The 144,179-nt window shown below is 44.2% G+C and overlaps 1 protein-coding gene across 1 annotated transcript; it reads left to right on the top strand.

Moving 5' to 3' along the window:
• Positions 1-40,289: 40,289 nt before the first annotated feature.
• Positions 40,290-111,959, top strand: BLOC1S5 (biogenesis of lysosomal organelles complex 1 subunit 5). Its single transcript, XM_082258767.1, has 5 exons — positions 40,290-40,513; positions 45,024-45,106; positions 65,606-65,735; positions 89,186-89,244; positions 111,720-111,959. Exons 1-5 carry the CDS (start codon positions 40,405-40,407, stop codon positions 111,891-111,893), a joined length of 555 nt encoding a protein of 184 aa, XP_082114893.1. The 5' UTR covers positions 40,290-40,404; the 3' UTR covers positions 111,894-111,959.
• The last annotated feature ends 32,220 nt before the right edge of the window (positions 111,960-144,179 follow it).

Here is a 144,179-nt window from a genome sequence, read left to right as displayed (position 1 = left end):
ATTAAACTTCCCCTGTTTTATAGGAGGGACTCAATCTCTGCATCATTTCCAGCCTTATAAGCTAATTTGACAGCTCATTGGTGATGTCTCTTCCACTTCAAAAAGGCATCCCCCCTGGGGCTAGCCAGCTGTATTGTGGAGTCCACAGATTTGGCTTGCTGTTCCTGCTGGGTGTCATCTGTCTTCTTAGACTTGCACTAGATAATTTTTGTCTTCTCTGACATCATCTGCCTGAGCAGTTTTTGCCTGCCAGGCCTGTCTGTCCAGGTTGAGCATCAAACACAGTAGCCATACGGATAATCGGAAAAGGCACCATTCCAAACACAGAAGCCTAGGGCTGGCTTTGACCAAGATCAACATTACATCCCAACAACTTCTAGCTATCGTGAATGCTGCAGCCCCGATCTTGTCACAAATGCAGCCCATGGGGCATATTTTGCTCATACAACTTTCATCCCCTTCCTCCCCCTCTTATTTATTGTAATAACTGTCAGCCTAATCTCCCATTGCCAAGTAGAGGGTGCCTCAACAGGTTTGGGTCTCCCTGCCTGTTGCTGGCATTTCACTTGGATTATCGCCAGTTGGATGCAGTGGTGTTTTAGTGGATTACTATTGGTAGGCAGCCTGTGGGAAAATAACATGGTTCGGTACAAAAGCATAGTAAATATTGATAGCACGTGGCACCGTGAGGCTCTTTGTTTGAGCCATTGCATGTACAAGTGACAAACAATGTTCACTGTAGCATCACAGGGTAATGTACAATTGAGGGCATATGTTCATGGCAATACACAACATTTTAACATGGTGATTTCATAATGCACAACTATGGGGTTTCCTCACTCTAGAAATATATGTAATACAAAAAAAAAGTATTATTTTGCTAAAGAAAAAAAAATGGTGTTAATTAACCTATTGCATTTTAAAGGAAATTTCCCATTTAAAACTTTTTTTTCAAAGAAGACAAAAGTGACACTACCATATTATAATATATAGGCTAATCCTGTGTTTCTCAACCTTTTCTCAGTCAAGGCCCCCTTCAAAATTATGGACAATCTTGAGGCACCCTCCAAATTTATAGACAGTCTTGAGGTGCCCCATTCTAAATTTAATGAAGTAAATATACGCAGGACACTCAACAATAAAGGTGATTTATTCTTCCAGAGTGAATACACTTTTTCAAACTGGTACTGACTAGTATGCCAATGTTTCTCTTCTCCCTCACTTTTTTTCCATCACTCAGCTAATGATACCCCAAAGCTGATGGAAAGAGGCAAGAGAGGGTCAAACAAGAATTATATGAAGGCAACTGAAATCCTCCTTATCAACTGATGATGCTATTGGTCATTAGGAGGTTGGCAGCTAGGAGGAAGTACAATGAAAACCTGTGGCTTTGGGTAACTAAAAGGCAGGTTTCATCCATCCACCAGCTTGTATACAATTTTGGGGCAATTTGTAGGCATTTTCCCAAGGCACCCCTGAATAAACGTCAAGGTACCCCAGGGTGCCTGGGCAACCTTGTTGAAAAAGGCTGGGTTAATCTATTTTGAAGCAAAAAACCTCCCTCCCACTCCCTTTTACTCATTCAGCTGTATTTTTTTCTTACCTTGCAAGCAAGTTTCTCTTACATCCTCTGACAGTCGCCGCCCATCCATATTAGCCTTCACTATTGGGTAATGGTGCCCTCTGCAGGAGTAAGCTAGGCAGTTAGAAATGTTAATAAAAAACTTTTCTGTACTTAGACACACCTCTAGGGGGCCGTCCCCAGCCATTATCCTGATCCAGTTACCACTGGTCCCCAGTTTTATGCTGCCTAGCGTAGGAGTAGGCTAGCTCTCCTGCCCGGGACCTAGCGTCTCGGTTTTTCTCTGTTTTTTTTCTACAAATATGTATTTTTCTTCTGAAAATAGATTTTTATTTCTTTCACTATCACTAGTTAGTCAGGGACTTTTTCCTGGAGGACTACAAGTGACTGCAGAGCTGGGCCTCGCACTGGGTAATATAGATCCTTATGGAGTCCCAGCCTGCCAACGAGCGTCGCAGGCCACTGGTACGCAACGACAGTGCCCCTTGGAATGGGGACGAGCCTGCAGAGCTGCGTCTTCACTGAGGGTGTCTCAACTCCCGAACACCCGCGTCCTGCATCCCTCCTTGGCTGACGGCACCCCCACTTAGGGTGGGAGGGATCCCGTATCAGAGCGGTGCCCGCTTTCCTGGACTGGTGAGTACTGATAACCCCTTGTCCCTGGGGACTTTTAGGGGGTTTGTGGGCCCACTCTTAGGGGATGGGAGGGCTGGTGGTCTCTGTGGGATCCCCCTTCTGGCCGGCTTGGTGTTGTTTCCCTCCCTCCCTGGCCCTGCGTTGGCTGTGTGTGGGTACTTGTGGTACCTAGGGGGTGTGGGGGGCTCCATAGCAGGGAGGGGTCTCCCTGGGGTCCCCTGTGGTGGCCAGACCGTGTGTGTACGCTTATTTTGGCGCCGTTTTAGCGTGGCCCACATTTTAGGTGAGGGCAGGTGACTGGGCAGCAGCCATTTTATGTATACTGTCCTGATGCTGATCAAGTGCCATCTTGGGTAAGGGCACATGCCTGTTAAGAGCAAGCAGCCATCTTGCCTTTGACTTTTTACATAGTTTCATTACGCACCATTTTATTGTGGATCAAGGGCTAGGCCTCTAGGGGCATGAGGTCACTTCCTCTCTTTCCTTCCATTTTCTCACTGAGCAGAGTGTGACAGTTTCTGACACTGTGGAGGGATTTTTACTAATGCCAGGGGCATTTTTCTGCAAAAACTGTTATTTTTTGTGGATTTTGCATTATCTGAAGGGGCTCTTTCAAATAGTGCAGGCTGCGGTGTGGTTCAGCGGGAACCGCCGATTTAAAGGGCCAGCATCCCATTTAGTTTATATTGGCTTTCTGGACTCCCAGACTAACAATTCCCCAGCAGGCCTGGTGGGGGCTTTGGGTATTCCTAAAACCTCTTCAATGGTCTCCATTATCTGCTGCTCTTGTGCTTTCTTTTGCGTCCACAATGGATCTACTGAGCGCTCTTCCAAAACAAAAAAACAAAAAAATGGCCTATGCCCTCCCAGTCCTCGGACTCTGAGCCTGAATTGGTTGCCATGGACGTTGTCCCTCTGGAGGGGTCCCAGTCCTCCGCTTCTGAGGGGGAGGAGGAGGTGGAATCTTCCTCCTCGGTAGCACGGGAACGCGCTGCGATAGCTGCTCTCATTAGTGCCATTAAGGAAACTCTCAATCTTGACGATGAGCCCTCTCAGTCAAGTAAACAGCTGCTTTCGGGTTCCGAACGTTTTCCCCTGCCCTGTGGTGTTTCACAAAATTATGAATGACCAGTGGCGTTGCATTACACATATGCTGGTGATGCTTAAGCATTTTTTTTTTCCCACCCCTATCCCTTTTTAGGAAGCCGTGGACAAACGTTTGACGGTGTCCCCTAAAGTGGACCACACTGTCTCTGGACTGAATAAATCCACCTTGATGCCAGTGGAGGACTCCCCGGTGTTCAAAGATCCAGCTGATAGGCACGCTGAGGCCCCTTCCATCCACATTTACATGGTAGCGGGTTCCCTGCTTAAACCTGTGTTTCCCTCGGTGATGGTCTCTCAGGCTCTCACGGCATGGTCCAAGGTGCTTCAGGGCACCCTGGTGGCGGAGTCAGCCTCTCCGACTGCCCTTGACATGGTGGATCAGATTACCAGACTGGGATGTTCCTGTGTGATGCAGCCTTGGACAAGGCTCCATTAGTCGTTCGGTTATCTGCGGTCGGGGGCGCGATCCGCTGCATGCTTAGCTAACAATCTGGTCGGCTGACCACGCTTCCGAAAGAGGGTGTCTGATGTTTCCTTATGTTGGGAGTCGTCTTTTTGAGGTCACTCTGGATGAGTTGATTACAGGGCTCACGGGGGTTTATGAGTACTCTGTTGCCCCAGGTCACTACGGGTAGGTCCTCCCACGCTAGGGGGAGGGGCCTTCCTTTCATGCTCAGTGTGGGTCCTTTTGTTCCTTCCGGAAACATGACAAGGGATAATCCTTCAGGCCTTCTGGTGGGCACAAGAAACCGTGGTCGGGTAAGCCAAAGGCCGGCCAGTCTGTTTCGGCATTGTGCACAGGGGACGTGGTCAGCAATGGAGGCCTCCTTGTCGATAAATGTCTTGGAGCCCCCGAGCAATCAAGCATTGTCTGTTACGTTGGTCATCTCAACTTCAGCGGTGTCCGGTTCGAGTACAGACGGACGACGCCATAGCTGTGGCTTATATCATTCACCAAGGGGGCACCAAGAGTGCCCGGGCGGCCAAGGAAGTGGCCGAGATCCTGTCTTGAGCCGGATCGCACGTTCCAGCGATTTCGGCTGTTCACACTCCGGGTGTGGAAATCTGGCTGGCGGACTATCTGAGTCGCCAGACCTTGGACCGGGGAGAATGGTCCCTGAGTCCGGAGGTGTTTCGCCTCCTGTGTGCCCGGTGGGGTACTCTGGACATGGATCTGTTCTCGTCCCATCTCGACAGTGAGGTGGGAAAGTTTGTGGCCGGACCTCGCGATCCTCTAGCGGACGCCATGGATGCGTTAATGGTGCCTTGGCACCGGTATCGGCTGATGTATGCTTTCCTTCCGATTCAACTGTTGTCTGAGTTCCTCTGCAGGTTGGCATCGGAACTGATGCCAGTAATTCTGGTGGCCCCAGACTGGCCACGTCGGTCCTGGTACGCGGACGTCGTTCAGGTAGTCATCGTGCCTCCCTAACGGCTTCGCTAAGAGTAGATCTTCTATCTCAGGGGCCGATCTTCCATCCTGTTTTACGGTCTATGGCTTTAACAGCGTGGCTGTTAGAAGCCTGGTCTTGAGAGATAGGGGTTTTGCGAATGTGGTCATTCCTACCTTATTGAAGGCTAGTAAAGCTACTTCTAGAAACATTTCTCATCGCACCTGGACAGCGTATATTGCCTGGTACGAGTTGCATGGTTTCAATCCTCGCTCCTTCTCGGTGGCGAAGGTTTTGGCCTTCCTGAAGGAAAGGGTGGATCAGCGTTTGACACAGACCACGGTCGAGGGTCAGTTGTCGGTGGTAAAGTGGTTCTGCAACCCAATCAGTCTTTTATTTCCAAGGTGGTTTCTTCATTCCACCTCAACGAGGATAACGTGTTGCCTTCGCTTTGTGCGAAGCCTAAGCATCCCAAGGAGGTGGCTGGCATTCCTTGGATGTGGTCCAGGCGCTCAGGGTTTCCCTGTCTTCCACGGAATCTTTTTGGCAGTCTGATTCCCTGTTTGTTCTTCCTGAGGGATCTCAGAAATGGTTGCCGCAGATGCAGCCGAGCCCTTCCAAGTGGATCAGACAGACGATTGTTCGGGCCTATTCCGTCGAGGGTCAGGTTCCTCCTTTCCCTCTAAAGGCCCTTTCTACTAGAGCCGTCAGCGCCTCTTGGGTTTTTCACCATCAGGCTTCTGTGTCTCAGGTGTGCAATGCAGCGACCTGGTCGTCTGTGCACTCTTTCACAAAATTCTACATAATTGATGTATTGGCATCCTCGGATGCTTCCTTTGGCCGCAAAGTTTTGAGTGCGGCGGTTGTTTGCAGAAATTGCAGAGACATATTTTTTTCTGTCTCTTCCTTGGGGTGTTTTTTCATTACCTTTTCTGTTGGTTGCGTCTTCCCACCCCTCACACCTGCACTGCTTTGGGACATCCCAATAGTGAAGGCTACTATGGATGGGCGGCGACTGTCAGAGGACGTAAGAGAAAATATAATTTTTGTAAGAACTTACCGTAAAATTATTTTCTCTGAGTCCTCTGACAGTCGCCGCCCCCGTCCCTCTGGTTTTTTGGATCTGGGGGTTATTGCTTTTCCAGTACTGCTTGCTACAAACTGAGGACCAGTGGTAACTGGGTCAGGATAATGGCTGGGGACGGCCCCCTAGAGGTGTGTCTAAGTATAGAAAAGTTTTTTATTAGCATTTCTAACTGCCTAGCTCACTCCTGCAGAGGGCGCCATTACCCAATAATGAAGGCTAATATGGATGGGCGGCGACTGTCAGAGGACTCAGAGAAAATAATTTTACGGTAAGTTCTTCAAAAATTCTATTTTTTCTCATCTAGGTCTACCATGTGTGTCACTCTCTGGTGGCAATTCCTGGGATCTGGTAAACAAGCACTGCAGTAATGCTCGTGCTTACCAGCGCCCAAAGGTCTCCTTGCAATGATGTGAACACTGAGACTCCTTTTCTGGTTTCTGAGAGGGTCCCACCACTGGACAGCCATCAGTAAATGTCCACACCATGCATTCACAGATATGGACATCCACAGAAAAACCCATCCACTTGTTAACAAAAAAAGAGAGAAGACTCAGACCTGCAACATTCTGAGACCATGGATTCAAGTGAGTAATAGGGGCATTTACATAGTTTTTTTTTTCTATGCCAGTGATTAGTTGGGGGAGCCCAGACATCAGTAAAGAAAGCTATTCCTAGCATGTCAACGGAATTACAAGCGCCAAAACCAATGTTTTTCACATCCTAACAATAAGGTAGCATGTGCAGACTTTCAACTGGGACTTTTCCAGCCAGGCTTCGGGGGTTCCAAATGGCCTACAGGCAGAGATGTATAGTAACTAAGTAGAATTACTTCACTACTGTACTTAACCACTTGCCTACAGTGCACTTTCACCCCCTTCCTGCCCAGACTGATTTTCAGCTTTCAGCGCTCTCACATTTTGAATGACAATTACTCAGTCATGCAACACTGTACCCATAAAAAATTAGTGTCCTTTTTTTCACACAAATATAGCTTTCTTTTGATGGTATTTAATCACTACTGGGTTTTTTATTTTTTGTGCTATAAATAAAAAAAGACTGAAAATATTGTGAAAAAACGCATTTTTCTTTGTTTCTGTCATAAAATTTAGCAAATGAGTAATTTTTCTTCACAAATTTTGGCCAAAATTTATACTGCTACTTATCTTTGGTAAAAATAACCCAAATAAGCGTATATTATTTGGTCTTTGTGAAAGTTATAGAGTCCACAAGTTATGGTGCTAATCATTGAAAATTGATCACACTTGACCACACCTGATGTACTGAAGGCCTATCTCATTTCTTGAGACACTAAAAAGTCAGGAAAGTACAAATACCCCCCAAATGACCCCTTTTTGGAAAGTAGACATTCCAAGGTATTTAATAAGGGGCATGGTGAGTTTTTTGAAGTTGTCATTTTTTCCCACAACTCTTTGTATAATGAAGATTTTTTTTTTTTTTTTTTTTTTACAAATTGACGTATTAACAGGTTATTTCTCTCACACAGCATATGTATACTTGCAACTACACCCCAAAACACATTCTACTACTCCTCCTGAGTATGGCGATACCACATGTGTGAGACTTTTTCACAGCCTGGCCACATACAGAGGCCTAATATCCAAGTAGCACCATCCGGCATTCTAGGAGCACAAATTACACATATAATTTCCTGACAACCTATCGTACTTTTGAAGGCCCTGGAGCACCAGGACAATGGAAACCCCCATAAAATGACCCCATTTTGGAAAGCAAACAGCCCAACGTATAATTTTTGAGGCATAATGAGTCTTTTGAATATGTCATTTTTTTCCACAAGTTTTTGGAATATGTGGAAAGAAAATGAAAACACATTTTTTTTACACAAAGCTGTCCATTTATGCAATATTTCTAACACATAGCATGTACATAGCAAAAATTGTACCCCAAAATACATTCTGCTATTCCTCCTGAGTATGGCGATACCACATGTGTAACACTTTTTCACAGCCTGGCCACATACATAGGCCTAACATCCAAGTAGCGCTTTACACAAACTTGTCCATTTATCCACTTTAAGACTGGGCCTATTTTTGACACTTGGTGTTTACAAGCTAAAATCATTTTTTTTGCTAGAAAACTACTTGGAACCCCCAAACATTATATATTTTTTTTAGCATAGACCCTAGACAATAAAATGGAGATCCTTGCAATATTTTTTATCACACCATATTTGCGCAGCAGTCTTCCAAATGCGATTTTTTTGAAAAAAATTCACTTTTTTGAACTAAAAAATAAGAAAACAGTAAATTTAGCCCAATTTTTTTCCATAATGTGAAAGATAATGTTACGCCGAGTAATTAGATACCCAACATGTCATGCTTCAAAATTGCACATGCTCACAGAATGGCGCCAAACATTGGTACTTAAAAATCCCCATAGGCAACATTTTAAAAATTTCTGCAGGTTACCAGCTTAGAGTTACAGAGGAGGTCCAGGGCTCAAATTATTGCTCTCACTCTAACGATCGCGGCGATACCTCACATGTATGGTTTGAACACCGTTTACATATGTGGGCGGGACTTGCGTATGCGTTTGCTTCTGCGCGCGAGCTAACGGGGACAGGGCGCTTTAATTTTTTATTTTTTTTTTCCTATTTATTTTATTTATTATTTTTTTATTTTTACACAGTTTAAAAAAAAAAAAATGTTTTGATCATTTTTATTCCTATTGCAAGGAATGTAAACATCCCTTGTAATAGAAATAGGCATGACAGGTCCTCTTTATTGTGAGATCTGGGGTCAAAAAGACCTCACACCTCACAACTACACTAAAAAAGAAAAAAAAATTGTTGAAAGAGGAAAAAAAAAACAACCGGTTGCTAGGCAACGTCTTTTGACATAGCTCCGGTCCTCCAAGACCATAGAGTTGAGTGAGGGCCATCTTGCCCTCACTCGACTTCCTGTCTCTGAGGATCCGGGACCGGATAGTTTTCCCCGCTGCCGGTGGGTCCGGTAAGCTGGGAAAACGTCTGGGACGCGGCAGGAGGGGGGGGCACCTCTTCCCCTGCACCATAAGGGTAATTCCGCGGCGAATCCGCCACTGGGACCACCCTTATCTGAAAGCCGACCGCCCGCCGTTTCAAAAAATACCGGGGTTATGGGGGCTATCTGCTGCCATAACCCCAGTATTTAGCTTTTAATTTAATTTTAGGCGGTCAGTAAGTGAATGCATGTATATGGCAAACAGGTGACGATGACTGATGGGGTGACAGGTGATGATGACTGATGGGGTGACAGGTGACAATGACTGATGGGGTGACAGGTGACAATGACTGATGGGGTGACAGGTGAGGATGACTGATGGGGTGACAGGTGACGATGATTGATGAGGTGACATTTGATGATGATTGATGAGGTGACAGGTGACGATGATTGATGAGGTGACAGGTGACGATGATTGATGAGGTGACAAGTGACGATGATTGATGGGGTGACAGATGACAATCACTGACGGGGTGACATGTGACGATGATTGATGGGGTGACAAGTGACAATCACCGATGGGGTGACAAGTGACGATGATTGATAGGGTGACAGATGACGATGACTGATGGGGTGACAGGTGACGGTGATTGATGGGGTGACAGGTGACGGGCGATGGTCACTGATGGGTGACAGGTGACGGGCGATGGTGCACGGCGGTACTGATGGCAGTCTCTGGAGACCGGTGAACTTTAGGCTACGTTCACATGTGAGCGTAGCGATCATGGGCAGAATCACTGCGATTCTGCCCGCGATCCAGAAATCATTGCAAATTGCGGGACGCCTGTGCGTTGCCCGTGATTTGCAATAGCACCCCAAACGCTGTGCGATGTTGCTGCGATTTCCGCCTGCCGAATCGAGGTAACATCACGCAAACAACGCATGGCGCCCCAAAGAAGTTCTTGTACCTTTTTTGGGCGTCATGCGTTGTTTGCGCGATGTTACCACGATTCGGCAGGCGGAAATGGCGGCAACAGCGCTCACATGTGAACGTAGCCTTATGGGTGTCAATTTCTGGGCACTGATGAGGTGACTGTTGGGTGACAGGTGACATTGGGGGGGCTGAGGACTGTGTGGGGACCTTTATTTGTGTGATTTTAGTGTGATTTTACTTTTTACAGGTACACAGAGCAGTAACTCACTGTTTCTAGCTCTTCTCCCCTCACACTGGAAACTGTGTGAGGGGAGAAGAGCTAGTAACAGTCAGTTACTGCTCTTTGTTTACATTTTGTGATCGGCTGTGAATGGATTCACAGCCGATCACATAGTAAACAGTCACTGTCAGTGACTGTTTACTACTGCCGGTGACAGCTGTGTTCCTACGGAACACAGTGCCACCGACATGACCGCGCTGCGCGCTCCCGATCGCACATGCGCGGTCATCTCCCGGGCTCCTCTATTGTGATCGGCTGTGTCATTGGAACACAGCCGATCACGTGGGAAACAGCCATGCCCATTGGCTGTTTCCCACCTGCCGGTGACGGGCTGTGTCCCGGGGACACACCGACACCGGCAGGGCGGCGCGCACGCGATCGCGCGCCTGCCCTGCTTGAATGGGCGGACGTCATATGACGTCCACCCAGAACAATGGCCGCACCGTCCCGCCGTCATTTGACGGTGGGCGGGCGGCAAGTGGTTAAGTACCGAAAGGCGGTATTTGTACTTTCCTAGAGTAGAATTTTTTTCTCCTACTTCCACTTTTACTTCACTACATTTTTTCGATGATTTCAATACTTCTACTCCGATATTTTTTTTTTTTGTGCTGCATAGTTACTCGTTACTATTATAAAAATTACCACTGCCAGAACAGTAGATGGCAGGTTTCATGAAGCTCAAAACATGTGTATTATCAGCGCATACGAAAATAAATGCTACTGTATGTATAAATAAAAGCTGCATTTGAAATAATAAAAAACAATATGATGTTCAAACTTTTGACTTCTTTCTTTAATAACTACATAACACAGTACTTGTACTTTTACTTTCAGTACTTGAGTAGCAATTTTTTTTTTCAAAACTACTGGTACTTTTACTTTCAGTACTTGAGTAGCAAAATTTAAAAAAAAACTACTTGCAATACTTAAGTACAGAAAATGTTGAATACTTTAGTACTTCTACTCAAGTCATTTTTTGATCGAGCACTTCCACTTCTACTCAAGTCACTTTTTGATCGAGCACTTGTACTTTTACTCAAGTATGGGTTTCGAGTACTTTATACAACTCTGCCTACAGGTATGACAATAAAATGAATGAACATTTTAAAAAAGCTGCACACATTTTTATTATCTACTGAGGCCCCCATAACTGCATAGGCTATTTTCTGGAAAATGTGAACTAGGCCTTTAAATGGTTTGTTTCAACCCTTTAACTTATACTTTTTCTGGACAGCTTTGTCTGTTTAAGCAGAACTAGGGGTTAATGCTCACCTTTCCAATGGTCCCTCACCTGCGCCAGCATTTTCTCCTGTGTGCCAGTCTTTGCCCATCTTCATTGGACAACACGGGATGACGTCAGTCCTGCGCATGAGCAGAAGGCCGTCATTCCAGCACACAGAGACTAGTCTGGTGCTGTAAGCTGAGCTGCACATGTGCAGTTCGGTTTATAGCGCTGGAGAAGACAGTGAACAGGCAGGTAGGGGCATTTTATTGCAGAAGAGAGTTCTGCTGTAGTTCCGCTTTAAAGAAAGTTTAAAACAGCCTTACTGGCCGGATCATCAGGTGAAATCAAAGGAAAAGAAGCCTAAAAAAAAAATGCAGCTGCCACATCTACAAATAGGTAAGCTGCCCCTTACCACCTAACTTTGTTGGGTTTAATGAAGACCCCCAACCCCTTCAACCTCTGCAGCAATGCTGGCAGCACTCATATGTCTATTTCCCAACCTCTGGATATGACACTGAGCATGTCCACTCAACTTCTTTGGTCGACCATGGCGAGGCCTGTTCTTAGTGCAACTTGTCCTGTTAAACCGCTGTATGGTCTTGGCCACCTTGCTGCAGCGCAGTTTCAGGGTCTTGGCAATCTTCTTATAGCCTAGGCCATCTTTATGTAGAGCAACCCTTCTTTTTTTCAGATCCTCAGAGAGTTCTTTGCCGTGAGATGCCATGTTGAACTTTCAGTGGCTAGTATGAGAGAGTGAGAGCGGTAACACCAAATTCAACACAACTGCTCCTCATTCACACCTGAGACCTTCTAACAAGTTATATGAAACCGGGGAGGGAAAATAGCTAATTGGGCCCAATGTGGACATTTTCACTTAGGGGTGTACTCACTTTTGTTGCCAGCGGTTTAGACATTAATGGCTGTGTGTTGAGTTATTTTGAGGGGACAGCAAATTTACACTGTTATACAAGCTGTACACTCACTACTTTACATTGTAGCAATGTGTCATTTCTTCAGTGTTGTCACATGAAAAGATATAATAATTTTTTTTTACTTTCTGCTATAAAACATATTCAATAAAAAAAATGTAAAAAAAATCGAATTTCTTCATCGATTTAGGCCAATATGTATTCTGCTACATATTTTTGGTAACGAAAATCCCAATAAGCGCATATTGATTGGTTTGCGAAAAAGTTATAGCGTCTACCAACGATGGGATATATTTATGGAACTTTTATTTATTTATTTATTTTTACTATTAACCACTTCTGGAACGGAATGATTTCCCCCCTTAATGACCAGGCCATTTTTTTTGCGATTTGGCACTGCGTTACTTTGAAAATTGCGCTATCGTGCGACACTGTACCCAAATAAAATTGATGTCCTTTTTTCCCCACAAATAGAGCTTCCTTTTGGTGGTATTTGATCACCTTTGCAATTTTTATTTTTTGTGCTATCAACAAAAAAATAGCGACAAATCTGAAAAAAAAAAACAATATTTTTCACATTCTGCTATGTAACATTCCCAATAAAAAATATTTAAAAATCGCATTTTTTTTTTTATCATTTTAGGCCAATTTGTATTCTGCTACATATTTTTGGTAAAGAAAATCCTAATAAGCGTATTTTGATTGGTTTGCACAAAAGTTATCGCGTCTATAAACTAGGGGAAAGATTTATGTAATTTTTATTATTTTTTTTTTTTACTAGTAATGGCGACAATCAGCGATTTTTAGCGGGACTGTGACATTGCAGGGGACAGATCTGACACCTAACTGACATTTTTGACACTTTTGGAGGAACCAGTGACATTGCTACAATAATCTGTGCTAAAAATATGCACTGTTACTGTAACAATGACACTAGCAGGGAAAGGGTTAACCCAGAGGCGATCAAAGGGTTAAATGTGAGCCTAGGGGGTGTTTTCTAACTGTGAGGGGGATGAGCTTATGGAATCAACAGACCTCTGTTTCTAAATAGGAGGAACACAGGAGCTCTGTATTGATTCCTGAGAGAACAACGGTCTGCTGTGTTAACAACAGCAGACTGCCGTTCTCTCTCCTTGGGGAGCGATCGCGGGTGCCTAGCGGCAATTGCGGTAGCCAGCCTCATGAATTGGCTTCTCTGCTGGCAAATGGTGGCTGGCGCCCCCCCCAGGATCGCTCCCCTATAGGCGTAAATCGATGGCGGCTGGTTGGCAAATGGTTAATGGCAGTGATCAGCGACTTATTGTGGGACTGCAATATTGCGGCAGAGAAATCCGACACTAACTGACACTTTTCACACTTATAGGGGAACCAGTGACACAAATGCAGTGATCAGTGCTAAAAATATGCACTATCACTGTACTAATGACACTGGAAAGGGGTTAAACATCTAGAGCGATCGAAGGGTTAACTGTGTGCCTAGCTAGTGTTTTAGTGTATTGTGAGAGGTGGTTTTACTAGAGGAAGACATAGATCCGTGTCCTTACTATGCAAGGAGGAGAACTGTAATCTGCCTTGTTTATATAGGCAGAGTACCGCTCTGCCTGTGTACTGAACGATCAGCGGGTGCCGGCGGACATCGAGTCTGCGGGACCCGCTGATCAGCTCCTGCTGTGTAGAATCACAGTGGGAATGAGTCAACGATGTGCACTCTTTCCAGCTACCTGAAAGTGCAGGATCACATATATAGATATGTGTTCCTGAGCAGCTCGGCTGCTCTGTAGCAGTAAAACTGCTATAGGGTGGTCGGCAACTGGTCGTTTGCATGGATTTCCTCTTACTTCCTGTTTGGCTATGGGACAGGAAGTGAAGGGAAATCTCAGCAATGGGACACCGATGATGAAAAAAATCTGACAGGGGTTATAACCCTCCCTTGTTCTATCCAAAAATGAAAACAAAAAGTTTTGCCTACTTTAATGTGCACTTTAATGTGCAGGCTCCAGCAGGCAGTAGTCAGTGTTTTCCTTGCCTTTTCTTTTACTCAGGATAGTGAGAAAAAAGGATATTCTTTATGCAAGATTCTGCTAGTAAAACAAATTAGCAAATTTATTTCTTACTTATTTTTTCAGTGCTGCTCATTGCCTTTTTTTTATCTTTCTATGTTTTGTTTTTTCTCTGTTTTGTTTTTTTTTCTCTGAACTTCTAAAATGGATATTGGTGAGAATAATATGTAGCAAGGTTTCCAGGCCTGTGGCCTGATGTGGGTCTGCCATTAGTACCGGAATCCTTTCCAGCCCATGTGAGCCGTGACCCTGGGTGTGACCACTGAAGCAGCGACAACTCCGGCATCTTTGTTTGTGGTTTTTATTGGAATAAAGGGGATGGGAGAAGGGAATGAGTGGGATACTCCGTGAGGCTTAACCGGTTGCCGACAGTATATGTACTTGCGGCGGTCAGCCCCGGCCAGGCAAAGTGACGTACCGGTACCTCACTAGCCTGTCACTGGCTTGTGAGCCAATAGCGGGCGAGTGCGCGCCCGCGCGCCCGCCCCGGCTCGTTCCCTAACAAGTCAGTACGTGTGACTGGCGGACCCGATGTGCGCCGGTCACTCGCGATCGTTCGCCGGGAAGGGAGAAAGGCAGACGGCTAATGTAAACAAGCCGCCTGTCATTCTCCCCTGTGTAAAAAAGGAGATCAGACGGTTCTACTATGTAGGACCGTTGATCTCTGTTTTTACACTAGTAGTCATGTCCCATCACAGTTAGAAACACGCCCCTAGGACACACTTAACCCCTCCCTCTCCAATACAGTTAACCCCTTCCCTGCCAGTGTCATTTTTGCAGTAACAGTGCATATGTATAGCACTGATTACTACTGTAATGTCACTGGTAACCCCAAAAGTGTCAAAAATGTCAGTCAAGGTTCCGATCTGTCCGCCGCAATTTCGCAGTACCGCAAAGAAAATCGCAGATCGCCGCCATTACTCGTTAAAAAAAAAAAAAACACCAAAAATGACAAAAATCTTTCCCTTTGTTAGTAAACGCGATAACTTTTGCGCAAACCAATCAAAATACGCTTTTTGTGATTTTTTTTACCAAACATATGTAGGATAAAACAAATTGGCCGAAAATGTTAAAAAATGTTGGTTTTTACATTTTTTTTGGGGAATTTCATATAAATAAATGTGAAAAATATTGTTATTTTTGCAAAATTGACGCTCTTTTTTTTGTTTATAGCGCATGATCAAAAAATCGCACAGGTGATCAAATACCACCAAAAGAAAGCTCTGTTTGTGGAAAAAAAAGGATGTCAAATTCGTTTAGGTATAGTGTCGCACGACCGCGCAATTGTCCGTTAAAGTCACGCAGTAAAAAATTACAAAAAAAACCCTGGTCAGGAAGGGGGTAAAATCTTCCGGGGCTTAAGTGGTTAAACTAAGTACAATTGGGACTTTACTTCTGAAATGCCTGTTGGCGCTTCCTTGATGCCAGCCGGCCCAAGCCATCGCTCACTGACACTGAGAACACTCTGTAGAACAGAAGAAGTGCTGAATCCACGACTTATAGTCCAGAAGATCCAAGACTGAGAACTGTAGAACTCCTGACACTGTTGTACTATGAATGTCAATTTCCCCCGCCTGGCACAGCTTGAGGTAGTATATACTAGAACTTTGTATAGCTGTCACTTTAACTGGCACGCTCTGTGCAATTCAGGGCCCAAACTGAAGGTGCCCCCTTTAACCTCAAACTCTTCACGGTGCACTGACTATGTACCCCCTCTGTAGCTTCAGGGTCCCCATCCTAGGTACCCCCTTTACAACTAGCTGGCACTGGATCCCAGAACCTCTTCCGGAGTGGTCCCCTCTAACTTCAGGCAGACCCCCAGGGGCAATCCTCAGTACTCACGACCTGTGTAGGCTTTCCTGGGACTGGACCCCTCTCTCTCTCCGCAGGCTCTCGGCACACCGGATCCCCTCAGCTCAACTCAGCTCTCTCTGGACACTCAGGAGACACCCTGAGACATCCACCTTCCTCAGACAGGAGGAGAGATAGCCACACTCTCCCTCCTGGGACTCTGCTCCCACCAAAGACACCCTTTCACGCACTTCCCCCAAACTTATACCCACTCCCAGAATTCTTTGCAGCATAATCTGCCTCCTGGGGTAGTTACAAGCTTGGATGTGTCCCCTGATTGGGCTTCCCACACTGCCCTATGAGAAGCCTCTCACAGGAGCCAGTGGGGATACTTCTCCCCTCAGCAGGCACATCTGGAAGTCCTGACACCCTACCTAACAAATCACAGCCCTGCTGTTAGGCAGACAAGGCCCACTATACATTTACCTAGCACCTACCTGTAGGGTGCTACAAATAATAAATGTGGTGATAGTAATTTTTAAGTGGACATTGGGAAGCAATTTTGTTAGTTGACTGTGTTTGCGGTGACACCCACCGAAAAATGTGGGCACTGGGAACCCCGATGATTATTGTATTTTGTGGATTCCCCAAACCAAGCTCTCTCTTTAGTTTCTTTGACATTTGGAAGTACAAATGAGGGACCCTTGATTTGGAAATGCTGTCATGGCAGTGATCTCTAGCAGTCTCAACTAACAAAATGTATTCTGGAGATATTTTTGTTTAGGCATTTAGTGGTAACTGCTTCATGCAATATCTTCTCAGTCCTCATTATGCAAAATTTTATTAGTTCAAATATAGCTAAAGGCAAATTTTTGTTTTCTTTTTAGTTTTGGATGCATCAGGGATATTCACCCTCTCTATTTGTCCCGTTTACCATCATCACTGAAATATAAGGTTGTTAACAGAACAGAAATTAGGGGAAATCTTCCAATGAAGACACTAGTTATTGCACCCTGTCGACAACCAGGAATTTTCTCACTTTCGAGGGAGTTCCTCTCACTTCCTGTTTTGGCTGTGAGACAGGAGGAACTCTTCCTAATGGAACACAGATAGCAGATAAAAACTGGCAGGCGTTCTTATTTTATTTTTATTTTTTTTATAGGTTTTTCTTTTATTCTACTTTATACCTAATCACTTGCCGACTGCCCTATAGCAGTTTTACTACTACAAGTCGACTGCGCTGTGCAGGATCACGTATATATACGGGATCCTGCATTTCCCGCTATCGGGTGCGACTGTGCAGCGCCAGCAGCTGGCTCCTGCTATGATTCTATGGAGCTGATCAGTGGGTCCCGCAGACCGATGTCCGCCAGCACCTGCTGATCGTTCGGTTCACAGGCAGAAAGACGATCTGCCTATGTAAACAAGGCAGATTGCCATTCTGTCAGTAAGGAAGGCATGGATCCTGTGTTCCTGCAAGGCAGGGACATGGATCTATGCCTTCCCCTAGTAAAAGCGCCTCCCACACTACAGTACAACAATAGCTAGGCACACAGTTATCCCTTTGATTGCCTCTGATGTTAACCCCTTCCCAGCCAGTGGCATCAGTACAGTGACAGTGCATTTTAACACTGATTACTGTATTAGTGTCACTGGTTCCAAAAAAAGTGTTTAAAGTGTCAGTTAGGGTTATTTTTACGAAAACTAGAGAGTGCAAAATCTGTCACACTACTGTAGAGAAACCAATCGGATTCTAACCTCAGCTTGTTTAATTAAGCTTTGGCAAGAAGCCCCCGTTCACATCGGGCTGATTTAACATGCTAAATCAGAGCCTATTGCTTGAAACGGCACCGTCCAAATCGGTGCAACGCCGACTTTGCGGCACTGCACTTATTCCCAAAAATAGTTTCTGCACTTCTTTTGGGGACTTTGGGGGGGGGGGGGGGGGGTTCAATAGAAACCCGTGCAGGAACCTGCTCAGATGTCTGCAAAAATTGCCCCTGATCTTGTACTGATATGTGAGTTTGAAATTGTGTGACTGATTTTGCACTCTCTAGCTTTAGTAAATAAACCCCTTAGTGGCCAATTTGTCTGCCGCAGTAGGGCAGTCCCTCTATAAGTCAATGATCGCCGCCATTACTAGAATAAATAAATAAATAAAAATTCCATAAATATATCCCATAGTTTGTAGACACTATAACTTTTTGTGCAAACCAATCAATATACATTTATTGGGATTTTTTTTTTTTTACCAAAAATATGTAGCAGAAAACATATTGGGCTAAATTAATGAAACGAAATTAGATTTTTTACATTTTTTTTTTATTGGATATGTTTTTCAGCAGATAGTAAAAAATATTGTTTTTTTTTTTTCAGAATTGTAGGTCAGTATTTGTTTTTTTATAGTGCAAAAAAAAACAAAAAACACAGAGGTGATCAAATACCACCAAAGGAAAGCTCTATTGGTGGAAAAAATAGGACAAAAATGTTATTTGCATACAGCGCCGCGCAATTGTCTGTTAAATAATGCTGTGCCGTAAAGCAAAAAATGGTCTGGGCAGGAAGGGGGTAAATCTTCCGGAGCTGAAGTGGTTAATACATACGGGCTTTAAATTGTTTGACTGATTTTGCACTCTCTAGCTTTAGTAAATAAACCCCTTAGTGCCGGTTCACACTAATCCGACTTGGACCGCTACTTGTCAGCCTGACAAGTCGCGGTCCGTCGCGCTCCCATTATTCGGTACAGGAACCGTTCTAATAGGAGCGACACAAGTTGCTCCGATTTAGAAAAAGGGTCCTGTACTACTTCGGGCGACTTGCATAGACATTCATTTTATGAAGTCCGTGCAAGTCGCGCCGAAGTCGCGGTGAACGCGACTTCACAGGTCATGCCGCTGCAGTGTGAACCGGCACTTAGTGTTCAATTTGTCTGCCGCAATAGGGCAGTCCTTCTATAAGTCACTGATCGCCGCCATTACTAGTGTAAATAAACAAAAAAAAAAATTCCATAAAAATATCCCATAGATTGTGGATGCAATAACTTTTGTGCAAACTAATCAATATACAATATATTGTTTGTTTTTTTCAAAATTGTTGGTCTTTTTTTTTTTTTTTATAGCGCAAAAAATAAAAGACGCAGAGGTGATCAAATACTACCAAAAGAAAGCTCTATTTGTAGGTAAAAAAAGGCCAAAAATAATATTTTGGTGCAGTGTCACGTGACCTCGCAATTGTCAGTTAAGTAATGCTGTGCCGTAAAGCAAAAATTGGCCTGGTCAAGAAGGGTTGGGGGGGGGGGGGGAAATTTTTCGGAGCTGAAGTGGTTAATAAGGCTTTATACATACCTACAGTGTTGGTCTCCTGAAACACCCAGCTGTTCAGGGTGGATGTACCCTTTCAAATATTTTAAGGAGTATGACACCAGTGAGTATCAAGCTTATTAAATTCTTTATTCCAATGTAAAGTATATGGTTTCCTCCTTTGCAAAATGTAAACAGATGTATAGTTAAGTTCCAATGCAGTCACAATGCATAAGTAATTAGAATATAGAGTTCATGCAGAAAGTTGCTTCAAGGACAAGAAAATCTGTTTATCCTCTTATATTTTCAGGATTATTATCCCCAGATTGATTTTATATGTATCTGAAAATGAACGTCTGTTTTCCTTGCTTTCTAGGAAAGGCAGTGGCCCAATACCGTTCAAATTCATTAGCTAAGCATAATAGGTTATGTATTTGTACACAGGTCTGAATAAAGAAACATTATTTCCTATCTTACTCTAGGCTAATATTTAAGCTCATGACTGCCAGATACATTAAAGCAATTGTACAACCTATGCTCATTGGTTTATTGTATGTATGCATAATTACATAATGCCTAGGGACATGTAGAACAGGATTGAGTATAAACCGTATTGCATGCAGGAATGCAGAAAGAGGTCTCATATCAAGCATAGGATTTTTTAGTACTAACATTCTTTCACTAGATCATTGTAGCTCTAGAAAGTAACCAGCATCACTGGAGGAACAACAGCACACTCACATGTATACTGTAGATATGGGTGTTTGTTACCTTATTGCGAACTTGCGCTTTGCCATATTTGACAATTAGGCTTCATGCACACTGGAGGTTTTTGCCATCTCTCCTAGATGCCTTTCCTCTACAGTAGACAGTGGTGTACTGGCAGAAAAAAATGCTTGACATTTGTAAATGCGTGTAATGCGTTTAGGAGCGTTAAGTGATTGGGGGTTAATTTATTTCATTGGCCAGAATAATGATTTATTCTGAAATAAAGATGAAAAAAATACCCATGAAGACTCCTGGGATGTATGACATCATTTTGGTCCAGGAAGCAACTGTAGAAATATAAAAAAAAAAAAGGTTGAAACAGTGGGTATAGAAAAGAATCACCCCTTTAACCACTTCTGGACCAGAAGGATTTGCCCCCTTAATGACCAGACCTCGCTGTACCAAAATAAAATTGATATTGTAAAGGTTAAGGAACCTCAATCAGGTTCAAAATAGATTTCTTGCTGCTGGATCTGATTAAATAGGTAATTAGAGTGCATGCACGGGGATATCATAGACTGACACACATTGTTCAGGTAAATGATACTACTTTTATTTCTAATGGACAGTATATTATATAGTTAGTAGGCGGTGTCATATGTTAGTACGTCATAAGCATAATATTAGCATAATACTGATTATTTGCAGCTTTCTGATTAGTCAGGTCCGTTATAAGGTGGTCCCTTTCGAGTTCATGAATGTTATCTTCTTTTGAAGGCACTGTGCCAAGGCTCCATCTTTCTTTTCACGTTCCATCTCGGTGGGTGGGGGCGAGTAGGTATCTAGTAACGGCCATTTTGAGTAAGGACGACAGAGGAAAAATATATATACATGTAGAGAAAAATACACATAGAAAAATAGACATTTTGCTTAATTCACAAGTGTTCATCACATTCCTTCACAAGCCCCCCTAAAATGGCTATTTTTCTTCTGTCCCTCATACTAAAGTGCCTACTCACCTGGCCCAAACTCCTCCGGAACTTTTTTTAGGGCTGTACATAGAGAAGAGCAGTAACTAGTTCACTACCCCCCTCGATACAGCCTGGAGAGGGCAGTCAGGTGCTATCTATCCCAGTGGCGGCTGGTGCTCAAAATTTTTGGGGGGGCGCAAAAATAAAAATGTAATAGGTATTGCTTCGCATCAAAAAACGCAGTAAAAAATTGCGTGACTTTGAAGTCATGGTACAGGCATGGCATACGTGATGGTACAGGCATGGCATAGGTGATGGTACAGGCATGGCACAGGTGATGGTACAGGCATGGCACAGGTGATGGTATAGGCATGGCACAGATATGGTATAGGCATGGCACAGATATGGTATAGGCATGTCACAGGTCATGGTACAGGAGATGGTATATGCCCCCTTTCAATGCAGTGACCAGCGTACATGCCCCCTTTCAATGCAGAGACCAGTGTACATGCCCCCTTCAATACAGAGTTCAGCGTGCGTGCCCCCTTCAATGCAATGAACACTGTGCTATGCCCCCTTCAATGCAATAAACACTGTGCTGTGCCCCCACAATGCAGAGTTCAGCGTGCATGCCCCCTTCAATGCAACTGTGCTGTGCCCCCTTCAATGCAATGAACAATGTGCTGTGCCCCCTTCAATGCAATAAACACTGTGCTGTGCCCCCTTCAATGCAATAAACACTGTGCTATGCCCCCTTCAATGCAATGAACACTGTGCTGTGCCCCAACAATGCAGAGTTCAGCGTGCATGCCCCCTTCAATGCAACTGTGCTGTGCCCCCTTCAATGCAATGAACACTGTGCTGTGCCCCCACAATGCAGATTTCAGCGTGCATGCCCCCTTCAATGCAACTGTTCCGTGCCCCCATCAATGCAGAGTTCAGCGTGCGAGCCCCTTTCAATGCAGAGCGCCACAGCATTGTCCCCCAATGATTGCAGAGCGCCACAGCATTGTCCCCCAATGATTGCAGAGCGCCACAGCTTTGTCCCCCAATGATTGCAGAGTGCCACAGCATTGTCCCCCAATGATTGCAGAGTGCCACAGCATTGTCCCCCAATGATTGCAGAGCGCCACAGCATTGTCCCCCAATGATTGCAGAGCGCCACAGCATTGTCCCCCAATGATTGCAGAGTGCCACAGCATTGTCCCCCAATGATTGCAGAGTGCCACAGCATTGTCCCCCAATGATTGCAGAGCGCCACAGCATTGTCCCCCAATGATTGCAGAGCGCCACAGCATTGTCCCCCAATGATTGCAGAGCGCCACAGCATTGTCCCCCAATGATTGCAGAGCGCCACAGCATTGTCCCCCAATGATTGCAGAGTGCCAGCATTGTCCCCCAATGATTGCAGAGTGCCAGCGTGCGTGCTCCGTTCAAACCTACCTGGCGGCGGCGCGGCTCAGCTTCTTCCTCCTCTTCTGCGGCGGGTCCTTCTCCCTCGTCGTCTCGGCGGCGGGAACCGGCGGGCGGCCTCTCCTCTTCTCTGAGTGGCGGTGACGGTGAGTGATTGACGCACGCACCGGCACCGCCCCCATTGCGACGTCAGCGATATCCTGGATGATGATTGGTCCAGGCTGTAGACTGGACCAATCACAGCCAGGATATCAGAAAGTGGGGGTGTCCAACCGCAAAGACTTGCGCCCAGGATACCCCCCTACCTCCCCAGAAGGCAGCCAATCGGCGCCTCTTCTGGGAGGTAACCCCACCCCCCCCCAGCCACCAGTTCCTTGGGTTCAGGCCGGCGAACCCAATTTTTTTTTTGAACAACTTTATTTGTTCGTTTTTTTTATTTTTTTTTATTTTTTTCTTTTTTTTTTAGGGGTAGGGGGGCGGCGCCCTGGCGCCCCCTATGCACGGGCCGCCACTGATCTATCCCTACAACTCTATAGAACTGTGAAATTATGAACAGGGAGTGACTGTAGAGGGGTGAAGGGTTTGTCCTCTTCCATCATAAGCCGGTCTGCTTCTTCTTGGTGGAGAAATGTAGGTGTGCTATTGTCTACAGCTTTGCTCATTAGCTTCTTTATAAATGGTAGAATACAGCATACAATCAGGGCTAAAAGAACTAGGATTATCAGTATTGTTACTCCTATCTCGGCGAGCACCTTCTGCCACCCACTCATCCAGCTAAAATATTGATCCCAAGGGTCTGTAATACCTGAGTTCTTCTTCAACTCAAATGACAGATCTTCCAATTTCTTGATAGCTAGAGTAACCTTACCATTTGGACCAGTGTTGTCAGGAAGGTTATTATGGGGAGCAAAGACTCAAAACCAGCTTTTACCTGATCCCTAGCTTGGAATTCATCTGGGACCCCCCTTGGGACTCCTATGGCATCTATGTACACATAAGGATCAAAGCTTCCAGAGGGAGCTGCTTGCTTCCTCCTGTGGTTGGGTTCTGAGTCAGTGTATTTATCAGGGGTATTATACTACAAAGATCAAAAAAATAAATAAATAAATAAACGTAACCACTTATGTGCTGGATGAATTGTACCAAAATGTAGCGACACCATTTGTCTTAGCGATGGCCGCCAGTTTGAGTACCTGTTTTGGTGATAATCACCTGCTGAGCTTTTATCAAACTTGTAAGAAAAAAGGATATACAGCACAATCATTGTGCTGCCAGCAGGATCTTGTCTTCAGGAGATTGGGCTTTCTTGCAGTGAAAGGCGTGTATCCAGGTGCTTCGTATCGGGGATCAAGTGAATTTTTCCTTGTGTATTTCTTCACTAACACCCAATCTCCTGGCTGAAGACTGTGGGTTCCCGAGTCTGTTTCTGGATCTGGAGTGGAGGAAAATACTCGAGAATGGATATTAGTTAAGGCTTTAGACAAATATGTAACATAAGTTAACATATCAGATTGTAACTGCGACTGCTGTGGGGAGTAACAGCCAAGTCTGGGGCCTGAACCAAACAAAACTTCATAGGGAGACAGGGCATGTTTCCCCCGGGGGGTGTGCCTGACACTGAACAGGGCAATAGGCAAACTGTCTGGTCAACTCATGTTAGTCTCTTGGGCCATCTTTAACATCCTGTTCTTCAGAATCCCATTCATCCTTTCTACCTTCCCACTACTTTGAGGGTGGTATGGGGTGCGTAAAACCAACTGAACTCCCAGTGCTGCCCAAATCTCTTTTTGTTAGGGTTGCTGTGAAAGCTGGGCCCTGATCGCTCTCTATCACCTCTTGGACCCCAAATCTACGTACTATCTCACTAAGTCGTTTTTTCTTTTTAGCCGTGGTTCTAGCTGTCATGTTTGTGACTGCGTAAGGGTTTTTCCAAATGTTTCTGCAGTGTCTTTTCAGTCCTCCCCGTCTTTCGTATTCTTCTCCTTTATCGATCCATTCCAGCTTTTCATCTGTGTAGGCTGCCTTTGCATAGAGGCTAGGTATAGTTTGTCAGATGGCACATGCACTGCCAAAGACATCTGCACTGGGGATTCACTCTGCTCTTTAGCCGCTTCGGCCGTTTTTCGTTGGTTTGTTGCTGCTTGTTTAGCCGCTTTGTCCGCCAAGTGGTTTCCCCTGGCCTCTTGAGAGTTCAGCTTGCCATGTGCTTTAACCTTCAAGACAGCCACTTGTTCCGGTAGAAGTAGTGCATCCATTAAATCTTTGATGGCAGGACCATCGGCCGCTGTCAGGAACCCTCTGGCTCTCCGGATGATACCAAAATCATGAGCTACTCCAAGGACGTATCTTGAGTCTGTGTAAATGTTGGCTCTTTTGCCTTCTGCTATCTTGCACGCTGCAGTGAGGGCTTGAAGCTCTGCTTCCTGGGCAGATACAGTTGGTGATAATGCTTCTGCTTGTAGGATTCCAAATTCAGAAGTCACAGCATAACCTGTGTGGTACTTGCCTCCTTCATCTGCATATCTAGAGCCATCCACAAAAAGCATGTAGTCAGGGTTTTCCAGAGGAATTTCACTCACTGTAGGGAGATATGAGGTTTCCAAGCGCATCATTTCAAGGCAGTCATGTGGAGTGTCATAGGAGTCTCCTTCTTCACCTTCTCCTTCTCCCCCCTCAAAAAATGGCAGAAGGGTGGCCGGGTTGAGAGTGAGATACCTTCGGAGGGTCATGTTGTCAGGAAGTAGTAGGGAGACTTGCAGCCATAGATGTCTGGCCGGGGACAGGTGTCGGAGTTGCACCTGATTTAAGATGGCAGCAATGTCATGCGGTGCCAGAAGAAGCACAAGGTCTTCTAAGACAAGGTCTGAAGTTTTGTCTAGGAGTGCTTGGGCAGCAAAGATAGCCCTTAGACAGGAAGGACCACCTCTAGCCACGGGGTCTAGGCGGCAAGAGTAGTAACCAATGGGTCTAGTCCGTCCTCCATGTTCCTGAGCCAGGACCCCAGTGGCGTGGCCATTCTTCTCCGACACAAACAGTTTGAAGAGTTTCTCATAATCTGGAAGGCCCAAAGCAGGAGCTGTGGATATTGCTTGCTTCAGCAGAATAAAATTGTCCAGGGCCTCGTTTGACAGGGTAAATGGCACAGACTTGAGAGCATCATAGAGTGGTTGCATGAGGATGGATGCATCAGGGATCCATGCCCTGCAGTAAGATATGAGTCCAAGAAAGGCATGCAGTTGTTTAGCTGCTTTTGGTGGAAGGATATCCTGGATTGCAGCTACTCGGTCTAATGTGATATGTCTTGTGCCTTTAGAAATGCAGTGTCCTAAAAAGGTGACAGTCTTGGAACACCACTGTATTTTCTCTTTGGAGGCCTTACAGCCTTGTTCTGTAAGGTAGCATAGAAGACTTTCTGAAGTTTCTTCAGCAGCGGGGTAGTCTTCTGCATAGAGGAGAAGAGTCACTGTAGGTTGTTCCTGTTGCCAGGTATCAGGAACAGAGGTTATGGCTTTGGCAAATTGGCTTGGAAATCTAGGACCATTTTGTATTTCTCTGGTTCACCTTTTGGGATCCGTTTCTTCACTGAGAACAAAGGTGTCTTGCATTCAGAAGTACAGGGTAGCAAAGCACCATTAGACACAAGGGTCTCAACCTGTTTTGAGATAGCTTCGGATTGAGCTAGCTTCAACGGGTCCAGTCTCTCTGGAGGCGTGATTTTCTAGGTAGGAGTGCCCCAGGTTTTAGTTGCACCATGACTGGCGGTTCTTTAAAGTGATCGATGTCTTCCGGTTCAGTGGACCATAGGCATGCAGGGATCCTGCCAAGTACTTCAGTGGTACTGAACTTGGAGTTGTCGCTTCACGGAGTGTCTTCATGAGAGGCAGAGAACACAAGGCAGATGAGTCTTCTAAGGATAGGGAGTATGTAGCTTCACTCCTCCTTCGGGCGTAAAAAATAATTGAGGCCTGTAGTCCGGACAGCGAATCAGCTCCTAGCAGATGCAAGGGGCATGTAGAAGACACCACAAATCTGGCAAGCAAATCAGGAAATGTCCCCACTTGGATTGGCTCAGTAAGAGGACTAGGTAAATTTCTTGTAGCTGTACTATCCTGTGGTATAGGGGCATTGGCTGTGTTTCTGGGTCAGGCAGACTTGTCATTAAGGTCGCTGTTTGTGATGGGGTTAAATCATCGGGTGCGCTTGTCACCTGCGGTTGGTCGTCCCAGTCGGATGTGTCTTCATCACTAGTATATTGGACCTGTAATCCAGGGAGGATGGGAGTGTTAGAACAGGGAGAATTGGATATAGACCTTTGTTAGGCCTTCCGGGTATACCAAGATGGCCGTCTGCAGGAACTGTACTGGGCGGGGCAGGAAGTGAAGACTTGACTGCACCAAGATGGCCGTCTGTAGGAACTGTACTGGGCGGGGCAGGAAGTGAAGACTTGGCTGCACCAAGATGGCCGTTTGCAGGAACTCTACTGGGCGGGGCAGGAAGTGAAGACTTGGCTGCACCAAGATGGCCGTCCGCAGGAACTGTACTGGGCGGGGCAGGAAGTGAAGACTTGGCTGCACCAAGATGGCCGTCCGCAGGAACTGTCCCTGTGGGTTGCGTTTGAGTAGGAGTGGTGTGAAGATAATGGGCGGCAGGCGGAGAGTAAGGACCCTCCACTTTATTTCTCCAGACGCCATTATAGGGCGGGGGCTTATTGTCTTTACGATCTACTTTATGATATACATACATCGTAGAGTTTCCAACCTTGATTGTCTCTTCAAGCCATCCTTCAGAATGCAAAGCTTTTGCGGGTTTTATACCAGGCTGTTGCCACGGTCAACAAGCCCTTATCACACAAAATTCCTCTGTAATCCCTGATTAGTACAGAATTCTGGTTGAAGCCTTTCCACGGGATCTTCTAATTTGCAGACTTTTGCAATCTTGGATAAATGTTTAACAGCCTCACTCCCTTCCCTACGCTTCACAATATCATATGCAAACATTCCCTTCTCTGGCTTGCTAATATGCTGACCCATATTCCTCTCCCCCCCCTTCGGGCTATCCAGCTCAAATGCAAGGTCCCTCATTCTTTTCTGTTCTCCTGCTGCTGTCTCAGCTGACGGCCGGAGGGGTCAGTACTGGTAACCAATCGCGTAACTTGATTTAAAACTTTTGGCTGTGTGCCAATTTTCAAAACTCAGACCAGGGGTGACCAGAGCTGATCAGAGGTTCCCCTCCTGGAATAGAGGATGCCCCCTAAATATCTCTCAAATATTATAAGCAGATATAGAGTTAATCTAATTTGAAACTTTTGGCTCAGTGCCAATAGGGTTCAATGGTCACACTAATTGCGGTAACCCTTTCTGTCCAAAAATAAATTCTATAACTATTTCAGGAACAAAAAAAAAAAAAATATTCACAGTTGAACCCCCCCTTGGTAAGTAGCCAATTTTCAAAACTGTTGTCCCAGAGTTAAATTCCATTAAAAAAAAAAAAAAAAAAGGCAATAATTGCATATATTTGGGAATGCTGAGACTTATTGTCCTCCAAACTCCGCGCAAGGAGTGACCCCCTCCCTCTTTCTCACGAGGAGAAAAAGGTATGCCAGCTGCATGCGTGGGGGTGTACCAGCTAACAACAGTGCTAGTCTCAGAGAGAGAGAAAAAAAAAAAAAAACTGTCAGGGACGCACAGAAAAGAAGGAGGGGGGTTGAACTGAAAAAAAAGACAAACTCAAAACGTAACCCCTTCCTCTCTCTGTCTCTCTCTCTGTTGCCTGTAGCAACCTCAAACCTGACTGGATTTATCTGTGTAACAATGTACGTTTCATTTCACAACACACACAGAGCAAAACATAACTCCTGTCGTCTCTCTCTTGTCATGTGACCTCAACAGCTGAGCTTAACCCTCAGGAGATCCTTCGAATCAGTCAACCTCCTACCCGTCCCGTAGGACGTATGTTGTAAGGTCCATCTTTTCAAGGGCAGACAGCTCACTTGAATCCAAGGCACGCTTACAACTAGTGTATCAGCCTATTGAGACACACTTCAAGCAAAACGACAGACACTGAAGACATTACTCCTGCCTCCCCTAGTGTCGGGCATCCACCTGCAGCCAGGCTTTCCCCTCAGAGGATCCTTCGTATCAGTCAACCCTCTGAGTATCCCGTCTCAAAGGACGTACGTTGCAAATATCCGTCTTATTCAAGGGCAAAACAGCTCACTTGAATCCAAGGGCAAAACAGCTCACTTGGTGACACACAAATGCAACCTTCCAGCCTGCAGAGACACACTTCACTCAGGATGGCAGACACTGAACAAACAATATACAGCCAGCAGAAATCTTACGGCGGGTCAATAAAAACAGCCCCAGGTGAGGATTACCCACCTTTTGAAACGTCTTTCGAAAAGCACCTGAGATCTGCGATTAAGATAAGACAGAAACAAGTCGTACAGTGGTAAGGTAAAAGTACCTACCGTATTCTCAGGGGTGCGCAAGTCCCTCTTGGTCTGTCTCATCCAGTCGCCAAACCTCCTACGCGGCTTTTCGTCAAACGAACACCTGAGGGCCCCACGTTGGGCGCCATTTGTAAAGGTTAAGGAACCTCAATCAGGTTCAAAATAGATTTCTTGCTGCTGGATCTGATTAAATAGTTAATTAGAGTGCATGCACGGGGATATCATAGACTGACACACATTGTTCAGGTAAATGATACTACTTTTATTTCTAATGGACAGTATATTATTTTTAGATTTTAGATTTTAGATCGTTGCTCTTTTTGTCTTCATTTTTTCCCCTTTTTGGGTTTCACACATCAAAAATAATTTATAGCCTCCAAACATACTATGGGAGCTCGTATTTAGTTTGGATATTTCTATTGGATTTTTTAAAATATTTTTATATTTTTTCACATATTTTTAACATATATGCAACTCCTATCCCTTCTCATCCAGCATACTCATTATCCTCAGAGTATTGGTACAACAACAGATTTTAGTAGTACGTCCCACCCTCCTCTTTTATACATTTGATTCTGGTTTTTGTTTCTTATTATCCATCAGATCCTATCATCCTCCATCAATGGATTTTTTTAATATCCTGGTTTAATATCCTGGTTTTAACCTTCCTTTATATCTTGGTTTAATTAATTTTCAAATAGAATTGTCAATGGTTTTTATACGACCATTCTTCATTCCGGACGTTTTAACTCTTCTATTTAACATCACAGAATACGCACAAAGTATTTTTTAATAAAATATTTTTTAACAAAACTTTTAAACATGTCTAACACTCCACCTTATTATTCACTTCACTGTGGTTTTTGCACAACCATTTTTTCCCTATTCTTTTATTTTGCCTTCTCGTCCAGCATCATGTTTACAAGCACAAATGCACATTCAGATATTATTTTGGATATTTACATTGTTGTTATATTTTTGCTTTGTGCATATTTGCCTTCTCGTCCAACATCATGTTTACAGGCACAAATGCACATTTACACATTTTTGTTTCTTTTTATCCGTCATCCAGCGTCTGATGACTGTCGCTATTTGCACATTATTATTATATGAGTCATAAGACACCTTTTTACACTGGTTACCCCCCTCCTTTTAATGTTGCACTTTGAGGACATCCGCTCCTTTCTTAGCATCCACACGTTTTTTTATATGTGCACTATGTACAAAATTCTGTTTTTACACAGTCACAATTATTGTATATACATTCATGTTTTTTCCATTGTCCGTTTTTTGTTTACATGTGAAATTCCGGATATACTTCCCCTTTTCATCCAGATATCCGGCTTCACAATATATTTACAAGGCCGTTTATTATCTATTTTTTATCTATTTTTTATATTTAACTTTTATATTCAGCAGTTTTTTTTTATTTTTTCATTACGAGACTTTTTTAATGTTATTAATAAAGGAATGTTCCGGTTCTTTCAAGGCTCGTAACACACTCGGTTATAATAGATTGATCAGACATGATGAAACATGGCCGTTCCCTTGCACATCCACAGAGAGAAGCCATGGGTAGAGAAACATGGCTTCCGGAGAGGGAGTAGTAAGATGGCGGTGTTGTCCCGTCCCCTCCGTTGCTTGGATACGGGCGGCTATAAGAAGTCCGGGAGTACGCCTAGTTGACGCCGCTCCAGTTGACGTCATTGTGACGAAACGCTTAGGGCGGAGTCTCCGACGTCAAACGTCACTTCAGGTTGTCGGCCGTGGAACGCGGAAGCATCCCGGCGCACACTGTGTTTTCTGATCTCGATCATCTATACGAGTGAGTTATCTATACCTTGCTTGTTTATCTGTATGATTCATCTATTCATCATGGGGCTTTTTTCTTCTTATGCGAGCATCTAGGCCACCTGCCACCGGCCCACGATTGCTCCCCACAATGAAGAGGAACCCCCTACAGACTACCATACAGGTTGTATCAGCAAAAACGCCACCCAGTGGCTATTTGTGGACTTTACACCCTAAACGTCCTTTCATATTTAATCACATTCTGTGTGGCACGTTCAATTCATTTATTTTATTTACTCATCATCAACTTGGTTCACACACTTGTGGTAGTGGGTTGATTACACTCACGTTATTTTGTTTATCTTTCACTGTTTGGTATTTATTTGATTTCATGTGAATAAACACCTTGTCATTTTTTATTTTCACTTATATTATTTTGGCATAATTCCACCACTAGTTGGGTCATCACACCCCACATTCCCATTCACGCCATTTGGGGCAATTTTTTAAGAATTTCTAAAGGTAGCGCCAACACCAATCTTCACAATTTATTTATCACTCTTCACCTTCACCTAAGGTTTGATTGGGGCAGCTTACACCTTTCCACCCTCCCCCCATATATCACAGTCCGTAGCGCTGGTCACTCTTCTTTATCAGTATATTATATAGTTAGTAGGCGGTGTCATATGTTAGTACGTCATAAGCATAATATTAGCATAATACTGATTATTTGCAGCTTTCTGATTAGTCAGGTCCGTTATAAGGTGGTCCCTTTCGAGTTCATGAATGTTATCTTCTTTTGAAGGCACTGTGCCAAGGCTCCATCTTTCTTTTCAAGTTCCATCTCGGTGGGTGGAGGCGAGTAGGTATCTAGTAACGGCCATTTTGAGTAAGGACGACAGAGGAAAAATATATATACATGTAGAGAAAAATACACATAGAAAAATAGACATTTTGCTTAATTCACAAGTGTTCATCACATTCCTTCACAATATCCTTTTTTTACCCACAAATAGAGCTTTCTTTTGGTGGTATTTGATCACCTGTGCGATTTTTATTTTTTGCGCTATCAACAAAAAAAAAGAGTGACATTCCTATATTTTTCACATTCTTTCTTTATAACATTCCCAAAAAAAAAATTTAAAAATCTAGATTTTTCATCCTTTCAGGACAATTTGTATTCTGCTACATTTTTTTGGTAAAAAGAAAACCACAATAAGCGTATTTTGATTGGTTTGCACAAAAGTTTTTGCGTCTACAAGCTAGGGGAAAGATTTATGTCATTTTTATTTATTTATTTTTACTAGTAATGGCGGCGATCTGCGATTTTTAGGACCCCTAACTGACCTTTTTGACACTTTTGGGGTTGACCAGTGACATTACTACAGTAATCAGTGCTAAAAATATGCGCTGTTACTGTACTAATGCCATTGGCAGGGAAGGGGTTAACCTAGGGGTGATCAAAGGATTAAGTGTGAGCCTAGGGGAGTGTTTACTAACTGTATGGGGGAGGGACTTGTGAAATTACCACAAAGACCTGTGATCCTATATAGAAGGATTACAACTGCAGACCGTCCTTCTCTCTCAGCGGGGAGAGATCGTACATGCCTGGGGGCAATCGTGGCCGCAGGCCCAATGCATCAGCATCCCCTCTGCCCAGTGGGGGCAGAAGCGTGCCGCTGGTGGCCCGACCTCTACCCCCAGCACCACTCACACGACCAATGTAGGGCTACCTCGGTTCCTGCAGGAGAGGCTGCTTGCCACAGTAAATGTGGCAGGTGGTCTTAATGTGGTTAAATAATCACATTTTGCTGCTTTGCAGCATGAAATGAAGACACACCTGTGTTTGTTTTATCCAACTGTATTTACTAGTGCAACTCATAACATCCAAGTTAAAGATTTAACACCAACATGTCAGAAACTAATAAAAAAAAATCAAAAACAGAATCACTGTGTTGGAAAAAGGATAACCCCCCTTGTGTCAGTATTTTGTTGAACCATCTTTTGCTTTAACCACTTTACCACTGCCCACAGTAATATTACTGCGGCAGAGTGGCTTGTTATCGTCTGACGACGTAGTACTACGTCGTCAGACACTCCCCCTTCTGGGCGGCGCTTGCGCGCCGCCGGAGGCTCGCTCCCGCTGTTTTCAGTCACAGCGGGAGTCAGGCCAGGGGAGGAGCAGCGGCGATCGCCGCCGCTCTTCCCCCGATCGTCGGGGATCTAGTGTAGAGATCCGCCCGCCTGTGTAAACACAAGCGGGTGGATCTCCATAGTGACAGGGAGTGACAGATCGGACTGTTCAGCATAGCTGGACATCCGATCTGTCCATGACTCACTCAGTCCCCTCCCCCCCCACACGTCAGTAAGCACCAGGCATACATTAACCCCTCCCTCTCCAATAAAATTAACCCCTTCCCTGCCAGTGTCATTTTTACAGTAACAGTGCATATATATAGCACTGATTACTGCAGTAATGTCACTGGTACCCCCAAAAGTGTCAAAAATGTCAGTCAAGGGTCCGATCTGTCCGCCGCAATGTCGCAGTCCCGCAAAAAAAATCGCAGATCGCCGCCATTACGCGTTAAAAAAAAAAACACCAAAAATGACAGAAATCTTTCCCTTTGTTAGTAAACGCAATAACTTTTGCGCAAACCAATCAAAATACGCTTATTGTGATTTTTTTACCAAACATAGGTAGCAGAAAACAAATTGGCCAAAAATTTTTAAAAAAATTGGTTTTTACATTTTTTTGGGGGGGAATTTCATATAAAAAAATGTTAAAAATATTGTTATTTTTTCAAAATAAACGCTCTTTTTTTGTTTATAGCGCAAAAAGTGAAAATCGCACAGGTGATCAAATACCACCAAAAGAAAGCTCTGTTTGTGGGAAAAAAAGGACGTAAATTTCGTTTGGGTACGGCGTCGCACGACCGCGCAATTGTCAGTTAAAGTCGCACAGCGCCGAATCGCAAAAAGTGGCCTGGACGGAAGACAGCAAAATCCTCCGGTGGTAAAGTGGTTAATTACAGCCTTTAGTCTGTTGGGATATGTCTCTACTAACTTTGCACATCTAGACATTGCAATATTTGCCCACTCTTCTTTGCAGAATTGCTCAAGTTCAGTTAAATCTGATGGTGACCGTTTGTGGACTGCAGTCTTCAAGTCATTCCACAGATTTTCCTTGGGGTTTAAGTCTGGGCTCTGACTAGGCTGTGCAAGGACAGTCACCTTTTTCTCCTTCAACTGTTGTGTGGTCATTTTTGCTGTGTGCTTTGGGTCATTGTCATGTTGAAAGGTAAACCCTCTTCCCATTGACAACTTTCTGGCAGAGAGCAGAAGATTTTCCTCAATAATTTGATGTTATTTTGCCCCATCCATTTTTCTTCTATCCTGACAAGTGCTCCAGTTCCAGCTGCAGAGAAACACCCCCATAATTGGATATTATCACCTCCATGCTTTACTGTAGGAATGATGCTATTTGGAACTTGAGGTGTATAGGATTTCCGCCAGACAGATCGTTTGATGTTGAGGCCAAACCATAAAATTTTAGTCTCATCTGACCATAACCCCTTTTTCCATGTGGCCTCAGAGTCTTTAAGATGTGTTTAAGGTGGTCAGATGAGACTAAAATTGAACTATATGGCCTCAACACCAAACGATATGTCTAGCGAAAATACAATAAAGCTCACCATCCAAAATAACACCATTCCTACAGTAAAGAATGGAGGAGGTAATATCCTGTTATGGGGGTGTTTCTGTGTATAAAATAGACCATCTTATCTTTTTACTATGGCTAACAGCACAAGGATTAAAATGGTTAATGGTGATTGAGAGAATTTAATTCCGCTTGATGCAAGCTCAAAAACTATTTTAGTATATTTGTACAGCAAAAATAAGTTATCTTGAATGAAGTGTGGCAAAAAAAAAAAAAAACATGTCATGCTTACAGTACCTGCTCTGTGCAATGGTTTTGCTCCCACTGCTCACTGAGACCCCTTCATGACCAGCCCATTTTTTGCTATTTAGTGATGTGCTACTTTACCTGGAAATTGTGTGGTCATGCGTACCCAAATTTATCTCCCCCCCCCCCCCATATAGAGGTGGTATTTGATCACCACTAGGTTTTTTATGTTTTTTTATTATATAAATGAAAAAAAGACTGAAAATTTTGGGGGAAGAAAATGTTTTTACATTCTAATTTAAAACATATCTAATAAAAAATGTAAAAAAATAAAATTTCTTTATAAATTTAGGTCAAAATGTTTTCTGCTGCATGTCTTTGGTAAAAATAAAAATCCCAATAAGTGTATATTGATTGGTTTTCTTGAAAGTTATAGAGTCTACAAACGATGGAACATAAACTGTAATTTTTATTTTAAATAGATAAAATTCAACACAGAAATATATCCAAAGGTATTTCTATAGAACTTTAGTAGCGCAAGGATGGTGGAACCCTCCTTATGTAAAGTACATAGAGTACTCAAATGTCCATTGATTGGCAATATATTAGCATATCATAAGTCTTTTATACAATCTGAAGAGGATCTTTGTTTGTGCTGATAACAGGACCACCATAAGATATCACCACCACCAGTGCTGGGATTATGGCCAAAAAACGCACTCACCAGAAAGCCATGCCTAACCACTCTCATGGAATAGGCTAAAACAGTATGGATAAACCAACTTCCTCCTGGTAATCTCGGCCACTGCAAGCACTCCTCCTCTCATAGGCAATGTATGGGTGACAAGACAAAAAGCACTACCATAGCGTGATACCGTTTGGCAAAATTTATTTCCACACAACAGTACACATCACACTCACTTGTTAGTAGATCATTAAAAGCAAAATACTGATAGGTTCAGAGTCTGGTACGCTGATAGTGTGGTCCGTGGTCCCGCTGCATTCACCGAACGCCAGAATACTCCTTCCCCATCAAAACACAGATACTAGTGGACGCCGTATAGCCACGCCCGACGCGTTTCGTCATTTCTGACTTTCTCACGGGGGCAGATGCACGAACAAAGATCCTCTTCAGATTGTATAAAAGACTTATGATATGCTAATATATTGCCAATCAATGGACATTTGAGCACTCTATGCACTTTACATTAGGAGGGTTCCACCATCCTTGCGCTACTAAAGTTCTATAGAAATACCTTTGGATATATTTCTGTGTTGAATTTTATCTATTTATGATTTTATGTTTGAAGTAGCAGCACATTTTATTTTATTTTATTGTATTTATATCCTGTCAGCGCAGAGGATCACATTAACCCATTGAGAGGTTTTATTCTGTGTTATTTTGTATGTAATTTTTATTTATTGGTATTGATCAACGACTTCTAATGGGATTGCAATAGTGCAGCAGAAAATTTGACACTAACTGACACTTTGTGTAAACTGACCAACTGAAACCGATATCACCAGTGAAATGAATACAGTGATCAGCGAAAATAATATACACTACTGTTACTGTAATAATGACAATGGCTGGGAGGGAGCTAACATCTAGGGCAATCAAAGGGATAACTGTGAGCCTGACAATGTTTACTGTATGTACTGTGTGCTGATCTTACTAAGCAATGTGCCGTTTTTTTACTTGCTGCTTTTCAGGGAAAAAAAAATGGCACATCACTGCTGTCTGTAGAGAAACCTGTGTTGTTTACCAACACAAGGCTCTCTTCTCTCATTTAGAGTCGGTTCACACTAAGGCGACACGACTCCTTACTACTTCGGGGGCGACTTGTGCATTACCATGCTCCACGACTTCGGAGCGACTTGCAGGGACTTCACATAATGGAAGTCTATGCAAGTCGTTCTGAGGTCGCCCCGAAGTAGTACAGGACCCTTTTTCTAAGTCGGAGCGACTTGTGTCGCTCCTATTAGTATGGTTCCTGTAGCGGTCAATGGACCGTGAGGGAGCGCGACTTGTCAGGCTGACAAGTCACCTGACAAGTCGCGCTAGTGTGAACCGACTCTAACTCAGCCAATCAATGGGTTCTAGCTATATTTATGTTATCCTGCGCAGCCAAGCTGCACTGAGGCAGTAAAGCTACAGGAGGCGTCTGCAAGTGGTTAAAGTGGTTGTTAACCCACCTTTAGGATTTTTACCTATAGGTAAGCCTTTAATAAGGCTTACCTATACAGTCAGGTCCATAAATATTGGGACATTGACACAATTCTAATCTTTTTTAGCCCTATACACCACCACAATAGATTTTAAATGATTGGATTTGAAAAAAAAAACATGATGTGCTTTAATTGCAGACTTTCAGCTTTCATTTGAGGGTATTTACATCCAAATCAGGTGAACAGTGTAGGAATTACAAGTTTGTATATGTGCCTCCCACCTTTTAAGGGGCCAAAAGTAATGGGACAGATTAACAATCATAAATCAAACTTTCACTTTTTAATACTTGGTTGCAAATCCTTTGCAGTCAATTACAGCCTGAAGTCTGGAACGCATAGACATCACCAGACGCTGGGTTTCATCCTTGATGATGCTCTACCAGGCCTCTACTGCAACTGTCTTCAGTTCCTGCTTGTTCTTGGGGCATTTTCCCTTCAGTTTTGTCTTCAGCAAGTGAAATGCATGCTCAACCGGATTCCGGTCAGGTGATTGACTTGGCCACTGCATAACATTCCACTTCTTTCCCTTAAAAAATCCTTTGGTTGCTTTCACAGTATGCTTCGGGTCATTGTCCATCTGCACTGTGAAGCGCCATCCAATGAGTTCTGAAGCATTTGGCTGAATATGAGCAGATAACATTGCCCGAAACACTTCAGAATTCATCCTGCTGCTTTTGTCAGCAGTCACATCATCAATAAATACAAGAGAACCAGTTCCATTGGCAGCCATACATGCCCACGCCATGACACTACCACCACCATGCTTCCCTGATGAGGTGGTATGCTTTGGATCATGAGCAGTTCCTTTCCTTCTCCATACTCTTCTCTTCCCATCACTCTGGTACAAGTTGATCTTGGTCTCATCTGTCCATAGGATGTTGTTCCAAAACTGTGAAGGCTTTTTTAGATGTTGTTTGGCAAACTCTAATCTGGCCTTCCTGTTTTTGAGGCTCACCAATGGTTTACATCTTGTGGTGAACCCTCTGTATTCACTCCGGTGAAGTCTTCTCTTGATTGTTGACTTTGACACACATACACCTACCTCCTGGAGAGTGTTCTTGATCTGGCTGACTGTTGTGAAGGCTGTTTTCTTCACCAGGGAAAGAATTATTCGGTCATCAACCACAGTTGTTTTCCGATGTCTTCCGGGTCTTTCTTTTTTAAGGATGTTCCAAACAGTTGATTTGGCCACACCTAATGTTTTTTAGTATCTCTCTGATGGGTTTGTTTTGTTTTTTCAGCCTAATGATGGCTTGCTTCACTGATAGTGACAGCTCTTTGGATCTCATATTGAGAGTTGACAGCAACAGATTCCAAATGCAAATAGCACACTTGAAATTAACTCTGGACCTTTAATCTGCTCCTTGTAAATGGGATAATGAGGGAATAACACACACCTGGCCATGGAACAGCTGAGCAGCCAATTGTCCCATTACTTTTGGTCCCTTAAAAAGTGGGAGGCACATATACAAACCATTGTAATTCCTACACTTTTCACCTGGTTTGGATGTAAATACCCTCAAATTAAAGTTGAAAGTCTGCAGTTAAAGCACATCTTGTTTGTTTCATTTCAAATCCATTATAGAGCCAAAAAGATTAGAATTGTGTCAATGTCCCAATATTTATGGCCCTGACTGTAGGTGCTGTAAATATCTCCTAAACTTGTACCGTTTAGGAGATATTTACATTGCATACAGCCGATGACGTCATCGGCGCATGCGCTCTGAAGAATCAGCTGCCCATGCGTGACATGTATTATTGAGTGACGTCAATAATACAGGCGAAATCCGCAGACCCGGAAGGAAGGAGGCCAAAGATGGATGCAGCTGCCAGCAGGGACAACACGGGCTTCGTTTGCAGGTAAGTGTCACATAATGTGCTAGTATGTGATGCATACTAGCACATTATGCATTTACTTTGCAGGAAAGCAAAAAGAAAAAAAAAAGGAAGAGTTTACTTCCTCTTTAACCACTTCCCGCCCGCCCTATAGGTGATTGACGGCGGGAAGGTGGTTGTATTATCCTGACACGCCGTCAACTGACTCTGAAGCCGCCCCGTACAGCGTGAATTCAGTGCAGCTTGCAAGTGACTTTGCAAGCGATTGTCTCTCGTTCAGAGACCGATTACCCCCTGTGACGAAGTCGGAAGTGACGAAACGTGTTGGGCGTGGCTATGCGGCAATCAGACTTACAGTAATCTGAACGAGAGACAATTCCCATATGATCTGCAGCCAGCGTGGAGGTGGTGAGATCTCTGGGTGATCGATCCTTTCGGTCAATATATATCCATGAAGCTTGTACCATTGTTTAACATGTGAGTGGTTTGTAGCGGATTTTAATAAATATTTGAGTGGGAACGTTATCACACTAGTGGAGTCTTTTTTTATTTATGGGACCCACAGAGTGACCAATGTTAATGTAAAGTTGGAGGAATGGTTTTAGTCCACTCAAGGATCCTAATATAGCGCCTTATATCATAGCGTGTTTGCCCAACCATGAGAATGGGGGGCATTAGATGTGGTGAGTGACCATCTGACAGGAGTGGGAGTGTTGTCACACAGCGGTTGTGGAGTTTTCTGGTGATATATCGAATCAACATTCATTGGTTGCACTGTGTATTCAATCAACATTCACTGATTGCACTGTGTATTCAATCAACATTCACTGGTTGCACTGTGTATTCAATCAACATTTATTGGTTGCACTGTGTATTCAATCAACATTCACTGATTGCACTGTGTATTCAATCAACATTCACTGGTTGCACTGTGTATTCAATCAACATTTATTGCTTGCACTGTGTATTCAATCAACATTCACTGATTGCACTGTGTATTCAATCAACATTCACTGATTGCACTGTGTATTCAATCAACATTCACTGATTGCACTGTGTATTCAATCAACATTCACTGATTGCACTGTGTATTCAATCAACATTCACTGATTGCACTGTGTATTCAATCAACATTCACTGATTGCACTGTGTATTCAATCAACATTCACTGATTGCACTGTGTATTCAATCAACATTCACTGGTTGCACTGTGTGTTCAATCAACATTCACTGGTTGCGCTGTGTATTCAATCAACATTCACTGGTTGCACTGTGTATTCAATCAACATTCACTGGACTCATTATTATTTGGAGTCTTCATGTGCTCACTAGGATTATTCGTTTTTTTGGACTCTTGTTTTTTGTATATGCATATATTTACATTTATTTTTCACATTTTTTTTTTTTTAATTTTATAGTCACTATATTGCTATTTCAGTGGCTCATTGCGCTGCTGGTGTTGCACATATTTGTTATTTTTTCATTTATGTGTTTTTTCACTTGTGGCATATATTCTGGTATTGGATCGTATAGAGCGGGCGATCAGCTGTTTATTTGTATCTTTCTAATACACTCTACTCAATCTAGCTTTTATATCATTCCAGAACACAGCACTTCCTGAAAGAGATGGAGGCATGCCATGTGAGCCCACCAATCAGACGCCGCATCTGGCTAGGCACGCCTCCATCACGTATCCAATCACGGTGTGTGTGCGCGGCTCACGGCAGTAGTGGTAGGGTGATTCCGTGCACTGTGAGCGCGAGGTCGGCGTTGGTCACAGGGGTCATGTGACATGGTGGTCAGCTGTCTCCCCCAGGAAGATGAGTACTAGTTCTCCTTCCAGAGTTACTGCTGCTCCGGTCACAGCGAGCCCCAGACCCCGGGACAACGTCTATTCTGTGGCACCAGCAACCCAACTTATCATTAAGGGTATGGCAAAGAAACACCAGGGGAGGGGGGATTGATGGGCTGTGGGGGGTCGGGCGTCTTGTACGGGACATTGCTCATGTGTTACACTGTGCACCGTGACTGGAGGTAGATACACTTAAACATGGCCACCCATCAGGATACACCTAGACGTGCCCACCCGTCAGGATACACCTAGACGTGCCCACCTGTCAGGATATACCTAGACGTGCCCACCTGTCAGGATATACCTAGACGTGCCCACCTGTCAGGATACACCTAGACGTGCCCACCTGTCAGGATATACCTAGACGTGCCCACCTGTCAGGATATACCTAGACGTGCCCACCTGTCAGGATATACCTAGACGTGCCCACCCGTCAGGATACACCTAGACGCGCCCATCCATCAGGATTCACCTAGAAGTGCCCACCCGTTAGGATACACCTATACGTGCCCACCCATCAGGATACACCTAGACGTGCCCACCCGTCAGGATACACCTAGACGTGCCCACCCGTCAGGATACACCTAGACGCGCCCACCCGTCAGGATACACCTAGACGTGTCCACCCGTCAGGATACACCTAGACGTGCCCACCCGTCAGGATACACCTAGACGTGCCCACCCGTCAGGATACACCTATACATGCCCACCCGTCAGGATACACCTATACGTGCCCACCCGTCAGGATACACCTAGACGTGCCCACCCATCAGGATACACCTAGACGTGTCCACCCGTCCGGATACACCTAGACGTGCCCACCCGTCCGGATACACCTATACGTGCCCACCCGTCAGGATACACCTATACGTGCCCACCCGTCAGGATACACCTATACGTGCCCACCCGTCAGGATACACCTATACGTGCCCACCCATCAGGATACACCTATACGTGCCCACCCGTCAGGATACACCTATACGTGCGCACCCGTCAGGATACACCTAGACGTGCCCACCCGTCAGGATACACCTATACGTGCCCACCCGTCAGGATACACGTATACGTGCCCACCCGTCAGGATACACGTATACGTGCCCACCCGTCAGGATACACCTAGACGTGCCCACCCGTCAGGATACACCTAGACGTGCCCACCCGTCAGGATACACCTGGAAGTGCTCACCCATCAGGATACACCTAGACGCGCCCACCCATCAGGATACACCTAGACGCGTCCACCCATCAGGATACACCTAGACGTGCCCACCCGTCAGGATACACCTAGACGTGTCCACCCATCAGGATACACCTAGACGTGCCCACCCGTCAGGATACACCTAGAAGTGCCCACCCGTCAGGATACACCTAGACGTGCCCACCCATCAGGATACACCTAGACGTGTCCACCCGTCCGGATACACCTATACGTGCACACCCGTCAGGATACACCTATACGTGCCCACCCGTCAGGATACACCTATACGTGCCCACCCGTCAGGATACACCTATACATGCCCACCCGTCAGGATACGCCTATACGTGCCCACCCGTCAGGATACACCTATACGTGCCCACCCGTCAGGATACACCTAGACGTGCCCACCCATCAGGATACACCTAGACGTGTCCACCCGTCCGGATACACCTAGACGTGTCCACCCGTCCGGATACACCTATACGTGCCCACCCGTCAGGATACACCTATACGTGCCCACCCGTCAGGATACACCTATACGTGCGCACCCGTCAGGATACACCTATACGTGCGCACCCGTCAGGATACACCTAGACGTGCCCACCCGTCAGGATACACCTAGACGTGCCCACCCGTCAGGATACACCTAGACGTGCCCACCCGTCAGGATACACCTAGACGTGCCCACCTGTCAGGATACACCTGGAAGTGCTCACCCGTCAGGATACACCTAGACGTGCCCACCCGTCAGGATACACCTAGACGTGCCCACCCGTCAGGATACACCTGGAAGTGCTCACCCATCAGGATACACCTAGACGTGCCCACCCATCAGGATTCACCTAGACGTGCCCACCCGTCAGGATACACCTAGACGTGCCCACCCGTCAGGATACACCTAGACGTGCCCACCCGTCAGGATACACCTAGACGTGCCCACCCGTCAGGATACACCTAGACGCGCCCACCCGTCAGGATACACCTAGACGTGCCCACCCGTCAGGATACACCTAGACGTGCCCACCCGTCAGGATACACCTATACGTGCCCACCCGTCAGGATACACCTGGAAGTGCTCACCAGTCAGGATACAAATAGACGTGCCCACCCGTCAGGATACACCTAGACGCGCCCACCCGTCAGGATACACCTAGACGCGCCCACCCGTCAGGATACACCTAGACGCGCCCACCCGTCAGGATACACCTAGACGCGCCCACCCGTCAGGACTGTGTGTGTGTGGTAGTAGAATACTTTGTCATTGACAGTGCAGAAGGGTTCAAATCCCCCTGTCAGTTTTTAATGCTGTCTCTAGCCCCCCACAACACCCCCCCCCCCTCCGGGAGATTTATTTTTACTTCCAGACCTGGAGATGCAGCAGGTGAGAAAAAAAAAATCCTCTGCTCCCACTAGTGTGACTTGTCATGGACACTTTCATTGGCACCCGTTCCAATCTATGCGACCCTGGTTCACACCGGTGGAGCTTTGAAATCGTGCTACTTCAGTGTCGAACATCAGTGCGATTTGCACTGCTGATTTCATTGAACAGAAGTCTATGCAAGTTGCAATGAAATCGGTAAAAAGTAGTGCAGGAGCATTTCATGTTCGCTGCAACATGAGTCGCAGTTCCATTGCTGGCAAGGAGTTTGCTACTTATCATGCGATTTGGACCTTTCAGATTGCATGATAAGTCGCACCAGTGTGAATGGGGCTTTAAAAGGGTTCCTGCACTACTTTGATGCGACTGGAGTGCCAGAGAGTGTAAAGTTGCATGACTTTGGAGTCACAATAGTGGACCCGGAGCCTAAAAGCTGATAAGAAACACGATAAGAAAATCGGAAGTAAAATTTCGTCTGACGAACGATCTGCCGATTTTTGGATCGTTAGTATAGTGCTTTCCTCAGCCGATTCTGAATTTTCGGACGACAAAAGCTGAATATGCAGGTTATAAAATTTTTATTGCATGTGAACAAAACGTCCAATTTTAATTTCATCAGTACAGTTTTTGTTCAAAAAAAAGTCGCAAGAGCAAGACTACGCATGCCTGGAAACAATCCAACACATGACATCACTTCTGAAGTTGAATTCTGTCGTACGAGAATTTTCATATGAAAATAACCTCTTCTCTTTCCATATGAGATTAGCAAGCAACAAAATAACAGATAAAATTTGTCCGATAATCTGATCGTGTGTGCGAGACTTTAGAGCCTGTTTTTACATGTAGGCTGGTGTCCATTGTGTGTTGGGGGAGGGGAGTGGGGTAACGCTGGTTTTAAAGTCATGTGATTTCATGTGCGGCTTGCTGACATATGTGCAAGGTCATTTAACATAGGTCAATGAAAGTCGCACTGAAATCGCAGAGAAATAGTGCAGGAACCTTCTTCAAAGTCACTGTGACTCAAGTTAACTTAGGCTCAGCTCATACTACTGTGACCTAAAAGGCCTTTCGACTTACAGTGCGACTTCCTGGTGATTTGCTGGCAACTTGATGCTGGAAGCGACTTTGTCTTGTGCAGGTCAGGTATGCAGACATAACAGCATACAGGACGATGCCATGTACTGCTTGGGTAATCTTCCTGTAATGCCGGATCCAAATCACATCGATATTGATGATGACTCGACTTGGAGGCGACTCCCAATTAAATCTATGGACTCAAGTCGAAAGGAGATCACCTTGAAACAGTACATAGTCGGAGCGAATTCAGTAGTGCTAATTAAGACAGCTCTCATTGACTAACATGGGATTTCACGTCATGCGACTTGGTCTCACAAGTCGGATCCCAAGTCGCGGTAGTGTGAACTAAGCCTCAACATTTAAACGGTTCCATTGCTGCAAATGGGGTACAGATTTTCATGCAACTTTGAACTGTCAAGTAGCATGACAAGTTGCACTGGTGTGAACCAGGACTTTACTGTTTTTCTTCCCCTTCCTCTCTCTTTTTTATTTACTTTGGCTAACCCTTTCACTGCCAGAGCTGTATTTGCAGACTTGTTTTAAATAAAATCATTGTAGGCACGAAGATTTCTTTCTTATACTACATCGGGGACCCGATTTTCTTTTTTTTAATGATCAAAATGTATTTTGGGTGCAGTGTTGAATGATGACACAATTGTCATTCAAAGTGTGACAGCACTGAAAGCTGAAAATTGGCCTGGGCAGGAAGGGGGTAAAGTGCCTTTTTTGAACTGTTAAATGATTATATTATGAAAAAATGTTATCCTTGCAAATGCATGCGATTAATGGCCCTAGGAAGAGGTTTGACAAACCAGCATTGTGGGCAGGTTTCGATTGTTCAGAATGGAAAAAATCGAATATATGCACAACCCTTTAATAATTGTTATAATTAATAATAATGTAATAAATATTAATTGATGCAATCATTTTACAGATGTTGGAGAGATCCATTCTAGGCTGTTGGATCACCGGCCAGTTATCCATGGAGAAACACGATATTTCATTAAGGAGTTTGAGGTAAGTCTGACCTTTTCACACATGAGTACCTGTTTGTGTCTTACTTGGAGTTCTTAAAAGACCATAATACAAATAAAGGTACAGAAAAAAAAAAACAGCACAGATGTCAAACTGCGGCCTTCCTGCTGTTTGCAAACTACAAGTCCCATGAGGCATTGCACAGCTGACAGTTACAAGCATGACTCCCAAAGGCAGAGGCATGATGGGACTTGTAGTTCTGTAACATCTGGGGGGCCGCAGTTTGATACCCATGCGCGACTTAACTGACCTGATGAAAAAGATGTGCATTCTTTTGCAAAGGGTTTTTTTTTTGTTTTTTTTTGGGTTTAACTAGTTTCAGAGTCTGGGTGTGCTACAGGCACCCAAAAAAAGTCATAATTGTACACAGAATGTGTGTAGCATGTACAGTGCCTCTGTCCTACTGGAACCCCCTCCCCCAGTATACAGTAATTGTTGGCTTTGACTATTCACATCTGGGATTGCTGTGTACTTACAGAAGGAGGCAGCAACTGAAGCTGTCAAAAAAAAAAGTCTGAATCATAAATTGTTTATAAATACTACCACTCCAGATGCAATATAGAAAGAAAGAAACTAACCTAATGTTATTTTTGTATCTATTCTGTTCATTTAACTGGGATCAAGGGAAAAACTTAGATCTGCATTTTTTTTTTAAATAAAATGTTCCTCTCTTATTAAAGCGGAGTTCCACCCAAAAGTGGAACTTCAGCTTTAAGTGCCTCTGACCCCCTGACATGCCATGTCATTTTTTTTTTTTGGGGGGGGGGGAGGTGCAGGTACCTAGATTTGACAGGTACCAGCTCCCACTTCTGCTCGGGCCACCTAGGCGGCTCGAGCTGCAGTTCTCCTCTCTCCCTCCCTCCCTGCAGTCTTCTGGGACAGGCCCCAGAAGATTGCCTAGCCACTAAGGAAGCGCAGCGCGACTTATGCATGCGCAGTGCGCACCCATTTGTGAAGCCGCAAGCTGTCACAGCTGGGTGCCCACACTAGTGATGCCAGCGGCGTGGAGAGAAGAGGGAGAGAACCGAGGCTTCGATCGGCTGGATCGTGGGACAGGTAAGTGTGTGTTTAATACAGGGCTTGACAAATTTGCCTGAAATCTAGGAGCCAGCTAAAAAAGTTAGGAGCCAGTTTTTTTTTTTAAACGAACAACCAAGCTTTATTTAATAAAACGGATACTAAATTTACACATAAATACGACTAGAACCCCACTCTCCTCTATAGCGCAATTGGATAGAAACAGACTGTCTCTTTCCATCCGATGCCATCTGATCCGATCCACGGGGTGGATAGAAAATAGAACCACCATCCATCTGTTTTTGAAGGACAGGATCAGATGGCGGCAGATTACCGCTCCATAGAGGAGAATGAAGGGTCCGATCAGGTCTGTCTGAAAAACTGACAGGCGGACCCGATCAGACAGCCCGTGTGAAAGGGGCCTTCGGCTGTGGCACGGCGATGAGAAAAAAAAAAAAGATATATATATATATATATAATTTTTTTTTTTTTTAATCATAAGAATTGAAAAAAAGAAAAAGATTTTTTATTTTTTTTAATAATTAAAAAAAAAAAGAAAAAATTATTATTTTTTTTTTTTTTTTTTTTAATTTAAAAAATAAATTAATAATAATAACCACACTCCCTGTCCACTTACCTTTAAGCAAAGGTAACTGGACAGAGAGATGAAGCCTGCAAAAACTTCCCATCTCCTTCCAAAGAGCAGATGAGAGGGAAGGCATTGAGAACATGCATTACTCCCGGCCACCACAAGAGGGCGCCAGTTCCCCTAGCCTCTCATCTCACAGAAGAAGGCCGAAAAGGCGGGGCCTCAATTTATGGACGGCGTGGAAGTCCGTGCACTCAGGAAAGAAGGTGGGGGCGCAAAAGGGACAGGACACCTCCTGCAGGGCACCCCAGGCGCCAGGTCGCTAATTCTAGTCACAAATGCGACCTGGCGCCCGGGGTTTGTCGAGGACTGGTTTAATAACAGGAGTCGTCCCGGAAGATTGGAAATTGGCAAATGTCGTGCCCATTCACAAGAAAGGTAGTAGGGAGGAATCGAACAACTATAGACCAGTGAGTCTGACATCAATAGTAGGCAAATTAATGGAAACCCTATTAAAGGATAGGATTGTGGAACATCTTAAATCCCATGGATTGCAAGATGAAAAACAACATGGGTTTACTTCAGGGAGATCATGTCAAACAAATCTTATAGATTTTTTTGACTGGGTGACTAAAATAATAGACGGTGGAGGTGCAGTAGACATTGCATATCTAGATTTTAGTAAGGCTTTTGACACTGTCCCACATAGAAGACTTATCAATAAACTGCAGTCATTGAGCATGGACTCCCATATTGTTGAGTGGATTAGGCAGTGGCTGAGTGACAGACAACAGAGGGTTGTAGTCAATGGAGAACATTCAGAACAAGGTCATGTTACCAGTGGGGTACCTCAGGGATCTGTACTGGGACCAATTTTGTTTAATATCTTCATAAGTGATATTGCAAAAGGCCTCGATGGTAAGGTTTGTCTTTTTGCTGATGACACAAAGATATGTAACAGGGTTGATGTTCCTGGAGGGAAACGCCAAATGGAAAAGGATTTAGGAAAACTAGAAGAATGGTCAGAACTCTGGCAACTGAAATTTAATGTGGATAAGTGCAAGATAATGCACCTGGGGCGTAAAAACCCAAGGGCAGAATATAGAATATTTGACACAGTCCTGACCTCAGTATCTGAGGAAAGGGATTTAGGAGGAATTATTTCAGAAGACTTAAAGGTGGGAAGACAATGTAATAGAGCAGCACGAAATGCCAGCAGAATGCTTGGATGTATAGGGAGAGGTATAAGCAGTAGAAAGAGAGAAGTGCTTATGCCGCTGTACAGAACACTGGTGAGACCTCACTTGGAGTATTGTGCGCAGTACTGGAGGCCATATCTCCAGAAGGATATAGATACTCTAGAGAGAGTTCAGAGAAGAGCTACTAAACTAGTACATGGATTGCAGGAAAAAACTTACCAGGAAAGGTTAAAGGACCTTAACATGTATAGCTTGGAAGAAAGAAGAGACAGAGGGGATATGATAGAAACTTTTAAATACATAAAGGGAATCAACTCGGTAAAGGAGGAGAGCATATTTAAAAGAAGAAAAACTACCACAAGAGGACACAGTTTTAAATTAGAGGGGCAAAGGTTTAAAAGTAATATGAGGAAGTATTACTTTACTGAGAGAGTAGTGGATGCATGGAATAACCTTCCTGCAGAAGTGGTAGCTGCAAATACAGTGAAGGAGTTTAAGCATGCATGGGATAGGCATAAGGCTATCCTTCATATAAGATAGGGCCAGGGACTATTCATAGGATTCAGATATATTGGGCAGACTAGATGGGCCAAATGGTTCTTATCTGCCGACACATTCTATGTTTCTATGTAATAAAAGTCAGCTGCTACACTTTTTGTAGCTGCTGACTTTTAATAAACACAAAAACAGATGGAACTCCGCTTTAACTCTCTAAGGCCCCTTTCACACTTGTGCAACTTCAAAGTCGCACGATTTACCGCAACTTTTTGCCACGATTTTGACTGGGCTTGAATGTCTTTGGCCTTAAAACGCTTCAAAATCGTGCCAAAGTAGTACAGGGACTACTTTGAAGTCGGTGCGACTTCAAGTCGCACAGATATGAATGGTACTCATTGGAAATAATGGAGAACGACTTGTCATGCGATTTTGCAGTCCCAAATCGCATGACAAGTCACACAAGTGTGAAAGGGGCCTTAGTTTATGCAAATCCGCCCCAATTAACTCCTTATTCTCTTTCTCCCTTTAACTATTATTTTCCTGCTGATTTTTTGTTTTCATTTTATTAACTATTAATATTTAAACTTTTTTTTGTTTTGTTTGTTAACATTTTACATATTTCCCATGTAAAAAAAAAAAAGTGCAAAATTGAAAAAAAAAAAACTTTTGTAAATAAATGCAATGCATTTTACCAGAATTGTAATTTTAGTGTCATTTTAAACAGGACAAATTACACAATAAAATGCACACTTTTTATGTACAGTAAGACCATTTTTTTTTTTTTTTAAACTCAGGCCCCTTTCACACTGATAGGTTTTTCCTGTATTTTTATTCTGCAAGAAAAACGATACAAGAAAAATTTTTCCCTTAAAATCCTATGGTACTTTTCACACCACTGCGCTGTGGGTGTGGTGCGTTTTGAAAAGTCCTGCATACTTCATCTCTTTTTTTTTGAAATGTGTTTATTTAGGGATTTTTTTGCATTAACACAGGAACAATTTACAAAGGCACAACAGATAGAAGTCCAATTGTGTAGACACGAGCAGTATACACATATATATGGCATATTTGAAAAAAAACTTGGATATTAAAATTCCTCCAACTCCCCCCGCCATCTCAGTGGAAAAAAGGCGGGGGGTGGGGGGAGGTTGTAGTATTCAATGCCAAGTTATAGAAATGAAAGGCGCCATGAACCCCAAATACAACCAGACACTCCCATTCATACTCACCTCGCACACACCACCCACATCAACGCCTGAATGCTGCGTCTTTGGTGTGGTGTTACAAACCACACCAAAAACACAGCTTCCCATTGAAATGAAAGGAAATCGCTGTAAAAACACTGCAATTTGCATTTTTGGTGCATTTATAAGTCGCATGTCTGTTTTTCAAAGGTGCAGGCAACCCAAAAATACACAGGAAACGCATATGAAACACAGCAAAATTTCTGTAAAAACGCATATGCGCTTCTACCATGATTTTGCTACAGAGCAGTGTGAAAGGGCCCTTAGTGCCGGTTCACACTAGTACGACTTGTCAGGCGACTTGGTCAGGCTGGCAAGTCGCGCACCGTCGCGGTCCATAGTGTAGTACAGGAACGGTTCTAATAGGAGTGACACAAGTCGCTCCGACTTAGAAAAAGGGTCCTGTACCACTTCAGGGTGACCTGGAGCGACTTGCATAGACATTCATTTTATGTCGCGCCGAAGTCGCGGTGCACGCGACTTCACAGGTCGCCCCCGAAGTCGTGCCGCTTCAGTGTGAACCGGCACTAACACTACTCAAAAATAGTGCATTTTGCTTAATTTTGTTGTGTTTTATTTTCTGAGGATTACTAAAAAAAAAAATAATTGTTACAAAACAGTATCATGAAAAGAAAGTTGTTGATCCTTTAAAAAACTGTATTCCCTTGTTATCTTAAGTAATGACAAAGTTATTGCCAAATAAACAGGTCCATGGCAGGAATGTAAACATTGCTCTGGTCAATGGGGGTAAACAGGTTTGAGAGGCGAAGTGGCTGAAGAAGAATTTTTCCCCTACCTAGCCAAAAAATGTTTAAAATCCCCAACACTTATCCCCGTATGGAAGAAAAACAATATTATGACCTTAGCATTGTCTTCGTGCAGACAAAGTTCTCCTTGTGCCACTATTTTGCTTAAAGGGTAACTCCACTTTCATGAGGAAAAAAATTAGCAAATAAAGAAAAAAACAATATAGCGTAAACAAATGCGACACAAATCTTATTGTAATTGAATGTTATTAATTACTTGCCTACTGTGCACTTAAACCCCCTTCCCATCCAGACCAATTTTTAGCTTTCAGCGCTCTCACATTTTGACTGACAATTGCGCGGTCATGCTACACTGTACCCATATGAAATTTTTATCATATTTTTCACACAAATAGAGCTTTCTTTTGGTGGTATGTAATCACCTCTGGGTTTTTTATTTTTTACAAAAAAAAAGAAAAAAGACAGAAATTTTTGAAAAAAAAAAAAGTTTTTCTTATTTTCTGCGAGTAAATTTTGAAAATAAATTTTTCTCCTTCACTGAAGGGCGCTGATGAGGCGGCACTGATAGGCTGCACTGCTGGGCACTGATAGGCTGCACTGCTGGGCACTGATAGGTGGCACTGCTGGGCACTGATAGGTGGCACTGCTGGGCACTGAGAGGTGGCACTGCTGGGCACTGAGAGGTGGCACTGACGGGCGGCACTGATAGGCGGCACTGATGGGTACTGGCGGATGGCACTGATGGACACTGACGGGTGGCACTGATGGGCGGCACTGATGAGCATTGATGGGCAGCGCCATCAGTGCCCACACTCAGTGCCCATAGTGCTGCCAGTCAGTGCTCATCAGTGCCTAGATGAGCAGGCACTGATGGGCACTGACTGACAGCACTATGGGCACTGATTGTGGGCATTGATGGGGGGCACTGATTGTGGGCACTGATGGTGGCAATTTGTGTATGTGTTTTACCTTTTGTAATCAGGGCACTGGTGATCGGTGCCCTGATTACATTTCTTCTGTGTCCCCGGCGCTGTGAGGCTCCCCCTCCTTCCTCACACTGCAGGCTCCGTGTGAGGAAGGAGCGCCGGCGATGAGAGATGATCTCATATGTTTACATATGAGATCATCTCTCATTGGACGGTCCGATCACGTGGTGAATGGCCGCTGTGATTGGCCATTCACCACGATCTGTGATCAGCTGTGTCCAAGGGACACGGCCGACACAGATTTTCCCCGATGCGCGCTCGCGGGAGCGCGCGGGGAGACTCTTTCTGGGAGGCCGTTTAAAAACGGCCTCCCGAAAATTCAAGTCCGCGCTGCAGCCGTATATAGGCTGTAGCGCGGATGGGAACTGGTTAAAAATGACCTTTCCTTTTCAATCTATACATAAAATAGTAAAAAGTTTGGGACTTTATATGAAGTGTGTGGCCCTTAGTGACTAACATAAATATGATCACATCCAAAGAATGAAATAAAAAAAAAAAAAAAATCAGATTGATATAAATCGCATTTTAATGAGACAAGGGAAAATTGATGACAGCATTGTACATGGAGGCTATACATCAATTTACCTTATATATACATGTATTACATTCTCCCTAGATACATGAATTGCACCTGCTCCTGATGAAGTGTTTATTCACGAAACGCGTTGAGCTTTTTGGGAAGCAATTCCTTCTACCATCTCATATTTACCATGTACTTGATTGTATTGTTCTACATACATATGTATCATGTATATTCATGTTTTTATCTATATGAATACATGTATATTATCATCCACTTATCAGTGCTGATGTTTTCATTTTCCTATTCATCCATAATCCATACCCTTTTACTTGTTATCCTCCATGTACAATGCTGTCATCAATTGTCCCTTGTCTCATTAAAATGCGATTTATATCAATCGGATTTTTTTTTTTTTTTTCATTCTTTGGATGTGATCATATTCATGTTAGTCACTAAGGGCCACACACTTCATATAAAGTTTTTACTATTTTATGTATACATATAGGGATGGAGGCTCATGTCTATGTGAGCCTCATATAAAGTCCCAAAACTCTTTTGTTTCTTCTTTCCTTTTCAATCTGCAGCTGTTGTAATTTTCTGAAAATGCAATGCAATATGGCTACCTGGAGGTGTTCTGTACACAGAATATGTACTTGACCATCCCCCAGAAACATAATTTCCTGCCTGTGTGATTGGCTCGCCAATTTTCCCAGAAGTCTGCCTAAGATACAAGTCAGATTTCTGGCATCCCCTGCAACAAAATCGACATTTTTGGTGCGATAGTCTCAATAGGAACACATCTAAAGGGATGCAGGCCCAGCAGATTTCCTCGTTAGAGCTCTTAAGCTGCACAGCTGATAGATAATTATGAAACCACTCCCATTGGAGCCACTCAGCACAGAGGAAGAAACAATGATTTCTTCAGAATAACAAAAGGTAGGAATCTGCAACAACGTTTTTTTTAAATCCTTGCAATGTACAGAGATCACCCAGAGGGGAATGTTTTTTTTTTTTCAACAAAAGTGGAGTTACGCTTTAAGCTTACTTTGCTGTATAAGCCAATTATGGTGCTTTACTGAATAGAACAGTTGCACATACATTGGAGGATATACAATTTATAGAATACAAAGTATTACAAAATTGCCTACAATGTACAAACTATCTATCCTTCCTAACAAATTATCATGTTGTATTCCAACTTTGTCGTCTAGCATAAGTGTTCCTTTTTCCCTCCCTTCACTTTCTGCTTCCTCACTTCCTGCAAGGAGCTTCACAAACTAGCCCAACATAATTGTTAGCATATCAATAGAGGAGGCCTAACTTAAAAATAAAAAAACTGTACATGGACCTAAACTCTAACAATCCACATATATCTATGCTATGAAAATTACCAAAAAATAAAGTAGTCCTACACAGCTACTCTGCACCTGTGCCGATATCTTGAGAAAAGATTGGATGCAAGTACAGACATGCCTTGGGTCCCTGCCAAGTCCCATACTGCCTCTCTCTCGCGCGCTCTCTCTCTCCTATCATGCAGGTAATTACTCCCAACCTCCAATCCCTAACAATTCCCAATTTTTTTTTTTCTAGTTTCTTTGGGTAATGGATCTCTTCTTCCATGGAGAAGTTTCTAAACCATTCAAGATCCAGCTGCGCATTGCCTTCGGGCTCACTAGCAGTTTCTGGTTTGATTACCCTTGAAGTATATCTTGGGAGTTGTACACAGACCCTGGCCTATAATGTTTCCTTCAGGCACTTGATCATCCTTTCAGCACTTACCTTGGCAGGTGGTTTGTTGTTCTGGGCCACATTTTCCATATCCATTTTAGGAATTTATGGCTATTTACCTGTTTTGCTATGAGTAAGCCAACTGATCACTGCAGAATGCAGAGCTTTAAAAGATACCTTCTAATAAGCTGTCCACCATGAGATTAAATGGCAGGCTATGGCCTGAGATTGACCAATGTCAGAGAGTTTGCACATAGTGTGACGTCGCCATTTGCTGGTGGAGGTTAGCAATCAAGGTAGAATCCGAAGAAGAATGCAGACTGGAATACCATCTAATAAACTGTCCACCATGAGATTAAATGGCAGGCTATAGCCTGAGATTGACCAATGTCAGAGAGTTTGCCCACAGTGTGACGTCGCCATTTGCTGGTGGAGGTTGGCAGTCAAGGTAGAATCCGAAGAAGAATGCAGACTGGACAAAGACTTGGGTGGAATGAAAACCTAGATGATGGGTATCAATGTGGGTGGGCCAATTTTCCCTTTCTCTCTGCGCACCAGCCAACATACCGAATTTAAAGGGATGGATGGACTATCTATGTAATGAATCATCTTTGCTCTTTTATGATTATTACTCTGTAACATTATATAGATCTTTTTATGTACTTGTTAGTGATTTTCCTTTCTTTGTATTTAAATAAAATCTTTGCTCTTTTTAAGAAATGTCAGTCTGATTATAATCCTCACAATTAACATTACCAGAGCGCTAACAAATTATGTTAATTTAGGGACAGACAAAATAGATAAATATTTCATTTGGCAACCTAAAATTTGGAATGTGGAAAAATCTGCAGAGAACCCAAATCCTAGTTTATTTTGTCTTAATGTATACATAAAGGCAAAACATTATTTTTAATATTAGTTTTGGATATAGTAGTGAGGGATTAGAAGACCTGTCAGTTTTTATTGCTGTCTGTGCCCCCGTTAAGGAGATCCACCCTCTCTAATTGTCTCCTTTACCATTATCATTGACAGTAAAAGAAAAACCCAAATTTTGGGTTGTTCCCAGAAAAGTAATAGAGGGGCAATCTTCCAATAGGGTCACCAGTTGCAGTGACTTGGGGATCTCCAAAGGATTCCTTTTAATTTGCAGGGATTTGATCTCACTTCCTGTTTGGCTAAGGGACAGGAAGTGAAGGGAAATCTCCGCAATGGGATTGTGAAAAAAAAAAATCTGACATGGTATTGCCCTTCCTTGCTCTATCCAAGCTGAAAAAAATTTGGCTATAGATTTGCTTTAAAGGAGATGTAGAGCCAAAGCTCGTTTGGTTGTACTTCTATGGATCCCAGGAGTGCAGTTCACTCTGCACTCCTGTTACCCATTTTCAGCAGAGAGTGTTCTGAAGTCCGCTCTGTGCTGATGTCACAGATATCAGTCCAGGCACCGCGTCATCACGAACACGGAGTCGGGATCAGCCAGGTGCCTGGACCGTCACCTGGCTCAGTCTCTCAGCGAACTGCTGAGAGACTGAGCCTGCCACTTCCTGCCACTCCACAGCCAATGAGTGAGGAGGAGGCAGAGCAGAGAGCTGTGATTGTCAGTCAGCAGCTTTATACTCGGAGCTGTCAGAACTGAGCGATCGGCAGTGTTCGATCGCTCAGTTCTCAGTGCAGAGGTGACGGGGGACAGATGCAGCATCGGACCGATGCTGCATCCACCTAGGTAAATATAAATGGGCAATAACCCCAAACCCCATACTTCAAGGTCCAGACCTCTACAAAAGCTAAGGTCCAGACCTCTACAAGAGAAACAGAGTTAAAGGCATTCATCTCTTCTGTGGACAAGATTCAGGCTGGTTTGTGAATTCTAAATCCTTGCTTGAGTAATACTGAAAGATCTGGGAAATAATCTCAGTGAGTGGACATGCACATCTGGTTAGTATAGAAGTTTCCATATACTTGAATGGTGTATGTATCTTTGTTATCATGTTTTACATCTGTTATAATTAGTAGGCCTGTTTAGCTGTTCACTTTTTGCCAGCAGAAAATCTAATCGCCCTGTAGATCTGTAGGATAAACCCAGACAACTTTGATGGGAAAAAATGTAGTTTGTTTTTATTTTTTTTTCCATGTGAAAAAGAAGTAGCTTTTTTGCATCAACAGTGGGTTCTCATGTCCTTAGATCTGAGGTTCTAATGAAGGTTAGTGTGTAAGGCTTACAATCTGTAGTGATAAGGAGAAATTGGGACACTAATTGATAGTGTGAATCTCCTTGGTGGACTAGAAGGTTCAGCTTGACTGAGTAAAAGCGGAGTTAGTGACTCTGTTATGTCAATTGTTTTGGCAGTAGAGTTTGTGTGCAATTGCTGGTAAGGCAACTTTAATTATGTCGGTGATTAACTTAAAGCAGAAGTAAAATCCACTATAATTTTTTTTTTTTTTTTTTTTTTTTTTTTTTTAAGGCCCCCAGGTGGATTATGCCATAATGTACTAGTATTCACAGCATATTAGTACATTATGGCAGACTTACCTGTCATATGGTGTCCATCCAGCGCATCGCTGGGACCAATTTGTCGGGCACCTGGCACTTCCATCTTTGCCTGCTCTTTCTTCCGGGTCCTGTGCCTTCAGCCACTTGATAGGCCAGGCCACAATGCCACCAGTCTTGTGCATGCACACGGGAGTCCCATCACCGCGGCATGGATCGGGACGGGAAATGTTTGCTGAGCTGCGCATTCACAGCTTAGTGAACATGACAGCTAACAGGCAGAAGTTTGCGTTTATATCAGAAGAGACCAATAAAGTATCTTCTGTCATAAATACCCTGCCTGTCAGCCATTTGATTAAAATTCAAGTTTATTTCCACTTTAGAGTGATTCTAAAGGCAATTTTTTGTTAATAACAAAAATGTTATACTTCCATGCTGTGTGCAATGACTTTGCACAGAGCACCTCGGATCCTCCTCTTCTGGGGTCCCATACCGGTGCTCCTGGCTCACTCGTGCATGCTCTTTCCCGAGTCAGCACTGTGTTTCCATTGACGCACAGAGTCCAGTTTAGAGTCAGCCACATTCCCCCACCACTTCTCTTTCCACTGGGTCTGATTGACAGAAGCAGGTGCCTGATTGACCTCTTCTCTGTCCAATGAGGAGAGAGACGCTGCCTTTCTTCCACATCGCTAGATCGAGATTGGGCTCAGGTAAGTATTTAGGGAGGGCAGTTGCATGCAGAAGGTTTTTTTACCTAAATGCATAGAATGATTTAAGGTAACCTGTACTTTTTAGAACCACTTTAAGGTTCCACACACACACTAGGCTGTTGAAAAAAATGTCGGAACCTCTGGCAGAAAAAAGCAGCATAGAAAACACTCATAAAGGCTTGTATTGCACAAGAGTTTGGAAGTTAATGGGCATTTGCTTTTATGAGTGTTTTTTTCCAAAACATTCCTCTCTGCTTATTTTTCACTATAATCAATGAACGTTTAGCGTTGCATGCGTTTTTTCTGCTCTAAAGCTCCTCTCCGAAATGCAATTCTAAAGTGTTTTTTTTTTTTCTTGTCTGAAAACCCTTCTCTGCAAATATGCTTGTAAACTCCATAGTGTGAATGGACACATAGACTAACAGAGAGCTGTTTTTACAGGCTGAAGAAAAAAAAAACGCCAAAAGCCTGTATAAGCAACCTTTTTTTTTTTTCATGCCCAGTGTGCATGGACGTTAACAGTGGAGGTAGCTGGAGATTTTCTTAAAGCATGCTTCTGCTACTGTCAAAACATGTGCAGATAAGGTTTCGACTTATCAAGTTTGATTTGTTCAAGCAATATGATCAGAATGATAGTATAAAAACGAAACCATCCGCTAAAAAAGGAAGAAAAACAAGAATGACGAATGCTTTGAGCACGTTGTTAAGAATGAGAGAAATTAACAACAGAGCTGCAGTGATTGGCTGAAAAAACGCAGTTGATGGAATAGAAAATGTTATCAAGAATATTTCAGCGATCGCTGTAGGTGCAGATGTGAGAGATGAGGTTGACCAGCTAATACAGAAAACTGCACAGAAAGAAAGGTTTGATGAGTGTGAAGATTTAATTTATTGAATGTTTTCTATTTAATTTATTTGAAATCCATAAGTGATAGGACCTTTTTTCATTGAAGATGTGTGCAGTATGAGAGAACGATGCATTGCCTCTTTAGAACAGCGAGAACCTGAGACTGTTGTTATACTGCAAGAAAGTGCAGAAGTACAGAGCGTGTTACATGACTCAAAAATTCAGCTTGCCTAGTAAGATTGTGCCATTTTGTCTTTTAGGCAATGGCTATTTTACCCTTAGTCTGGGCTTTTAAACTACTATGACACAGGAGAAAAGAGATAGGATGCTGGGGGAGTAACAGACCGTATATGCGGCCAATAACACTTGTAAACGAATGAGAATAGTTCCTCTCTATTTACTCTGGCATCAGAAAGGATTAGGTGTGCACCAGCAACCTTTATAAAGGGCCCGCACAACAGGGAGGAAGGGCCCTGGCCGGTGGTCAGGGGGGCCCTTTATGGTTTCTTGCACCAGGACCCTGAAGGTTCTAGTTACACCTCTGTCTCTTGATAAGTTTTTGTACTTTGTGACCAATTTACTTATTACAGGTACTTGTAGAGTGCTGTCAATTCACACAGCGCTTTATATATATATATATATTTACATTCACATCAGTCTCTGCACTCCAAGGAGCTTACAGTCTAAGATCCCTAAAGCCTGTTACACACTTTAAGGTTTTTTTCACTTCAACCCAGTGGGTTGAACGAAAAAAAAAACTGTCCGCTCTGGGCAGAGTGGCTGTACTAATGATCCGACGCTAGTACAGCGATCTCTCCTGCTGAGCTGACAGGGGGGATGACCAGAACACTCTGATCAGCGCTCTCAGCCATTGGCTGAGAGGGCTGATCTGGAGCTGGCGAGTGCTGGTTTTCCCTCCGAGCTGTTGTGTTCTGACAGGGGGATGGCCAAACACTCTAAACAGCGCTCTCAGCCATTGGCTGAGAGCGCTGATCAGGAGAAGGCTGGCTGCTGGTTTTTCAGCATGCTCATCCGACAGAAGCCGGACCAGCTGCCATACACACGGCCTGAATGTCGACCTGTTTTTATTGAACCAGCCAATGTCATTCGGCCCGTGTGTATGGGGCTTAACTCACATTCTTGCATACACCCTGTAGCCAGTTTTTAGACAGGAGCCAATTAACTTACCAGCATTTCTTTAGAGTGCCGCTGGCAATAATCGCATGAAAAACCTGGTAGGCTGGTTGTACCCAAGTTGATCTATTAATGGAGAATGGTGTTGGCAACATGTGATGGACTGTGCAACATTGTCCATATCAGACATTTATGGATAGCTACTCTGGTTATCACTAGGCCATCCCATCACTGTGAAATACTATCTTAAAAACCAGCAGAATAGTATCGCCCTACAGGAGGTATGGTGGAGAATCATAAATAAAGAACCTATCTCTTGGGAACAGCTCCGTGCATAGCACATTGTAGTGGTTAATGGAGGTTTTACTTTATATTCAAACACCCTCAAGAAGAAGTTCTGGAGCTAAAAAGGATAACATTTCAATCACTAAAAGATCAAAGGGTAGGCTGTGACTTGACATTGTCTATGTCAGAGAGCTTGCCCACAGTGTGAGAGATCCATTTGCTGGAGGAGGTAAGCAATTGGGGTAGAATTCCAAGAATAATGCAGACTTGAAAAGAGACCATCCAGGGGTAGAATGAAAACCTAAAGAGTGGTGTCAATGTGGTTGGGTCTTATGCATGATAAAAAGGGCAATCCGCCAATTCTCTCTCCCTCTCCCAGCCAAGACACTGGACTTGCTAGGTAATGTATCATGTTTGCTCCTCTGTTATGCACATTAATTAAATCTATTTATATACTTGATAGTGATTTCCTTTTGTTTTTAGTTAAACAAAAACCTTTTGCTTCTTTTAGCACTGTTGGTTTTATGGTGATGATGATTATTGCTCTAACAGATTCTTAAAGTGTGTGTGTGAACCCTCACCTTGTAAAACAACCCATTCAGTTTAAAATGGAAATGAAGGGCAATAGATGTTGTGTATACATATAAAAAAAACATAAATACTATCACATACCCTCTTTCACGTGCCCTGAATCCTCAGATAGTGAGATGGATTCCTTTACTTCTGCAACCACGCAGGAATAGGCGCTGGTGGACACACTGATTGTATCTGTGCGTGAGACATTAAAGATGGAGGACACAGCTGCAGCTGCGATGGAGGCGCAGGTTCCCTTTTGGCACTCGCGAGCCATCCAGAGCGGCAAAAGTGTTCCCTTTCCCCTCCCATTTCTGAGCTGGTGGACCAGCTTGTCCAGGGGCTTAAGATTATCTGTGATGCTTCTTTGGATGCTGCTCCCCTAGTGGCTCAGCTTTCTGTCTTGGCAGTGGTCTTTCGGCGTGTCTTTTGGCTCAAACCCTGGTGTGCGGACCAGACTTCTAAAAAGGCCTTGACTGATCTTCCCTTTCAAGGAGATCACCTGTTTGGTGCTACCCTGGATAACATCATTAAAGGTCTCACAGGGGGAGAAAGAGTACCTTTCTTCCACAGGCTACTAAGGGCAAGGACCCTCGTCGTAGACGTGGGCCCTCCTTCTCGGCTCATAAGAAGTTTTTTTTTATCCCTCAGGGACAATTGAACGAAGCCCTTCGGGGCCTCCTCTGGAGGATCCAAGTGAACTTGGTCTGGCAAGTCAAGAGCAGGCTTCTCCAGATCTGTGGACAAGGCCCCTTCAGCCTGGGGTGGGGGGATGTTTTTGCTGGTTCCTGGACCCATGGACTTCCCTGGTACAAGAAGACAAGTGGGTCCAGGAGGTCATATGGTCCAGGTACAAGATTGAGTTTCCTTCTTACCCTCCAGAAAGGTTCTTTCTTCCAATGTACGACTGTCCCCGGTCCGCTTACAGACTCTCTTTTGAAGCGGTTTTACTTCAAAGGGTGATTGTCCCGGTTCCGACTTCGGAACCTTTTCAGGGGTTTTACTCAAACCTGTTTACAGTCCCCAGGAAGGAAGGCAAGGTATGTCCAATTCTGGACCTCAAGGTGCTGAACTGGGCTACTTGGACAACCTTCTTCTGCAAGCAGTGTCTCCTACTTCGGTGGTGGAAAACCTTGAAATCACCATACGGACCCTGAAGGAGTTCAGCTGGATTCAGAATCTTCAGAAGTCTACCTTGGTTCCTTCCACAAAGCTAGACTATCTGGGCTGACTCTGGACTTGGCCTTAGCCAGTGTACTCCTTCCTCTGGACAAACTCCAGAAACTGCAGGCTGCAATTTGCCTCCAACTGTCCAGCAGATGGTCATCCCTCTGTACTTGCATGCGGGTGTTGGACCTGATGGTGTCGACCTTCTAGTCGGTCTCGTTTGCACAGTTCCATATGGGACAAAGATCCGCAATCTCTGGACAACCAAATCCAGCTGAGCCGGGTTACACAAGGGTCCCTAATCTGGTGGCTTTGTTCTCCGGCAGGGCAAATCCTTCCTTCCCTTTGTATTGGACTGTGGTCACCACGGATCGTCTCTGATATCCAGTGCGCATTAAATCACAGTGCCACAGCCATGGCTTTTGTCAATCACCAAGAGGGCACAAGAAGTGTCCTGGTGGCTCTGGAGGTAGCCAGCATTCTCAGGTGGGCAGAACATTTAGTTCCAGCCCTTTCCGCTGTACACATTCCCGGAGTGGAAAACTGGCAGGTAGATTACCTCAGTCGGCAGGCGTTGGACCAGGGGGAATGGTCTCTTCATCCGGAGGGGTTTCATCAGTTGTGTTTTCATTTGGGCACCCCAGAGGTGGATCTGTTGGCGTCTTGGCTCAACAGAAATGGGCAGAGGTTCGTAGCGAGGTCATGGGATCCTCTGGCGGATGCCACAGATGCACTGGTTGCTCTGTGGGGTTAGTATCTCCTGATTTATGCCTTCCCTCCTCTCAAGCTTCTGCCAAGACTTCTACGCAGGATCAAGGCCGAAGGGATTCCGGTTATATTGGTGGCCCCGGACTAGCTACGCCGATCTGGTGTGGCTGGTTACCAACGTTCCTTGGTAACTTCCTCTCAGGCAGGATCAGCTGTCCCAAGGGCCAATCTTCCATCCTGCTTACAATCTCTGGCTTTGACGGCTTGGCTGTTGAAAGCCAGGTGCTGAAGGATAGGGGTTTGTCTGAATTAGTGATTCCAACGTTGCTAAAAGCTAAGAAATCTACTTCTAGGAAGATCTACCATCGTACGTGGAAGATGTACATTGCGTGATGTGAATCTCTTTGGGTTCATCCTCACTCCTTCTCGGTGGCTCAGATATTGACCTTCCTTCAACTGGGGGTTGAACAGAAATTTGCCTTGAGTACCATCAGGGGCCAGGTGTTGACTTTAGCGGTCTTCCAAAAACCCATGGCCACACACTCCCTGGTGCATACCTTTCTTCAGGGTGTTCGAAATTTGGTTCCTCCAGTGCGGTCTCGGTTGCCGTCTTGGAACCTCTATTTGATGCCTTCGGTCCTCCAGAAGCCTCCCTTTGAGAATCTTCGGGAGATTCTCTTGCTGCCTTACACTGTCTCAGAAGGTGTTTTTTTTTTTGGTAGGTATCGCGCAGGGTGTTGGGACTGGCGGCGTTATCCTGTCGTTTACCTTACTTGGTGAGCCCTTGTCTGTTCCTTCCAAAGGTTGTCTCTGATTTCCTTTTGAATGAAGACATTGTGTTGCCTTCCCTGTGTCCCAGGCCAAAACCACCTAAGGAAATTTCCTTGCATACCTTGGAAGGGGTTCGGCTATTAGGGTGTACCTGCCAGCTACGGTGTCTTTTAGGAAGTCAGACTTACTATTTGTGCTTTGGGCTTCGGAAAGGGTCATCTGCTTTCTCTGTGACCATTTCCAGATGGATCAGACAGACGGTGATTCAGGCCTATTCCATCAGGGGTCAGGTTCCACCTTTCCCTGTCAAGGCACACTCTACTTGGACGCTCAGTCCCCCCTGGGCCTTCAGTCATCAGGCATCGGTGATGCAGGTTTGCAAGGTGGCCACCTGGTCGTCGGTGCACACTTTCACAAAGTTCTGTAAAGTGAATGTGTTGGCATCTGCGGATGCTTCTTTTGGCTGCAAGGTTTTGCAGGCTGCTGTTTAGAGGACCTCTTTGAGAGTGTATTTTTTTTTCAGGTGGGCTCCAGTTTTTTTGGTTGAGCTCCTGTTGCCTGGTTGGCTACTGTTTAGCCTTGATAATTTTTGCGGTTTCCACCCCTCCATGTTTAACACTGCTTTAGGACCTCCCAATGTTTAAGAAGATCAAGAGCTGTGTCCGTCAATGAAAGAGAAATGGGATTTTTGACTTACCGTAAAATCCATTTCTCCCATGTTCATTGACGGACACAGCACCCACACCTTTGTAGAATTGTAATTCTTCTGACACTGCTTGTAACAAAACTGAGTGACTATAGCAGAGAGAGGGAGTATACCCCCTGGGACTGCCCATAGGAGTAGCCAGACTTTTTTTTTTCTGCCTAGTGTCCTACTCCTGTAGGGGCCAGTATATCCGAATGGTCTAAGATCAGGAGCTGTGTCCGTCACGTCAATTAACATCAAAGAAATGGATTTTACGGTAAGTCACAAATCCCAGTCTGCCCCTGGAGACACACAATTCTATTTTCTCTAAATTCAGTCAGATTAAATGGGAAAACGCAAGTCTACTTTTATTTTGAAACATGCACTAATGCTAACATTTATAATAGTGAAGTGTTTGTGGTTTCATGCGATATAGACAGTCTCATTAGAGGGGTCAATGAACCGGTTTAAATCTGACTTAACATTTACACTTACATAAGCACTAAATAAAGACAACCAGTCTTCCTAATCAGATATATGTCTTCTACTAATGAAGCAGACAGTGCGTCACCCAGTTTTCTCTACACTGTCTGTAGTCCTTGGGAATGCAGAGCTGTCTATTTTTTGAAAAAATATGGCTACCTCTTGGGTACTGATTTCATCATTTCGTAGTTTTTAGAGAAATGACTGTTTAGCTTTAACTGTTTTGTTTTTGGACTAGTATTCAATGTGGTGTGATTTTACATTGTTATTGATAAAAGGATTGAGGTGTATTTTCTTGACTGTATGTCTTCCACTTTACTTCAGTTCATTCCTTGCTGTATCTACATCTATGTTATAGGGTTAGCTGGAGAGCACTCAGAGGTTGCACTAAACATGTTTCACCACTAGATGGAAGTAGACATCTACAGTTAGTATATTTCTGTCTTTATCTGGAAAGCATGGCTTTTTCTATATGTGGGTTTTAATATTGTTCACCTCAGAAAGGCGGGTCATGCATAGCAGACATGACAAACACATGTTCCTAACAGATGTCCTTTGAGCCGCTTGTGCGAGGTGCTGTTGTGAGCTAATATCTTCCAGTATTCAGCTGTGTCTGTGTTTCATTCCACTAAGGGTTTATTAAAATGCTCATATTCTTTGTAGTTGGGATTCTTTTGAACCATTTTCCAGGCCTGCATAACTCCTCTTTTGCAATATGCCGGGCTCCAGAGTGTGACATCAATGTCCTGATGAAGAGCACTTTATGAACCTGCTCTGATGATTTACCTTCCTCGAACAAGCCCATGTGTTGCTTGCTGATTGTATTGCATTAGGGCACACTATTTCCCTAGTTACAAAAAAAAAAAAAAAAGCAAATGCTGACAGTGACTTTGTTTAAATGTTGGTAATGTACATTCATGTGTATATGCCATAAAGTGAATACCAGATGAATTTTAGACAAATCTTGTAGGTCATGTAGTGTAATGGCACATTACACTGCCATTTCTTAGAAGAAAAATATCAGCATACAGCAATAATCAAGTATCCTCATTAAAAAAATATGAGAAAATTTAAAATTGATGGCAGCAACATGTTTTAAAAAATTTGGGACAGGGCCGTGTTTACCACGGTGTAGCATCCCATCTCCATTTAATTACAACAGCTGCAGATTGAAAAGGAAAGGTAATTTTTAATAACATTTAAAGGGGAGTTCCGGCCTCAAAATCAGCTTTACACGATCCGCTTGCTGTACTGTTGCTGAAAAAGAATTGGATAATTATTTTTTTTTTTTTTTATTCACTTACCCTGTTATTAAAGAAAATATACTTACGTTTCTTCCTCTTCCTCACTCTTCAGCCGCGCCCTGCGCCGTCTCTTCCTGCTTGCATTGACTCCTGGGTGCCGAACGTCATCGCTCCCAGGAGTCAATGCGCCTGCACCGGCCCTGCTCGTCACTTCCGGTTCAGGCGCGTTATTCCCTGCTGAACAGCTTCTGGGCTTGCCCAGAAGCTGTGCAGGGATGACGCGCCTGCACCGGAAGTGATGAGCAGGGCCGGTGCAGGGCATTCTGGGACTCCGACGTCACCGAAGAGGACACCGAAGAAGACGCTCTGGCTTCAGCTGGCCACACCTGAGATGGCAGCGCTGGACAAGACATTTTCATGGTAAGTATTTCTTCTAAAATGTAAGTGAACCAGGGGACAGTTCAGAGGCTATCATTGCTGAAATTCACTAGCCCTGACTGTCCAGGGGGTATTTTTATTGACAACATTTTTTCGAGGCCGGAACTCCGCTTAAATTACTATATGATTTGTGTCCCAATTGTATGCACTATATTGTTTTTTCTTTATTTGCTATTTTTTTTCCACAAAAGTGGAGTTACCCTTTAAGGAAAGTAAAGGAAGCTTGGCTTGGAATGCAACAGTCGTGTTTCCAAGAGAACCGTATCGGTCATCTAAATTACTTTTACAAATTTGTAATCTTATTAGTAAACATGTTTGTTGGTATCAGTTGCAAGTGAGTATGCAAAATGGTTAAGAAGCAGTTATGTAAATTGCATGTATCTGTTTTTTTTTTCCTTAGGAAAAGCGAGGATTTAGAGAACTAAGAGTCCTTGAAAATGTGAAAAACAGCATATCTGAAACCAGTGATCCTGTCCTTCCAAAATGTATGGATACAATGCAAGACCAGCTAGGAATGGCGCTAAAAACCTGTAAGTCAATAAATACATTTCTTATTATTTAACCCAAGTGTGATGCTGCTGGGGGCCTGCAGAGATAAAGGGCCATGAACGTAAATGTACATGATGGAGTACCTGGCACTGCCTTGAAAATGCAGGGAAGATTTCCTGAACATTGCACTTTGCGTCCACATGCGTTTTGCTTTACTTCAGGTTCAGAGTTTTGCAGCTTGTGTATGCAGAGCCTAAGGGTCCTTTCACACGGGCGATCCGATCAGATCCGCCTGTCAGTTTTTTAGGCGGATCTGATCGGATCCTCAATGCATCCCTATGGGGCAGCGGAGACATCTCCGCTGACGCCCGCTGCCATCCGCATCCGATCCTGTCCGTGAAATACGGACAGATGGAAACCCTATTTTCCATCCATCCAGGGGATCGGATGGGATCGCAGGAGAGCGGACAGGCAGTCCGCTCTCATCCGATTCCCCCATAGAGCAGCGGGGCTCTGACACCTCCCTCTCCGCACACAGCTGTCACCTGCCTGCTCAACGGGGATCAGTGTATCGATCCCCCGCTGAGCTGCACGGAGTCCACCGACGGAGGCGGACCGTGTGAAAGGAGCCTTAAGCAACAGCTAGTGTATCTTTATGTTCTAGCATAGACTTTTAGTATCGAAGTATAGTTAGATAAATAGGAATGGTCAGAACATATTCAAAGAAAATCGTACAAAATTTAAGAACTGAGTCAGCAGATGGCAGTAGGTCATCATTTAAAACCAACATAAATGCATTGTTTTGTGTTTCGGTTCTTGGATATTAAATGTTCCATTTTTGCTGATCTCTCCATTGTGAGGATCACTGTGTAAAGGGACTGCACCCTTTAGTACTGCCAGTCTGGATCAGAGGTTTTATAAGAGCAGGTCATGTACTTGGTTTTCTTGTTAAAACAAACTTTTCAGCAATGTGAAATAATACCCCTCAGACTGTAGGACAGTATGTTTTTCAAAGTTAATTACGAAGCTTAAAACAACAGGTAGACCTTTAATGTTTCATTTTTGTCTGCCAGTGTCAATGTACCGTTTTACACAAACCTTTGCTAAATCTTCTTGTTCAAACATTTTTTCTGCAGCAAAGCAAGTCTTTATATATTTGCTCCTAAAATACATTTGCTCTTAAATTGCCTTATGAAAAAAGTGCTCGTTCATACCAGTTCTGTTGAGCTGCATTGCACTATACAGACCAATGCCAGGGCAAACGGAAAACCATTGTTTTATACGTGCCCTGTTCACACCACGGTGGTCCCTTGAGGTGGACTGCATATAAATGCAAAAATTAAAGCTGCCATCTTAGGCTCTGTTTGCTGTACAGGTGCAATAGTGCTGAACAGATGATCAGTTATGAGACTTTTTTGGAAACCCTTATATCGAAAGGTTTGGTTCCACTTTAACTACTTTGCTACTACATGTAAAAATCTGAAAAAAGGTGCAAAGTTGCTCAAATAACATGAAAAAAGCAATTTGGCACTAGCAGCGCTAAATTGAACTACATAAAAGAATCTAGTCCACAGTGCAAGACATGCAGGTGTTGTCGCTCTATAATAAACAGTTCTCCAGACTCGGAGGATCCATATAAGGTCAAGCATAATGAAAACTTCTGTCACCGTCATTCCACAAACTATAGTGCACCTCCACCGCACCACTGTGCCGACCCAGTGAAAGTGGACACTCACCAGAAATATATTTGTATGCGATTTGGTTCAACCACTTAGTAGTTTCTATCTTCTAACCGAGCTTTACACCAGCTGCACATCAAATCAAGATCTCTCAATGTCCACATATAATGTATGGTTATGCTCACGCCTGTATAATCATGAAAGTGAAGCACAAGAGCTGGGACTCATAGCGTAACTCATAAAATGTATTTGCCACAAAACAACCCCCAATCCCTTTAAATGCTACTCGCAATATATAAAATACATCAGGCGTATAGTATCTTTAACATGGTAGTCGCACTTGTCCAGCCCTACTCACGTATTCCACTGCCGCTCAGTACCAAAGCAGACAGGTTGCTGTAGCGTGACGTCGGGTGTTACCAAGGTGACCGCGTGCTCACGCCCTATATATATATATATATATATATATATATATATATATATATATATATATATATATATATATATATATATATATATAATGTGTGTGTGTAAAAATCAACCTATTTTTTTTTTTTTTTTTTTTTTTTTTTGCTAGAAAAACCCCAAACAGTTTTTTTTTTTTTTTTTTTTTTTTTAGCAGAGACCCTATATGATAAAAATTGCATCTGCCCATGGAATAGCGGCTAATTATAGTGCCTAAAATTCTCCATAGGCAACACTTTAAACGCCTTTACAGGTTACCAGTTTAGGGTTGCACTGGTGGTCTTTTGCTAGAATTATAGCTCTCGCTCTGTTCGCGACCGTACCTCACGTGTGGTGCGATTATTGTGTACATATGCTTGCGGGAGTAACATATGCGTTCGCATTTGTGCGTAAGCATGGTGGGTTGGGGACACTTTAATTTTTTTTTTTATTTTATACAAAATATATATATATTTTTTTGTACTAACTTTATTGCTATCACAAGGGAAGAACAATATCCCTTGTGACAGCATGGGCCATGACAGTTCCTCTTTATGGGGAGATCTGGGATCTATTACACCCAAAATCTCTCCTCTATCCTCCAATGCAGCCGATCAAACACTGCTTTCCTTGCAGCTGGTTGGAAGGTAAACAAAGGGGCGGGACCGGAAGTGACAAACTATTCGAGGGAAGGGACACGCCTCCTTTCACACAGCACAAAGGAACAGACCTGATGTCAATCAGCTGGAGCTCCCTCCCCTATCACCATTTGTGTCTTGGCATCGAGTAAAGATGCACTGATGTTTCTGCCTCCGAAATGTATCGGTCAAAAGCGGGGTTATCCGCATTTTGTCAATAAAAGAAGGTGCCGAAAACGCAGGTGATTTTACCACAATTTTATTGTGCTTTATGGTTGGTTTTTCATAGGTCATGTGACTTAAAGTGCATCAAAAACGTAACACGGGTGCATTTAATAATGTGTTCGATGCAATTTAACAGGGAGATGTGTATTTGGTGCGTTTTTTTTTTACTGACCAAAAATGCAGCAAGATTTTTTAACACCACAAGGGAAGTGCAACGGACCAGAAGACATGCATAGAATTGTGAAGACATGCATAGAATTTAAAGGGATCCATTTTTCTTGAGCTTTTTTTGCGCTAAAGCTGCCAATAATGGCTGACGATTACTTAATATTCATTTAAATTCATGATATTAATTAAAAAGTCAAGTATAATACAGTTATATATAAAAATATATATATTTTTTAAAAACTGTCGTTTTCGGTTTTCCGCCAAGTGCATCCTGCATTTTCGGTTTCGGCACCAATATTTCCATTCAGTGCACTTCTGGTGTCAGGAAAACTTGTCAGAAGGGATTCATGCTGATAGCAGAGGAAGAAAGCAGCAGACAGAAATTGCGCTTAGCACTCAGTATTGAGACAAGTACACAATATAGAGGAATATGCTTTGTTCATATTTCAAGATAGATTTCCTCTTACTCTGTTATGTCTATTGACAGGAAGAGAAGGAATATCCCCCCCAACAGGGCAACAAAATAGAGAAACTTGACAGGGCTATTGACCATTCCTACTTTATTAAAAACTAGGAAAAAATTGGATATACAGTACTTTCCCCAAATAATTCATCCACAGAATTCTTAAAGCGGAGTTCCAGCCTCTCACACATTAGGCTGTCCAACGGTCCAGCGATGCGGCCGCCCGAAGCCTCGCTCTTCTCCATCTCTGCTCTGCGGCGCCGGCATCACTGGTGTGGGCACTGTGCATGCACGAGTTGCGCTACGCATCGCGATTGCCCGGCAATCTTCTGGGACCTCTGACCTGTCCCAGAAGATTGCAGGGAGGGAGGGGGAGAGGAGAACTTCTGCTCAGGGCGCTCCGAGCGGAAGTGGGAGCGGGTACCTGTCAAAACTAGGTACCCGCTTCCCCCCCCCCAAACAAATGATATGCCAAATGTGGCATGTCAGGGGGTTAGAACTACTTAAAGCGGAAGTTCCACTTTTGGGTGGAACTCCGCTTTAACTTATAGACTTAGAATCCACACCCCTACCCACTGTAAAAATTGCTACCTAAAAATACTTCAAAATTGTACCTGATGTAATGAAAAAAGTTAAATGATACACTTTCATTAGCCCCCATCTGAGGCATTGCAGGGCGTGACCTCATTATCCTTCCTTCAAGATTCATGAGGAACACAGAGGACCCCAGATTTCACAAAAAGGCACTCCAGTCCAGTGCAGGATCATTTCTTGTGAGATTTGGGCTACTCTGCATTCCCCAGGATCTCGCTGAAGTGAATGGGTGAGACTTGGGTATAGTAAGTATATAGTCAAACTTTCTTCTTTACCGGTGCAATTTTTTTAAAGTAGTATTAGGCAGAGGTAGGAGATTCAGACCTAATAAGCCAACCCCCAACTCTTTTTAGCTGGCCTGTGTGACCTAGACCTTCCTAGTACCAGTTTGTCCTCACACAGGTGCCATAGCTGTTAAAATACTTTTTTTCATTTTATTTTTGTTTCTCTGCATCGCTTTACAAGGTACTCAAGCAATAAAGGATTAAATTGTTTATTGTTTTAATCAAAGAAGTTATTTCTCTGTAATGACTGCAGTCCAGCACTCTTGTTTGCCGTTTTTTAATTAAAATCTGGTTTCATTCCCACAGTAGACCAGTGGAAAGTTGTGGAATATTGAACATGCTGTTAATCTACAAATACTTAAAAGCTTTTTTTTTTTTTTTTTTTTTTTTTTTTTTGGATGGGGAAAGTTGTTTTTTTTCCAGTTTAAAACCACCTGTGCCTATGTGGGGGATCAAGATTTCAATACAGGGTCAGCTCAGTTGCAGAGATGGCCTAAAGCCTGTTAGTAGTGAAGGCCAGGGTATTCAATTTCTGTCCCACATGATGTACAGCTCGAAATGCTGTAAAGTATTAATTGTTTTTGCATAGTCTTGCATTCCTGGGATCAACCAAAATATACTTCATATGTGGGGAAAAAAAGCAAAAAAAAGTGTCTGGGTTTTTTTTTTTTTTTTTCCATGTGAGCTTGGCTCTTGCCAAAAGAAGAAAGTGACACAAGTTGGCAAAATATCCCTGAGCTATGTAAAATTTGGTCCTGTTGTGGTTTTAAATCTGGCCCCTGGCAAGGTTTTCACACTTGTGAAGTAGCTGGGAACTTTTCTGCTTTTTCTGTGTGTTGACATTTTATCCAGAGAATGATTTTTATGCGTGAGGAAGAACCTGTCTGTGCACCTGTATCTTTCAGGAGAGCTGTGGATGTAAAGTGTGTTTCTGAATTTTTTAAAGGTGACCAAGACGCTAGACATCGTCATGTAGCCTTTAACTGTTCCTGTACAGCAGAACAAACATGCATGAAAATTATTTTTTCCTGAACCAGCTTTTTGAAAGGGTGATGAGATGCCCAGGAGTTGGTGTATTGTACATAAAGTGAATTAGGCCAGTCATGAGAGTGGTTGGCATTTATTTCTGGTGAGTCTTTTCCTGAAGGGAGATGGATTTCCTGAGCACATTTGAAGTGTAGTGGATAACTTGGGAAGAAACACAGCACTTCTTTTTTGCACTATTTTAATCATCGGATCATTCTGCCATCCGGCTTATTGATCACCCCAAATTATATGAAAGAGAAAGGAATAGCCTCCGATGGTACAGTAACCAAAACAACCACAATTTATTGATAAAAAGCCACTCGCAGAATAAAAACACAAACTCATCATTAGTGTATAATGGCATCAGAATATATGGAGTACAATGCTAGCTTAGCTGTCTCACCACCTCTAGGACCATCGGGCGCACCTGCCACATCACTCCCAGTTCTGGCTTAGACCTCATGGTCACCGCATAGCCACGAGTCCTTATGTTAACTTAGTATTTTATCTATTGATCTTGCTGTTAGGTTTCAACTTCCTCTAAGAGACCAAGCTGTGCAGCAAAAGTGGAAGTTGAAGGGCTTGTTAAGGCAGTGCACACAATCACTGCCAGCCCCTCTGCTAGTATAACCTATAGTATATACTGCATGCTGTTTTTTAAAACTCATTTAAATACCTTACTTTCTTTCCCAAATCAGCAGTTGCGTGACCGCCCGTCATGCTCTCCCTCTGATATATACACTACAGAAGGTGGGGATGAGATCTCCCTGACTTCTTCCAGGTGGTCACGTGACCTCCCTCTGTAGTGTATACATCAGAGGAAAAGAGCGACAGGTGGTTATGTGACCGCAAATCTGGAAAATAAATAAGGTATCTAGAAGTTGAATTTTAAAAAAAGGCATGCAATATATGCTACAGGTTATACTAGCAGTGGGGCTGGCAGTGATTGTGTTCAGTAATGTTTGCACTGCTCAAAACAGTGCTACAAGGGGATGGGCGGCTCACAGGCAGGAAGGGGAGGGGGAAAGGACAGGGGTGAGGAGGAGAGACATGAGAGCTGCGGATGACGGAGGCACGTAAACTGACCACCGTGTCAGGGTACAGCAGCCATGATTAACTGTGATCTGTTTACAAAGGGGGGGGGCAGAAACTGTCAGGATCAGACAGGTTTTTTAGGGCCAAATTACACGGCACAAGCACTGTGCTGTTTTATGCTTTAATGGAACAGGCTGTGCGGGTGGGGTTTTACCTAGTAGGGGCTCATGCCAGGGTCCTCCGTCCTGCCTGGGCCTGTCCTTGAGGCCTAGGGATCCCGCCTGGGTCCCTGGGAGCCTTGTGGTACTGCCATTGTGTTGTAGCCTGCGTGCTCAATGCATGGCGGCCATGTTTGTGTAGTCTGGCTGCCATTTTGCAGTGGTTTGCCATTGAAAATAGCGGTGGCTATTACTGTGGTGCCTTGTGGACAGCGATTTTGGTGGTGGGAACTTCTCCCCAACCCCTGGTGCTGACTCCTGGATCTTTTCACTTCCTGATCGCTGCACGTGGAGTGCAGATTATCCTGGGGGCTGCAGGTGACTGTTTTTCTTCTAGTTGGTGAGTCTGGTGGGGTTCTCTCCCTCTCTGCTGATGTGCTTTGGGCCTGGCAAACGGGTGGTACTGCCAACGCTGTGAGGGTTGTCCCTTTGCAGTGTTTTTACACTTTTTGTGGGATCCCCCTGGGGACTCATGGAGTCTTTGGAGTACATCTCCCCACCTGATCCCCTCTCTGAGGCTGCAGGGCCTCATGGTCCCAACCATCCATTGATGCACTGAGCACTTCTAGAGTCCTTTCTGTCCCTGGTGGAGGTGGTTTTTGGGCGTTGGGCTAGCAAAAAGCGAATCTGATTTGGCCGCCGCGGACATGGGTCTCCCTGCTGGGCCTGCACATACACGCCCAGAATTCTCAAATAGTGAGGATGATTCCTCCACATCTGCAACCGTGCACGAAAAGACGCTGGTGGAAGTACTGATTGTATCTGTGCGTGAGACCTTAAAGATGGAGGCTGCAGCTGCAATGGTGGCACAGGTTCCCTTTGGCACTTACAAGCCATACAGAGCGGCAAAGGTGTTTCCTTTCCCTGCCTATTTTGACAGAATTGTCGTTAAAGAGTGGGGACAACTAAAGCGTCCTCTTGGGGTCCCTAAGCGATTTGCTAGGCGATACCCGTATGTGGAGTTCCTTCTTAAGAAGTGGACTGTTCCACCGGTGGTGGACCCTCCAGGTTTTCAGATTGCACAAGGCAACCATGATTCCGGTTGAAGAGTCCCCGGCCTTTAAGGATCCGGCTGACAGGAAGGCAGAGGCTGTGGCCCGCAATATGAACACTCTGACTGGTTCGGCACTGAGGCCGGTATTCACCATTGCCCTGGTGTCGCAAACTCTGACTGAGTGGGCTAAGCTTTTACCCGTGACCTGGAGGGAGAACAGCTCCCCTCTGCCTTTGCTGAGCTGGCGGACCAGCTGGTCCAGGGGCTGCAGTTTATCTATGATGCCTCTTTGGATGCGGCTCCCCTAGTGGCTCGCCTCTCTGTTTCGGCAGTGGTCCTTTGGTGTGTTTTTTGGCTCAAATGCTGGTCTGTGGACCAGACTTTGAAAAAGGCCTTGACTTATCTCCCCTTTCAAGGAGATGACCTGTTTGGAGCTACCCTAGATGACGACATTAAAGGTCTCACAGGGGGAAAGAGTACCTTTCTTCCGCAGGCTACAAAGGGCAAGGACTTTTGTTGTAGATGTGAGCCCTCCTCCTCGGCTCATGAGAACTTTTTTTCGTCCCTCAGGGCTAACTAACAAGGGCTCAAAGCCTTTCAGGGCCTCCTCTGGAGGATCCAAACGTACCTGGTCTGGCAAGCCGAGACCGGGCTTCTCCTGACCAGTGGACAAGGCTCCTTCATGAAGGTGCGCCCTCACCCGTATCGGGGGGAGGGGGGGGGACGTCCTCGCTGGTTTCTTGATCCCGTAGTCTTCCTGGTACAAGACAATTGGTTCCACAAAGTCATTCGGTCCTCCGGCAAGGTTCTTTCCTTCCAACTTGCGCCTGTCCCCACTTACAGGGTCTGTTGGGGGCGGCACAAGACCTGTTACTTCAAGGGGGTATTGTCCCGGTTCTGACTTCGGAACATTCTCAGGGTTTTTATTCAAACCTGTTTACAGTTCCTAGGAAGGAAGACAAGGTGTGTTCAATCCTGTACCTCAAAGGGCTGAACTGTATTATGCGGGTGCAGAAGTTCAGGATGGAGTCCATTGCCACGGTGGTAGCATCTCTGCATGCAGGGGAATTTTCTTGCCTCGATCGACATCAAGGATGCATACCTTCACATTTCAATATGTGCCGGTCACCAGCGCTTCCTCTGCTTTGCTATGGGAGAGGAGCATTATCAGTTGGGGTGTTGCCTTTTGGTCTCGCCTCTGCTCCTCGGGCCTTCACAAAAGTGTTAGCCCAGGTGCAAGCGTTGTTACGCCAACGGGGTATCGCGGTACTGGGCTACTTAGACGACCTCCTTCTGGTAGCGGAGTCTCCTACTGCTCTGGTGGAAAACCTGGAAATCACCTTACGAACTCTGAGGGAGTTCGGCTGGATTCTGGATTTTCAGAAGTCTGCTTTGGTTCCGTCCATAAGGCTAGACTATCTGGGTCTGAAAAACTGAAAATTGAAAGGATTAAAAGAGGTGCATATAAGCCAGCCAGCCCCCAGTCTGATGTACTCACCTTCCAGTCTGCCACCAGCCAAGTAGACCTGTCTTATTTTTATCGTGAGACAGGTCTACTTGGTTGGTGGCAGACTGGAAGGTGAGTACATCAGACTGGGGGCTGGCTGGCTTCCATGCTCCTCTTTTAATCCTTTCAATTTTTAGTTTTTCTGATACAGGGATAGAGATGCTGGGCATTACCTGCTGGTGTCTCACTTAAAGTCCTAAATAGCCTAAATTGTTCAGACTATCTGGGTCTAACTCTGGACTCGGCATTAGCCAAAGTGCTCCTTTCTTCTGGACAAGCTCCAGAAATTGCAGGCTGCAATTCGTCTCCTGCTGTCCAGCACATGGTCATCCCTCCTGGACTTGCATGTGGGTGCTGGGCATGATGGTGTTTACCTTCGAGGCGGTTCCGTTAACACAGTTCCATTCAAGGTCCCTTCAATAGGAGATTCTGGCCAAATGGGACTTAGACTCTGCAGTCTCTGGAAAATCTGATCCGGCTGAGTCGGGGGATCAAAGGAGTCCCTGATATGGTGTCTTTGTTCTCCTGCGCTTCAGCTAGGCAAATCCTTCCTCCCCTTGTATTGGACAGTGGTCACCACGGATGCCAGCCTGTCTGGCTGGGGAGGCGTCCTTGGCGAAAATTCTGCTCAGGGGCTCTGGACACTAGAAGAGTCCAGACTACTGATCATTGATCTACCGATCAATGTTTTAGAACTCAGAGCAATCAGACTGTGCCTGGACCATAGGACGGATCATCTTCTTTAGGGATGTGCAGTGCACATTCAATAGGACAATGCCATGGCCGTGGCTTATGTCAATCCCCAGGGGGGCACAAGAAGTGTTCTGGTGGCTCTGGAAGTAGCTTGCATTCTAAGGTGGGCAGAATGGTTCGTTCCAGCACTCTCCGCCGTTCTCATTCCCAGGGGGGGAAAACTGGCAGGCGGATTATCTCAGTTGGCAGGTGTTGGACCAAGGGGAGTGGTCCCTTCATCCAGAGGTGTTTCATCAGTTGTGTCTCCAGTGGGGCACCCCCGAGGTGGATCTGTTGGCATCTCGGCTCAACAGAAAGGGCAGAGGTTTGTTGCTTGGTCACTGGATCCTCTGGCGGATGCCACAGACGCGCTGGTGGCCCTGTGGGGTCAATATTGTCTGATTTACACCTTCCCTCCTCTCAAGCTTCTGCCAAGATCGAGGCAGAATGGATTCCGGTCATCTTAGTGGCTCCGGACTGGCCTCGCCAGGCTTGGTACGCCAATCTGGTGCGGCTTGTCGCAGACATTCCTTGGAAGCTTCCTCTCAGGGAGGATCTCCTGTCCCAAAGAACAATCTTCTATCCTGCTTTACAGTCACTGACTTTGATGGCTTGGCTGTTGAACGCCAGGTGCTAATGGATAGAGGTTTGTCTGCGTTGGTGATTCCAACGCTGTTAAAAGCTAGGAAATCTACTTCTAGGAAGATCTATCATTGTATGTGGAAGTCGTACATTGCGTCATGTGAGTCTCTTGGGGTTCATCCTCGCTCTTTCTCGTGGCTCGGATCTTGACCTTCCTTCAAAGGGGGGTTGAGCAGAAACTGGCCTTGAGTACTCTCAAGGGTCAGGTGTCGGCCTTAGCTGTCTTCTTTCAATGGCCCTTGGCCACATACTCCCTGGTGCATACTTTTCTTCATGGAGTTTGGCACTTGGCCCCTCTAGTGCGATCTTCGTTGCCGCCTTGGGACCCCAATTTGGTGCTCTCATTCCTTCAGAAGCTACCTTTTGAGAATCTTCGGGAGATTCCTCTGCTTACGCTGCCCCAGAACGTGGCCTTCTTGGTGACTATCACTTCTGCACGCAGGGTATCGGAGTTGGCCGCGTTATCCTGTCGTTCACCTTACTTAGTGGTTCACAGAGATAAGGTGGTTCTTCGTCCCTGTCCATCGGTTCTTCCAAAGGTTGTCTCTAATTTTAATTTGAATGAAGACTGTGTTGCCTTCCCTGTGTCCCAGGCCTAAACATCCGAAGGAAATTGCCTTGTATGCCCTGGATGCGGTTCGGGCATTTAGGGTGTACCTGGCAGCTACGGAGTCTTTTAGGAAGTCAGACTCGGTATTTTGTGCATACGGATGGGCTTCGGAAAGGGTTGTCCGCTTCCTCTGGGACCATTTCCAGATGGATCAGACAGACGGTGATTCAGGCCTATTCCATCAAGGGTCTGGTTCCTCCTTTCCCTGTCAAGGCGCACTCTACTCCGTCATCAAGCCTCAGTGGGGCAGGTTTGCAAGGTGGCCACCTGGTCGTCAGTGCACACTTTCACAAAGTTCTATAAAGTTGATGTGTTGGCATCTGCGGATGCTTCTTTTGGACCGCAAGGTTTTGCAGGCTGCGGTTTAGAGGACCTGGTCCTCTTTGAGGGTGTATTGTATTTTTTTCAGGTGAGCTCCAGTTGTTTTGGTTGAGCTCCTGTTTACCTGGTTGGCTATAGTTTAAGCTTGGGAATTTCTTTTTCGCTGTTCCCACCCCTCATGTTTAACACTGCTTTGGGACATCCCAATGGTTAAGAAGATCAGGAGCTGTGTCTGTCAATGAATGAAAGATAAAATGGGATTTTTAACTTACTGTAAAATCCATTTCTCTATTGTTCATTGACGGACACAGCACCCACCCCTCTGTGGAGTTGTAGTTCTTCTGACACTGCTTGTAACAAAACTGAGTACCTATAGCTGAGAGAGGGAGTATATTCCCTGGGACTGCCAATAGGCGTAGCCAGAGTTTTTTTTCTGCCTAGTGTCCTACTCCTGTAGGGGGCAGTATAACCAATGGTAAGAAGATTAGGAGCGGTGTCCGTCAATGAACATCAGATAAACGGATTATACGGTTAGTCAAAAATCACATTTTTCTTTTTTTTTTTTTTTTTTTACGTTTTTAGTCTTTTTGGTACAAAAAAAATGACTGCCCCCTTAGCAAGTCCCGTGCACAGCTGGTAACCTTTTTGGAAACCAAGACATTTGCTTGGAAAGGGTGCCAAAAAGGGCAACATTTTGGAAGTCAAAAGGGGTTAAATTGTTTCCCTCTGTTTTTTGTGTAAGCAATGTCTATTAAAGTAGGTTTTACAGTATGAACATCATTGTATAAAGGAAGCAAAAATGTAAAGCTTCACATTCTTCCAGGCAAAGGAGGAAAAAATAAAATATGTTGAATGCGGATACAGTATTTAAAGTGGTATTAATTACAAAAGTACGTTTCTCTTACGTCCTCCGACAGTCGCCGCCTCTCTATATATTCGTCACTATGGGGTTATTGACCTTTGCTCCGTAGGAGTAGCTAGGCAACAGAATATGTCAATATTAAAAGCTTTTAGCATATCCCACCCCCAGGGGGTGGTCCCCTCAGTCAATACCCTCCTGCTTCCTGTATCCATACCTCAGTTTCATTGTCTAGCTTTCAGGAGTAGCAGGCTGTTTCTGTGCTGGGGCTTTTTGTCTCAGCCTTTATCTTCTTTTTGATTTTATTTGAGTGTTTTTTCTCTATCTTTACTTAGCTGTTTATTTCTTCAGCTTTAGTTAGTTCTTCTGATGAAGAGGATCGTGCGGGCTGGGTCTCGGGCTGGCCCCCCTGGTCGCAGGTTGTGGGTCAGTGGCTTCCCAGCCTGCCATCGAGCGTTCAGTCAGGTTTTTTTCCTGGCATGTGTGAACGACCCATCCCTGTTCGCTGCAGGGATGCTGCGGTGAGGGGGCTACCTCACTGGACGCCATGCGGTTTCGCACCGCAGTTCTGCTGCATCCTGGCTGCGACTCTCCCTGTCCTCTGTGCAGCGGCTTGATCGCTTGGGCGGGCTCCCCACGCCATCAGAAGGTAAGTGTATCTGTGTGGGGACCTGTCTGTTTAGTGGGTGTCAGTCTGGGACTGTGTAACCCTGCTTTTCTGTACACACTATTGGGCTCCCTGTCTATTTTGCTGCCTTCTGTGGGCTACAAGGAGGGGGGCTACCCTGCACTGTTCTGTGTTTCAGACTGTGTGCTTTTTTCTGTGTGACAGACTGTATGCTGTGGGGCATGATGTGACCATGTTTGTGCATACATGCGGCGGCCGCTGCTGCGGTCCGCCATTGTTTTATACTGCAGGCGTGTGATGGCGATTACTGTATACAGGGAGCGGCGTTTTTGGCGCCAAGCGCCGCCATTTTGGCGGCGATCGCTCCAGCCTCATGTCAGCGCTGCATGATCTCTGCCTTTGCATTCCTCCTCCGGCGACCATTTTATTGTAGCCTTCCATAGGCTTTATAGGAGCGGTCGTTATTGCATCACTTCCTTTTCCCTGAGCACAGCGATGCAGCAGCCTAAGTGATCTCTCCAGGTTTACCTTCTCTTATTCCTGTATTCATTGCCTAAAGTTTGTACTTCTCCCTGTGGGGGTCGGTGTGTGCTGTGTGTGTGCGGTGGGCTGCGCTCGCCGCGCTTTTAAAGGGGCAGTTGCCCTGTTTTTCCTGCAAACTTTTGGGGGCATAGATTCTCAGGAAAGCAAATTTCCTCCCACTTTAATGGGAGGCCAAGGGGCTGCTGCTGCTCCCCCTGAGAGGGGGGCGATTTGGCTACCATTGTGGCTAACCTGGCTGCTCAGGTGCAGATGCTTGTGGCTGCTCAATCCACAAAACGGCCCAGAGTTTCAATCTCCTCTGATTCAGAGGGCGATGGTGATGGGGCTGCTATGGCTGGGGTCCCCTTATCGGGGTCCCGTTCGTCCCTGGACTTTGCAGGGTCGGAAGGGGAGGCAGAGGTTGAAGGGGTTGATGATTCCCCCCCTGGCTCGTCTGAAGAGCTTGCAATCATGGATGAATTGGTTGCTTCTATCAAACAAACGCTGCATTTGCAGGATGAACCATGTCCTCCTGCCGTCCTGGCCTCTTATGGGACGCAGCGGAGACGCAAAACATCGCAGGTTTTCCCTTGCACTGAGGATTTTCAGCGCGCTCTTAGTGAACAATGGCGCAATATAAAGAAGCCTTTTGCTGTGCCAAGTAGGTTCAAGCTGCGTTATCCCTTCACGCCCGCCACTGATGAACGCTGGTGTGTGCCGCCTCCGGTGGATCACGTGGTGGCGGTTTTGAATAAATCTACTGCGATTCCAGCGGAAGATACCCCGGTGTTCCGGGACCCCACGGACAGGAGACTGGAGTCTCTTGCCCGCCATACTTACTCGGTTACCGGTTCCATGCTGAAAGCTATTTTTGCTTCCCTTATGGCAGCTCAGGCCCTCGCGGATTGGACGCAGGTGCTCAGGCGCGTCCTGGTGGCTGATTCTGCCCCGCCGACAATGTTGGCTATGGTGGATCAAATTCATCAGGGTGTCATGTATTTGTGTGATGCGGAATTAGATGTAATCCCTTTGGCTGCACGTGTGCACAGCGTGGCTGTGTTGACGCGCCGCTTGATTTGGCTGAAATGTTGGTCCGTGGACCAATCTTCTCGCAAAACTTTAGCTAATCTGCCCTATACGGGTTCTCGCCTTTTTGGCGACTCCCTGGATACGCTGATAAAGGGGATCTCTGGGGGTAAGGGCACGCTCTTGCCCCAGTCTCACAAGGCTACGGGTGCTCAAGGTAAGAAGCATGCTTCGTTTAGGCCCTCTCACGGGTCCTTTCGTGCCTTTCGGTCGCACTATAAGGGCCAACCGTTTAAAGGTCAAGGCTCCCAAAAGAAGCCGTGGACAGGTAAGCAGAAGTCCGGCCAGTCCGGGTCCGCTGCCCATAACAATGCGGCCTGAAGGGACGCCCTCACCCAGTTCTGGGGTGGGGGGACGTTTGCTCGGTTTTCTTCAACCCTGGCTGGCCCGCGTTCGGGACAGGTGGGTTCAGGAGATCGTTCGGTCCGGTTACAAGATCGAGTTCCTCTCTCGGCCGGCAAGCAGATTTTTTCCCTCAAATCTTCAACTGTCTCCGGAGCGTTTGCGGGATCTGCAGCTGGCGGTGCGGGACCTGCGGGCTCAGGGAGTGGTGGTTACGGTGCCTCATCGGGACAGATTTCGGGGGTTTTATTCAAATCTGTTCACTGTGCCCAGGAAGGAGGGCAAGGTACGTCCAATTCTGGACTTAAAAGCTCTGAACCGCTTTGTGCGGGTTCGCAAGTTCCGCATGGAATCCCTGCGCTCGGTGGTGGCTGCTCTAGTTCCGGGAGAATTCATGGCATCCATCGATTTGAAGGATGCGTATCTTCACATCCCCATTTTCGATGGTCACCAGAGGTACATTCGATTCGCCATTGCGGAGGATCATTACCAATTAGTGGCGTTACCCTTCGGTCTCGCTTCGGCTCCGCGGGTGTTCACCAAGGTGCTTGCATCGGTTCTGGCTTTATTGAGAGCCCAGGGCATCTCGGTCCTGGGGTATCTGGATGACATTCTGGTTCGGTCTGCGACCAGTCAGGGTCTGGTGAGGGCCCTGTCCGTCATGATGCAAACTCTACAGGAGTTTGGTTGGAAGATAAACTTTCCAAAATCGACGCTGTGCCCGTCGGTTCGTCTTCCCTACCTGGGAATGATCCTGGACTCTGTTCAGGCGAAGGTCTTCCTGCCGGAAGACAAGCTCAGGACACTTCAGGAAGAAGTCAGGTCCCTCCGGGATGTTCCGTGCTCCTCCCTCCGGACGGGCATGAGGTGTCTAGGTTTGATGGTCTCGGCTTTCGAGGCGATTCCCTTTGCCCAGTTTCACACGAGGGGTCTCCAGGCGGAGATCCTGTCCAGGTGGGACGGGCGACCACAATCTCTGGATCTTCAGATCTCGTTGAGTCCTCGCACCAGAAGGGATCTTCTGTGGTGGCTCCAGTCCCCGGCGGTGTCGGGGGGCAAGTCTTTTCGTCCTCTTTCGTGGACGGTGATCACCACGGATGCCAGCCTGTCGGGCTGGGGTGGTGTTCTGGGCATTCTGTCCGCCCAGGGTACTTGGTCGGAGGGGGAATCCTCCCTTCCGATAAACATTCTGGAATTGCAGGCGATAAATCTCTGCCTTCGACGTTGGACGGACAGGCTTCAGGGCCGTCCGGTTCGGGTGCAGACGGACAATGCCACAGCGGTGGCCTACATCAACCACCAAGGGGGCACCAGGAGTGCCCGAGAGGCTCGGGAGGTGGCCGATATTCTGTCCTGGGCCGAGACGCACGTCCCGGCGATCACGGCGGTTCACATTCCGGGGGTGGAGAACTGGCAGGCGGATTATCTGAGTTGCCAGACTCTGGACCAGGGGGAATGGTCGCTCCACCCGGATGTCTTCCAGATGTTGTGCGCAAAGTGGGGTCTCCCAGATGTGGACCTGTTCGCGTCTCGTCTAAATCACTAGGTGGAAAGGTTCGTGGCAAGGACGCGCGATCCTCGGGCAGACGCGTCAGATGCGTTAGTGGCTCCGTGGCATCAGTATCGACTGATGTATGCATTCCCACCAATTCAGTTGCTATCCCGGTTCCTTCGCAGGTTGTCCTCGGAACCGCTCACGGTGATTCTGGTGGCGCCAGACTGGCCTCGCCGGTCTTGGTACGCAGACCTCGTGAATCTGGCGGTCGACGCTCCATGGCGTCTGCCTCTTCGAAAAGATCTTCTGTCTCAAGGACCGATATTCCATCCTGCTTTACGGTCGCTGGCTTTGACGGCCTGGCTGTTGAAACCGAGGTCCTGAAGGATAGGGGTCTCTCCCCGGAGGTCATTCATTCTTTAATCAACGCTAGAAAAGCCTCTTCGGGGAAGATTTACTACCGTACTTGGAAGGCCTATTTTGCCTGGTGTGAGTCCAGGGGGTTTTCCCCTCGCTCATACTCGGTGTCTAGGGTGTTGTCTTTCCTTCAAAGGGGTGTGGACCAGCGTTTAGCGTTGGCCACGATTAAGGGTCAGATTTCTGCGCTGGCCGTTCTTTTTCAACGCCCTGTGGCGTCTAATTCTCTGGTTAGCACCTTTGTTCAAGGGGTGCGACACTTGGTCCCTCCTCGGAGGGAGCCTTTGCCTCCATGGGACTTGAACCTCGTTCTGTCCGTGTTGCAGCATGCTCCCTTTGAAAAGATCAGGGAGATCTCATTGCTTCTGTTGTCTAAGAAGGTCGCTTTTTTGGTGGCGATCACTTCGGCTCGCAGAGTGTCGGAGCTGGCAGCCTTGTCCTGCAGGTCTCCGTATCTGGTGCTTCACTTAGATAAGGTGGTCTTGCGACCTAATCCTTCTTTTCTTCCGAAAAGGATCTCGGAATTTCACCTCAATGAGGACATTGTCTTGCCTTCACTTTGCGCGAAGCCTAAGCATCCAAAGGAAGTGGCTTTGCATTCCTTGCATGTTGTTCGGGCGATCAGGGTTTACCTGTCAGCGACTAAATCTTTTCGCAAGACGGATTCTCTTTGTCCTTCCTGAGGGACCTCGAAAGGGCTTGGCGGCGTCGGCTTCTACCATCGCCAAATGGATCAGACAGACTATTGAGCAGGCATATGCTTTGAAGGGCAAAGTTCCCCCTATGCCTGTGAAGGCGCACTCTACCAGATCTCTGAGTACGTCTTGGGCCTGTCATCATCGGGCCTCTGTGGCCCAGGTGTGTAAGGCGGCGACCTGGTCGTCCTTTCACACTTTCTCAAAGTTCTACAAGGTGGATGTTCAGGCATCGGCAGATGCTTCCTTTGGCCGCAAGGTTCTTAGTGCGGCAGTACCTTAGGGTCCCTTGTTTTTGGGCCCTTGGCTGTTTTGGGATGTTTTTATCCCTGGGTTATTTGTTTTTCCTGGGTTATTGCTCCTGTTGAGCAAGTTTTTTTCATGCTGCCCAGCTGGTTTCCTTCCTTTGGTAAGGTTCCTTTCTCTGATGTGGGTCCGGCGTTGCCTTAGGCGCGACTGCGTTTTCCCACCCCTCATGTATGCACTGCTTTAGTGACGAATATGGAGAGGCGGCGACTGTCGGAGGACGTAAGAGAAAACGGAATTTTTGTAAAATCTTACCTGTAAAATTCCTTTCTCTGAGTCCTCCGACAGTCGCCGCCCCGCCCCTCTTTTGGGGTTTGTTTATGTACTCTACTGCTATTCTACTGAAACTGAGGTATGGATACAGGAAGCAGGAGGGTATTGACTGAGGGGACCACCCCCTGGGGGTGGGATATGCTAAAAGCTTTTAATATTGACAAATTCTGTTGCCTAGCTACTCCTACGGAGCAAAGGTCAATAACCCCATAGTGACGAATATGGAGAGGCGGCGACTGTCGGAGGACTCGCAGAAAGGAATTTTACATGTAAGATTTTACAAAAATTCCGTTTTTTTTTTTTTTTTTTTTTTTTTATATGTTGCAGCTTACCAATTTTTAGATGTGGTAGCTGTATTTAGTTTCTTCTTTTGGCCTTCTTTCTTTATTTTCACCACGTAATACTGCCAGAAAATCTGTTTTTCAACAGAGAAAGTTGTCCTGCTGATGTAGCAGAGAATTGACACAAACCGTTTATCACTTATGAGTGCTTACAATGATCAGCTTTTAGTTCTGTAAAACCTTTTTCCCTAAAGAAAAAAAAACTTATTATGACAGCTATAAAAGTATTCGCTTGAGTTTGGCTTTAGTTTGCGTTTTTTATAATCTTCTAGTATATCTAACACTCCCCTCCTCCCAGATAGACCATACTGCTGTCCAAAAAAGTCTCTTTTGCTCCTTCATCCAGTGTGTAGGTACCCTAATACAGGAGGTGTGTTACTTGACAGATCACTAGGTGAAAACAGGGGAAGAAAGCCTAAAAAAGAAAACAAATGCAGCCACCACATCTAATGATTGTCAAGCTGCAACATATTCCAGTTTTTGTTTTGGATTTAATATCTCTTTATCCCATTGTAGACAGGACCCTTTGTTTCTTATTTCTTGCAGATTTCAACATCAATGCATATTTTATAACCTCATGAGAAAGCCGCACAAAAAAGTAAAATAGTTTAGGAACCAATTAGCACTTTAGAGTACAAAAATCGTGTTAAAAGAAAAAAAAAAATTCCAGGCAGGCAAAGTCCTAGCATTCACTTGTTGTTTGTTTTTTGTTTCTTTTTTCAGTCACTTCAATTTTTTTATTGTGTGCTTTTGACATAATTCATGTATTTTCAAGCACAAAGATCAAAGTTTTTAATAAAAATTATAATGAGAAATGTGTGCCCTGGATCTTTCATGCATCATCTATATTGCTAGCGACAAGTTGATTGAATGCAGTCACTGTCTAAAAAGAATGTTGGATGGGACAGCCACCCATGTAGCGAATTTTGATCGGTCCATCAGGAAATGCCTGAAATTCACTTTGCGTATGGACAGCTGAAAATGATTGTAAAGTCACGGTTTAAAAATAAATAAAGAACAAACCTGTTATACCTACCTGCTCTGTTGTAGTGGATTTGCACAGATCAGCCCAGATCCTGCTCTTCTCAGTTCCCTCTTTGCAGTTCCTGGCTCCTCCCTTCAGTCAAGTGCCCCCACAGCAATCATCTTGCTATGGGGGCACCCGAGCTAAGCTGCAGCTGCGTTTGTCCATTCAGACACAGAGCTTCCGTTCAGCCCCACCCCCTCTCCTGATTGGCTGACTGACTTTGACAGCTGTGGGAGCCAATGGTGCAGCTGCGGTGTCTCAATCAGGATGGAGCATCCCGGACCGCTGAGGGACTCATGGACATTGCTGGACAGAGATCGTGTTCAGATAAGTATTAGGGGTGCTCTGGAGGCTGCTACACACAGGTTTTTTTATTTTAATGCAAAGAATGCTAAAAACCTTCTGACTTTACAACTCCTTTAATTCAATGGCCTGTAACAAGTATTTATAGAAGGAAAGAAAGAAGTGAGAAGTTCTTACATACTTGTTCTGGGTCATCACCCCAAAGTACTGAAGCTAGACGGGTCAGCATTACAGCTAAATGGTAATGACATTTACAGAGTGAGAAGTCAGCAGAATGCAGGTTTTCCTCATGAAAGGTTTCCTTTTATATTCTATAAGGACAGATAGAATCTGTTTCCAGGCAAAGGGAAGCCTTTACTAGCCTGGTGCACTGATTAGGGCCAGTGCATATAAGATCATTTTGTTTCCCTTAGTCCCTGGCATTAACCAAGCTACTTGTACCTAATTATTGATCACTCTTCTATCTATATGAGAAAATCGAGGATGAACCAGTTTTTTTTTTTTTTTTTAACAGGCTTATACACGTGAAAGCAATAGAGGCCCTTGGTTCATCATGTAGTTTTTTACATACATTTTGTCTGCAGGGCGAGAGGTTGCTTAGTCCCAGTGAAAGGTAATCTGGTTGAAAGAAAAACACAAGTCCATCCAGTTCAACCAAGAGAAATGTAGGGGCATCCTTACTAGGACTGATGTTTTTCCCATGTTTTTCCCATTAGATTAGGATAATTAGACGAGAATTGTGGACCAATTACATTTTCACAATTTGAATTGTGGGCAAATGACATTTTCACAATTTAGAACTATTCTCACTGTTTAGAATTCACCCCATTAAAGTGTCTCTAAACCCACATCATAAAAACGATCAGTAAATGCTGTATTACTTGCTGTTCATACTCACTAAGTTTCTGTATTCTGCAAAAAACCTGGTTGATCATGCTGTTCTCTATCTCCACCTTTTGTCCAAGTCCCCAATTCATCTGGGTATTTTGCAGCTGTGGTGGCAACTCTGCACATGCTCAGTTTTCTGTGTGTTTCTATGTTGAGCATTTCCTCCTTATCACATCTAAGTAGCAGGGGCACTAATCATGGGGCCCTGTACAGTCTACCTGAAGGGGCCCCTTTCAGTCTCAACCCCACACTTGGCCTCACCCCTGGCATCTCCCCAGACCCCGCTTTGAAACAAAGTGCAGGTTTGTGTTCAAGTGATAATTTATCATGCCATGCCATCCATAGTAAATATGTGCAGAGTGCAGTGCAAGGCAGTACAATCGCCATGCCATGCCATATTGCCATCCATAGTAAATATGTGCAGCCTGTGTGCAGTGCAATGCAGTATAATCACTCCCAATCATGATCCGCTTCCCCTCTGCTCCTGGATTCAGACTGTCAGCTGCCACCGCCCACTTCACACCCTCTCTCTCTCTCTCTCTCTCTGTCTTGGACCCAACTCCTAGCTGAGCGGAGGAAGATCACAGGGAAGAAAATGGGCAGCAGCAGGCAGCCGGGACTTGAAGTTGAGCCACCATGCGAATTGGGCCTAGAATACACATGTACCCTAAAATTATAAAAAAAAGTCCCTCCATTCCCACCAGCACATAGATCAGAAAGGGGGCCCAGAAAAGAGCAATTACACCCCTGCTAGCAGGGGCAGCAGTGCAGGAGCAGTGGTGTCACTAGAGTTGGTGTCACCTGGTGTGGTAAACCATGGTGTCACCCCCTCCCCCCCAGGCTCTCTCCTGCCACAGAGACTGCAGGCATGCTACAGGAGATGGTCAGGGACTGCTTGCAATATACAGCAGACAGACAGACTGCAGACATTTTATAGGAGACGGTCAGAGACTGCAGGCATAGTACAAGTACTGTGGATGGTGTGGTTGCAGTCAGTATAAATTGCTCTGGGGAAGCCTGTCCTCCCTCTCTCTAGAATAGACCGGTGGGATCCTGGCCCCCTCCTCCCTCCTGTGTGTGCAGCTATGGCATGAGCTCTGTTCACTTAGCAGTGTCCCCATCAAGATAGCAGGTCTCTTCAGACTCCCAGCCCTTCCATTGTCAGTGGGAAGTACAGCACTATAGGTGGAGGCTGAGCAGCTCAGGAGGAGGAAGTTACATCTTCCTACCCTGAATGCCGGGCCTCCATGCACCTGATTAGTTGCTAGGATGCTAGACATGCCCAGCAAACAATCATTTTTACAGGCAGGACTTGCATGTGCTGGGAGCTCTGCTACTGGTGCTTGCTTTTTACCCAAAGACTACCAGACTGATTAATTGTCTCTGAGGCTGCCCGGGCCCCCCTGCTGAGCTGAGGACACAGGGCCCGGTACAACAGTGCCAGTTGTACTGGCTTATCAGCGGCCCTGCTGAGCAGACAGACCATGTGATTATAGAGTCACAGATGTGGGCGTAAACACAGTGATAAATGACAGCCCACTCCCTCTCCCCCTCCCTCCTCCATGCCCGCTAACCAGCTAAACACAGTGGGGGCAGAATATAACATGTAGATTATTGGAGGCTTCACCTCCTTGTTATTCTAAGACACAGCCCGTGGCTGGCAGAAATCCACCCATACCATGTTGTTTCCAAAAAATATTAACAATTTTATTTCTAGCCTATATTTGTATGTCGATTTAAAACTGTTTATTGATATTATTTATTTTTACTCTGTATTCCAAAGGTTGTTTATTTTTTATTTATTTTGAACATGTGACCAGCAGCAGTGGACTAGAGACTCCTCCTGCTTAGGTTTCCCTCCAGACAGGCTTGTAAAGATCTGGGTCATGTGACAGCTGTCTATCGATTGGGAAAAAATGTACTTAGATGTTTTTTTTTTTTTTTTTTGTTTTTTTATTAAAATAATTACAGTGCCATCATCCACATACAGAAATAGAAGGGACAATGTAAATTAAATGATACTAAATGTGTTTAGTATCACTTTACGTTTTTCTGGTAAATACCTCTCCTTTCTACATTTGATGATCAATTGTCTTCAACAGGGAATTTTGTAGGCAGATGGGAGCAGCAAATGGGAGGAGGATGGCAGAAGAGCTTCACAAAGCTGATCTAAACAGTACTGCAAATACATAACATATTTTACACATGGCCTACCTCTTTACCTCAATGAAAAATGTAATTGTTTTAGGTGGATGCATTTGTGCCCAATGTTTGTTGGTCTGTAGACACTGAAATGTCTATATGGTTGCCTGTTTGGCATAATATTTAAAATGCAAGTGTTGCATATTCAAAGAACAATGGAAGAGCTTTGAATGCTTGTACGGCTGTTCTGGAATATGTAAATAAAGGAAATATTTAAGCCCCTCTGCCCATCTGTTAGTAATCTGAGATTTGTCAAGCCTTTCCTTGCACATGTACAAAGTGCTAGCAATTCCCATTGCTTGTCAGTCGGGGAAAACTGATGAGCCCTTTATATCCTTTCCTGCTTTGGCATCAGCGTGCAGTATGCTAAACCAGACCTTCGCAGTGATCACCCAAGGGCACTTCCTGAGCATAGTGCGATCATGTTTTACTAGAGTCCGTTTTAGTTCTGTCACACATGATTTTGTGTACATAACTTCCCTTTGAGGCTAGAACAGCTGATTAATCAATTCAAATCTTTCTTACAGTGCAAACCGCCAATCATACCATCCACAGGCTCCAGCAGCAAGAGCAGGAACATGCAAAGGTAAATGTTGAATAAAACACATTCCTAATATTACTCTGAGATACTCAATACTTCTAAGAACTAGAATCTTTGAATACCTATAGTGAAGATGGAAACTTTCGGGCAGAATTCACAAATGTAAGCTGTCGGAACCAAAGTAGTAGTTCTTATTTAACCGATTGACCTCCGAAAGATTTACCCCCCCCCTTTATGACGAGGCCATTTTTTATGATGCAACACTGCATTACTTTAACTGACAATTGCACGGTCATGCGAAGCTGTAACCATATAAAATGTATGTCCTTTTGTCCCCTACAAATAGAGCTTTCTTTTGGTGGTATTTAATCACAGCTTCATTTTTTATTTTCTGCGCTATAAACAAAAAAGACCGACAATTTGGAGGGGAACAAAATAAAAAAAAACTTTCTGCTATAAAACATAGCCTATAAAAAAATGTGAAAAAAATAAAATTTCTTCATCAATTTATGCCAATATGTAGTCTGCTACATTTTTGGTTAAAAAAAATCCCAGTAAGTGTATATTGATTGCTTTGCGCAAAAGTTGTAGTGTCTACAAACTATGGGATATTTTTTACTAGTTTTGGCGATGATCAGCAACTTATAGCGGGACTGGGCTATTGTGGTGGACATTCTGACACTTTTGACACTTTTTGGGAACCAGTGACACTAATACAGTGATCAATACTAAAAATATGCACTGTCACTGTGCTAATGACACTGGCTGGGAACGGGTTAAACAGGGGCAATCAAAGGGTTACCTGTGTGCCTAGCCAGTGATTTACTGTAATGTGGGAGGTGCTTTTACTGGGGGAAGAGATGGAATTTATTCCCTGCTTAGCAGGGGCATAAATTCCATCCCTTCTTTCCTGTCTGAATGGCAATTTGCCTTGTTTACATAGGCAGACCGCAGTTCTGTGTCTTTACCTCACGATCGGCGGCAGCCGGCGGACATCAAGTATACGGTATCCGCGGATCCGCTCCCACTGTGTGTAATTACAGCTGGAGTGAGCCTCCGGTGGCCAGCATGTGCACCACCTACCCAGAAGTGTGGAATTATGTGTATATACATGATCCGGCACATAGGTGCCACCCTGTAGCGGTAAAACTGCTATAGGGCGGACGGCAAGTGGTTAAAGCCTAAGTGTAGCCAAAGTAAAAAAAATGGCATAACTAACAATGTGCTGATGCCACTTGTATTGGTTGAGATTCTCCTCCGTCTGTGCCACCATCCCTATTATCTTCTGGGGAGGAAAAGGGGGGGGGTGCTAATAACTAAGGGGCTGTCAACATGAGAGCCTGACTGTACAACACCCCTCCCCCTACCCCCTTTTTGCCCAGCTACTCCATTCATAGAAGCCATACTGCAGCTTCTATAATTGAAACCGGAACGAAGAATGGATGATGGGTGGGTGATCATGTTTTCATTCATAGTACAGCTTCTATTAATGGTGAAGCTGGGTGGAAGGGGCTAGCATAGTCAGGGTCTCTTGATAATAGCATGTGATGGCCCCTTTGATGTATTGACCCACTCCGCATTTGAGGATTATGATAACCGAGGTGGGACAGGGGGTGCATAGATGGAGTAAGATTTCAACCAAAAGAAGAGGCATACGGGGCAAATTCTACTGACTGTTAGATATGTATTGTGCTGATTTTTCTGTTTTTTATTTTGGGCGCACCTTGGCTTTCAAGTAACTTCCTATAGGGTTAACGTGGTACTCCTTTTTAGTTTAAGTCATATAGTTAAGGCAATACAAACAGCAATGATGTAGCAGCTAACCACATGTTGACTATATCCGTTTATAACATGGAAGATGAGTATTGATTGCTAGGAGTTGCTTGATTTTGAACATTACTTTGATTAAAAAGTAGAGATCGACCGATTATCGGCAACACCGATATATCGGGTGCCGATATGCACTTTCCCCGATATATCTGTATCAGAGTTTGGATTTGCAAATATTGCCGATATTAAGGGAACGTGCATGTACCCGGGTTGATGCCTGCAGCTTAGAGGCATCACCCCGGTACCGGTGTCCATAGACGACGGTCGGCTGACTTGTAATGACAACCGATGCGGCTGAGAAGCCACTCGGCTGTCATTACAAGGAGCTGAAGGGGACAATCCCCCCCCCTCCTGCTGCCTTCCGCGGCTCGCCCGGGTCTCCCGTCCCACTGGGAGACCCGGGCATCCTACCGCCGCCAAAGAGAAGACTCGGGTCTCCATGTAAAAAACCCGGAAGTGATGTCATGATATCACTTCCGGGTACTCAGCGCCTAATTAAAAAAAACGACAGCATTCAAGACAACCAAACTTGGAGTTTTGAATGCTTTTCAGTGCCAAGGAGGGGTTTAGGGTCTTTTAGACCCCCAGATCCCTCCACAAGGAGTACCTAAAAAAAAAAAAAATAATAATAATTTTTTAATGCCTGAAAATATCGGCCGATACCAATATCCGATGACCAAAATATCGGTATCGGCATTAAAAAAACGATATTGGTCGATCACTATTTAAAAGCCCAAAAAAAATTCACCCACAAGTTGTGGATATCTGTATTACAGGTGCATCTCATAAAATTAGAATATCATTAAAAAGTTAATTTATTTCTGTAATTCAATTCAAAAAGTGAAATTATATTTTATATAGATGCGCTACACATCAAGCATTTCTTTCTTTTAATTTTGATGATCATCGCTTACAGCTAGTGAAAACCCAAAATTCAGTATCTCAGAAAATTTGAATATTACAGAAGACCAATAAAAAACAAAAAGGATTTTAAATACAGAAATGGTTCCTTACTGAAAAGTATGTCCATGTACAGTATAAAATAGTATGCACTCAACACTTTGCCTGAATTTCTGCATCAATGCGGCGTGGCATGGAGGTGATCGGCCTGTGGCACTGCTGAGGTGTTATGGAAGCCCAGGCTGCTTTGATAGCTGCCTTCAGCTCATCTGCATTGTTAGGTCTGGTGTCTCTCATTTTCTTCTTGACAATACCCCACAGATTCTCTATGGGGTTTAGGTCAGGTGAGTTTGCTGGCCAATCAAGCACAGTGATACCATGATCATTAAACCAGGTACTGGTACTTTGGCAGTGTGGGTAGGTCCCAAGTCCTGCTGGAAAATTAAATTAGCATCTCTATAAAGCTGGTCAGCAGAGGGAGGAATGAAGTGCTCTAGAATTGCCTGGTAGAGGGCTGCGCTGACTTTGGACTCAATAAAACACAGTGGACCAACACCAGCAGATGATATGGCTCCCCATCTCATCACTAACTGGACGTTTCACACTGTACCTCATGCAACTTAGATTCTTCCTCCAGACTCTAAGACCTTGATTTCCAAATGGAATGCTAAATTTTCCACAGTCCAGAAATTGACGTTGTTGCAGTCTGTGTGCCTACTGGAGAGATTTCCTTTTACTTCCTGTTTCAATATAGGTACAGGGACTGACTAAAACTAACAAAGGTTTTATTCCTTCCATTACTCCGTCCAAATCATTAAAGTGATATTAAGGCCACATGCACACAGGGCATTAGAAAAAATGAGCTGCAGACCCACTGCTGACGCCAGCAGCTGTAAAAACGTGCTTTTTAGTATCTTTTTTTTCATTGGCGTGAATGCATGTTTAGCCACGTTAGCTTTTAACAGCATTTTTCTGCCTCTATTTAAAATCAATGGTTGCCTATGAGCCGCCCTTGATACGGCTTTCAGCCCATTGATTTGAATAGAAGTCGCATCCTTGTGGTGCGACTTGCGCTCTGAGGATCTTGAGGGGGAACTCCATGCCAAAATGGAGAAAAAAATGGCGTGCCCCCCCCCCCCCATGTTCCAAACCAGGCCCTTGGGGTCTGGTATGAATTTTGAGGGGAGCCCCATGCAAAAAAAATGAGGGCCCCCCCCCCCAAAATCCATACCAGACCCTTATCCAAGCAACATGGGGGGGTGGGTGCTTTGGAGGGGGAGGGCTGTGCATCCCCCCCACCCCATGTTGATGAGGACAAGGGCCTCTTCCCGACAACCCTGGGCGGTGGTTGTGGGGGTCTGCGGGCAGGGGGCTTATTGGAATCTGAATGCCCCCCTGTAATAAGGGGGCCCCCCAGATCCCGGACCCCTCCCTATGTGAGTATGGGGTACATTTTACCCCTACCCATTCACCCCAAAATAGGCAGTGTAGTGTAAATAATGACAAGAGACGGTTTTGAGAAGTCCTTTATTAAAAATCTTCCTCCGGTCTTCTCCCTCTAGTCTTCTCCCTTCGGTCCTCCCCTGACGATGTCTCCCTTGATTATGCCGGCTCCGCTCTTTGCAGCTTCTTATATAGCCATGAAGGCGTTGACGTCACCCTTAGACCCCACCCCTTGTGTTGTCATCTGACAATGCATGACAACACAAGGGGGTGGGGTCTCTGGGTGATGTTACCGAGTGGCCACACCCCCATGGCTATATAAGAATCTGGAAAGAACGGAGTCAGCATAATCATGAGAGGCATCGTCTCAGGAGGACCGGAGGAAGATTTTTAATGAAGGACTTCTCAAAACCGTCTCTTGACATTATTTACACTACATTGCCTTTTTTGGGTAAATGGACAGGGGTACAATGTACCCCATACTCATTCACATAGGGAGGGGGTCTGGGATGTGGGGGGGCCCCTTTGTTACGGGGGGCATCCAGATTCTAATAAGCCCCCTGCCCGCAGACCCCCACAATCACCCCCCAGGGTTGTCGGAAAGAGGCCCTTGTCCTCCTCAACATGGAGACAAGGGGTGGAGGGGGGGGTGCAGAGCCCCCCCCCTGCTCCAAAGCACCCACCCCCCCCCCATGTTGAGGGCGTGTGGCCTGGTATGGTCCAGGAGGGGTGGGGCCGCTCACTCGTTCCCTCCCCTTTCCTGACCTGCCGGGCTGCATGCTCTGATAAGGGTCTGGTATGGATTTTGGGGGGACCCACGCCGTTTTTGTCCACATTTTGGCGTGGAGTTCCCCCTCCAGATCCTCAAATCATCCTGATCCGACTTGGATGCGACTTCCATTCAAATCAATAGGCTCCCATAGGGAACCATTGATTTTCCCATTAAAAAAAAAAAACAGAACGTGGCTTAACACTGTAAAAGTAACGTTAAGCAGCCTTTAGCAGCGTCAGACATTTTTACAGCTGTAACGCCGGTCCTCAGAACACACTGGCCCTGAGTTTTTTTGCAGCTTGAAAACGCCTATGCCACTTACAGCTGCAAAAAGTCTGTGTGTGCATGAGGCCATAAGATAACATGGGGAGGCGTTTTTAAGCTGCAAAAAAAAAAAAAACATCTGATGCTGCTGAAAAAATGTCCTGTGTGCATGACGCCTAAATAATTTTTTTTTTTTTTTTTTGTTAAATTAAAAAAAGATGTTATACGTACGTACCTGCTCTGTGCAGCAGTGTTGCCTTCCCTCTTCTTTGGCAGTCCAATGCTGGCATTGTACGTTCCTTTCTTCCCCCGAGTGCCTCCTCATTAAGCCAGGTGCTAAGGAGGCCCCCCGTGCACACGTACTCCTGAGTCTGGCTGTGTGCATCCATAGACACACACAGCACTAGTAAGCCAGCAGCAGCAGCAAACAATGTCTTGGGAGAGCAGCAAGTGAGAGGAGCTGAGGCAGCACTGGAGGGGTGACAGGAGTCAGGTAAGTGTTTAGGGATAGGGGATGGGTAGAACATAATGCATTTAGGTAAAAAAAAAAAAAAATTAGATTTTAGAACCACTCTAAGATACTTTATTACTGAATGTAAGTCATGAGCGAGCAGTTTGGGGTGAAATGCTGCTTTTCCTTACATAGAGTATTATTTTAAGTACTTAGTATAGTATTGTTCTTGGGTTAGGATGCGTATTGAGTTCAAAACATGAACTTCCAAATGCTGGATTTTGTTTTCTACCCTAACTCCTAGATTTGATTTTATAATTGAAATTAACTTTTTATAGTAACACATTTGTAGGGGTTAGCATTTTTATAGCATCTTGAGCTTAAGTTGCTTCATTTTCCATACATTCTCAGTGTTTGCTTATGTCAAAAGTTTTTTTTTTTTTTTTCCAAGGTTTGTAAAAGACAAAAAGCACTTTTATTATAAAAAAAAAAAATCCCATAGTGGAAAGGTAAAGGTTACAGCTGTCGCTCTTTTATACCTCAAACATGCTGTCTATTAAGTCGTCTTATGGGATGGCTTTTCATCATGACATGTTCAGAGTTTGTGAATCACTGAAGTGTACTATTTGCTTATTTGAACTGCCTGTTGAACATACTAGCTTTTATGAGTTTGCTGTGTATATAAGTCTATAGAGGAGTTACTCTTAAAGGATAAGTTCACCTTTTAGAAAAAAAAAATAAATGCACATTTTTTTTTTTGGCTTGTAAAATAATGTGCATTTTTTTTTCTTTTGGAGCCTCTAAAGCATTGCACCAGCGATCAGAAGATTGCTGGTGCCATGCAGGTTTCCTTCAGATCTGTCAGTATATCTGTATACCCATACAATCCTGTCCGGGCAGGCAGATACACTGACCCAAACAAATCAATGGACTACCACGGCACTCCACAGTGCCATGGTAATTCATTGAGATCTAACTACAAGCCAACAACCGCAAAGGATGTTGGTGCTTGCAGTTCATTCACACACAGAGCTGTGTGAATGAACGACGCGGCCATGTGGGCAGAGCCCCGCACGGCTGCACTGATTTTAAAAAGTGACAGCTAGTACGTGAAACTTTTTTCCTGTACTGCTGCCACAGGGAGAGAGGGCAGTGTCTGGAGCCATGTGAACATGTCACATGTAACATGTTCCCAAAGGTGAACATATCCTTTAAAGTGACCCTGTCAGCAATATAAGCAATTTTTAATTAGTAGCATCCTTTAACAGAACATGTTGCATACATGCAGGGAGGTGAGTAAAACCTTTACTGTTTAACTAATCTGAGCATTGTTGCTATCCAAGACCTCTAGTTGCATAGCGTGTCTGTTGTTGGGTGCTGTGCTAATCCTGTAAGGAACCACAGCGCCCAGAAGGAACCCTGCTATCTAACATAGGTGGAATCTGTTGTTTGTGGTTTTTGGTGCAAACCGATGGTCTTGCCTGATGGTCTGTGCAGGGCCCTAGTTCCCTATCCTCTAATTCTGCAATTTCTATGATGGAGTCGGCCATTTCTTACCTTCACAAAACCCTCATGGCTCACAGTAGAGGATAATCTTGTTTTCGAAGGCCCAGTAGGTAAAAGGTTGGGGGTCCTTCTTAAAAGCAGTCTTTGCATTGGTGGGACCTACCATGCAACCTGCAGTTGTGTCCATGGCAGCCTATCATAGTTAGTTAGTGAGGCTGAAAAAAGACACAAGTCCATCCAGTTCAACCTATGATGTGTGTGTGTGTGTGTTTGCTTTTAACCGTACATTGTATACCCCTGTATCTTGTGGTCTTTAAGGTGTCCATCCAATAGTTTTTTGAAACTATCAATGCTCCCCGCTGATACGACTGCTTGCGGAAGAGAATTCCACATCCTTACCGCTCTTACAGTGAAGAACCCCTTACGCACTTTAAGGTTAAACCGCCTTTCCTCAAGTTTTAGTGAGTGGCCACGTGTCTTATTGTATCTCCTTTCTCTGAATAGTTTGTTCCTTATGCTAGGGTCGCCAGTACAGTATTTGTACATTGATATCATATCCCCCCCCAATCGTCTCTTCTCCAGAGAGAATAAGTTCAGTGCTTGTAGTCTTTCCTCATAGCTGATGTCCTCCATTCCCCTAATTATTTTTGTTGCCCTTCTCTGGACTTTCTCCAGTTCCAGCACATCCTTCCTGAGGACCGGTGCCCAGAACTGGACAGCATACTCCAGATGTGGCCGGACCAGAGTCTTGTAGAGTGGAAGAATAATCTCTTTATTTCTGGAGTGAATCCCCTTTTTTATACAACCCAGTATTCTGTTGGCTTTGCTTGCAGCGGCTTGGCATTGCATGCCACTTCCAAGCCTGTTGTCTACCAGTACCCCCAGGTCCCTTTCCATCCTAGACTCACCCAGAGGTTCCTCCCCTAGTGAGTAGCTTGCTTTCTGGTTTCTGGCCCCCAAGTGCATTACTTTACATTTTTCTACATTAAATCTCATCTGCCATGTAGTTGCCCACCCCGTTATTTTGTTCAGGTCTGCTTGCAAGATTTCCACATCCTGCATAGAAGATATTGGCATGCCTAATTTAGTATCATCTGCAAATACTGAGATTGTACTAGATATCCCCTCCTCTAGATCATTTATGAATAAATTAAACAGGATTGGTCCCAGGACAGAACCCTGGGGGACCCCACTTTCCACACCCGCCCAATCAGAGTACTCCCCATTAATCACCACCCTCTGGACTCTCCCCTGGAGCCAGTTCTCTATCCAGGTACTCACCTTATGGTCCATACCTACCTTCCTTAGTTTGTACAGTAAGCGTTTGTGGGGAACGGTGTCAAAGGCCTTTGCAAAGTCCAGATACACCACATCCACAGGCTTACCTTTATCTAAGTGGCAGCTCACTTCATCGTAGAAGGTTAATAGATTGGTTTGGCATGAACGATTTTTCATGAATCCATGCTGATTACTACTAATAATACAGTTTTCATTACTAAAGTCTTGTATGTGGTCCCTTATCATCCCCTCCAAAATTTTGCAGACTACTGATGTTAGGCTGACCGGCCTATAGTTACCCGGGATATATCTCGGCCCCTTTTTAAATATTGGTACCACGTTGGCTTTTTTCCAATCAGCTGGCACCATACCTGTCTGTAAACTATCCTTAAAGATCAAGAATAATGGTCTGGCAATCACCTGGCTGAGCTCATTAAGAACCCTCGGGTGCAAGCCATCCGGTCCCGGGGATTTATTTATGTTAAGTTTCTCTAGTTTAGCTCTAAGTCTATCCTCTGTTAGCCATGGCGGCACTTCCTGAGGTGTATTATTTAGTTCGGCCTTACAAGCGGGGTTCGTGTAGCCCCCCGATTCCTTTGTGAAGACTGAAGAAAAGAAATTATTTAACACTTCCGCCTTTTCTCTGTCCTCAGTGGCCATTTTTCCTTTATCATCTTTTATGGGGCCAATGTGTTCTGGCCTCGCTTTCTTACTGTTTATATACTTAAAGAACTTCTTGGGGTTCTTTTTACTCTCCTCCGCTATATGTCTCTCGTGTTCTATTTTAGCCGCCCTGATTTCATCTTTACATTTCTTATTACACTCTTTGTAGTGCTTAAATGCTGCCAATGACCCCTCAGTCTTGTATTTTTTGAAGGCCTTTTCTTTAGCTCTAATATACTTTTTTATGTTGGAGTTTAGCCACCCAGGGTTTAGTTTTGCTCTTTTAAATTTATTTCCCTGTGGAATGCACTGGCCCACCCCCTTGTTAAGTATGCTCTTGAAGCACTCCCATTTTTCCTCCGTGTTCTTTGTTCCCAGGGTTCTATCCCATTTGATATTTTCTAGCAGCGAGCGCAGTTTAGGGAAATTGGCTCTTTTGAAATTCAGTGTCCTTATATTACCCTTGTGTTTCCGATTACTGTAATTAATACTGAAACCAATTGACCTATGGTCACTGTTCCCTAAGTTGTCCCGTATTTCTATATCCGTGAGCAGGTCTGTATTGTTGGTAATCAGTAGGTCAAGTACCGCATTGTTTCTTGTCGGTGCATTCACCATCTGACCCATGAAATTGTCCTGCAAAACATTTAGGAACTGCCGAGCCTTGGCTGTATGCGCGGTTCCTTCTGCCCAGTCTATATCAGGATAATTAAAGTCCCCCATTATAATGACATTTCCCATCCTTGCTGCCAATCCTATCTGTAACATGAGGTCCACCTCACCCTCTTCCCTCTGGTTTGGGGGCCTATAGCATACGCCCAATATTACCTTCCCCACCGTGCCTTTCCTTTGAAGCTCTACCCATAGGGATTCTGCCTCGTCCATAGCTCCATTATTAATATCATCCCTCATATTTACCTGTATACTGTTCTTAATATACAAACATACCCCTCCCCCTTTTTTACCCTCTCTATCTCTGCGATAAAGGGAATACCCCTGAATGGTCGCCATCCAGTCATGAGAGCTGTCAAACCAAGTCTCAGTTATCCCCACAAAATCTAAGTCCTCCTCAAACATCAGCAGCTCCAGCAATCCGGCTATCAGACCATTGCTCCCTAGACTAAGTGTATGGTCCAGAACCCCAGTTCCATCCCTCTGCCCATAATTAGGTGCATCTTTTGCCTTTAGCTTTAAGCAACTGTGTAATCAACTTAGCGAATATATTTTTCCAAATTTCGAGGATGGGCCTTCTCACTGTGCTTGATTCTCTGGCTTAAATACTGGTCAGCAGAACTCTTTAATGCTTTGAGTGATTACCCTTGGAAGCCAAAGACCTGTTTGGGCCCTCCTTGAATAAGTATATCAAGGAAATCATGGAGGGTAAGAATATTCTCTTCACCAAGCCCCAACCCCCCCGTCCCACAATAAAAAAGGCTTTCGCCTCTACCTGTAGGTCATCTACAGGTAGGGCCAGGGACTATTCATAGGATTCAGATATATTGGGCAGACTAGATGGGCCAAATGGTTCTTATCTGCCGACACATTCTATGTTTCTAGCTTATCCTGAGATTAGGAAGGCTTTCTTTCGTCCCTCTGTCTTGGACTGTTAAGCCTTAAGCAGGAATACAGTTTATGAAGTACTTCCGATGTCAGAGCTAACAAGTAGAAAAGGAAAGGATCTTGCGCCCGATAAACTAATATGACAAATAGACTCTAAGAAGTGGAATATATTTGGCTCTTTAGAAGTCAAATTTAATGTCAAAATACGTTTTGAAGGTTCGGCGATGTAAGCTAGAATCACTTCCTGTTCCCCCGCTGTTGACACCGGAAGTGCGGCATCTAAGTCAGTTAAAAGGGCAGAAGTGACGGCGCGGGCTCCCCTCCCATCTCCGAGGAAGCCCTATCGGGAGGAAACGCGTCAGAGCAAGGAGGAGCCGCGCTGTCACTCACATCACCGCGGCTTTCACTGCAGGCAACCGCGGACAACAGTATCTATAACCAGGCAGATTGTGTCTTCTCAAATGTAAGTGCTCTACCTTATTTTTAATAAAATCTTGGGGATAATGCACTATCGGCCTCCCTCTGTTCTTGCTCCATACATGTGAAAACTTGGATATCGAACCGAGTGTGTGAGCTAGGAGACTTCTATCCTATCCACCAATAAGTGTCAGGAAAAACGGAAGTATACCTTGAAGCCTAAACATATTTTGTATCTGGTAAGAGGCCCCATTTGCCTAAAGGTGTGGGAATCGATCACTCCAATTTGTTCCGTCACAAGAGGTTCTCCCTTAATTGGTTTCTGCCTTTCTATATGCCCTTTATACTGCATTTGCTGGTAAGAAGCAAACGTGTGAGGTGGTGGGAAACTGTCACATTCCATGTTGAATCACTTTTGGTTTTTCCAGCACCAGTCCATTTCACCGTTTTTTCAAGTTAATCACATCCAGCACATTTGGACTTTGAGTTGAATCATTTGGGCAATTAGCTTCACTCCCTTATTGGGAATTTGTATCACTTTCACATAAATATATGTATCACCATGATGTACAGTTTTGTTCCAGCCTATATGTACATTATTGAATGATGTTTATTTGTGGTGCAAATCACATTCATTTGTTCTTAATATTTCACATTTAGCGCACCAGACTATTTTCATTTATTTACATTCCGGAATTATTGGATCTTTGGTTGCAGCTCACTTACACTTATCAGCACAACTAGCCAACCGCCCCACGCAGATTTACTGCGGCAGGACGGCTCGGCTGCGCATAATCACGTAGATCTACGTGATTATGTGCATGCCTCGGCTGTGCTCCTACTGTGATTAGACACAACGGAAGCCAGACCGCGGGAGGAGCGGGTACGATCTCTGCCGGCCTCCCGCGATCTTCACAGAAACTGACAGAAGAGCCACCTGCCTATGTAAACAAAGCAGGCGGCTCTTCTGTCACACAGGCACAGAGAGATCATGGGTATCAGCTAAGCTGAAACACCGATCCCTGTGTGCCTGTCACAGAGCCCCCCCCCACAGTTAGTAAGCACAAATAGGCATACATTTAACCCTTTGATCACCCTCAGTATTAACCCCTTCCCTGCCAGTGTCCTTTATACAGTAACAGTGCATATTATTTAGCACTTGGTTACTGTATTAACGTCACTGGTCCCCAAAAAGTATCAAAAATGTCAGTTAGGGATCCGATCTGTCCGCTGCAATGTCGCAGTCCCGCTAAAAATCGGTGATCGCCGCCATTACTAATAAAATAAAAGGTCCAAAAATCTATCCTGTAGTTTCTAAACACTATAACTTTTGCGCAAACCAATTAAAATTCGCTTTTTGGGATTTTTTTTTACCAAAAATATGTAGCAGAGAACAAATTGGCCTAAACTGATAAAAAAAAAATGATTTTTTAAATTTTTTTTTTTTTATTGGGAATGTTTTATAGCAGAAAGTAAAACATATTGTGTTTTTTGTTTTTTTGTTTTTTTTTTCCAAAATTGTCACTCTTTTTTTGTTTATGGCACAAAATCTAAAAACCGCAGAGCTGATCAAATACCACCAAAAGAAAGCTCTATTTGCGGGAAAAAAAAAGGACATCAACTGTATGTGGGTACAGCGTCGCAAGACCGCGCAATTGTTAAAGTAACGCAGCGCCGAATCACAAAAAATGGCCATGGTTAAGGCAGTAAAACCTTCCAGAGCTTAAGTGGTTAAAATCAGTTTAACATGCATCAAATTGAAATGGTATAAAGTTTTCTTTAGGGGTCCTGAAACCCAGCATACTTTGATTAGCAAAATATCAACTTTCACATCCACTCCTGAAAATACCTGTTGTGGGGTTTTTGCATGATGGCAGGCTCAATGGCTACAAGGGAATTGTGGAAACAGGAGTGCCAGCTAGGCAATGCAGGAAGCTATACTGTATGAAAGTGGGTGTCTGCATTTAATCTATGATGCCAGTTTGGTTTTTGGATTCAACATGCTTACTTTTAAGACTTGTTTTAGTCACAAAGTCGGTTTGCCTAAACTTTGCCATGGAGCATTGATACCTTGCAACTTTATATGTTAAAAGTAAAGACCACAAGGTCTACAAAAGAGTTAGGTCTTCCCATTAATTGTATAGCTCAGAATATCTCCCGCAGAATTTTGACAGCAGTATTTGCATCTTAAAGCGGAGTTCCACCCTAAAAAATTTTTTTGCACCGTCCGCTTGCTTTAATATACCTGAAAAAGAATTGGATAATTTACATTTTTTTTTTTGTTTCACTTACCTTGTTTTTAATGAAAATATACTTACCTTCCTTCCTCTTCCTCCCTCTGCGGACACGGCCCATGGCATCACTTCCTCCTTGCATTGACTCCTGGGAGATGAGCGTCATCTTACCAGGAGTCAATGCGCCTGCACCGGAGTCACTCGTCGCTTCCGGTGCAGGCACGTCATTCCCTGCTGAACAGCTTCTGGGCATGCCCAGAAGCTGTTCAGGGATGACGCGCCTGCCCCGAAAGTGACGAGCAGGGCATTCTGGGACTCCGACGTCACCGAAGAGGGACGCTCTGGCTTCAACTGCCCTCACCTGAGATGGCAACGCTGGACAAGACATTTTCAAGGTAAGTATTTCTTCTTACAGGTAAGTGAAACAGGAGACAGTTCAGAGGCTATTGTTGCTTAAATGCACTAGCCCTGACTGTCCCCAGGGTATTTTTAGGTAAAACATTTTTTTTAGTGTGGAATTCCGCTTTAACTAGCCACAAATTTATATCCCTAAAAAAAGAAAAATCCCTTTCTGTAAACAAAATCTATGTTTATGATATCATTATGCCTCTGTCAGGCATATGTGGGAAATCCAGACAGTAAGGATGCATGTGTGACCACTCCTCATCCTAAGTGCGGCATAGCTAAGTTAGCCATGTCTAAATTAAAAAAAAAAAAAGTTCACTTGACACAAAGCTAGGGTTGTATAACATTCTGTGCAGTGGAACAATAAAATGCATAGGAGCTGAACATTATACAAAGCCAGTGTTAATATACTGGACTGTCTATGAGCTGCTTTGTCATTGCAAGGAAAAGACAAATATATATTTTACTCACTGCATATATTTTAGATACTGGATTCCTTGGAAAAGTCTTGATACACAACATTTAGTTTAAGGCTCTTTTCCTTTTTTTCAGTTGTGTAAATTTACTTTGGTAACCTTTTAGGGGTGTGATGGAGCTGCCAAAACTGCTTTCGTGAAGTGATGGGTATATTTTATTCTTTACACTAAGAAGATTAAACCGTACTTGTTTGTGTTCACATCAAGAGCTGGAAACCACTGTGACCTATACACTCCCACTAAAAATCAACAGTGGTCTCCGCACTGTGGCCAAGACTGGAGTGGTGAAAGCCCATAGGACCTGCTCATACAGTGTCTCTCTGTTTACAGGAAAATAGGGGAACATGCTTAGAAAGGTCAGAGCACAAAATAGCTCTGGAAAAGGACTGTATCATCCATAGACCCTGCTTTTTTTAGAGACCAAATCAGACATTTAGGCTTTTTGAAAATATTGCTTATTAAAACCCCAGAACTAACTTTGCAGCTTGAAAATCTGTTTTATAAAGAACAAGCATTGGGCAGTTTTCATGTTTTATGTTTAACCCGGACTGTGTGTGTTTTATGCATATGTAGTTTAGAAGGTGCGGAACCATAAGTGTCTAGCTGGTTGCTCATTATAGCCACAGAAAAAAAGAAAAACACAAATAGCTGTTAATGCTACTAGACTAGTGTTTTTTGATTTTTTTTTTTTTTTTTTTTTTTTTTTAGGCTCTATTCAAGCTTCTTTGTGTATTGATATTAACCACTTAAGCCCCGGAGGATTTGGCTGCTAAAGGACCAGGGGTTTTTTTGCGATTTTTTACTGCGTGACTTTAACGGACAATTGCGCGGTCGTGCGACGCTGTACCTAAACGAATTTGACGTCCTTTTTTTCCCACAAACAGAGCTTTCTTTTGGTGGTATTTGATCACCTGTGCGATTTTTTGATCACGCGCTATAAACAAAAAAAGAGCGTAAATTTTGCAAAAATAACAATATTTTTCACATTTTTTTATATGAAATTCCCCAAAAAAAAAGTAAAAATCAAAATTTTTTAACATTTTTCGGCCAATTTGTTTTATGCTACCTATGTTTGGTAAAAAAAATCGCAAAAAGCGTATTTTGATTGGTTTGCGCAAAAGTTATCGCGTTTACTAACAAAGAGAAAGATTTTTGTCATTTTTGGTGTTTTTTTTTTTAACGCATAATGGCGGCGATCTGCGATTTTTTTTTCGGTACTGCGACATTGCGGCGGACAGATCGGACCCTTGACTGACATTTTTGACACTTTTGGGGTTACCAGTGACATTACTGCAGTAATCAGTGCTATACATATGCACTGTTACTGCAAAAATGACACTGGCAGGGAAGGGGTTAACTTTATTGGACAGGGAGGGGTTAAGTGTGTCCTAGGGGCGTGCTTTCTACTGTGTAGGGACATGGCTATTGGTGTAAAAGCAAAGATCAACCGTTCTACATAGTAGAACGGTCAGATCTTCACTTTTACACAGGGAGAACTGACAGGCAGCTTGTTTACACAAGCTGCTCTGTCTTTCTCCCTTCACAGGAGCAATCGTAGTGTGGCCGGCGGACATCGAGTCCGCCGGTCACACGCACTGACTTGCCTGTGAACGAGCCGCGGCGGGCGCGCGCCCGCTCGCTATAGGCTCGCAAGTCAGTGACAGGCGAGTGACGTACCGATACGTCACTCTGCCTGGCCGGGGCTGACCGCCGCAGTATATAGTCGTGCGGCGGTCGGCAACCGGTTAATCAAAAATAGGGAATTGGATAAAAATAAAACAAAAATTCTGTACTAGAATAATGATGTGGCCGATTATTGATGATCTGAAGTTATCTGTTACCTTTTTCAATGTTGCACTGAACCTATGAGATCATACTGTACAGTATATTCAGGTAAACCGCTAAATACACAGCAAATATGTAAGTTGGAGAGCACAGAGCCCTGTGCTTGTCCATGATGTTCAATAACATGCGAAGGCTATTTTACACCTATCCTCAAGCAGTAACTTACATTTCTCTATCGTTCATTGACGGACACAGTTCTCGCTGATCCATATCAGTAGGGTTATACTGCCCCCTACAAGAGTAGGACACCAGGCAGAAAAAAGTTCTGGCCAAGCCCATGGGCAGTCCCGGAGGGCACACCCTCTCTTTTCCTGCATAAGATATCAGTTTTAATCTGCCTAGTCAGGAGTAAGGACCTAGTTCCTTGCTGGGATCTTTGGTCCATATGGAAGTAATTTATTTTGTAGATTTTTTTCTTTAGCTAGTTTTTTTTTTTTTTTTTTCCGGAATGTTTTTCCTGTGAGATCTTCTAGCAATTATCCCGAGCTGATAGACTGGACCACCATATCCAGTGGTCACCCCAGTCTGGCCATTGAGCGCGTGCAGGCCTTAGCTCCGCGCTGGGTCGGCCGCGACAAAGTTCGCACTGGACGGGGACTGGCCACAAGTTAAACATCTCGCCAGGACACACACGACAGGGTCTAGGTTTATATTGCAGCGTTCCTGTTTGGCTGAAAGCCCCCCTACTCTGGTGGCGTGGGGTCCTATCATGAGATGGCACCCGCCTGTGTTCCCGGTATGGTGAGTAAACGTCCATACCTTGGAAGTGTCAATTCTTCGTTGGGCAGTTCACCTTGTTCCAGCTCTTCCGCTGTTCCCTTTCCAGGTGTGGAAACCTTGGCGGGTGAATTGCCTCAGTCGAAAGGCCTTGGATGCAGGGGAATGGTCCCTTCATCTGGAGGTGTTTCAGCAGTTGTGCCTTCGTTGGGGCACTCCAGACGTGGACCTGTTAGCGTCGCATCTACAGGATAGTGCTGCGGTTTGTGGTCCGCTCCCGGGACCCTCTGGCGGGTGCAATGGTGGCGCCATGGTTTCTGTCATGGGCAAGAATATTCGCTAGGTTCAACCTGAACGATGCCGTGGAGTTTAGCATGGTCACCTGCGCACGGCTGCCGCCGACATGGTCGTGTGTGTGCTCACGGATGGGCCAAGGTCAGTATCGGCTGCGGTCTGCCTTTTCCTCCTCCCAAGTAGCTGCCAAGAATTTTTCGCAGGATCGAGGGGGGAAGGGATTCCGGTCTTTCTCGTGGCTCCGGACTGGCCTCGCTGAGCTTGGTACGGCGGCCTGGTCAGGCTAGCCGCAGACGCTCCTTGGAGAATTCCTCTCAGGGAGCAGTTATTGTCTCCAGGGCCCATCTCCTGTGCAACGTTACGGTCGCTGACTTTGCCGACTTGGCTGTTGAAACCCAGGTGCTGAAGGACGGGGGTTTGGCTGCTTCAGTGGTTCCCACCCTGCTTGAAGCGTGGGAAGCGACGACTTCTAGGGTGATTTTTGTTCATCATACGAGACAGTCGTATATTGAGTGGGCTCCCCCTCGCTCTTACTCGGTGGCCCAGATCTTGGCTTCCTTCAACTGGGAGTTGATCAAAAGTTGGCCTTCAGTACTGTCAAGGGTCAAGTTTCGGCTTTGGCAAATTTCTTCCAAAGGCCGTTGGTGCGTGACTTCCTCCAGGGGATGCGACACTTGGTACTTTTGGTCACCAACTGGGGACCTTAATTTGGTGCAGTTGGTTCTTTAAGAACCTCTGTTTGCCAGTATTCGAGGATATGCTCTGTCTACCTTATTACAGAAGGTGGCCTTCTTGGTTGCTGTCACTCTGCACGCAGGTGTCGGCACTGGCGACATTGTCCTGTCATTCTCCCTATATGTTGATCATGTACATAGAGAAAGGGAAGGTTGCCCTGGGACTTTAAATGAGGCGAACACAGGTGGCCACTAAATGGAGTAAATGTAATCTCAATTTAAAGATTAATGTTAAAAATTACATCATGTAACAGGGTACATAAAATGTTAACCAAGCCAAACAAAGGTATAGGCAGAAATATAGTACATTCTTGAAGTTAGTAACTGTATTGTTCAAGGGTTGTAAACAGGCATCTTAATAACTTTGATTCGTTTCCCGAGCAAACTGCTCGCTTCTTCAGAAATGGATGCACACATGCATGTCTGTGAAAACACATATGCAGAAATAATATTGTAACAACAATCCAAAAATTAGTTATTGATGATGTTTGCAGGGAACAAAACCCATGAAGGATCCCGAGTTAGGGACCCATACTTACAAATTGGCCGGGCCTGGACAGCGAAGAGACACTGACATCCAGTGGCGGCATGAACGCCTGATCCGGGAGCTGATGGAAAGGGACCCAGAAACACCCAGCCGGGAGAGGATGAGGGACAGGAAATTGGTATTGTGTCCGCATTGGCTCCTGCTGCTGTCAATCAAATCATGTGAGGAGGGGGGGGGGGGGCAAAGAGGACAAGATGCAGTGTATTCGTCTATGGATACCCACAGTCAGCATCAGGAGCACACCCGCACAAGTGCCCCCATAGCAAGCAGCTTGGTATGGGGGCACTCGTGGGAAGAGCTGAGAGCCCCAGCGAAGGAACCCAGAATAGGAAGTTTGGGGCTCCTCTATGCAAAACCATTGCACAGAGCAGGTAAGTATATCATGTATTTTTTTATGAAAAAAAAAAATAGGATTGCAATCGCTTTAATATTCCCTGTAGCTCAATTAATTTGGTAGGTTCCTATCATTTTAATTTTTTTTTTTCAATACATGAATTGCATTTTCCTGCACTAAAATTTATATTTTCGTGATGACCTAGCAAGTTACACCCTGCTTCAAAATCCATGAATAAAACAATGGATATGAAATCTAATTGCAAGAACTTACATTTCTAGAGAACACACTGCTCCTGCACTTTTTTGTGCCCATTCTACCATATCAGTGGGAGTTTCCTGGACATTTTGGCACCAAGCCTCTGTAGCTCAGCTGTGATAGGCCATCACCTGGTTTTCTGTTCATACTTTTTTTTTTATGTGGATATCCAGTCCTTTTTTTCTGATGCAGCTTTAGGCCACAAGGTTTACGCAGTGCCTCTCCGAGGTTGTCTTCTGACCCTTGTTGGGCCTGTTTTGCCTCATTATTGCCTGCCCTTCCTATTCATTGCTTGGGGATAACGTTCTATGGTGTATTAATATTCTACCTGTCTTCTGTACTGTATAATTAAAGTGGTTTTAAACCTCAGACATAAAATATGAACAAAGCCTATCCCTCTATAGTGTGTACTTGTCTCAATTAACCACTTTACTACCAGTCACGTAACCTCTACGTCATCAGACTTTGCGGGGTTATACCGGGATGATGCCTCTAGCTAGAGGCATCATCCCGGTACCGTTGTTTGAAGCCGACGGTCGGCTTTCCGTCGGTAACGATCGATGCGGCTCGGGAGCCGCTCGATCGTTACCCGGGGGGGCGGGAGGGGACGTCCCCCCCCTCCCGCCGCCTTCCGCGGCTTTGCTCGGGGCTACCGTCCCACCGGGAGCCCCGAGCATCCAGCCGGCACGTCCGCCGGCTGGATGGAGTCCCGATGAATGCCGGAAACGGCATCGATCGGGTCTCCGATGACGTAACCCGGAGGCGGCGTCCATGACGTCACGTCCGGGTTACTGTGCTGCAAAAGGCGGCAGATTTGAAAAACGGCTGTATGCAAAAATGCCGTTTTCGGCGTTTTGCATACAGGGAAGTGTAGTGGAGGGGTCTAGGGTCTTTTAGACCCTCGATCCCTCCATAAAGAGTACCTGTCACGACATATTGCTGTCACCAGGGATGTTTACATTGCTTGTGACAGCAATAAAAGTGATCAGATTTTTTTTTTTTTAAAAAACCTGTAATAAAGTTTAAAAAAAAAGAAAAAATAAATAGGAAAAAAAAAAAAAAAAAAAATTTAGCCGTCCCCGTCACCGTTAGCTCGCGCACAAAAAAAAACGTATACGCAAGTCGAGCCGCAAATGAAATCGCTGTTCAAACCACACATGTGAGGTATCGCCGCGATCGCCACAGCGTGGGCAATAATTAAAAAAAAAGAGCTACACTCTAACTCTAAACTGGTAACCGTTAAATAAATTTAAAGCGTCGCAGATTGAGATCTCTATTGACCGTAGTTTGTCGCCATCCCACGGGGGGGCGCAATTTTAAACCTTAACATGTTTGGTATCTATTTACTCGGCGTGACATCATCTTTCACAATATACAAAAAAAATGGGCTAACTTTACTGTTTAGTATTTTTTAAATGCAGTGAAATGTGATTTTTCAAATTTTTTCCAAAAAAATGGCGTTTTAAAGACCGCTGCGCAAATACCGCGTGACAAAAAATTTTGCAATGACCGACATTTTATTCTCCAGAGTCTTTGCTAAAAAAATATATATAATGTTTGGGGGTTCTAAGTAGTTTTCTAGGAAAAAATACTGGTTTTAACTTGTGAACAAAAAGTGTCCGAAATAGGGCTGGGGCTAAAGTGGTTAAGAGCACAAAGTATAATTTCTTTCTGCTGCTTTGTTCCTCTATCGACCTGAATCACTTCTGACAAGTTTTCCTGACATCGAGAAAAATGGTGACAGAGGAGGGACCTCCAGCTGATTTGACAGCCTCTGGTCTGTTTCTGTGTGCTGGGTGAAGGGGGTGTGTCCCTTCTCTCCAATCACATCTGAGTTCCCCCACTGAGCTCTGCAAGGATAAACTTCAGCTCTCCGCCCCCTTTTTTTTCAAACTTTCCATTCCTTGGTTGGCTCTCCATTGCTTGCTAGAAAACTGAGAAATCAGGGTGGGGTTGGGTTATAGGGAAAGCACACAGGGAATGTTTCCTCTAAAGCTTTGTCAGTGTCCAATCACCTGAAGGTGCATGCCTATAAACCATGGTATATGAATTTTATGTTTGTCAAAATATATATTTTTTTCTATTCAGCCTGTAGCCTAAACGGAAAATATCGAACATATTTCTCCATCCACGCCACCTAGCGAGGATGGATGACTCTCTTTCCGCGGCTATTGTATTTTGACTAGTGATCGACCGATATCGTTTTTTTAATGCCGATACCGATATTTTGGTCATCGGATATCGGTATCAGCCGATATTTTCACACATGTAAAAAAAAAATGTATTTATTTTTTTTTTTTCTACAGGTACTCCTTGTGGAGGAATCTGGGGGTATAAAAGACCCCAAACCCCTCCTCAGCACAGAAATGCATTCAAAACGCCAAGTTTGGTCGTTTTGAATGCTGTCAGTTTTTTTAATTTGGCGGCGAGTACCCGGAAGTGATGTCATGACATCACTTCCGGGAGACCCTGGTCTTCTCTTTGGTGGCAGCGGTGGAGGTAGGATGCCCGGTTCTCCAGGTGGGACGGGAGACCCGGGGCAAGCCGCGGGAGGGGGGCACGTCCCCTCCCGCTCCTTCCGCATCGGTTGTCAATACAAGTCAGCCGACTGTCGGCTATGGACACCGGTACCGGGGTGATGCCTGTAGCTTGAGGCATCACCCCAGTACAAGCACTTTCCCTAAATATCGGCAAATCAAAAGGCCGATTCTGATATATTGGGGAAAGTGCATATCCGCCCCCGATATATCGGTCAACCTCTAATTTTGACAGCCTTCAAAATACCCAAACAGTGCCCATCTTGAATGTTCTTAGTCTCAAAAAGAAAACGAATGCAGCCACCACATCTATGGATCAATAAGTTGTGATGTATATGAAATTTTTGTTCTTGGATTTTAATATACTTTAATCTACTTCCACTCAATTTGTAAATATATCTAGTTATGTATATTTGTGCTAGCTCACATTTACTGCTTTGCAGCCAATTGGATGAGAATGTATGTGTTAGTAGAATGTTCATTTTGGATGAATATTGGTACCAATTTGTACCTTTTACTATATTTCTAAGGTAGTTTTTAAAATAATTAATTCAGTACTGCTGTACAATACACCCTGCGTCTCCATTTGAAAATGCGCCTTCCAATACAGTTCCATAATGAGTGTGCCAAAGGGCAGCCCATTCATTTGAATAGGATGCAAATGCACCACAAAGGATATACAAATGCACCTGCTTGATTTTTGGAAACGCTGAGCAACATGTTTTGTGGTGCACTGCAACACAAGTTTGCAATGAATGGCGCTGCCATGCAGTGCACCACAGTACATTCATTTCAATAACTATGATAGTAGAGTATAATTAAGATATATTGTTGAAGTGCAAATGTTAATGTTTTAAGTGGCCCTTCAGGAAAACAGCCTTTTAAATTGTTTGAGTTTTTGCATTACAATTTTTACGTTTCAAAGGTATTATCATTTACAGTATGCTCAGCCGTAAAGCCAGATCCTGAACCTCTGCAGACCACATAGTAGTTCTTTAGCTTGACCTGTAAATATTCACACATTTTTGTTGCCATGTTACCTCTTTTATTTGCAGAGTGGTGCAGAGAAAGCTGGGAATAAGAAACTTTGTGCAAGGTGGGAAGCATTTCTGAAGGAACAGGAACAAAGACGACTGGAACTTGATGAAGAGCAGCGTAAAGCAGTGCAGCGTCTGAGGGAACAATATGCGGAGATTAACAGAGAACTTAGCAAAATGGCTTCTTTCTAACTTTCCTATGCATATTAAGTTGGCCTAGTTACCTGTTTGCTATTCTGTTGAGTTGTAAAAAAAGAATGGTGGAAGCTTTCATTACCTCATTTGTCAAGTGCCTGAGGATGTTTGGGACTGAGATGTGATAAGGAGCTAGTCGAGTGAAACATGTATGTTTGCGCTATCATCTGCAGCTAGTACTCTGATAAAATGGGTTTTGTATGCACAATGTGCTCACCCACAGATATATGCATTTTTTAAAGTCTTTTTATGTTTTTTTGTTACTGACTTTTCGCTTCACCTGGATTGATGTCTCATTTTGTCAAAATTTTTTAATGAATGTGTGTTTTGTACCATGTACCTTAATCACTGTGCATACTCCACAGCATAATACGCTGTAGCTCTTACTGTACCAATAAAAATAGTTCAGCAATAAAAAAAAAAGTCAATAATGCAAACAATATATAAAAAATGTGAAATTTATTTGTTTTTTTTTTTTTTTTTTTCAAAACTTTAGCTAAAGGTAAGCTATTGGCTTTTTTAATTGGATAGCTGAAATGTTCTATAACTATTTTTCTGAAAAAGTTGTTGCATTCTAATTGATTATATTTTTCTTTTAACCACATCAGGATTTAGATTGTTAGGAAAGTTTTTAGAAAACATCTCTAAGGGATCGTTCACGCTTGCTTTGATCCCTAAAGTGCCTAATTTGACAGGCGGTGGGAAACGTATCATCTCCTTACTGCCAGCTTTAACCCCTTGATCCTCATACTAGCATGATTCAACTTTTAGTTTGGTTGCATTAGTTGGCAGCTACAGCCACCAAAAGTGAGGGGGTTGATTTCCTGCTGTGACATATAGGCCCTCCCGGCCAATGCCTCTTCAGCTAAAGGAGAAGTGTTTGGGTGCGATAAAAATGCAGCTCAACCATGGGGTTTTACCGACCTTCAACTACTAGTGTGAATGATTCTTAACATCCATTTACTCTTCCTCTGCTGTTGTTACCGTTAATTAACAGCTGTCAGAATGACAGCCGGCAATTGCTTTGTGTTACTTTGTGTCAAAATGCAGCCCCTCCTGTGTAAAATTACATTTGCAGATAATCTGCAGGTATCTTTAAGTACAATAAATCAATGTAATGGTTTCTTGTATTTAAGGTTTGATTTATGTGTAGATCAAGGTGTGTCCTTGTATCTGAAGATACCTTAACTTAACTTAAGTAACTTAACTTAAGTAGGGATGAGCTGACGGTTTGGTCCGAACCTAGGGCGAATGCCTGACATTTTGTTTATCTTGCCCCCTGTTAAGCAGGAGCTGAGCATCATATATACAAGTGGTATTTCTACCACTTCTATATATGACCGCTTTCCGCTATCACTGGTTCCTAAGAAAGCAGCAGTTTCTTGCACCTGCCCTGTCCCTAGGAGCCACTGATGTCACAGCACATTGATTTACATGGACCGTGTACAAAAAAGAACAAAATATAAAGATCACCTAAATTAAAAAAACAAAGCTGTCCATCTAATTTTTTAAAAAAATTAGAAGATCATCAAAAAGTAAATTTTGCTATCGTTCATTGACAGACACAGCTCCATATCTTCTTAGACCATTGGGTTATGCTCCTCCCATCAGGAATAGGACACTAGGCAGGAAAAACCTTTACCACGCCTATGGGGCTGTTCCTGTAGGCATAACCCCACACACTCTGCTACAGCCCTTAGTTTGTTTCTGCCTAGTTTAGGAGTACGACCTAGTTCCCTGCTGGGACTTGGGTCTTAGATATTTAAAAGGAAAATTTTTGTTATATGTAATTTTTTTGAGCTCAGAGCAATAAAAGCTTTGTCTGAGCCAATGGATGACTCATCTGCGAGATTGTCCGGTTTGGATTTAATCGGACAATGCCACGGCTGTGGCTTACATCAATCATCAGGTGGGGGGCACCAAGAGTGTCTTGGCAGCCAGGGAGGTGGCCGAATTTCTGGCTTGTGCAGAAAAGTTTGTTCCAGCCCTCTGTGCTGTACACATCCCAGGTGGGGAGAACTGGCAAGCGGATTACCGGAGTCTTCAGGTGTTGGATCAAGGGGAATGGTCCCTACATCCAGAGGTGTTTCATCTCCTGTGTGTCCAGTGGGCGACTCCCGAGGTCGATCTGTTTGCTTCTTGTCTCAACAGGAAGGGTCAGAGCTTCGTAGCCAGGTCTCTGGATCCTCTGGCCAACGACACAGACGCGCTGGTAGCTCCTTGGGGTCGGTATCGGCTGATTTATGCCTTTCCTCCGCTGAAACTCCTGCTGAGCCTTCTATGCAGGATAGAGGTGGAAGGGATTCCAGTCGGTTCTGGTGGCCCCAGACCAACCTCGCCAGTCTTGGTACGCAGAACTGGTAAGGTTGGTCGCCGATGCTCCTTGGATACTTCCTCTTCGGGAGGATCTGCTGTCTCAAGGGCCGATCTTCCATCCTACTTTACAGTTGCTGGCTTTAATGGCATGGCTGTTGAAAGCCAGGTTTTGAGAGATAGAGGTCTTTCTGACTCTGTGATTCCTACACTATTGATGGCCAGGAAATCGACTACCAGGAAGATCTATCATCGTACGCGGAAATCGTACATGTCATGTTGTGAATCAATGAAGGTGCACCCTCGCTTGTTTTCAGTAGCTAGGGTTTTGGCCTTTCTGCAAAAAGGGGTTGAACAGCGGTTGGCTTTGGGCACTATCAAAGGCCAAGTGTCGGCTTTGGCTATATCTTTCCAACGCTCGTTAGCTACGCATACCTTGATTCGCACTTTCATGCAGAGAGTGCGCCATGTGGCTCCCCCGAGAAGATCCCCGCTGCCTCCGTGGGATCTGAATTTGGTATTATCTGTTCTTTAAAAGCCTCCTATTGAGAACATTCGGAAAATTTCTCTGCTTTCATTGTCTCAGAAGGTTTCCTTTTTCATGGCTATCACTTCTGCCCGCAGAGTGTCTGAATTGGCAGCGTTGTCCTGCAGCTCACCTTATTTTTTGATCCACAAAGATAAGTTGGTACTCCGACCTAATCAGTCTTTTCTCCCTAAGATGGTTTCTGATTTTCATTTGAATGAAGACATTGTGCTGCCTTCACTTTGTCCCAAGCCCAAGCATCCCAAGGAAATTGCTTTGCATTCTTTGGATGTGGTTTGGGCGATCAGGGTTTACCTGGCGGCCACTGAGTCTTTCAGAAAATCAGATGCTCTTTTTGTCATTGCCTAGGAAACTCGTAAAGGATTGGCTGCGTCTGCTGCGACCATATCCAGATGGATCAGGCAGGCAGTTGTTCAGGCTTCAGGTTCAGGTTCCTCCTTTCCCTGTGAAGGCGCATTCTACTAGGGCGCTGAGTGCCTCTTGGGCTTTTCATCAGGCGTCAGTGATGCAAGTTTGCAAAGCAGCAAATTGGTCGTCTGTGCATACGTTCACAAAATTCTACAAAGTAGATGTTTGGCATCTTCGGATGCCTCTTTTGGCCACAAGGTTATGCAGACTGCTTTTTAAAAGAGAACCTTTTTGTTTGTTCTCTTGAGTGTGTATGTTTTTCTAGGTGAGCTCCAGTTGTTCCTGGTTGAGCTCCATGTTACCGGGTTGGCTAATTTTAGCCTTTGGGGAATTACACTCTTTGCGTTTTTTCTCACCCCTCATGCATATACTGCTTTGGGATGTCCCAATGGTCTAAGAAGATATGGCGCTGCGTCTGTCAATGAATGATAGAAAAAACTGGATTTTTGTACTTACCGTAAAATCCTTTTCTCTGAAGTTCATTGACAGACGCAGCACCCACCCCTCTACTTGTGAGTGAAATTCGTTTTTTTTTTCTTCTAAACACTGCTTGCCATGAAACTAAGGGCTGTAGCGGAGCGTGTGGGGTTATGCCTACAGGGACAGCCCCATAGGTGTGATCAAGCTTTTTCCTGCCTAGTGTCCTATTCCTGATGGGAGGAGCATAACCCAATGGTCTAGAGATATGGAGCTGCGTCTGTCAATGAACTTCAGAGAAAAGGATTTTACGTTAAGTACAAAAATCCAGTTTTTTTTTTTTTAGTAATTTAATTTTAAAATGTGAAACTCCTATACTGTATAATATAGATTCTTTACACACAGTGATATATTTCAAGCATTTTTCTTTTCACCACTCCCATACTGGGCCTATTCTGGCACTCCTCTCCTACGTGTAAAAAATCATCATTTTCTTGCTATAAAATTACTCGGAACCCCCAAACATTGTTTTTTTTTTTAGCAGAGACCCTAGGGGAAAAAATGGTGGTTGTTTCAACTTTTTATGTCCCACAGTATTAGCGCAGCAATTATTCAAAAAATTTTTTTTTTTTTTTTTTTTAATGGTCTCTCAGTCTGAAAAAAAAAAAAAACGGTTTCATGAAACAGGAAAAAACAAAACACTAAAGTTTGCCCAATTTTTTTTGTATAATGTGAAAGATGATGTTACGCTGAGTAAATGGATACCTAACATTTCATCCTTTAAAATTGCGCACACTCGTGACTCGTGGAATGGCGCCAGACTTCGGTACCTAAAACTCTCTGTAGGCAACGCTTTTAAACATTTTTGACAGGTTACCAGTTTAGAGTTACAGAGGAGGTCTTGGGCTAGAATTGTTCAGGCTCTAACGTTCGCTGCAATACGTCACATGTGTGGTTTCAATGATGTTTATATATGAGGGCACGACAAATGTATGCGTTTGCTACTTCATGCAGCGACGGAGTGCTTTAAAAATGTTTTTTTTTCTCATTGTTTATTTTATTTTTTGTTTATTTATGTAAACATCCCTTGTAATAAGAATAGGGCATAACCGGTCCTCTTTATGGAGAGATGTGGTCTATAAGACCCCACATCACATCTCTCCTCTAGACTGGAAAGACTGAAATTAAAAAAAAAAAAATGCTCTCGGCCTTTCCAGCTGAGTCCATGGCAGTATTTGCAACTGTCAGGCCGAGCGTGACTTCATAACATCGCGCCCGGGCCTCCGAGTCATAGAGACTGCCAGGGGACTATCTGGTCCTTTGTATTCTCTACAGTGAACTGCCACCTCAGGCTCGCCGATCGCACAGACGAGCCAGTAGAAGCACCGCAAGAACGATCAAGCAGCTGAATTGTTCTTACGGTGCAGGGAATCAGGGGCTGCAAAAGATATCTAAATGATGCCTGCCATCATTCATATATCTCCACTCAAAGTCCAGGACGTCCTATGACATCCTTTGGCTGAAAGTGGTTAATTTTGATGATCATAGCTTACAGCTAGTGAAAACACAAAATTCAGTGTCTCAGAAAATTTAAATATTCTGAAAAAGTTCAATATTGTAGACTCATGGTGTCACACTCTAATCAGCTAATTAACTCAAAATACCTGTAAAGGTTTCCTGAACCTTTAAATGTTCTCTCAGTCTCGTTCAGTAGGTTACACAGTCATGTGGAAGATTGCTGACTTGACAATTGTCCATAAGACAGTCATTGACACCCTCCACATGGAGGGTAAGTCCCAAAATGTACATTGCTAAAGAAGCTGGCTGTTCAGAGTGCTGTAGCCAAGCATATTAATGGAAAAATGAGTGGAAGGAAAACGTGTGGTGAAAAAAGGTGCACGTGCAACAGGGATAACCGCAGCCTCGAGAGGATTGCGAAGCAAAGGCCATTCAAGAATTTGGGGGAGGTTCACAAGGAGTGGATTACGGCTGGTGTCAGTGCTTTAAGAGCCACCACACACAGATGTATCAAGGACATGGGTTACAACTGTCGTGTTCCTTGTCTCAAGCCACTCCTGAACCAGAGACTTTGGGGGAAGATTTGCTAAAACTGGTGTACACAGAATCTGGTGCAGCTGTGCGTGGTAGCCAATCAGCTTTCAGGTTTTATTGTCAAAGCTTAAAGCGGTAGTATCATCTAATTTTCCACTTTGCAGTATAATAATGACATGTGTCCGTATGTTATAGCGCACCTTTTATCATGACTGTCACTGCAGCCGTTCTCCTTAGATTTGTATCGGTGCTGTGATCCACGTCATTTGCGCATGCTCATCGTTATCTTTTTTTCCGGCAAGATAATTAGCTTGCCGGAATTTCAGTGGCTAGTGCGGGGCTGCGTCATTTCCTCTCCTAGACGTCAGCCCCGTGCTCCCGCGAGACTACGACCTTCCCCCATTAAAAAAAAAATCTCCACTACCCCATGTGACTTGCTACGTCACAGGGGAGTGATAGTGGAGTAGTGGAGAGAGGAAGAAGACGTGTGGAGGGCAGAGCGGCAGAGAAGAGGAGATCGAGAGAGAAGCTATCAATAGTGCACCAATCACCCACTCACAAGTAATAAAGGTTTATTTACTGACATTTTTTATTGCCCCTCCTTTCCTTCCCATATAAATGTAAATATATATATATACACATACATATATAGCTCTCCCTCTCTCTCTCTATATATATATATATATATTTAGATATATATGTGTGTTTATATATATTTATATATATATAAATATATATTCTAAAAAATATATATATATATATATATATACATATATAAATAAATATATATATATATAATATATGTGTATATAAATATATATATATATATATATAATATGTATATATTTATATATATACACACACACACACATTATATATATATATATATATATATATATATATATATATATATATAAACATTTTTATAATATATATATATATATATATATATATATATATATATAATGTGTGTGTGTGTGTGAGTAAATATTTATAAATATATATATATACATACATACATACAAACTCAAATAAAAAATAAATATATATATATATATATATATATATAAGCACATATTTAAATTTATTGAACAGATTTAGATAGCGTTATATAGACGTATTATTGTATTATATACATGAAGGCAGATCACCTCCTTTACACCGTGAGGTAATAATAAGGAAACGAAAGTGTACTGTTTCCCTATTATTAGATCGTGGAGAAGGGGGGGAGCAATTGTGCAGAAGGAATATGTTGGACAGCCTCCTATTGGCTGTCCAAATCGTGAATGAAACCAAAGCGAGGCTTGGTTTCGGCGTTTACTGCGCATGCGCGGGATTTCGGCAATACTACTCGTACTGTGGGCGGAAACACAGCAGCGTTCCGCTGGAGAAAGCCACAGTAAGGATGGCGGCGCTGTAGTATGAGGAAATAAGAACATATTATATAAAATAATACAGGTTAGCTAAACGAGCTATTGATTGATTTCACTAAATTGGATTGGAAATTACATGTTACAGGTGTTGATGTTTTTAAATGATATAAATGATATACTAGGAATGAGTTTACTACCGCTTTAACTGAACAAGCTGGAGTTAGAAGCTGATTGGTTACAATGTACAGCTGCACCAGATTCTGTGTGCTCCAGTTTCAGTAAATATCCCTCAATGTCAGAAGCATCTTACCTGGACTAAGGAGGAAAAAAAGACTGGACCGTTGCTCAGTTGTCCAAAGTCCTCTTTTCAGATGAAAGTAAATTTTGCATTTCATTTGGAAATCAAGGTTCCAGAGTCTGGAGCAAAAGTGGAGAGGCAGAGAATCCACGTTGCATGAGGTCCAGTGTGAAATTTCCGCAGTCAGTGATGATTTGGGGAGCCAAATCATCTGCTGCCATTTGTCCACTGTGTTTTAAGTCCAGTCAGCGCACCCCTCTACCAGGAAATTCTAGAGCCCTTCATGTTTCCCTCTGCTGAACAGCTTTATGGAGATGCTGATTTAATTTTCCAGCAGAACCTGGCACCTGCCCATACTTACAAAAGTATCAATATCTGGTTTAATGATCATGGTATCACTGTGCTTAAATGGGCAGCAAACGCGTCTGACCTAAACCCCATAGAGAATATGTGGGGTATTGTCAAGAGAAAGATGAGACACCAGTCCCAACAATGCAGATAAGCTGAAGGCCGCTATCAAAGCGACCTGGGCTTCCATAACACCTCTGTAGTGCCACAGGCTGATCGCCTCCATGCCACGCTGCATTGATGGTCTGGAAGGACCTAAACCCCATAGAGAATATGTGGGGTATTTTCAAGAGGAAGATGAGACACCAGTCCCAACAATGCAGATGAGCTGAAGGCCGCTATCAAAGCGACCTGGGCTTCCATAACACCTCTGTAGTGCCACAGGCTGATCGCCTCCATGCCACGCTGCATTGATGCTACGGAAGGACCTAAACCCCACAGAGAATATGTGGGGTATTTTCAAGAGGAAGATGAGACACCAGTCCAAACAATGCAGATGAGCTGAAGGCCGCTATCAAAGTGACCTGGGCTTCCATAACACCTCTGCAGTGCCACAGGCCAATCGCCTCGATGCCACGCCGCATTGATGCAGTAATTCATGCAAAAGGAGCCCTGACCAAGTATTGAGTGTATACTGTACATGGACATACTTTTCAGTAATTCTTTTTTTTTATTGGGCTTATGTAATATTCTAATTTTCTGAGATACTGAATTTTGGGTTTTCACTAGCTGTAAGCCATAATCATCAAAATTTAAAGCAAAGAAATGCTTGAAATATATCACTCTGTGTGTAATGAATCTATATAATATGAGTTTGACTTTTTGAATTAAATTGCTGAAATTACCTTTTTGATATTTAAAATTTTTAGGATGCACCTGTATATATATTTACATTGCAATAACCTATAGACTACAATAGATAAAGGATATATTAGATTGTTTTCTAATAGCTGCTGCTCTTGCTTTAGCAAATGAGTTCACATACTTATACAAGTTGCACTCTACTATTTCCCTTCAGGGCAGTATGCCAGCTCTAGCATAGATGATGTCAGAGTTTGCTGTGGTTTCAACTATATGAAATCAATCTGTGGAAACCATTTTAAGCACTCTGAAATACGCAAATTAAGTGTAATAAAAGGATGTTTTTATGAGCCTTGCATTTAAAATGACATTTTAGTCATCTTACTTCTGCAGGTAGGAAAATATAGAACGATTTAATATTATTTCAGTGTTTTCAATTGCAAAAGTGCAACAATGGTAGCCTGTGTCAATTTATGGCTTCATGTCAAAGCTCCCTTCCTGGCAACATGGTGAAAATGTGATTACAGTGAGTGCAGGAGATGGAATAAATATTTGAGATTTCTTACAATAACACTGAACTGCAGCCAAGCTTCCCTATCCGCTACTGTCGGTCTGAGTCTCATCAATCATTGCTGGGTTACTGGCCTGAAAAAGGACTTTGCCATCACTGAAACGTGTTGGAATGTTGCTCATTGCAACTGAGATTTTTCTACCTGACGGGTGGAAAAGAAAGTGCCTATGACTATAACAGACCTTCCCCAAAGATGTGTTACTTGTTGGAAGCTGTACAATGGGTCTTTCACAGAGTGACGTCATTCCATGTCTTCTCCATCTGGGCATTAAAAGGGGATTGTGCTGCTTCTTTCTGCACTTTAACTTAATTTCATTTTCACCAGACAAATGCAATCATGCAGAAGAGTGGAAATGTGTATGTATGAGCTTAGTGCTTTAAAGTTTACTTAGATTTTGTAGACTCTTAAATAGAACTGATCGCTTTGTGGATAGATACGTAAATGGATTTACTTCTTAAGATGTACATTTAAAATGCTTCTAAATAAGTCCATTAGGCTTTCTTCCGTGCAGATGAATCATGTCTTGTGGTTTTCAGGCTTCGTTGTTAAGAAAACAAGTAAACCTATAGTACATGTAATTTTTTTGGTACATGCCTATAGTACATGGCATCACAGAAAATAATACAAATTAAAAAAAAGGTTTTGTGGGAGATCAATTAGGGACAGATTTTTAATTTAAAGTGGGAGTAAACTCCTATGGTTGACATGTACCTATAGGTAAACCTATAGTAAGGCTTACCTATAGGAACAGTAAATATCTCCTAAACATACACTGTTTAGGAGATGTTTACTTGTGAATGGGCGTCACCGCCACATGCGCTCTAAAGGAATGGCCACCTGGGCCATTCCTTCAGAATCCTGTGCCATAAATAGCAGCTCACAATCCCACGACCGGAGGACATGAAGCCGGAAGGAAGACTGGGTGAAGATGAAGTCCTGTCAGCATTGACAGTGCTTGCTGGAGGGCTTCATTTTGAAGTAAGTTTCACATAATGTGCTAGTACATTATAACTTTACCTTGCAGGTTTAAAAAAAAAAAAAAAAAAGCATGGCAGTTTACTACCGCTTTAAAATGACGCTGAAGGTTGTTTTTTTTTTACTGAAATTAAAATTAAAAAAAAGGTTATACTAGCCTGCTCTGTGCAACGGGATTTAACTTCTTCCTGCCCGCGCTTTAGCTGAAAGACTGCTACAGTGCAGGCCTAATTTTCCGGGAAGAGGTCCATTTACATCCTCCCATATATGAGCTGCCTGCGTGCGCCCCATAGGGGGCGTTCTGTGATCAGCGTGACCCGGAGGGGGAGCAGCTCCCCCCTGCCTTTGCTGAGCTGGCAGACCAGTTTGTCCAGGGGCTGCAGTTTATCTGTGATGCCTCTTTTGGATGTGGCTCCCCTATTTGCTAGGCTCTCTGTTTTGGCGGTGGTCTTCAGACCAGACTTCTAAAAAGGCCTTGACTGATCTTCCTTTTTAAGGAGATCGCCTGTTTGGAGCTACCCTGGATGACATCATTAAGGGTCTTACAGAGGGGAAGAGTACCTTCCCCTCTTCCGCAGGCTAGTAAGGGCAAGGACCCTCGTCATAGACGTGGGCCATCTTTCCCGGCTCATAAGAAGTTTTTTCCTCCCTCTGGGGCGACTGACAAGGGATCAAAACCTTTTAGGGCCTCCTCTGGTGGATCCAAGCGAACTTGGTCGGGCTTCTTCAGACCCGCGGACAAGGCTCCTTTAGCGTAAAAGTGCACCCTTACCCATATCTGGGTTGGGGGGACGTCTTCGCTGGTTTCCGTACCTGTGGACTTCCCTGGTACAAGACAAGTGGGTCGACGAAGTCATATCGTCTGGCTACAAGAACGAGTTTCATTCTTACCCTCTGAACAGGTTCTTTGCTTCCAACTTGCACCTGTCCCCGAACTGCTTACAGGGTCTTTTTGGGGCAGTGCAAGACCTGTTACTTCAAGGTGTGATTGTTCTGGTTCCAACTTCAGAACGTTTTCAGGGGTTTTACTCAAACCTGTGTACAGTTCCCAGGAAGGAAGGCAAGGTGCGTCCAATTCTGGACCTCAAGACGCTGAACTGCTTTGTACGGATGCAGAAGTTCAGAATGAAGTCCATTCGCACAGTGGTGGCATCCCTGCATCAGGGAGATTTTCTTGCCTCTATTGACATCAAGGATGCTTACCTTAACATTCCAATATGTGCCGGTCGCCAGTGCTTCTTACGCTTTGCGGTGGGAGAGGAACATTATCAGTTTGTGTTGTTACCCTTTGGTCTCACCTCTTCTCCCCGGGTCTTCACAAAAGTGTTGGTCCCGGTGCTAGCATTGTTATGCCATTGGGGGATCGCGGTACTGGTTAACTTGGATGACCTCCGTCTGCGAGCAGTCTCCTACTGCTCTGGTGGAAAACCTGGAGATCACCGTACGAACTCTGAGGGAGTTTGGCTGGATTATGAATTTTCAGAAGTCTGTTCTGGTTCTATCCACAAAGCTGGACTATCTGGGTCTGACTCTGGACTCGGCCTTAGCCAGAGTGCTACTTCCTCTGGACAAACTCCAGAAACTGCAGGCTGCAATTAGTCTCCTGCTGTCCAGCAGATGGTCATCCCTCCGAAATTGCATGCGGGTGCTGGGCCTGATGGTGTTTACCTTCAAGGTGGTTCAGTTTGCACAGTTCAATATGAGGTCCCTGCAAAGGGAGATTCTGGGCAAATGGGACAAGAATCCGCAGTCTCTGGACAATCAAATATGGCTGAGCCCGGGAAAGAAAGAGTCCCTGGTTTGGTGGCTTCGTTCTTCCGGCTGGGCAAATCCTTCCTTACCTTTGTATTGGACAGTGGTCACCATGGATGCCAGCCTGTCCAGGTGGGGAGGCACACTTAGGAAAAATTTTACTCAGGGGGTCTGGACGCTGGAAGAGTCTAGACTACCAATCAATGTTCTGGAACTCTGAGCGATCAGCCTGGAACATTTGGATGGATCATCTTCAGGGATGTCCAGTGCACATTCAATCGGACAATGCCATGGTAGTGGCTTATGTCAATCACCAGTGTAAGAGAACAGTTTTTTGGGCGCTTCCGCTGGGAGATGGGTCTCCAATGTAAAAGTCTTGGTGAGAGAGGGGCAACCAGACTAGTGGAAAATGTCGATCACCAGGGGGGGCACAAGAAGTGTCCTGGCAGCTCTGGAGGTAGTCGGCATTCTAAGGTGGGCAGAACGTTTTGTTCCAGTCCTTTCTTGGGGAAAACTTTCCCAGGGTGGAAAACTGGTAGGCGTTGGACCAAGGGGAGTGGTCTCTTCATCTAGAGGTGTTTCATCAGTTGAGTCTCCATTGCGGCAACCCCGAGGTGGATCTGTTGGTGTCTCGGCTCACCAGAAAGGTACAGAGGTTTGTGGCATGGTCATGGGATGCGTTGGTGGCCCCGTGAGGTTAGTATCCTCTGATTTACACCTTCTCTCCCCTCTAGCTTCTGCCAAGACTTCTATGCAGGATCAAGGCAGAAGGGATTCCAGTAATCTTAGTGGCCCCGGACTGGCCTCACCGAGCTGGGTACGCCGAGCTGGTGTGGCTGGTTGCTGACGTTCCTTGGAAGCTTCCTCTCAGGGAGGAACTGTTGTCCCAAGGGCTAATCTTCCATCCTGCTTTACAGTCGCTGGCTTTGACAGCTTGGCTGTTTAAAGCCAGGTGCTGAAAGATGGGGGTCAGTGATTCCAATGCTGTTAAAAGCTAGGAAATCTACTTCTAGGAAGATCTTCCATTGTACGTGGAAGACGTACATCACGTGGTGTGAGTCTCTTGGGGTTCATCCTCGCTCATTTGTGGTGACTCGGATCTTGACCTTCCTTCAACGGCAGGGGTTGAGCAGAAACTGGCCTTGAGTACTATCAAGGGCCAGGTGTCGGCCTTGGTGGCCTTCTTTTAACTGTCCTTGGCCACACACTCCCTGGTGCGTACTTTTCTTCAGGGAGTTCGGCACTTGGCTTCTCCAGTGCGGCCTCCGTTGCCGCCTTGGGACCTCAATTTGGTGTGTTTAGTCCTTCAGAAGCCTCCTTTTGAGAATCTTCGGGAGATTCCTCTGCTTACGCTGTCCCAGAAGGTGGCCATCACCTCTGCGCGCAGGGTGTCTTAATTGGCGGCGTTATCCTGTTGTTCACCTTACTTGGTGGTTCACACAGATAAGGTGGTTCTTCGCCCCTGTCCGTCGTTCCTTCCAAAGGTTGTCTCTGATTTTCGTTTAAATGAAGACATTGTGTTGCCTTCCTCGTGTCCCAGGCCAAAACATCCAAAGAAAATTTAACCTAAACAGACAGTGCAGCGCTAATCTTAGATAATATGACCAGTGAATTAGATATGCATAATCAATAATGTATGACAAAACATGTAAATCATACAAAAAAGTCCATAAATTATTAATAAAGTAATTCTCAAAGTGTAGTCCAGCAGAAAGAAGGTAGATAAAACCAGCATTCCCAGAAGAACTGTATACAGAAAAAAAGGGTGACTGGAAGACAGGAAATAACTTCACACCCTAGGTGGTTTAAGCACTTGCCGACTGCCTACATGGACAGTACTGCGGCAAAGTGGCTTGTTAAGGTCTGGCAATGTAGACCTACGTCGGCGCGATCACGGCTCGCAGGGCGCGCTCCCGCGAGCTGATCCTGGTCTGATTTGGCAGAGAACCGATCAGTCACCAGATACAGACCAATGAATTTTGGTCTGGAACTGGTGATCGGTTTTAGCCAATGGGATCATTTCCCCTGCCTGTGTAATGTAAATGTAACTTTCCCTCCTGGAGGAGCCCTTTCGGTTCGAGGAGAAGACCGAGAGACATCTAAAAACGTGAGTTCCACCAAACACTACACTGACACTACCTCACATAGGCACATTTAACCCCTTGATCACCCCCCCCCCCCCCAAATCCCTCACAGTGAACACTATATACAGTGGTATACAGATCTTTTACTGATCACTGTATTTAGTGTCACTTGTGACCCTAATTTGCGCTTGTGTTAGGCCCAAATAGGGTTAGGGCACTCGCCATCTATCCCCTAATAAAGTTTTAACCCCTTGATCACCCCCAGTTAACCCCTTCACTCCCTATCACTCTGTGCACTAATATATACAGAGTATCAGATAACTACTGATCACTGTATTAGTGTCACTTGTGACCCTAATTTGCGCTAAGCCCAAATAGGTTTAGGCCACCCGCCATCTATCCCCTTATAAAATTTTAACCCCTTATAAAATTTTAACCCCTTGATCTCCCCCAGTTAACCCCTTCACTCCCTATCACACAGTGCACTAATATATACAGTATATCAGATAACTACTGATCACTGTATTAGTGTCACGGGTGACCCTAATTTGCGCTTGCACTGGGCCCAAATAGGTTTAGGCCACCCACCATCTATCCCCTATAAAGTTTTAACCCCTTGATCTCCCCCAGTTAACCCCTTCACTGCCCTGTCACAGTGTTCACTATATACAGTGATTACCGATCACTGTATTAGTGTCACGGGTGACGCTACTTAGGCTAGTTAACGCCATGGTCCCACCACACCGCCGTTATTTAGCGTCAGAGTCCAGTACACTAACACACACACACACCTCCATTACTAGTATAGTTTTTGAACAGATCAATATCTGATCTGATCAGAACTATACTAGCGTCCCCAATAGTTTAGTGTTCCCAAAACGCAGTGTTTGCACAATCAGCACTGATTCCTGCCAGCACCTGCGTTTAGCGCCCAGCCCACCCTACCCAGGCAAGTGCAGTAATCAATAGATTACTGTCCCTTCCAAAAAACACAAATCACACAAAACCGCTGCGTTAGCAGAGTCAGGCCTGATCTCTGCTAACACTAGCAGTTTTTTTTTTTTGTAGCGACCAAATAGTCCTTGACAACCAGGTGCTTTTTTACCTATTAGTAACACTACTGTACCGGTAAATTTAGTTACTAAAATAACCAAACGGTACAGTAGTGAAGAGGCCTACAGGATACTGACTATGTCAGATGAGAGCGATAGGGAAGCCTCACTGGCAGAATCAGGGTCAGTATATGAACCTGTAGACAACAGCGGCTCCCTGACAGATAGTCCCTGCTAAGGTCAGGTGTATCCGACCCCGTTCTGGAGTTGCTGAGATGCAAGAACCGGATGTTTCTCGTATGCAGCAGAGTGCCAGTACTTGTGCCGCTCACACTTCTCGTGATCTGGCAAGCACGAGTGGCCTAGTACACCCTAGACCTAGTACAACTAGCACTGCAGAAAGACTTGGTGACGTGGCGAGTCCCATAAGTGCAGTTGAAGCTGGTGCGGTGGCTAGCACGAGTAGTGGCCCGCAGCCACCGCGTATTCGAAGACAGGCCCGTAGAGCCCATAGTCCTAATTGTCAGCCCATAGATTCCACAGCGCCAGTACTTCCCCCATTCACTGCCCAACCCGGAATTCGTGTGGAAACAGCTGGTTTTAATCCCCTTAACTTTTTTTCACTGAAGATCTTTTCAGATCTATTGTGGATCAATCAAATTTATAAAAGTGTATATCTATGGGCTGGCATTCCCAGTGTATGTGAGTTAACCCTTCAACACCCACTCTTTAGGGCGTGAGCAGTTATTCAGTGCACCATGCCAAATGTCAGCCTCATCTTCACCAACTATGATCTAGTGGGAATCTCACCTCCATTGCCCCATTTCTTGTTTGAAGGATATCTTGCCCCCTCCACTGTCCCAAAATCAAAATTACCTTTTTTTAGGGGGTTTATTTCCTTAACACTGATGTTGCTGCTATATAATTACTCATATGCACACACATTTCTTGTCATTCACTTGTATGGCTATGACCATATTGTTTGGTGATATTGTTGATAAAAAATATTATCTGTACTTTTCTCCTGCAGATACTACCTGCTGCCATACACTGCACACTCTTCTGCAGATATTAACCTCTGGCATACCTTTCACTCTTCTCTCCTACACATACGGCTTGTTTTTATAACCCCCACATTCCTCTGCTGCACATACTGCCCCTGCACATACTGCCTGCTGTCATTCTCCCACACTCATCTCCTGCATGTACGGGGGTAGGTGGGTGACACCTCCTCTATATTCCCCTCCTCATTGGGTGCCAAGTAAGGATAATATGAGAGGCCTACCCTTGGGTGGGTCCTTCTGGGCTACGCTAGGCACCTTGGATAGAGTCCCTGCCTTACCTATGGGGGACATTTGCTTAAACAGATGGGTGAACTCTAGTTAACTCTCTCGATATAATATACACCACCGCGGTCACTGATGCATTTAGGAGGGACACGCTGAGCCTATGCCCTCTCCACCTCTCTAGCGTATCACTGCTACCTCACTCCCAGTAATGGTATGAAGCCCTACCATGCACCTAGCGCTGACTCCATGCATGCACTTCACATAACTCTTCCTCTTCCTTACCTGTGTTGGTGCTGATCTGAGATTGACCTGCTTATGGAGAGAGTGCCCAACACAACACTTCCTCCTAGAAGCTGTCCCATCTGTCATATGTACACGCTTACGACAGGCTGCTAGAGAAAGCTTTGTTACCCTTGGTAACAACTTGAATTTTCACATTATATTAAAGAATATGACGTGTGCCTGCTGTACAATGTACTTGTATGAAACAGTCTTTTTGTATTGCTTCCTTTGTGTGAAATGCCTGGTGCTCCTGCCAGTCCCCCTACTTTCCTATTAAAAACTGACCACACTATGCAGGAGTCCTGACACCCCCCCCCCCCCCAAGCGACATAGTCATTCCCTGGGAAGACCAGTGTACTGTTGCTTCTCCTCCCCCAGCTATTATGCAGCTCAGAACAGAGAGAATGTGATAACTTCTATTAAAAAAAGGGGGGAAAGGTATTTGTATGGGTTTTTTCATATCTATATTCAAATGTTTTGCCTTTCATTTCTAATTTAAACTGAATGGGTTGTTTTACAAGTTGATAGTTTACAATAACTTTAACTCTTGTACCACTGTCTTCATACCCTAGTATGCATAACTGACCCAAACTGTAGGCTGTGTGTGCCAGTTACTTGCATTGTGTAACTTCAGACAAGGCAAAAGAAAAGTTTCAAAAGCTTTGCTTGAATGACGTTGCATGACCGTAACACAAAGACAACAGTCTTTCATTAAACTATTCCCTAACTCAGGAGATTGGAAAAAATGTGGGGCAAGGTCGGGACTTTGTAGGTACCTTCTGAGACCAATAAATACGGTACCTACAAAGTCCCGACCTTGCCCCACATTTTTTCCAATCTCCTGTCATTATTGAATTGGGATGTGGTACCTTTAACTTATTATCTAGTTCATATGAATGAGCCATCTCCATACATATTCCCTAACTCACTCTTGTGGCTGCCCCAGCATATCTGCACAGGAAAGAGTCCATGATGGCAATATCCAGGGTTGGCATCTTTAGGTCAGACTGTAGGTCCAGCAATCCCCTAGGCAGTAGAAGGATCCTGGGGACCGATATGCATTAGCTGGCACACCGGTCTCAGCATATCCAGCAGGCCATCAGGATGAAGCTCTTTAACGGTAACAGCAGCAGCTGCTGCAAACTTTCAGTACGCTCAGGTCCGGACCCCGGTTTCTTTTATAAAACACAGAACGAGGGGTTGGACCCAGGAAAGCCCTCCAAGAAAGAACCAGGAACCACAACTAACACTAACCCTCCCGACTGGGGCAGCATAAAACTCTACCTGCCCATAGGCACCCACTCCCCTCCTGCGCTTACTGCACCATGTTATACTCTCCTCACTTCTCTCCTGCACATGGTGCCTGCTGTCATACCATCTGCACTCCTTTCCTGCACATACTGCTTTGTTTATTGTATCCCCAATCTTATGTTTCTTGTTGTGTGGTTAGTCTTTTTAAAAGAATGCTTATAAGTGTTAAATATGTATTATTTCTAAAAATCCACAAATTAATTAGACTAGACATCTTATAAATGTAATTTTGCAAATTTCCCTATAATCTTATTTTCCTAGCGATGTTTGGTTAAGTATTGACAGCTTACAGAAGGAACTTGGGAAGTTGCTTTTCTGTGACTGCAATCCATATTGTTAAACATTGACATTTATCCTTTATTGCTGGAAATTGGTATCTCAGTCTGCACAAAAAAAATGGCAACATAATTTCTCTACCGAGGGGAAATGGTTATCTATTCCAAATGCTATGTAATATACTAGTTGCCAGAAATCTGTCTAGACACTAAAACCTTATTTCATTTCTTTTCCTACAATGCATATGTATGTTTCATACTATCCCGAATGCTGCTGTTTCCATCCTTTAACAATGACCGTTTCACATCATTTCCTGAAAAATTGGATTTGGAAAGTCATAATCTGCCCAGTAAATGTGTTGGAAAACAGTTCCTGATATTCTTCTTATATTCTGCAGACTTCCCAGGAATCCGGAAAAAAACAAGCCACATAAGGTGTTTTGAATGAAGGTAAAACATTATAACTTCCTGTACTGAGCACCAGACATCCAGCATTCATATCAGTGTGTACTTTGCAGACCTATGTTGGCAGAATGCCTTCTATTATGTTCACCACCAAGCTATCCAAAGGCTTACAGCAAATCCGTATATATGACTGCAAGCCTAATGCCTGGATATTTAGCCAGCCAGATAACTCACTTGGATGAATCCCACACTATGTTATTTTCTTAATTCCATCATGAATTTGGAATCCAACCAGAAAATGCCATGTCGACCGATAGTTTGCAAATTTGTCCTTTAAAGCATTTTTTTTTTTTTCTCAGTTGTTTGGGTGATGTAACAGGATACTCTATCTGACTTGTATTTTAGCTAGCTAACATTCCAAAACAGATCCACAGTTCTACAGGCAACTAAGTAAGTAATAAAAATAGCACCCTAATTGTTAAATCTGTTGATGTAAAGTATCACATCAAACTTCACCCAACTGTCTCCCTATAGTGCTGCATGCAGCACTGTTTTATTCTTATATTTTGTCTTCCTTAATCTTAATACATCGCAGGCTTTGCAGAATATCCAAAGGATTAGGATTATGGTCAGTCAGAGCAAAGGAAGATGTTGAAATCCTAATCTGAACACTGTTTTTCTCTCTACAGCCCTGGTGCCTCACAACCAGTAGTGGGAGCATTAATTTGTAAATAGCAGTCTCATGTAACATATTCCCAGTCTCTAAAGCCTTGTTCACATGGGCTGAATGTCGGGCGGCATCGGCCAGTTCAATAGAAACATGCCGACATTTGGCCCATGTGTACTGCAGCCGGTCCGACAGAAGCCATCATTCGGCCGACTTCTGTTGACGGGGCATGACCGAAAAAGGTCTGCCGACCGGCTCCCGATCGGTGCTGACTGAAGTGTTCTGGTGGGGAGGGGGACACACACACACACACACAATAGAACAGCAGGGGAGATCGCTGTACTAACAGCAGCTCCGACCTGAGCTGTCAGGTTTTTTCTCTTAACGTCCTCTGACAGTCGCAGCCCGTTCAGTTAGCCTTTACGAGTGGGTAATGCGCATCTCTGCAGGAGCCGGCTAGGCAGTAAAAAGGTTAACAACAGAAACTTTTACACATAACACACCTCTAGGGGGCTGTTCCTCAGCTAATACCCATCAGCCACTAGGTGCTGCTCTTCAATTTTCATGCTGCCTAGCGTAGGAGTAGGACATAGGCTTACCTGCTGGGACCTATGTCTCAGTTTTTTTGTTTTTTTTTTGGCCTATTTTTACTACGGCCTCCCTTTGAGAACATCAGAGTAATAGCTCTGCCTGTGTTGTCCCAGGAAGTTGTCTTTCTGGTGGCTATCACCTCTGCTTGCAGAGTGTCGATATTGGCGGCTTGGCCTTGCCGTTTGCCTTATTTGGTTGTTTATAGGAGTATCGTGGTCCTGTGACCCACTAAGTCTTTTCTTCCTGAGGTGGTGTCTGCTTTTACGATGCCTCCGCCTTGGGTGCAGCCCAAGCATCCCAAGGACTTTGTCTTGCATTTCTTGCCGGTGGTCCAGGTGATCTATTTTTTGCCTGTCTACCACGGAGTCTTATAAGAAGTCTGTTTCCCTGTTTTGTCCTTCCGAGTGCCCTCGGAAGGGTTTGGCTGCGTCCGCTGCAGCCCCTTCCGGTTTGGATCAGACAGACTTTGGTTTAGGCCTATTCACTATAGGCTCAGGTGCCTCCTTTTTTCCTGGGAGGGCACGTTCTACTAGTGCCGTCATTGCCTCTTGGTCCTTCTGCCATCAGGCTTCATGTGGCTAAGATGTGCTGACTTGATATATTGGCATCCTAGGATGCTTTACAAACAAAAAGGAGCTGGGGGAGCACACCCTGAACATGCATTTCTAAAGCTGGTGCAGCTATAGACCAAGAGACATACATATTTACAAAAAAGCGCACACATGCAAAAGAAATGCCTATCAAATATAAAGGCAATCAATGAATGAATAAAAATGGGGATTTAGTCCCACCATATGGCCATATCGTGCCCAAGCCCACCACTACGTCAAAGTACCCCATTATCAGTGGGTCCTACACTATCCATATAAAAAAGGATGAATCCAGCTTCTCAAACCATTGGAGATACTTACTCCTTACAGGGAGAGATGTGCGACTGCACTATGAGGGACTCATCCTATATCTGCTAGTCAATGGGCACTAATAGAGTACAGGTGTACTCTATTAGTGTCCATTGACTAAAAATGGAAAAAACTATCCATTTTTATATGGATAGTGTAGGACCCACTGATAATGGGGTACTTTGACGTAGTGGTGGGCTTGAGCACGATATGGCCATATGGTGGGACTAAATCCCCATTTTTATTCATTCATTGATTGCCTTTATATTTGATAGGCATTTCTTTTGCATGTCTGCGCTTTTTTGTAAATATGCATGTCTCTTGGTCTATAGCTGCACCAGCTTTAGAAATGCATGTTTAGGGTGTGCTCCCCCAGCTCCTTTTTGTTTGTAATGTATTCGGTCTGACCAGACTCTGAGGTTGAGCACCCCACCCTCCCACACCTGTACTCTATTAGTGTCCATTGATTGGCAGATATAGGATGAGTCCCTCATAGTGCAGTCGCACATCTCTCCCTGTAAGGAGTAAGTATCTCCAATGGTTTGAGAAGCTGGATTCATGCTTTTTTATATGGATAGTGTAGGACCCACTGATAATGGGGTACTTTGACGTAGTGGTGGGCTTGAGCACGATATGGCCATATGGTGGGACCAAATCCCCATTTTTATTCATTCATTGATTGCCTTTATATTTGATAGGCATTTCTTTTGCATGTGTGCGCTTTTTTGTAAATATATCCTAGGATGCTTCCTTTGGCCGCAAAGTTTTGAGTGCGGCGGTTGTTTTGCAGAGATGTGTTGTTCTGTCTCTTCTTGGGGTGTATTTGTTCAGAGTTGGCTCCTGTGGAGATATTGTTGCCCTGTTGGCTCAGTTTTTTTTCTTCTCTGGCCTGGTTGCACGTTGCCTTTTCTTTGGTTGTGTCTGTCAACCATCATAATTGAAACCATGGCAAAAAGATTTGAAATCCTGCTTTTAATGAGTTATTTAAGAGTTACCTGTTAAATCAGCATAGGAGGCTAAAGACAAAGTAATATCTTGCTGAGAAGGTGTATTGCAATTAAATTAATATAATCCACCAGAGGGAGCCAGCCCAACTTTATGGACCATACAGAGCTTTTAATTCAAGCAAAAGGTCTGACTAATCACTGAAAACAGAAAAGGAAAAAAATGTTTTTCTCCCCTTCTGACAACACTTAATATTATATATTAATATAGTAAGTAGCTTGCAGGATTTTATATATTTATCCTTAATATTATCTTATAAAATAAAGCTACCTCCCCAGTTAGTATTCCAGGGCTCTTACCTTCAGATATTAGACACAACAAATGACTACAGGCAACTTCTTGCAGCCCAGTCACTCCATCAGCTGCACAGACAAGCCAGATAAAGCATATCTACAAAACAAACAATGCTTATAATTAATGACTTCTCAGCTGGTTACAAAAAGCACTGACCAAAGGTCCAAGTATTAACTTAATGTAGTTACCTTACTTGACGTGGTAAGTAATGGTGGCCACTCTTTGCAGCATAGCAGGCGGTCACAGTACAGGGAACCGCCACCATGCTGGGCTATTTATAGTCCTCCCACCTCCTGGCAGGTGTGCCTGCCAACGCAATACAGACGCCATATTAGTGCTGTTCTCACATGCGTGGACGTGATGACGTCACGCACATGCGTGGTATTCAACCGGCCATTTTGGAAAATCCTCTTGAGCCCTACCACATAGGGATGAATGGCCCTACCTTAAAATAGTGCTGCAGTCACCACCACAGCCTACACACAGCTCAGAAAACAACAATGACAGCCCCGGTAGCCCCCTCCAAGGGCCAATTACTACACAAATAATTCTAAATGAGGCAATATTTTTCAGCACAAATGATCAGGCCAATTAATAAAACAGCACATAAGAAAGGGTGCTGCCCAAAGGGGCAGCCACAGTAATAATCCCCATGGATGTTACCCCACAGACTGGCGCTCTGGGCATCTGTATGACCACCCATCCAGTTCGGTGATCCAATGGTACCATGGATGCCTGTACACCTATAAGAGCAGTCAATCAGAAGATCCTTACAATGAACCATAAAAAACAAAAAATTGCAAACACATGGAAAAGCCCCAAAATACTGGGGTCAAAAACAGAAACTATTATTTGTTGTAAATATAACCAATAGTGTGCAAATCACTTAACCCCAAGGATTTTTAGATATGATTATTTGTATTTTGACAGCCAATGACTTTTAAGGAACAGTATCTAAAGAAATGGTTTGACGCTAAGGGCCTCATTCAGTCCAGGATATTTGGTCACTGATAGGTTAAAGATCCATTTGGTTTTGCGTTGTAGCAATAGTTTGTCAACATCTCCCCGCCTCTCTTGTTGAGGAATATGCTCCAAAGTGAAAAATATCATTTTGGATGCATAAAATTATGATATAAGCCTACATGGCATATTATGGGGGCTTCCATCTTTTCCTTATTGACTAAAGAAACATGATTGTGAATATGATATAAAAAAAAGCCTTTTCGTTTTCCCAATGTAAAACATACCACATTCACACTTCATATAGTAAACCACCCCCACTGATTGAGTTAGCAGAAAATCTGGGCCTATATATCTGACCATTGGGTAAAGTTAATTGTTGTGCAACCAAAATACAATATCTCACAAAAGTGAATTCGCCACTCACATTTTTGTAAATATTTTATTATATCTTTTCATGTGACAACACTGAAGAAATGACACTTTGCTACAATGTAAAGTAGTGAGTGTACAGCTTGTATAACAGTGTAAATTTGCTGTCCCCTCAAAATAACTCAACAAAAAGCCAATAATGTCTAAACCACTGCCAACAAAAGTCAGTACACCCCCTCAATTTTGTGTGGCCACCATTATTTTCCATCACTGCCTTAACCCTCTTGGGCATGGAGTTCACCAAAGCTTCACAGGTTGCCACTGGAGTCCTCTTCCACTCCTCCATGATGACATCATGGAGCTGGTGAAAGTTAGAGACCTTTCACTCCTCCACGTTCCGTTTGAGGATGCCCCATAGATGCTCAATAGGGTTTAGGTCTGGAGACATGCGTGGCCAGTCCATCATCTTTACCCTCAGCTTCTTTAGCAAGGCAGTGGTTGTCTTGGAGGTGTGTTTGGGATTGGTATCATGTTTGAATACTGCCCTGTGGCCCTGTCTCCGAAGGTAGGGGATCATGCTCTGCTTCAGTATGTCACAGTACATGTTGGCATTCATGGTTCCCTCAATAAACTGTAGCTCCCCAGTGTCGGCACCACTCATGCAGCCCAAGACTATGTCACTCCCAACCCCATGCTTAACTGCAGACAAGACACACTTGTCTTTGTACTCCTCACTTGGTTGCCGCCACACACGCTTGACACCATCTGAACCAAATAAGTTTATCTTGGTTTCATCAGACCACAGGACATGGTTCCAGTAATCCATGTCCTTAGTCTGCTTGTCTTCAGGAAACTTTTTGCAGGCTTTCTTGTGCATCAACTTTAGAAGAGCCTTTCTTCTTGGACGACAGCCATGTGGACCAGTTTAATGCAGTGTGTGCCGTATGGTCTGAGCACTGACAGGCTGACCCCCCCACCCCTTCAACCTCTGCAGTAATGCTGGCAGCACTCATACATCATTTCCCAAAGACAACCTCTGGATAGGACGGTGAGCATGTGCACTCAACTTCTTTGGTCGACAATGGCGAGGCCTGTTCTGAGTGGAACCTGTCCTGTTAAACTGCTGTATGGTCTTGGCCAACGTTCAACCTTCACTCAGGTTTCCACTGCACCAAAGGTAAGCCAACCCAATACAACCACAGTCAATGGCGACGTACGCACTGCTCCTATATTTCTTACCTCAGATCACACTGGACCCAAAAAAAGGCCCCCGATGGAGAGACATTGGACCCCAAAGGGCCCCCAAACCAGACATATATGTTTTATTAGATTAATCTATCTTTATGAGCAGATTCAAGTCCTTAGTTTAGGGTTAACATTTTGTCGAACACAGAAAGTAGACCGTTTTGAACTAATTAAGGATGTACACCTTTTTGCCCACAAACGTATACATAAAGTTATCTATGATAAAAATTATCAGTCCTTCAAATCTCGTTCCCTTGAGAATGACATTTGGAGGAATTTTACCATGGATGATATGAAATATTTAAATAACCTGATGGAACTCTCGGAAGAAAGTAATCCTTCTGATGAATCAGTATTGGATTCTGCAGATGTTGATGGCCTGTTTACATCTTAGGTCACTGTACCTGAGGGCATCTGCTTCCCACCACTTCAACTGTATACGCCCAAATCACATGCATTTACCTTGTTACCAAGTGAATTCAAATATTTGGGCATTTACCCAACAAGTAACCAAGGAAATTGAGAAAACCAAATGGAAAGATCTAAATACCTCAAATTTTAATGCTGTACAATTAATAGGCGTTTCTAGTCTAAAAGATAACCAACAAATAGTGATTAAACATTTCGATAAGAGCAGCAATATAGTTGTTATGGATACGAACCATTATGAGCAATTGATTATGGACCTACTCAACAATAAAGAATGGTATAGAAGCATCTGAGCTGTTTGTGGATAGGATGACCTTGAGGTATAGGAATCTGATTACTAATGCCCATGTTAAAAACATAACTCATAAAAAAAACATTTGAATTTTTAAATGTTAAAGCACCAAGAACTCCTACTTTGTATGCTCTGCCCAAAATCCATAGAGTATGATTCAACCACTAGGCAGACCCATTTTTTTTCGGGCAATGGATGCCTGACAGAATCAGGCATCCTCATGTTGTTTCCCTAGTGTCCTGTATTCAGCATACAACAGATTTGATTTGAGCGTTGGACAACACATATGTGGCGGAGGGGCTTGGTTGGCGGCAGTTAATGTGGAAGCTCTCTTCAGCTCAGTCCCCCATTATCGGGCACTGAGGTTTGTGGTGGGCTTTCTGTTGGAGAGGGGTACCACCGCTGACCCATATAAAGGGTTCATTTTGGACCTTTTAAGATTTGTGTTGACAAACAGTGTGTTCATGTTTGAACATTCCCACTACCTCCAGGTGCAGGAAGTTGAGATGGGGACTTGTTGTGCTCCATCGTATGCAAACCTGTACCTGGGGGGTGGGACCGTGGGAGGGAGACCTCTTTTCCAGGGATGACTTGCAGGAAGACCTCAGCAGGGTACTTATCTGGAGAAGATTTATAGATGATATTTTTATCAACTGGACTGGTACTCTATATTAATTAAATGCATTCTTGGATATAGTGAATGTTAATGATTACAATTTCAAATTCAGTGCATTCCTGTATATAGTGAACGTTATTGATTACAATTTCAAATTCACTATGGCCCACCATCAGCAGGTTATTAATTTCTTGTACATTCTTTGTCAATTCAGACAGTAGTCTTGGTTCCACCCTCTATAGAAAGTTATCTTCAGGCAATACGATTCTACATGCCACCAGCTCCCATCCGACTCCACTAATATCAAGTATTCCCTATAGTCACGATCCCCGAGGGACCAATTGGTTTATAGTCATTATCATACTCAAAATAAACATCACAATTTAAAAACTGTGGGCACCAATACATGTGGCAGATGTAATTTCTGCCAATATACTTTGGTTGCACAACAATTACCTTTACTAAAGGGGATTATTACCGTGGCTGACCCTTTACGGTGACACCCTTTCTTATGTGCTGTTTATTCATTGGCCTGATCATTAGATCTGGAAAATATTGCCTCATTTAGCATAATTTGTGTATTTATTGGCCCTTTAAGTGAGCGCTCCTCCACAGGCCTGTTGGCTCAATGTTCCATTTCAGTTGGTTGGGGCTGCCCGGGCTGTCATTGTTTTCTGAGCTGTGTTTAGGCTGTGACGGTGATTGCAGAACTATTTAAGGTAGGGGCATTCTTCCTTATGTGGTAGGGCTCCAGAGGATTTTCCAAAATGGCCGGCGGAATACCGCGCGTGACGTCATCACATCCACGCATGCGTGAACAGCGCTAATATGGCATCTGCATCTTGTTGGCAGGCACACCTGTCATGAGGTGGGAGGATTATAAATAGCCCAGCATGGTGGCGGTTCTCTGTAGTGCGATCGCCTGCCAGAACCATTACTACTTACCATGCCAAGTAAGGTAACTTACATTAGGTTAATACTTGGACCTTTGGTCAGTGCTTTTTGTCACCAGCTGAGAAGTCATTAATTATAAGCATTGTTTGTTTTGTAGATCTGCTTTATCAGGCTTGTCTGTGCAACTGATTGCGTCTCTTGCTGACATGCTTAATTTGTTGTGTCTAATATCTGAAGGTAAGAGCACTGGAATACTAACTGGGGAGGTAGCTTTATTTTATAACATAATATTAAGGGTTGCCAAAAGGGGAGGAAAACTTTTTTCCTTTTCTATTTTCAGTGATTAGTCAGACCCTTTTGCTTGAATTAAAAGATCTGTATGGTCTATAAAGTTGGAATGGCTCCCTCTGGTGGATTATATGATTTCAATTGCGATACATCTTCCCAGCAAATTATTACTTTGCCTTTAGCCCCCTATGCTGCTTTAACAGGTAACTCTTAAACAACTCCTTAATAGCAGGATTTCAAATCTTTTTTGGCACGGTTTCAATTATGCTGGTGGACATGCGTATACATGTGTGTATATATATATATATATATATATATATATATATATATATATAATTTTTTTTTTTTTAGATTGTCACAGATTGGCGATATTTTCCTCCTATGATTCACTGATATCCTTTTAGTGGTAACCCCTTGGCTCTTTTGCAGTTGCACACTTGCTTGGTGGCGGCTCCAGGGTAAGAGCAGTCTTTTAGACAGTTCAGTGTTTTGTAATGTAAATTAACTTGTTTATGTAAGAATTGTGCCCAACAGGGTACTCTGATCCCATTATTTACTGTTCTAAAATGTATACTTTCTGTCTACAGAGAGCATCATGTACAGTACAGTAAAGTATAAAGTCTCCTGAAGAAGCCATCTTCTGGTGAAACATGTTGAGCAACTATCGCTGTACAGTATACCTGAATTGCATAAGATTTTCACTCTGAAAACAAAACAGTTTTTTAAGACTGGTATGTTATTTTAATGTGTTTAATAAAATTTAAACATAAATTGTGCAGCGCTCAAATATTAAAGTGAGTAAAATAGGATACACACTGAAATTCAAAAATAAAGTCCAATATTCAAAATTAGACAAAAAGGGAGGTGACCAGTCCCACATAGAAGAGTGAATACTTGTGATAAATCCCACACCAAAAAGAGAATATAATTCGCTCACCAGATGGCATGGACCCAAAGTACCTTACAGCAATTGGGTCATGCAGGCTGAAAGTGATGATCTCCTTGGAACAGATGGCAGAGGCTTCCACAAATTCTCCTCCAAATGGCGGATATAGGAAGGTCACTCAAGGATGGTACACATATGGATATCTGAAAATCCCCACTCAGAAAGGTGTATGTGGGATAAATCGAAAAGACACCATAGTGTGATACCGTTTATAATGGTTTATTAAAGCAAAGAAAGTAATGCACTTACAATGGGTCAGATGGTAAGAAGCATTCAATACAATTCGGCACTCTTGAATTGTATTGAATTCTTCTTACCATCTGACCCATTGTAAGTGCATTACTTTCTTTGCTTTAATAAACCATTTAAACGGTATCACGCTATGGTGTCTTTTCGATTTATCCCACATACACCTTTCTGAGTGGGGATTTCCAGATATCCATATGTGTACCATCCTTGAGTGACCTTCCTATATCCACCATTTGGAGGAGAATTCGTGGAAGCCTCTGCCATCTGTTCCAAGGAGATCATCACTTTCAGCCTGCATGACCCAATTGCTGTAAGGTACTTTGGGTCCATGCCATCTGGTGAGCGAATTATATTCTCTTTTTGGTGTGGGATTTATCACAAGTATTCACTCTTCTATGTGGGACTGGTCACCTCCCTTTTTGTCTAATTTTGAATATTGGACTTTATTTTTGCATTTCAGTGTGTATCCTATTGTACTATTTTTAATATTTGAGCGCTGCACAATTTATGTTTACTGTATATTTGGTTGCCATCAGAGTCTGTTGGAGTGTCAGTGGCTATTTGTTCACTATTTTTGTTAGCGCAGTATTTTTTACCACAATTTGTTATGAATTTTTTAAATAATATGATGTAGTATATTATCTTTGTTTGGCACATTGAAAGTCCCTGTTTCCTATCACTATATGTTTTCTATATACAGTCTACATACACTCCTCTTCCTCCAGCAGCCACTTGCTTACATAAGCCCTTTGGTTGTGTAGAGAAAAGTCCAGTGTCCAGCTACATTCCTGTGGCTACTGATCCCCGCACCACCTCTTAAGACACTGCCAGCCCGCCTGACTGAAGCTTCCTCTCTCACTAGCCCTCCTGGCTACTTACCACAGTCCTCCTAGACTGCACACTCACCAGCCCACCCAGCTGACATATCCTAGAGACCTCCTGGACGTGCTAGCTGGCTCCTGCTGTTCTCACTCTTGCTCCCGTGCCTCCTGGACTCATTCCTGTCCCTCCTGGGCGCACTAAACCTTTGCAAGGGACATGCTGCAGCTGAAGGCCCCATATGCAAGGGACCTATGAAAACTGAATCCCGCTTGCTCATCGAGGGATTGCTCCTCTGATCCCTGCTGAGCAGGCGGATGGCAGGTCCTGTCCACTCCGCTGTGCAGAGCAGACACGGACACAGTTCCGCTCTCCTCTGTAGGAAAATCAGATGGAAACGGACTGCCTGTCCATCTCCATCCAATCCTTTCTAATCCGCCAGACGGATGGAAAATAGGACCACCATCCCTCTGCTTTTTGCGGGCAGGATCGGATTGGATAGCGGTGGGTGTCCGCGGACCTGATCAAACAGTCCATGTATGGGGACCCATAGAGTGCTCCAAATATGCACACATGCACAGACTACCAAGCTTCCATTTTACTTTATCTGCGATTTCTGTGGCAAGGAGCGATTGCAGAAAAATGGGTGCTTGGTCTTGACAGTCTTTCTCTCTTTTGTAGTGTGGCTTCTGTTGACCCTTGGTAGAGTCCTCCTTTCAGCTTGTACTGCTGGCCTTTTACCTTGGAAAGTCCAGTAGCCATTCCAACAAGGGCGTAGCCCTTTAAAATTACGTTCCAACCTCAGTTTCTGTGAGGGATGCATTTCTGTCAACAAGCTCCTGATGGAACCACAGTACCATAAATGCCATAGGTCAAATATGTAAAAAGGTCAGGCTATTGTTGATTCCTATTGAGAGAGCTACCAGTAAGTATGGGTCTAGTGTTTGACAAGAGCTTCTCTAAAACAATGGGAGCTAAAAATCTATTTTTCCTAGAACAGCAAAACTTCCCTTGTGCAAACACTGCTTTAACAAAGATGTTCCCACAAGAAAACTGATGTTTGTTAACCAGTTTGGCTCTTTGGACATATTACGTACATCCAAAGAGTGAACCTTTAACCACTTCTGGACCGGAAGATTTTTCTCCTTAATGACCAGGCAATATTTTGCGATTCAGCACTGCGTACTTTAACGGACAGTTGTGCGGTCGTGCGATGCTGTACCCAAATAAAATTAATGTCCTTTTTTTCTCACAAATAGAGCTTTCTTTTGGTGGTATTTGATCACTATAGCGATTTTTATTTTTTGCGCTATAAACATAAAAAGAGCGACAGTTCTGAAAAAAAAAAAACAATATTTTTCACTTTCTGCTATATAATATTCCCCCAAAAAAATTTAAAAATCAAAATTTTTTAACATTTTAGGCCAATTTGTTTTCTGCTACATATTTTTGGTAAAAAAAAATCGCAATAAGCGTATTTTGATTGGTTTGCACAAAAGTTATCGCGTCTACTAACTACGGGATGGAGTCGATCTGCAATTTTTTTGCGGGACTGTGACATTGCGGCAGACAGATTGGACCCCTAACTGACATGTTTGACACTTTTGGGGGGACCAGTGACATTACTACAGTAATCAGTGCTAAAAATATGCACTGTTACTGTAATAATGACACTGGCAGGAAAGGGGTTATCACTGTGGGTGATCAATGGGTTAAATATGAGCCTAGGGGTGTGATTCTAACTGTATGGGGGTGGGGCTTATGGAATGAAGATAGAGACCTGTGATCCTATATAGAAGGATCACAGGAGCTCTGTGATTATTCCAGAGAGAAGAACGGTCAGCTGTGTTTACAACAGCTGACCGTTTTTCTCTCTCAGCAGGGAGCAATTGCGGGTGTCAGGCAGCAATTGGAGCCCCCCTGACCCGTGCATCGGAGTCCCCGCTGCCGAGTGGGGGCGGGAGCCCCCTAGCTGCCGACGCGCGACCGACATAGCCCTACGTCGGTTCGCGCAGGAGGGCCAGCCTACCACAGTATATATGCGGTGGGCAGTCCGGAACCGGTTAATCACAAGTTCGTGCGGGTTTTCGTTTAGCTGGCTCCCAGCTTCAAAGTGAAATAGCTGCAGATCACTTTCACAGAGCCGCCAGCACGGTGACCTCCCCAAGCAGGTGCGGCTAGGAGAGGGAGAGCGCTGTGAGACCAAGGCAAATCCATGCCTCAATCCCACATGCAAACAATGTAACCGGATGTTACTTCTTCTTTCAGATGAACCATTTCCTGGCCAGTACAGCCAGGAGACACAGCTAACCAAGCCGATCTGTGCTTGGTTACATTATGTGAAGGGCAGGGGAGACATTGAAGTCTATTAAACCCCTAATGTCTCTATAAAGAGTAAATGTCACCTGCCCAATGCAATCAAATAGGGGTTTATTAATCCTTTGTGATAGCAATCAAGTAAAAATAAATAAAAGAAACATTAAAAAAAAAAAAAAAAAATGTTCATAAAATATATTAAAATTAAAAAAAAAAAAATTGCCGTAACCCCCCTTGTCCCACGCACCTACGCAAACGCAAGCTCAGGGTGTGTACGTTCATGTAAACCACCGTCACACCACAACTATGACATATCGCCACAAATGTCAGAGTGAGTACAATAATTCTAGCAAAAGAGCTCCTAGTTCACTCTAAACTGATAAGCTGTAAAGGCCTTTAAAGCGTCACCCATGGAGATTTTTGGGCACCATCGTTTTTGCCGATCTAACGGGCGCACACAGTTTTAAGACGTGTTTGGTATCTATCTTTTATATTCTTACCAAAAATGGGTATTATATTGTGTGTTTTTGCACTAAAATGCATTTTATTATATTTTTTCTTGACAATTTGCTTTAATAAACAGTTGCGCAAATTATCATGTGACATAAAAATTTGCAACTATCACCTTTATACTCTACAGGGCTTCTGCTTTCAAAAAAATATATAATGTTCTAGGGATTTAAGTAATTTTATTGTCAAAAATTAAGATTTTTACATGTATGCAAAAAAATAAAAAAATTGCTCTGGAGCCGAACTGGTTAAGAAAACGAAACTTTATGCATTATTTTCGCAAGTATCCAGCCCTTCTAAGGCAAACCAAACATCTTCAATCCTGGAAACATTATCA

Source organism: Pelophylax lessonae, assembly GCF_965119305.1.
Source record: "Pelophylax lessonae genome assembly, chromosome: 5".
In the NCBI taxonomy this organism is placed as follows: domain Eukaryota; kingdom Metazoa; phylum Chordata; class Amphibia; order Anura; family Ranidae; genus Pelophylax; species Pelophylax lessonae.
This window is presented reverse-complemented; position numbering and strand designations above follow the sequence as displayed.

Coding starts and splice junctions, on each gene's coding strand:
- BLOC1S5 (XM_082258767.1), top strand. CDS start 40,405: ATGAGTACTAGTTCTCCTTCCAGAGTTACTGCTGCTCCGGTCACAGCG. Junction 40,514..45,023: donor AACCCAACTTATCATTAAGG/GTATGGCAAAGA, acceptor ATCATTTTACAG/ATGTTGGAGAGATCCATTCT. Junction 65,736..89,185: donor AGGAATGGCGCTAAAAACCT/GTAAGTCAATAA, acceptor TCTTTCTTACAG/TGCAAACCGCCAATCATACC.